Source organism: Myiozetetes cayanensis, unplaced genomic scaffold (assembly GCF_022539395.1).
Source record: "Myiozetetes cayanensis isolate MyiCay16 unplaced genomic scaffold, myiCay2020 scf14, whole genome shotgun sequence".
Taxonomy (NCBI): Eukaryota; Metazoa; Chordata; class Aves; order Passeriformes; family Tyrannidae; genus Myiozetetes; species Myiozetetes cayanensis.
The window spans coordinates 4,166,404-4,288,299 of NW_026087048.1; the positions used below are offsets into that span (position 1 = coordinate 4,166,404).

The window sequence follows — 121,896 nt, forward strand, 5'->3', positions numbered from 1 at the left end:
CATTTTATTTCTTTCAAGCACAGTCCCAACGTTTTAGCCGTAACTGATATCCCGATTTTATCTGTGTTGCTTTTTCTCCAAGGTGAACCCTCAATACTTTGTAATTTCTAAAGATATTCTGAGCTGATCTTCCAGCAGCTTGCAAATCAGCACCTATTGGAAAAGACTGATGAAATCTGGGGAAAAAGTTGTCCCTTGGGCCGTTATACCTCTTGGAGTGTGTACAGGCCTCTCATACAGTAAGACTGGATACACTGTGACTATGAGTAAAGAAATAGCTGGATTTGGAATAACTGGGATGATTGTTTTTGGGAGATACCAGGTAGCGGCAGTGAAATAGTTTGTAGAAAGGTGAGATTTTTTAACCTTTGTCTGCAGCATAATGCAGACTCCCTGCAGAGCTGGAATGTCCAGGGAACCTGTTCTGAGTTCTGCAAGCGTGAACCCTTTGTGCTTTCATGCAGAGAGCTCTGAGGGTTTTCACAAAGACAGTATCGGGTTCACAATATTGTGAGGAAGCAGGGGATTGTAATGCTCCCTACTTTACAGATAGAAGGTGAAATTCTTTCCTGAATTAGGGCAACATTACGTTTTCCAGCGGAGTTATGAAGACTACCTGCAGGAACTTAACACACACACACTGATTAGTCCCTGGTTTTGTGAGAGCTCTGTGGGATATCAGGCAATTAGCAAGTGTTGGACTAGTTTGAGTTTGCCTGAGATTGGAAATGTGGGTAGAAGAAAACTGAGGGGTGAGGTTGAAGGCTACACTTGTATAGCAGTTGCCTCCCTCTCTTTTGACTCTGCTCCTCAGCTGCATTCAAGGACGGGCTCATGGAAACTAAGAATAGTGGGACTCATTCAGGTGTCCTTTCATACAGATACTGATCATCACTGTCACCACGGGCCTGTTACACAAGGGATGCTGTCACTCTGTGCGTGAACAGGCCTCGCTGATGCCAACACATTTGTTATGTGACACTGCCCAAGGTTACTGAGGCCAGTGCTTCCTTCTCCTCGTTGCCTGTTTGCAACTCAGGTCTCAAAATACTCGCAATGGGTGAAGTGACTTCTACAGTAACTTCAGAGCATTTTCCAGAGCAACTGGGCATTCCCTTCCTGTGCTCCAGGGCTGGGTATCAGAGCTGTTTAGGCATTTGTGCTCAAGGCCTTCCTTTTATACAAGTCTTGAACATTTCTCTCTTCTCAGTTGCATGGCTCATGTAACATCAACAAGTCACTTGGAGCAACATGCCACTGTCAGGAAACTCTCTTGGGCTGCCTTTACTCCATTCCCTTCCCCTTCCTTCTCATTACAGTGCTCCATAACACACTAGATCTCCCTTCTTGTATTCAAACCCTTCATCTATAGGTGGGTGGCTGTCAGGGACCCCCCAGTCACTGCTGGGCCAAGCTATACTTAATTGTGTTAATTTAATCTTCATTCACAAATCAGTCTCTTCAGCTCCCTAATCACCTGTATTGCTTTTTCTGAACTCCCTACCAAATCTGCCAATGTCTTTGTGATAATAAGGAGCCCATCACAAAACACCATATTACAGTTGGAATTTCACCGCAGTGGGAAAGAAGACTGTGTCCTTGTTTCATAATACAATGCTGCTGCAGATTCTCCCTCAGAATTCCTTTGTTTTCTCTTCCTTTTTGTTGATACATTTTAGTGAAAACTTCCCTGCAATTTTGTGTTTATCCTAAGGCCTCAGGCCTTGCCTACGGTCACACATAGTATGGAGGACTGGGGGAAGCTGAGAGGTATTTTAAGAACAACACAACTTCTTTTGGGTTTTGTGTGTGAGGAGGATGGTGGGCTTCTTGGTGGGCAGAGGTAGTGGCAGGAGTCCCTGGAGGCACACCAGTGTAAATAGAACTGGATTCAGGTAACGAGTCATAGTCAGAGCTGAGAACAGAAGTCAGGAACTGGTTACTATTTTCTGCACCAACCTTTGCCCTCACACCTCAGATACACAGGCGCCTTCCCGACTGGGGAATGGCCCCTAACTGAAGCCGTGTGCTTGGAGCTGCCCTGGCAACCTGAGCAGCATCACTTACACTTTCATGTGTCTCTGGTGTGCAGTCACAGCAGGGCTGGGTGTCTGCAGCCCCTGGAGGGAAAGCAGAGTTTATTCACCAGTGCCGCTTGGACTGCACTGTGTGAACTGATCCGTTGGGACTGGTGCTGGTTTAGGTGTTATCTGTTACACAGACAGTGACAGGGTGAAGCTGTGGAAATGGAAAATTCGTTGACGTCTCAAAGTGTCAGAGCAGAGACTCAGCGTGGGGTGTTGCACTGGGTTAGTGCTCAGGAGACATTGGCCCTACCCTGCCTTCACTGCTGAATGACCATGTGAGCATGACTGAATCATTCCCACCCTCGCCCTCTCTTTGCTCCCTGACCCTGTATCTAGAACATCAGCCTGCTCAAACAACAGCTGCCTGTCAAGGTGTTCATGCAGTGCCTGAACAGCAGGAGCTGGTTTTAGCTGGGATTCTATCAATCACCATAATGAAGCCCATCAGAACAGAACAAACAGAAACAGAGCAAAGTAAAAACCCTCTCACTAAGTTATTAGAATTGCAGCAGGGCTAAATCCCACACAATCTGCTGAGGACAAGGCTGACAGCAAAGGGAATTTAAGTCATGTAATACATGTATTTTTAAAAAGGGAAATAAGCAATGCCTGGGAAACTATAGGCCAGTCAGTGTCACCTCAGTACCTGGCAATATGGAACAGATCCTCCTGAAAACTGCACTAAGGCTCATGGAGAATAAGGAGGTGATTGGTGACAGCCAGGGTGGATTCACTAAGGCAAATTGTGCCTGACAAATTGGGTGGCCTTCTACGATGGTGCTACAGTGTAGGTGGGTAAGAGAAGAGCAAAGCATCTGACACTGTCCTGCGTGACATCCTTGTCTTTAAACTGAAAAGACATTGATTTGACAAATGGAGCACTTTGTGGTAAGGAATTGGGTGGATGGTCCTCTTTCGAGTTGTGGTCAATGGCTCGGTGTCCCAGTGACAAGGGGTGTTTTTCAGGGGCTGGGGTTGGGACTGTTTAACATCTTTGTTGGCAACATGGGCAGTGGGATCAGTGCACCCTCAGTAGGTTTGCCAACAGCACCAACCTCTGTGGTGCAGTCAACCTGTGGCACTGGCACAGGGTACCCAGAGAAGCTGTGGCTGCCCCATCCCTGGAAGTGTCCAAGGCCAGGTTGGACAGGACTTGGAGCAACCTGGGATAGTGGAAGGTGTCCCTGCCAATGGCAGGGGGTGGAATGAGATGACCTTTCCCAACCCAAAGCATCCTGTGATTCCATGTATGAGCAAGCCGATACACTCTGGGACAAGAATACACACCCATAAGCAAGCCACAAGTAAATTTAGGCTGCAAAACTGGAAAAGAGCTTTCTAAGCATCAAGCCAGGGATGTTCTGGAATAGTTTCCCACTAAGGAAGTTGGAGACAAAAGACCCAACCTTTTGTACAAATTATAAATGCCCTCTTTAAAGTTCATCAGTAAGAGGATGTAGGGCTTGCTTAATACTGTATTAAAACATGAGCAAATCATGAAGTTTAGGGACAGATTCCCACTCCACATCTTCCCTTTTCAAAGCCATGGCAGATCTTCATTCCTTCTCTATTCTTTTGTGGCTTTAATTTCTAGCATGTATTTCATTCAGTTAACCTGAAAAAGAATCTAAACCAAATGTGTAGCACAAAGTGAGGTCAGATCAGAGGGTTCGACCTCTCCATTCTAAACCTGTGAAACTGGCTCCCCAGTCAGGACTTCTAACAGGATTTTTGTCTGAACCACATTACCATAATGGAGATAATTTGTTCCTTGATTGCATCAGTCCACTTAAGGAAGTTTGCAAGTGAAGTGTACAAGCAAATGCACATTCTTCACCACGAGTAGGAAGGGAGGCTGTGCTCCCCTGGCTGCCACATCTGATTTATGCAGCACACTCCCCAGGACGTGCCTGGTTCTTAAATAGGTCAGTCAATATGTAAAGTGGAACCTTAGCTGGTTATCGCCATCGAGAAAATCGCTGTCTTGGGTTTCAGCATAATCTCTGATACAACCTGGTGAGAAAATGACTTCAGTGTAAAAAGCTACTTTTGTGAAGGAACAAAGCAGAGAGGAATTTGAATGTACTTTAGAGTGGCTGAGAAACTCTGCTTGGTACCTGCCTGCCTTTGTCCCACCTTACTGTGCTCTAAAGGACACAGCAGAAGAACAAACGTCCTGGACTGCAACATCACAGGAGTTCTGCCTGTCACCTTTGGGCCAGTAGCATGTCCCTGACAGGACTGCTGGATGTGAGCAGCCAGTCACAACCCCAAGGCCCAGCCAGCACTTTTTTGTAAGAGCCAGGGTTGCAGCATCCTTTCCCAGAAGGTTTTGCAGGACAACGTGACTGCCAGGTGGGACAATCATACACAGACCCTGCACAGGGTGTGGAGTGGGAAGTACAGTCCGGATCAGTTGTTTCTGTTTGAGATTGTCCTTCATTCTGTGATTCACTGCTTTGTCCTCTCTCCCATGATGAGAAGGATGGCGAATCTCAGTTGCTCTGTCCTTTTTTACAGGGAGTTACGTATGCAGCTGAAATTAGAGTCCTGAGACTCCTATAAAGGTACTATCTGATACTGCCCAGGCAGAGCCCAGTACAGAATGTTCTTCAGAGCTTCCAGCACTTCTTTCTGAAAACATCTCAACAGCTTTCCTGGCAAGGAATCCCTTCCTAGTGTCTCTACCTTACCTTGCTATTTTGTGTGTGAGAATGCACCTGATCTAAAGGTTACAGCTACTGAAAGAGGGAAGCTCTATTTCCCCTGCCACCTCCTACACTCTGCTGCTTTTATTGCCTCTGGCTCTCATCAGGTGCTTTAAAAAAAATGTCTTCTAATCAATCAGACAACTAAGGAAGCAAAATAAAAACTCCACGTTTTCTGGATTAGCAAATAGAAATGTTTGTGAAAGTCCCATGAGTGCAAGGAAAAGGGAAGGGAGACCAGAATTGGAAGGTGAAGACCTCTTGTCTTTCAGCATCTGCTAGCTGGTAGATCAGTGTGAAACCACAGCTGTAGTTTCATCCTGTATTTTCGTAAACATTAGGAAAAACTGTAAACCTGGAACCAAATTTCGTGGTTCAGAGAGATGTCTCTCCTAACGATGCAAAAATATCTACAGAGGAATTATCACAGACCACAAAGCACATGAATGTGTATGTAGAACATTCCCTTGTTCTAGGTGTATTTTGGCAGAGTACAACCCTTAATAGTGAATATTCTTCTCCTTGGGTGGGATCCAGGCTAGCCTCATATGTTAAAAGAAAAATAAAGAACGATCTTGTCCCCAGGAAGCACAGGGGGTGATTGTGTGTCTGTATTGCTGTCAGAACTTGCACACGTGACTGTGGGTGCAGGCTGTTCTCTCGTGCTCCACACCCACCCTGGTTTCGCCTGTCTGGAAGTGGCAGATGCCGGGCTTTGATAAACGGGCTGAAGGGTTGTCCCCCTCAGAGACTCGGTTGTGTAACGGGTGATTCGCAGCTGCTGTCCCGCCCGATCGGCCGCAGTCGCCTGGGAGAACCGTTCTCCTGCTCTCTAGTGGTAGAAGCACAAAAAGGCCAAAAATGTTCTGCTGCTTCTTTACAAACTCACACAGGCATGACCTGAAAATGGCTACCAAATTTCAAGTTGGAATAGTTTAATCCAGTATATATCCACATGCATAATGTTCCTCCGGAGTGTCACAGCAATCATTATGCTGAATTCTGGAAGCTTCTGAAGTGAGAACCTTTTGCTTCTGCAGGAGCCCTTGCAGGAATGATTTGCAGGATGGGGATGTGCCCCCAGCAGTGGTGGCCCAGGAGCAGCTGCTCGGTGTGGTAACAGCCAGGGGACAGCAAAGGGAAGGAGTCTCCCACCACTTTGTGCCTGGCCAGATCGAGAAACAAAGTCTGTTCCATGCCAGAGCTGAACATTCCCGTGATGTGGTTCTTAGGGAATAAAAGTGGCGTGTCAGGCCATCCTGTGTGCTGAAAGAAAGAGGGCAGCAGAACCTGCTGCAGAAGGTGCTCATCAGCATCGTCTGCCAGGGCCATCTCAGAGGCCACTCCTGGCAATTCCTGGAAGGCCAGGGAGGTGTAGCCTCATTCCTGGGAGAGCAGGGGTCCTGGATCTAGTCAGAGCTAAATGGTTTCTGGTCTCTAAGCAGGTGCACACTGCCTTTTCACAGACTGGAAAGTCAGAGATCAGCCAGTAAAACTGGAGGCAGAACTGGAAATGGAGTCCTTACCCACCTCCCTGCCTCATATCCCGGGGTGGCCAACTCTTTGTTTAAAACTGCAGTAAAAGTAGGAATAGCAGGGAGGTTACGGGCTCCTTGGCTGCCTGTCAGCTAAGGACACAGTCCTTAAACACATACCTGCAAACACACCTATAAACAGAGTTGAGTCCATACTAAATTAAAGGTGAGTCTGGACTTTAAACATGCAAACATTTCACAGCAGTGACACGTCCTGTATAATAAACTAAACAACCCTTTAAGGCTTGCTTTAATACAGGCATCTTAGAACAGATGAGTCAGTGTTGGAAAATTGCAGATTATTCCTTTTTTCCTTCCCATCCAGTGGAAAATAAGGAATATAAGCTTTTTCCTACAGCCACCTGCTGTCATGTGAGTAGTAATAGCGGGACAGGCAATGCTCATCTTAACTGCCTCAGTGGCTGAAGTATCTGTTCTAATCAGTGTTGCACAGCACCCTCTTCTGCTGAGAGGTGCCGAGACATGGAAATCCCTGGTCTGTCTCTCTTCCTGTCTCTGATGGGCATTTATATACTGAAGAACAAGGTAAGTATAAAAACTCAATTACAGCAAATAGGGAGAATCAATAAAGGAATGGGAAGCTGGCAGCCACACAGGTGGGGCTTTATCTCCGCAGCAGAGTCCTGACACATGACATTACAAGAACATGAAGTGCTCAGATGAGTTATGAAGGTTGATATTTATGATTATGACTTGCAATTGTGCTATTTAAAAAACCCACCTATTTGGTAATGAAAACCTGCTGGCAAGATCAGATCAAAGAGGTGAAATTGCAGGAAGAGTAAAAGAAGATCAGTAAATCAAATGCTCTAAATCATCAGTGAGGCACACTACAATTAGGGCTGAACTCAAGAAGGCAGAGTTATTGGAATTGCAGGCATAAATCCATGTCATGCATGTGCTGCCATTTGTTCTGGGAAACACACGCTCACCTCCAGCGTTCCCAGACTGAGTTCTGTCAAGGGCAAAAAGATAAGGACTGTCTCCCAACACAGCGATTCCCATGGACTGCAGCGTGGTTCAGTTCACCAGAGGCTCCACAGGCTGTGAGGATCCCATTTTCTTCCCTCAGGCACATGGAGCACATGGAAGTGTAGGGGCAGAGAGACCAGGTGTAGGCTCAGACACCTTGGCTGACATTGCCTGGGAGATTGTTCATTGTTATTGATCCAAAATGCAAAACAACCATGAAACAGCAGGGCCTTCTACCTTTTCTGACCACAGCCTTGTCTCTCTCTCTTTTTTTTTTTTTTTTTTTGTAATCCCACTTGCTCTGTTTTTCTTAGGAAAACTTCCAGTTCCTAATGATCTACCCGCCAGTGTAGGGAATCTGCAGCACAGGAATCATCAAAGGTCCTCTCGATAATGCAGTGCCAGCTCTTGTAAACTGCACTGTTATATCTTTCCTTATACACTGACAGAAAAAAAATGTGAGGCTACTTAGTCATAAAATTCCAGCCTGGGATTTCTCTTTTGGTCAAAGATGCCTAGTTAGAATGTTCCTATCAGCTGGAGATGGAAGTGGGTCGTTCCAGTTTCAGTGGTTGTGGCAGCTGGTTCATCAGGTTTAGTGAAAACAAACATGGCTTGGAGTGCATTTAGGGAAGTGCTTAACAACAGCTGCTCTCAGTTCAGTGGCAACAGCTGGATTCTGGGTCTGAGAGGGAATGCTGAACAAGCACAAGTGGAGAGGAAGGGCTTGTTCCAATGGACTGATTATGGCATGAGGAGTTGGGAAATTCTGTATTTTAGTTCCTGGCTTACCACTGCTTTGCTGAGAGGCCTTGGTGAAATCTTTCAGATTCTCTGCAGTGAGAATCTTACTGATTTCATCTCCTGTAGCAATAAAACTTGCCTCAGTGAACAGTCACAGAGGCTGGGAGCTTCATATGGTACAGATGAGCCTGTCTTAGAAAATCAAGCAGGGCATATGGGCTCCCTGTTTTAATTTTTAGTAGAGAGGAAAATTGTCCCAGTAGTGCACATGGGAGTGATAATATCTGCATTTCCTGTTCTCACTCAGGGAAAACAGAGATGTCAGACAACTATTGTCTATTTTACCCCTATTTCAGGAAATGCTCTCTCTTTGGTCCCTTTATAGAGAGGAACTAGAATGAAAGAGTGGATTTATAAGAGAAGGACCCCTCAAACTAATTTGGATTTTTGAGGTTCTTCAGTAATATGTTACAGAATAGTGAGTAACGATTAGAAAGTGACAACAAGACTGTTCCAGGTTTTGAATTCTGGGTCCAACATTGACTTTGATGCGGTAGCCTGGCCAAGGTAACTATTGTTCCTCCTGGTCCCCACACAGCAACCAGACAGAAGTTGCTGAAGGGAATTTGTGCACCTACTGTAAGCAGCACCTTGGGTGCAAAGTAGAGTTATCTCAGCAGCTCCTTGATTTTCTTTCTGTGTGTACTGCAAAACTGCTAGAGGGAACTCAGTAAATGAAGGGTTAGTTGTTATTCAGCCTTCAAATGTCTCCATCCAGTTCTCTAAAGTGCCAGTTTATTACTCATTTTACTTGGCTACAAGGCATTAATAAAACATGAAGGCTAAAGCTGACTTCATTGCACTTGGAAATCCATGCAATATAGTTACACAGACTGGGAAATCTCATTATTTTGCATTCATTTTCTGCAGGAAACCAAACTTTTTTCATCAATGGAGTTTATTGTTCGTGGGGTTTAGTTTAGATTCACCATCAGGCCACCCTGCCACGCTCCCAGCAAGATACCTGTGAAAACCAAAGAGACAACCCCTAAGCATTCATTGTGAGTCTTTCTTTGAAGCAGGTCTGTATTGAAACTGGAGTTGTGGTGGTCCAGGCTGGTAGAAGATCTCAGTATGTCCCCAATCAGCCCATTTTAGGAAGAGTGTGCCTGTGCTCCCACGTCCTGTGGGCAAAGCCCGTGACGAGCATGTGACCCCAGGGGATGCTGACCCTGGGTGGGATCAGCACTGCAGGGCAGGGCACTGCCAGGGGGTGCTGGCAGAAGTATTGACAGCTCTTGGGAAGAAAGGAAATCAGTCCGTTCCTGGATTATACCACTGGCTTTAGAAGCACTTGGCTGAGATCCTATCAAAAGCACAACAAATGTGCGAATGGCCAGCTGGTTTTCCCAGCTTAGGAGGAAATCTTTAGTACTTAAATAGATTACTGTAACCAAAAGCAGGATGCTGAATTCTGAGGACCACAAACCTCCTAGTTTGGTCCCCTTGGGAAGTGTCAAAAGGAGCCCTAATAGTTTACAAAGCTCTTGGACATCTTTGAAGAGTCATCAATAAATAGAATAAGGGAGATCTGATTGATACCATCCATTTGACTTTTGAAAAGGCTTTGGCAAATCCATTCTTTGAGGAAACTAAGCAGCCAGAGGAGGTATGGGAAGTTCCCAGTGTGGGTAGACAAAAGAAATGGATGGTAGAAGTAAATAATCAGGCCTCATGACAGTGGCAAAAGAGTTCTTTGGGGATGTCAGTAGTTGAGCATGCTCACAAATGACCCAGAAAAGGGTGTGAGCATTCTAGTCACCGTTACTGTTCATTTGCTTTTTCCGTTTTCCAGGAAAGAAAAGAACATTTTTAACATTTACTCTGACTTCCCGTGTGACATGATCTGCAACTAACCCAAATTGATTGCAGATTCTAATCAAGTATCTGGGATTGAGCTAAGGCAGACCTTTTATAAAAAAAATCTAATCTTCTTTTTAAAATTTCCTGTGACAGAGAATCTACGAAAAACTTCATCATGTTAATCTAGAGGTTAGTTGCCCTCAACATTAAAACTTATTAACTTAATTCTGGCCTGAAGGCGTGTTGCTTCCAGGCAGCGTCTCTTTTGCAACTACATCTGCTGGTGTGAGGATTCCTCTGTGTTCAGGTCTCCACCTCTCCATGTGGGCACTTAGAGATTATTATCAAATAATTACTTACATTTCCTTTTGCTTAACCAGAGAAGATTAGGCTCCCAGGATCTTTTCTATTAAAGTATGTCTTCTAGTTCTTTTCCGCTGAGCAGGGTCTTCATCTTAGATTTGGTGCTAACACCTTCTCCCACGAGTCCTGAGCAGAGTTTAAGCACCTTTTTGAGAGTCTTCTGCACTGGGAGACCTTCCCAGCAAAGGGGAAAGACAGGATCACCAAAGCTTGTAGAGCAGAGAGTAAGGGCATGGTTGAGGGCTACGTGTTCCAGCCTAAAAGATCTGCCTTTGTGGAAAGCTGAAGAAGTCCTCGGGCTAATTAAAGTCACAGGAAGGTGTTTTAACAAATTCTGTGTCAGCCCTAGGCTTCATGGGAAGATCCAGTCTTTTCAAATCTCACTTTCTTTAGGCCTCACAGCAAGGCTCAGTCTGCTCTGTTCGTGCTACTCCAGTCTGCTCCCTTGTAATGTTTAGTTAATGTACTTTACTACAATTTCTAGTAGAAAAGGCCATTCTCTAGCACGGAAAGGTGTGGGTGGCAAACACCTGCTCTGAACCTTTTCTCCTTCTGAGAAGTTTGAATTTATAAAAGCAACAACAAAATTGGGAGCTTTTCCTCCCCATTACTCATGAACTGGGTATTTTTATCACCACACATTTCTAAATAAATCCTGTCACCTAATCCTGTTAAGTGAAGCCTGCAAATCCAAGGAAGTAGAAGTTTGTTGCTCCACTGAAACCAGGGATTTGCGAAATGTTTTGTGGAATGGTGAGAAACAAAGACAGAATTAACAACCACAGAGGGGGCTAATAATATATACAATATTCCTTAGAGCAGACTCTGAACAGCAGCCTGTCGAGCATCAGCTGTGACATGAAGTTGCTCAAAAAGGGGAAAGTGGTGGTGGTTGTTGTGTAACCTGAAGTGCTTCCTCTGGAGTAGAGCGTGGACTGAGGTGTCACCAGCTCCAGAGTGCTCTTCAGTCCGACATCTCTCCCTGGGAGCAGCAGGAGGTGGTGGCAGTGTCCAGGTGTGCTTTACTAAGCTGTTTTGTCTGTCTGGGTGTACACAGGGGTGTTAGAGCTGCCCTGAACAGGAACAGGTACAGGGGTTCTGCCAGACACCACCGGAACACGGATAACCTGGGAATGAAGGGACAGATGGGCTGAGTCACCTCGGGCAAGACTGTGTGCCAGTTCCAGTGAAGGACAGAAGTGCTCCAAGGCATTCTGCAGTGTGTAACTCCTGAGGACCTGCCCAAGCCCAGAGTGGGACACCAGAGCAGCTCTCCAGGGCAGCCTATGTGCCCAGCAGGAAGCAGCCGAGCTGGCAGGGAAATGCTGCCAAAATCAGGTGGCCACAAATTGCTTCTCCACATCATCCAACCACAGATCAACCATGTGTGGGGCTGCATATACTGTCACATCTTCTAGAACCCTGTCAGAAAGATTTAAGCTTTTTTTTTAAAAAAAAAAGAATAAGAACTGTTTTCATTCTCCTCCTAAATTGCAGCTGGTGAAGCAAATGCCATTTTCCTGTTTCCCTGGTGCCCCACAGGAAGCATCTTTGTGAAGTTGCTCCATTGAACAGAAGATTTAAGATACCATCAGGCAGTAGGAGAGCACAGGAGGGAATATGATTCTGTCAGCTAATGGTTTAGGGGGAAATCAGGAAGGCCTGTCTTCTGTCCTGTTCCCAGGAACGTTTCTACAATTCACATGGGAAAGGGCATTGTGTGAAGAGGAGACAGAGTCCAGGAAGCAGCATCCAGAACTGCTCTGTGTTGTCCTGCCCTTGCAGTAACATTAGATGCAGTTTCTCATTGATTTCACCAAAAAAAGCTTCAGTATTCACAGAGGAGCCAGGTGAGAGCCCTCCCTTCACAAAAACACACACACACACAGAGCTACCATCCACTGAGCCACGTTTATGCAGTGATGAACTGATGCCATCAAGGCAATGGCCTCAAGAGTCTGCAGAGCTTTGTTTAAACCCTTACACAAAGGTCAGCAGAGTGTTGAAAACAAATGAAAGCACAGGCTGGTAAAATCAATCAGTGGGGAGTCCCTGCGTGGGCAGGGCTGGGCACTCCCTGCTGCTCATCAGCTCGGGGAGCATCGAGCACTTGGCATTGTTTAATCAGGGCCAGCTCCTGTGGCACTGGGGAAGAGGAAATCCGAGCTAGTCCTTGGCCTGTTTGCCAGAGAACCAGGGAGATGCCTGCAGGATAGATTTTTAATTAGCACAAGGCCATACAGGCTGAATGTGGATGGCAAGGGTCATCCAGGAAAGGGCAGGAATAGGTAAGAAAAAACAGAATGAACCTTCTGCCCCAACCTTTCTGGGTTTACTGGGTATTTAATCTTTGTCAAGTGTACAGCACTTGCACTTCCTTTGATTTGGAAGTCCAAATCTCATTATTAGCCACTTGGGTAATAAACTGGTTCCTAAAATACCATCTAAAAGAGAGGGGAAAAAGTGCATTTTCTCTTTTTTTTTTTTTTCTTTTCTACACATACAGCCTTCTTGTTTCCAAAACCAGCAGGTTTTGCTTTATCTTTCAAAAGAAGGAAATTCTTTTTTTTGTAAAGATAAGGTTTTCAGAATCTCAGTTTAGTTGTTTGCTATGAAGAATGACCATAAAGAATCTCCTAATGGAAGTTCAGCCCCTCCTTAATGGTGGCACTGCAGCACAACTTTATCATACAGGTGAATGCAATGCAGACAATTCTCCCCCTGCCCTCTTCCCATGTTCTTACAGAACTCTGTCCTGCTCTTCTGCTTTGGATCCACCCTTCTCTGTGTTTTCCCTGCCCCAGGTTCTCCCAACAAAACCTTCTCTACACCTAAACAAGCAGAAGGGAAACAGCACTGAACTGGCATTTAAAGACCATGAGCTTCTTCCTCTGCTGCCACATTGTGTTTCTCTGCTGGGTTTTGGTCTCAACAGCATTTTCTGGATGCTTCAGTAACACCTGCACTTAAACAACAGTAACAAATGACAGATAGAGGCCCAAATTGGACCTGGGGTGCATTTTTGATCCAGAATTGAGGCAAAAGCTTGATCAACTCAAGCAAAAATGTGCAGGTGTAGACATAGGCAGGCACAAACTCAAGGGAATAACAGATTTGGGATAACCTCCAGATTTAGGGTTACCACAAGACCCTTCTGGTGCTGAGTGGGCTACAGGCAGTACCCCCAAAGAGCTGGTTTCAAAGAGCAAAGCCCTGACAGAGAAGGCCTTTATTTTAATCTCAGAATGATTTTCAGCCTTATCAAGCAAAGCCTTTTCCCTTTACTTATCGACATCACTGGTGCTGCTTCTGAGCCACAGACATGGCAGTGGCACAAATCACTCTTTTCCCTTCAGGATAATGGGAATGTCTCGAGGACTCAGAGTGGCCTAACCTGTTTGCTTGTTTGTAGAGGATGTACTCACAGCAGTAAGAATGAACTGCAGGCAGAATTGTGCATCTCCCTCGCCTTTGGCCTTGTTTTCATGGGCAGTGAAGTTCTGCTCCATTTCAGGTACGGAGTGGGAGGGGGAACTGCCTGAAACATCCCTATGTCTGTAAGGGGCTGTGATCACCTGGGATCTTCTGCTGGAAGCTCTTCTCCTGCCATATGGTTTGGATGTGCTGACTAAAGCCTGGCTTTGCAATTTGGCTGTTCTCAGGAGTTTAGAAATTGTGAATCAGCGTGGAAATGTCTGAGTTTGTTCTCCAAAATCATGCCATGCCTTCTAGCTGCCTGCCCAAGGAAGTGAAGCTTACAGAGTCATGCTTGGTACCCATCAGTCTGTCAGCTCCCTCCTACTACTACTGCAACCTGTTTGATGGTTTAAAACTAATTTGACAGAGGGATTTTGTCTCAAAGATAATATCTTCCTACATAGGAAGTAGGTGGCTGGAGTAAAGAGAATTCCTCTTGAGTCACAGAATCATGGAATTAAAGGGTAATTTAGGTTGGAAGGGATCTCTGAGGACCTTTTGGTCAAAGCTGCTGCAGCCCACGGCACCGGCATTAATAAATGACTACACCATGACAGTCCAACTGTGAATTATGAAGGAAAGGTTTGTGTTGGATCCTGCACATCAGACATGGGAGACTCCAATCACAAGGCGTAAACCTATGGGACATTTCTTCCATAGCCATTTTGCTCACACAGCATCTTGTTTCTAATTAGTATCTTATTTCAAATTTTTCAGTCTTCTGCCTGTCTTCAGCCACTGGATGGAGGGAGGCATTGCTAAGGTACATCCATGGGGATTATGAGTTCTTAAGTCAGAGCTGTAAAGTGCCTGACAGATGGTATAGCTGGAAACTTTGGTTTTGGAAACATGATGATGGGTGTGTTTGATTAACTTCTAATGAGGAAGAGAGAGGGCTCAAGTGAGCCCTGGCAGGAGGCAGCTCACTAAGAGCACAGTCTTGACATCCCCGGGTTGGAGGCTGCCACTGCTGTTGTGGGAGACAGTGGCACATTTCCCAACAAATCCAGCACTGCATGATAACCCAAAATAGCCCAGTCGATGTAGACAGGAGATACATTGGCAGGACAGGCTTGGGAGAGGGATCCCTTATTCTGTGTGAGGCTGCAGCTCATGAAACACTGGTGAAAGGCGCTGTTTTGAGACAGATTCGTTTGATGGTCACCGAGCTGATCCTGACTGAGCAAACCTCCCCATGCTGTCTGAACCCTCTCCTGAATAATTCCACATCAAGGTAGAAAAATAAGCTAGTGCTTGGTTTCTAAATGGAAATTTGATGGAATATACATTTGGAAGGGAAATTTTATTAAGTCCAAGATGCAAGCTAATATGAGCATTTCAGTGTGAATATTGGAGAATTCATGGGTAGAGTTTAGATCATAATGTAAAAATGTTACAACCTAGAAGTAATTGTGACTAAATCATATAGTTGCTCCAGTCTCAGCAATCTGAGCTGTGTAATTTCTCTTCTGTAGAGCTCCATAAGTGGCTACCTGTCTCTGTTTTTCTATTTCTATGGAGGTTTTTGTTCTCCAAGGGGAATATTAAAGGTCAGGTGGCAAGATGCTCATGCTAATCAATCTGTTCCTGGCTAGGATTTTCAGCTGCTTGCTCCAGCAAGGATTACCAGCTTTTGCAAAACATCTCAAAAGCCTCAAAATCTCAGGGGGTTATTTTTGCAGAGTCTGTGACTTCTTTCCACAGACACCAGCATGGCCAGTTCTTTGGATAACATTTCCTTTTTGCAGTCCGGAGGCAAAGCTGTTTGTTAGTTGTAAGCACATTCCAGCAACCCCCTTAAATCCTCCACAAGTGCTCATATTTTCATCTTGCTTATAAGGGTGAAGAGAGTGGGATTGCTCCAGACTTGTTTACCACTGGAAGTTGGAATGAACATTGCTTTCCAAGCACTTCCTGATAGAAGCTTCTCTGTCCTGTTGTGTATCTCCTCTCCTGCTGCTGCCTCTCTTGCCAGGCTCCACAGCCCGTCGTCGTCAGGGATCTGTTCAGTGTCTCTCTGCTCCCACTGATGGACTTTGAACTGTTCTTTCTCAAAACCCAAAGCAATTCTTGCACAGTAAAGCTGGACATTTCCATCCTGACATTCAGCTCTGTGGGACCCTTCTCTGTCCCCCTGCCCTGTGGGCTGGCTCCCCTCAGCCCAGCACCCCAGCCTGGATCTCCCTTCCCATTGCTCAGCTGTTTCCTTGATCCAGACAGATGCTCAGGTGCCCTCTTGGCTGTGCCCTAAAAAGGTCTCAGCACATGTTCCAGCAGTTCAGCCCCTCACTTTGCAGCTCCCATAAGGAACACCACAGAGCAGTAGGAAAGCCCTGGCTGAATTTCAATAAGTACACTGTGACAGCACACTTGGGTAATTAATAGGGCTGAGGGGGAGATAGGATTTGTGTATTTATCATTATTATTTCTTCATTATCTTCTAGGTATCATATAAGCTGCAGAGGCAGCGAGTGCAGACTCTACCACAAAAACTCTAAGGTAGAATTTCCCTGTTTTGTAATGTTGAATATTTCATGAGTTTCAAATGCCAATTATGAGTTACTTGCTGCTTGCTAACAACAATAGGCAGCTTTGAAAGGACTTGCTCCTGTTCTTCCAAGCTATACCACATGTTCATTGGTTCCATTTTCGTCTGAGAATTTAGAAGTTCAAGGGTGATGCTGAATCTCTCATCCAAGCAAAGGTGGTCCTAAAAGACCAGCTTGCACTGCTGCTTTCTTACCCTGAGCTACAGGATATCAGATTTTATGGCTCTCAGTCTATTCTTCTGTAGTCCTGACTTCATTTGGAATGTCATTTTTCACATTTGCGTTGCAGCACTGGCTTTTTAATAAAACAGCACCATATATATGCGTGTTCCATATATATATGTTCCATATATATATATATATATCTGAGCTGGCAAAATTCCTTAAGAAACAAACGAATCTTTGGCTGCTTCACTTGCGTCCTCCCTCCTAAATCCATTCCCTTTGTATCTATGCCAAGTCTTGGAGCAGAGTCTGACAAATATTGCTTAAAAGAAGATAACTTCCCTCAAAAACAGTTCTGCCTTTTCCTGACAGGTGACTTCTCTATACCCCCTTTGAATGTACTGTGAGCCAGTGATAGGCAAGACTTAGTCCTCCAGCAGGCCTGGCTTTTCTGAAATATTCTAAAAATATGTCTATGAAGGTGCATTTGCTGACATGGAAAGCACTGCCATAATGCTGGCAATAAATTATGTCCATGATAGTAGTTTCATACCATTAGACAAGGATAATTCCCATCTCCCTGCACTTAGTTCTTGGAAGGCTCTCAAATATCATTACTTTGAAGTCCTCTGGACACAAAACTGTCATTACATTTTAAGGCCTTGAAAAATTCCTCTGAGTTTGGTACCTGTAACTTCACCAAGTTTTTCCAAGTGTTTAGGAACCCGGACTTGGAGACAGAGGTACACAAGAATGTTCCTTCTGGATTGAACACCTTGGGTGATTCCATGAAGCTTAATGCTTTATAGAGAGATGTAAAGGTACCTGTGGTCTGTATGTGTGGTATATAGCCTGGACAGTGGTGGCTGGGAAGAGCCAGCCTGAATTCCAGGCACAGGGATATCTGGGTGCTTCTGGAATGGTGCAGCAGAGTGCCAGGCCCTGACTCAGTCTGTACTCCTGAGCGTTTCCTTCCTGCTGCAGAAGTGATGCAGGAGGACTCTGCTGCCCGGCTGCCCTGTTGTGTTCTCTGTCAGAGGATCTGATTTGTGTCACCGAGCAAGGAAGCACTCTGGGAACATCCCGGGAAGGCCACGGAATGAACGGAGTGTGGGGATATTCCGAGCACTGGAATACCTATAGCTGAAAGAGAACAAACAGCTCGATTCCTTGAGCACGTCCTTTACTGCTATGTCATTCTCTGGGAACGTCAGGCACTGTGTTTAAGAAGCTGCATCAGTTTCAGATGTTGTGCACCTCCTTAATCAAAACACATCCTTTTGGAAGGCAGTTGATTGCAGCTGAGGAACAGAAGTGCTTACACCTCAGCATCCCCAGTGCCTGGAGCAGGGAGCAAGAAGAGGGAAAAGACCTTTATTGCTCTCACTGGCCTAATTCACATTATTTGATCTACAGGAACATCTGAAAATTGAGACTTATTTCCCCAGAAAAGCTTGTTCTATCAGAAAGTGTGAAAAAAGTAATAATATTAAATAATATTTGCACTGGGTAGCTGCACTGTAGAGTATTTGAAATGAGTCACAGCCAGTCTGGGTTGTTCCAGGAGGTGGGAGGAGAAGAGGAGCAGGTGAACACATCAGGAAAGGATTCAGGAGAGAGCAGGCAAACAAAGATGAGGAAGCATGTGCTGTCTCTGTGCGTGGTGAAGTCACTGCTGATCATGGCATTTCCTAAAGGAAATTTGCTGCTTTAAGTGGTGAAGTTACCTATGGCGAGTGACTCCTGCGAGGGAAGAGGTGAATATTTGCTCAGGAAAGGGGAAGTGCAGCGGTGGGTGAGGATTTCCTCCCTGCTTGCAGTCGGCATTCCTTGCCTGTGTTCAGCCTCCCTGCCTTTTCCTAGCAGGTGGGATCTTAAATATCTGAAACAACAAATATTTTAGAAAGCCTCAATGCTGAATCTACACAAAAATACAGACAAAAGTCTGTCACATGGCCAAACAGATTCGTAATTTAACTCCACGGGTTTCAAAGGCTTGACACTAGGAAATAATTTGAACTAATCAGTCTTAAAAATCACAGCATTAGCAGCCACTCCCAAATAAGCACGGGCACGGCTGATTGCTACCTCTTTACCTCCTTTTCTCCAAAAGGCTTCTCTCAAATACCAAAAAGGAAATGTCTGATTTTAGCTGCCGTGGCCTCTGTTACACGAGGTGCATTGTGGCCAGCAGTGAAGGCAGGAGGATTCCCATGCGGAGCTGTTCTCCTCCCAGGAGCGTCCCCCGGAGACGCGCCGGTCGCGGGTGAGCCGCAGGAAGTGCTGACTCAGGTGCCCACTGGGAAGTGGGTTTCCCCGCGTCGCAGGGAGAGCCCACGCATCCCACTGCCTCCGCCAGCCCAGCCCAGCCCAGCCTCCCTCAATCCAGCGGGGGAGCTCTCGGAGATGCGGCTTGCTTTTATTTTTTTATTTAATGACTTCTACAGATCCAACCCCGCAGGGGAGGAATAGTACCGGGTTTGCGTGGCTAACGGGGAGCGAGGCAGCCAAGGAACAAAGATCCTTCCAACCCTTCGGGACTCTGCGGACGGGTGCGAACGCAGCGTGTTCCCAGCAGGCAAACTTCTGCTAGGCAAGACAGGCGCTCCCCGAGCCCCTGCTTTGCATGCAAGTGAGATTTTCAAGGTGAACCGCTGTTTTCCCTTTAGATTTGGATTCACCCCTTCCCACAAAATCCCCCGTGCCTACACAAGCAAACCTGCCCTCCAGCAGCCACACCTCCAGGAGGGGCAGGGATCTTCCGCATCTAAGAGAAAAGGAATATTCTCGCTCCTATTAATTTAATTTTTTTCATGTTTGTGATGCTGCTATTTTTAAATTCGCGGCGGCCCGGTGCTTGTGGCCGATAAGCCCCGGCTGGCCCGGAGCCCGGCGCTGCCCGGCTCCGCAGCGCCCGGTGCCCGCAGGAGCGGCGGCAGAGCCCCGCGGCCGCCGGGCGTTGCCCCTTTAAGAAGCCCGGGTGCTGTCTCAGGTAGGCAGAGCCTGTGTGCAGTAGTCGCTCCTATGGCAACCCAATAGAATGGGATCGCTTCATGAATATTCCCAGGAGCAGGGGCTGCATGAGGAATAAGTGATGACAGTGATGTAAGCAAGCAGTGGCCGCTGCAGGTTGCAGTTCATTGTGTTATTGGCCGGCAGGTTGAGGAGTTTGAGGCAACCCGGGCTTGAGCTTCGCTTTCCGGATGATGTCTGCCCGCCGGGAGACACGGCACATTTGCATCTCGAAGCCAACATGGCAAGGCGGCTGCTGCTGCCGCTACCGCCCTCCCTCGCCTTCCAGCCAGGAGTGTGTGGCTCTCCTCTAGACTTCTTGCCCAGTGCTCAGGATCTGAGCAGACGGGGATTGCAGTAACACTCACCAAGGGGAGACAAGCAGCAAGTAGCCAAATCGGGACAACGGAGGAGAAGGGGGGGATTTTTTGCCTTTCCTCTTTTTTATTTTTTTTTCCCTTCCCTTCCCTTCTGGATGCAGAGGCTGTGTTTTGATGCAGATCCCGTGGATGCCACAGCCTGGTAAGGAGATGACACGCCAGTCTCTGGTCCCCTCTGCCCCTTGAGCTCGGGGCAGGGGCCTGGGGGCAGTGCCGGTTCCCCTCCTTGGGCAGAGCGGGGGTCTCTCCCCTCTCACTGAGCAGCAGCAGCAGCAGTATCGGCCATGGACAAGCTGCCCCCCTCCATGCGCAAGAGGCTCTACAGCCTGCCCCAGCAGATCGGACCCAAGGCGTCGATCATGGACGAGGAGGATGACAGCGACAAGGACACCCGGAGGAAAAGCATCAGGCTGAAGCCACTGCCTTCGCCCTCTGCTGGGAGCACACGGGCCCTCGGGGGGGACCCCGGCAGAGGGGGAGACCCCGGCCTCCTGGAGACGGAGGCCGGCGGCAAGGGCGCCAAGACCAGCACCAACGGGGACTGCCGCCGCTTCAAAGGGAGCCTGTCCTCGCTGACCAGCAGGCACCTCCACGACGCGGCCGAGGAGAAGAGGCTGATCGGCGGCGAAGGGGAGCCGGCCTCCCCCAGCGAGGACAAGAGCCCCCCCGGCAGTGGGGAGCTGGAGCAGGGGCTGCCGGCGCCCCCACCGCCCGCATCCCCCCCGGAGCCCCAGCAGCCCCCCCGGGCCTGCTCCTCCACTTCCATCAAAGTGGAAGGAGGTGGAGGGTGCGACCAGATCACCCCAGATGAGGAGCAGAGGCTGGGCCAAGCCGGTTTCATGCAGAGGCAGTTCGGGGCCATGCTCCAGCCGAGGGTCAACAAATTCTCCTTGAGGATGTTTGGCAGCCAGAAGGCCGTGGAGAGGGAGCAGGAGAGGGTTAAGTCTGCCGGGTTCTGGATCATCCACCCCTACAGCGACTTCAGGTACAATCCCCCCCTTCCTGATCCACTCCAAACCAGCTGGCCTGCCCCTTCCCACATGACCTCCTGCACCGTGCACCCACCCCAACAGAACTTTCCTTGCTCATCTCCTAGTCAGGGAAGCCGGAGGACACATCCAAGATCTGCTCCACTCAAACAATCTGCAGGTTTCATTTACATTGAACCTTAATTTTAGTGTCCCCACACTATTACTAATTTTAAATTGTGTTTTTAAACCAACAAATGTCTCTTGCTTTGGCTTATTGTAAGGGAAAGGCTGTCCTTAAGTTCAGTGTAAATGGGGAGAAATGTTCCCACCTGATGCACAACTCCAGCCTAAAAGTGTGGTGTCTGCTGCTTAACTAGTCCTACATGCCCAGTTCAGAATGTGTGCTCTGCCTGACTAACGCTTCCCATTTTCACACCTCAGAGTCCTCTCTCCCTTCTGCTTTCCCAAGACTTAAGGGAAGGATGTTGCTACTGTTGCTGCTCCTCACAGTGTCTTACTGCAGCATGGCTTGTCAGGAATTGGTATGTGCAGGGGATGGCAGCATTCATTGAGAAGGAACTTAACACCTTCAGGGTTTTACGGAGAAAGATCCTCTCTTTTGCATCTGTACGTCCTTATTTCCAAAAGTAATTCAGATAGGGAATAGTTAACACTGGCTTTATGAAAGTAATGGCAACATTTCCATGGAGGTTAATAAGGAAATTAACTTGTAAACCCTAGAGCCAGTTTTTGTGTAGTTCTGCACAGCAGAGGGGTTGTGTTTGGGTATTTCTGAGCAAAGTATCGTCTACTGCACAGGTGAATTGTCCTCTGCAATATGTATGTAAAGTACTGCAATCAATAATTAATTACTTAGTGCAATCAATGGCTAAGGTTTATTGCTTCAACTTTAATTACAACAGGCTTACATCTCACATTTAAACCATATGGTAGAAGAACATTATTCAAACACATATCTGTCACACTACATGATTTTATTGAATTCTTGGACTCTTCAAGAAACCTTGGAATATTCCCTAAAATACAATTAGCAAGATAATTGCAGGAGGGAGTTCCAGGGGGGATTTGGGTGCCTAAACAGCAATGTCAGAAACCTCTTGACACTGCCTATTAGGGATTTAGCAAGTAGCCCACACGCTGAGCACATTCAGCACTGGCACTGACCAGATTCCTTGATATTTGCTTGGATTAACAAATGTTATTAGAAGGCTATGTGAGTTGGAAGACTGCACTGTCATTTAAATTCAGTGCATTCAAGTGTCCCAAGCACACAGCTGAGTGAGCTTTTTGAGGGCTTCCAGTAGCTACAGCATTATACACAGAGCTTGCAAGCACAATCCTACCCAATCCCAGACTGGAAGGACTATAAAATAGCCTCCCAGTTGTGACTGATCGAGTAATAGCTCACAACCACTGAAATGTGAGAGTGAGCAGCTTTAAAGAGAGCAAAACCTCATTCATACTCTTGGCTATAGATCTTTGAACTGTTTGCCACGAGTCTGGAGTTAAAAACTGTGCTTTCTTGGGTTATTTTAGCAAGGTGTTCTCTGTATGTCACACCCTCAAGGAATTTTGGATTTAGTCTCTGGATGGCATTTGGATTTATGCAAAAGCAGCATTCAGTTTGCATATCTTTGTGTCTCTGTATCGTGGGTTTATTCCCTTCCACCTTTATGACTGTTTCAGCATAGAACCAGCCTGGCAAACTTGAGCAGCAGTAGCTGAGGTAACCACCTTGCCCAAGGTGAGATGGTCCTGAGAGGTTTTTTTTTTAAGATTCCTACTGAACCAGTGCTTATTTGTTAAAATGATGAGGTAAGTTGTTATTTCTGAGGCCCTTGGCCACTCCTTGCCTTGCACAAAGGAATGAAATATGCTGGCAAGCTCCAACTCCCCCCAGCCAGATGATCCCACCGAGCACTGAGCTGTTCTGTGCATGCAGATCTCTGTGAATGCATGGATGACTCTTGATTTTAGAACATAATCCTGCCCTGACGTAGCTGGGAATTTGTGCAGAGAAGGCACAGTGAGTTGGGTGTCTGCACTCTGGGGCAAGACCTGCCTGGGGGCAGATTCCAGGTGGGCTGATACCTCCCTGCCTTGTGTTTCTTCTGAAGCGGTGTGGAAGCCCAGCACACCAGCGTGGGCTGTGTCCCTGCTGTCACCTGCCAGCCTTGGATGGGGCAGTGGCACTGAGGGTGCACAAGGCCAGGAGGAGTTGGAGGCACCACTGTCTGGTCAGGAGGGATATTTTCAGGGGAACTTTGCTCACCCCTGTCCCTAGGTCACCTGCAGCACTTCTGTTGGAATATGGATGCTTCTTAGAGACCAGGTGTGGGCTTCCACGGAAAATGACCTGGAAACAGTGGCTGCCTTGAAGGAGAGGAGTGGGAGCCTTCCAGATTCTGCTCGGGCTTTCTATTCCTTCTTTCCCTCTACTAAAGCAACTGTCTTGGAAACAACTCACATGAATATGAATAGCATTTTTTGACCTCTGGAATGCAGCAGACTGCACCAAAGAGCAGATATTACCCAAATATTTGCAATATCCTTGACCCAAAGGAGTGTGTTCTGTGCCTTGGGAATTACGCAGTGCAATGCCCGGTTGCTCCATGCTGTAGATGGGTGCAGATCCCTGAGCAGGAGGAAGGATCATGGAGGAATGAGGCTCCATTATCCTGCACTTTTGCTGTCACCAAAGCTGTGCAGCAGCATTTGGGCTACTGTTTCAAGTTAATAATTATTTAGACCCTGAGCTTGCTTTCTGTCTTTTTGGAGGAACCAGTTTCCTCTCTGAGAGGGAGAGAGGTGCATCTCCAGGCATTTTGGTGGAGCTCCAGACCTTGTGACTCCTGTCTCAGTACAGCTTGAGATGGGAAGTTTTGCATGGAACACTCCAGCCCCATTTACTGCTGCGAAATGACATTGGTGTAATTCTCTGACTTCATGGAGTTGCTTCTCCTTGCGCTATGCGAGAGGAGTTCCTGATTTAGAATAGAACAGAGGCTTTCATCATTGTCTCATTAAATTATCATTTTAGCATCTAATATGGCTAATTCCAGTGGTAAATCTATGACCCTCCAAGAGTAAAGCAGATTAATATAGATTCAGGCTCTGTTGATCTCTGCTTTTAGTCCATTGTGAGGGGAAAAGACATCAAATGACCTTTATAAAAACCAAGCTCAGTGCCCCTGAGTACTCCTGACTAATGCAGTGGGCTGGTTCTAGAAGCTCTTAAAAGGTGTCTTAGCAATTACTAATGAAAATCAGAGTACTGGCTCCTCTTCTGAGGTGCAGATGTGTGTGCTGGCTGCTGGAGTTTGTTTGCATCTGTGGTTGATCGCACATCGGTGCAGAGCCAAACTGGATTTCCTAGATCAACATTTATCTGTGACTTTGAAAGCTTTTTCACTGGGTAGATAGAATTGTAATTTATTGCTTAGAGGAAGCATTGATCCAGTACAATTGGTTTAATAAAAAAATTCCAGACAAACAATGATCTGTCTAGTTGGTAGCTGACTGAAGCATATGGGTTGTAGCTGCTGCCCAGATTTGCTTGCAAAAAAAGTGTAGCATGCTGCTTTTAGAAAGACCTGAGAACAGATACACTATCTGAGGGACCAAAATAGTCCAAACAGTGGATGTAAATAGAACTGCACATTATTCACTGCCCAGTAATCTATTAACTTCTTCACAGAGAATAGAAGCTGGTGTATCTTTGAAAACAATGGAAAACATTCCACTCGGTAACAGACAAAACTACAGATTTTAGAATTTTCACTGTTCTCCCTTACTTGTAATACTTCCCTGCAAACAGATCCTTTATTTCATTTGCTTCCTCTGCCAGAACTCCCTGGCTGCTGGGACCCTGGGGACATTTCTATGGCACCAAAAAAATAGATGCTCAGGTGTGAGGTATGAGGTAGGGAAAGAACAAGATCATTTGCTTCCCGTCATGCTGCAGTGTTGTTCAGCCTGCCTTCTTGGGGGAATCAGTGGGATCTACTAATTATAGTCCAGACATCTGCACCCAGTATCACTGGTGGGACTGAGCAAAGATGGGAAGGATGTGTGGTTTCCTTTCCCACTCTCCTGAGCAGACCTGATTTCCAGTGTCTCTTGGAGTGCTGCTCGCTCTGTGGAGACTGTTCTCCCTGGGAAGCTTTTCCCTGTTCTCTTAGAAGGGTAAACAATTTGTGGAGTGTCCAGCAGTGGTCACTGACTTTGGCAGCTCCCTGAGGTGGGTGCTGCTCCCTGCTCTCAGACAGTAATGCCTTTTTCTCTGTTTTCTGCCCAAAATGCTGCTGCTTGTGCTGGCCTCGCTTCATTTCTGCCCACGCTCAGGGGCTGCCCACAATGGCAACTCTGATCCCATGACTTGCCCTCTGAAAGTGCCCATTGTGTGAGCTGAATGTACAGCACATGGAAATTCTGGGTCAGGGAAAGCTCTGCGCAGAGGGGAAGGTCAGGGAGCACTGGATTGGCAGCAGAACCTGTGCCTGTCGTTGGAATCCAGGTTTGGAGGGGCAGCTCCCAGCCTTGGATCTCTTCTCTTCCTCTCTGTGTTGGTGGCGTGTTGCCTTGGAATGACATGGGGACACTGCGAGCTGAGGGGGGAGTCAGATCCTGCTGCCTTTGCTGCAGAGAACTTTCCTGCCAATTCCCAGGGCAGTTTGCTGGAACAGAACGAGGGGATCCAAGCAGGAAAAATATGAAGGATAATCCAAATTGTGCTGAGCAGCATGGATTGGGTTTGTGTTGTCTTCAGTGGATTTGGAATCAAGTTGCAAGAGAAGAAATGGGGTTTTGTGACCATGAACTAAGGGAATCAAACTACTGCAGCCATATTTCCCATGTCCATGGGCAAGTCATCACGTGCTTCACGCCCCAGTTCACGTGTCAGTAGGTGGAAAGTAAATAATCCCACACTAGACAATCCATGTAGGAATATAGCTTTGTGTATGAGACAAGTTCTGACCCAAGCTTCAAAACAGGGAGGCCTCGGTAAGTGAAACACCTCAGTGTATCACCAGAATATATTTTAAGACTATGATATAATATTATGGAATTTTCATGCATGTTCACATGTGGAAAAGGACATGAAATAACATAAATAAGTACTAAAGCAAGCATTGAGATTTAGCAAAGGGCTATGATTAAGATTTTCTGCATAAACTTAATTCAGGCTCTTGATAGCAGTCTCTACCAATAGATGAAGACATTATCTCTTCCACAGAAGCCCATGGCTCCCTCAGTGCACTCAGGGATGGTTCCCTTGGGAAAAGCTATGTAACGTTTTCTCCATCTCCCCTTGTACGATAACATACCTTTTTTATTACATCTTACTCAGATCCTAATTGGGGGGGGAGGGGAAGGTTAATTTTTCTCTTTTTTTATTTTTTGCACTTATAAAATATTCAAGTACAGCAACAATAAACGTTCATTTTGCTTTGTGACACCTTGGCTGGGAAATTGGTACTGTCATTCCCAGGTGAGAGTGGAGTGGCAGAGACTTGAAGAGATTGAGGTCCAAAACATCCATGACCTGGCGTAGTGGAACTGTGGCCCAGTTTGGCAGAGCAGGAGGCCTTGCCCAGCATCCCTGCTGTTCAGTGCTCCATAGGGACCCAGAAGACAAGGGACAGGACTAATGACCACCTGTTCTAAGAGCAGTGGATGCTTTAAGAGGATGGGACAGTGTGATTTGGAGCATTTCTTGCCATGGCTGGGGGGACAGCCACACCGGGAAATAGCCAATCCCACCCGCCCTGTTCCCAGGCTCTGGTGGTTGTTAGTTTGTCTGTTGTTATAGCAAAAAAATAATCATCCCTGTAAACAATGACATCGTGTTCTCTTTAATCATCAGCTAAGAATATTACTGTAATTCCAGTTTTGCATTGGGTGCTCTGTCTGTCACCTCTGCAGGAGCTTTTTGGCAGGGGGGAGTCTCCAGGGCACCACTCACCTGCCCTGGTCATCACATCTCGTTCTGTAGTTCCTTATCTCTTGCACTGCAAACCTGTCAGACTGTGCAAGAAATGGGCTCCTATAGGAAATCTCTTCCCTACAGGTGTCTGCCTCAAGCCCTTCCTCCCATCTTGAGGGAAGCATGAACTCTCTGGGAAGAACTGGTTTGAACCATCACTGTAACATAACACGTGTACAGCCAACCTCCCTTCTGCTGTTTCATTTTGACTTTGCAGTCCAATTCTTAACACAGAGCTTTGTAAAGTTGATAAGGTTTTAAAAAACAAAATCAATTCCTATCCTCAGCATAATATCATCTTTGGATTCATTGGCAGGTGTGGATCTTTCCAACTGCCATCTAGAGCTCTGAATTAAGCAGTGGCCATGGCCACTGGGAATGAGGATGCACCAGATTCCTGGGTGACTCTCGAGACTTTGAAGGGAAACAAGCTCTGCCTTTTACAAACTGTCTGCTGTTTTCTCCTTTTCACCTCTACCTCCACCCTCTCCAACCTGTTGTTTTCCCCATCCCTCACTTCAAGTTTGTGTTTCTCATCCCACCAGCCCCATCTCCATTTTCTAGGCTTCTTGTGGCAGGTTTCTTGTTCAGCCAGTCCTACATCCCAATGGGCAGGTTATCATGTGATCACTAAGATTTCCTCTTAGTTTTTAGTATCTCCCCTCTCCCCTTGCAGTGTTCCAGTTGCAGAGTGTTGACTTGGCTCTTTACTCGGACCAGTTCCAGTCTCCATTCTCATCCTTCAGGTTTTTCCTTGCTTAGGTCTCTCCAAATTTGTTCCCTCTCCTTCTGTGTATTCTTAGTTGTTCTTGTCCTTCCAGCTCTTCAAACAATCTCAGTGTTCTCAGTCCCCTTCCTGTTTTAAGAATTGATCCTTTTGCTTAGTAATTTAAAACCCTTCCACATTATCCTTCTTTCTATCCTTGGACACTACCAATGTTTAGACAAACTCTACTAACATTTTCTGGTTTTCTATTTTTTAAACTCGAAATACTCAATCCCTGGACCTAAGTATTTAAAATGATGAATTTTTATAGAGCCACAATCTCCACTGCATTAGTATGAAGCAGATTATGTTCGAGGGAAAAATGTGTTTTCTGAAAATGTTTATTAGTAAATAGACATGGAATCGGTGTAGGATTTCTCAGTACTATTATAAGGAGGTAAACTTGGGTTTTCAGTACCCAGTTATCCTGGTTAGGTAACTGTGCTAGTGCTTTCTGTGGCACTGAGGTTTTTTCTGCTGTGGAGTCATTGCTGCTGCACTGAAATCCATTTATTATACAGATAAAAGAGTGATCTTTGTCTGGAGATAACATAGTGTCATTTTAGCTCGAAACCATTGAAATTTGTCTTTGTTCCTGATGTGTTATGAGCATCTCATTAGCAAGTCCATGAATCCTTCAGTTTGCTCTTGAAACCAACTATCTGAGCTCTCATCTCTGCCAGAGCAGAGATTTCTTCCTTTCTCTTATTTTTTAAAGCTATGTTGGTGCCAAGGCAGTTATAGGTCAATTGAGTTATTGTTGGTTCTAATTGGCACTCTAACAAGCTATTAAATCAATTTACCTACAGATGAATGTCACTCAAAAAGAAAGGTGCCAACTGCTTTTGAGAACTTCAAAAAACCCATTTCCACTGCTGAGTGCAAGGGAAAGGCCAGGCTGGAGGGAAGTGGCTACTGAGAGCGGGAGATTTCACCCCTAAATGTTTAGGTCTGTGGCTGAACATGGTCCAGGCTGTTCCTGTGTGAGGTAGGATGAGACTATTTCCAGAACTCGAGGCCAAGGGAAGAATTAAGAAAATCACCAACGCTGACGGATGCTCTGATATCCCTTTCCTGGTCTGTAACAGAGCACGGGCTCATTTCCATGCAGAGGGATCTGTGTCCTCCTCTGCTTCCTTCCCACACACACTCCTGTGACTGCTGGTGCAGGTGCAGTGTCCACAACCACCTTTTAAACCAGGCAGCACGCACTGGTGACATCACTGCCTTTTGGATGTCTAGAGATCTGTAACTTCATGAGATGTACTTTAGCAGAAGAGTCAGAGTCATCGTGATGAATGGGGTTCCTTCTGAACCGTTTAGCTGACCTCTTCCTACAGCCACAGAGCTCATGGCCACGAGTGGGAGCATTTCTTAGGGAGATGGTTGTAAAGCAGTCACTTTGCAACCTATGGGGCAGGACAAGGTCTCTTGCTTGGGTGGCACTGCATGTTCACCCTGGAGGCTCACATAGTCAAAGCTGCTCTGTGCATGACAAGCATCAGGAGTGCCCAGGTGCCCTTACTGAGTGGGCTGGTTTTGGTGAAGCACAGGAGAACACAACTTGGCTCTGTGCAGCTCCACAGCTCTGCAGTGCTGACAGCACTAAACCCGGGGTTTGTCAGCAGAAACAGCACTTAGGGCTCCAGAAACAGAGAAGAGGGAGCAGATTTGTGTCTGGGCTAACATGGTGCTGTTACAAAGACCTTTTCCTGCCCCTTTTCCCAGGTTTGTTAGCTGGGAAGTGCCTTTACAAATAAAATTACTCATTCAGTGCAGTATGTTCACAGTGGCTGACATCAAATATGGTCACCCCGTGCCCGGTGTCAGCTCCAGGCTGTGGGAAGACCAGGCTGTTATCTCCCAAGGAGACCCTGCAGGCAGCGGGGAAGACAGTGCCGAGAGAGCAAAGCAGATGAGCATCCAAAGGGGAATTCCAAGGTCAGCTTGAGGACCCACCACTTCCACATTATAGGGGCACAGCAGTTTCCCCAGTGATGCGCAAAAGCTAATCTCATTTGTGGTGACTCGTCCAAATGTGCTAATTAAGGATTTAAATCTCTGCCTCTTTGGATGGAGGAGTTGTCTGTGTTTGTGCATCCATTGTTACAGAGCTCAGAGGCAGGAGAGGAGCTGCAGGTTGCCAGCTGACTCCAGTGTAGGAGCTGTGACTGCTGGATTTTGGTTTTCACAGCTGTGCTCGGGGTGCTTATGACTGCCGGGGAATCGGTGGCTGTCCATGGAGTAACTCGTCATCCCCGTGCTCAGCTCCGGTGGGGCTGTGTGCAGAGGAGCTCTGCCGGGAGTTCTCCTGCTCAGAGCCGCTGTTACAGTGTGATCCTCAGCTCCACCTGAGCACAGGGGGGGATGGAAAACACGGGGAAGTGCATTTGGATGTGCCGGCGTCTGGGAAAGAAATGTCTTGCAAAGTTATCAGTGCTCTGAAGCTCGGGAGGGAGATAACAGCTGCATTCCAGAGACTGGGGGACTCCAGTTAATAAGTCCTTCCCACATGATTGCAGGGCAAGGTGCTCCCTCATCCCAGCTCTGACAGTGTCACCCAGGGCAGCGGCTCAGCTGCGAAGGAGCAGCGTGTGCGTGGTGTGTGTCACTGGGGAGCCTGGAGGCCCCTGATTATCCAGCGCTGCTCCCTGTGTTCCCTCCCCTCTGTCCACCTTCGTGTCCAGCTGGAGGTGCTGCAGAGAGGCAGTGCAGTGACATCTTGGCTCTCTGCAGAGCAGCAGGAGTTGCACAGCAAGGCGGTGCAAAGGCAGTGTCCTGCACCAGCTCTCCCAACAGTCCAAGTGATAAGAGAAATGATAATGATGACTGTCTCAGGGCAGCTTTTTTAACAACAGCAAACCCACTTTCATTAAGCACAAATTCCTGATGCTTGACCTTTCCCTCTTGCTTTAAAGTCTTAATGCATGCACAAGTTACACTTCTATTAATAACAAGAGGAATGTATTTTTTTGTCCTTATTTTTCTGTGAATTGTGGGGATGGCAGGAGAAAGGACCAGTCTAGACTACAGATGATGGTCTGTTCTCCTTGATGCCCATACAAAGCATTTGTATCATTCTCCCATGCTCATTTAGCTGCAGATGCACTTTGAATCATAAGCAATCTATAACAGCCAGAAGGACAAGCTGGAAGGCAAGTCAGGCATCTATTTTGGACCCTGTGAGCCATCCTGGACAGATACTCTGTGCCTTGATTTCTCCAACTCTGAAAAAGGGGGTTAGTGCTGCCAGGGGGCATGGAAGGTGCTGGAGAGCTCTAAAATATTGCAGGTGCCAGAGTAGATGTCAGCAGGTGTGTGGTTGTTATCTACAAGGCAGTTTTGTGAGGATTTCTCCTTGATTCTCCATTTCTGTGTACTGCAGTAGATTTGATCTCATCCCTTTTCCATCTTTTGTTAGGGCCACAAAATGAGTGGATCTGTGTGCTGTTAGGTGATTCCTGAGTCATTGGCTCCTTTGTTTTAACAAGGAAGGTGGTTACCAACACTCTACAGTCCCATGTATAGTGCTATATTGTCTGGCACATTTAGAACTAGGCTGGGAGAAGATAGGAAAAAAGCCTGCATGGAGAGGGAGACAAGAGGAATTTTACCTTTTATGTCCATAAATGAGAATTGTGCAGCCCCTGCATGAGGCTTGGAAATGCTCTAAAAAGAAAATGTTCCATCTTTTCCTTGCTGGTCATGTGCACCACAAGGTGTGCTACCCTTTTCTTTGGAAATATGTGACTCCTGACTTAAGTAAACGCTCCCAAATAACAGGTCTGGCACAGGAGCTGGCAAGATGCTTGTCCTTTTCTGTGGTGTGCAGCTTTAGAAACATCCCTCTCAGCTGGCTGAGAGTTGAATCTTTTGGATAATCTGCTGTGATCTTTGGCTTTTAGTGCAAACACAAGTGTGACTGGGATCGTGCCAGCCTTGGTCAGGGCCATACACCATGTATGCTGTGGTTAGACATGCTTAAACTCCAGATTTGGCAGCAACTTTTGGCTAAACCTTGACTGATTTTGGACAGTTTCTGGTCCTCGCTTTTGCAAAACCGCATGGAAGATTCCACTGTTGGGGTCTCTCCTCTGTGTATTCCCTTAGTGACTGGGCTCCTCTGCTGTTCCTGTGCAGCACAGGCACTCCTCTCTCATCTGCTCCTGATCCATCACCCAAACAGGGTGGATTCCACTGCCTTCTCCTTCTCTGTAGGTACCCATTGGAAGTTTGGCCCAAGCCTTCCAAACACAGGCAGCTGCTTTAACAGCACAGACAGGAATTTGGGCTAACAGTGGCAGATGTGGGAATGGCCTAGGACTCCTGCTTTCGAACAGGGGATCTGAAAGCCTCATTTGCAAGTAAATTCACACAGCCAAATCTGCAGTGCAGACAAAAAAAGATTTGCCTTGACATCATCTGCCCTGCTCCGAGCTCCGCAGTCAGTCAGGAGAGCAACGCACAGCTCCAGCCTCTCCAGCTCAGCAGAATTAAGGCTAAGCTTCATCATGAGCTAATGCAAGCTGTTCCCACCCCAAATAATTGGCTGCTGGATGCTTTGTGTCTGTCTAACCATTGCTGCATGTGGGTGGATGTGTTGTATGTGTGTGAATGAGTCTGCTGGGGAAAGTGATACATAACATCAGGGGTGCATCTAAATAATACAGTGCCTTGTGAATGGTGGGGATGTGAGCAGTGTAAACCAGAGCTGAGCACATCAAACATCTCTACAAGGATCACTGTCACTGGTACCACAGGATAGTGATTCCCACATCCAGACCACCACTACCTCTTTTTTTCTCTTCCTCCCACCGTGAACCACCTCAGAAATCTTTTTTAGTCCTTTTTGTTTCCCAGAGCTGAAATTTCAAAGCAGGATCGAAAGCAGTGAAATGTCTCAGAAGCTCAGTCCCCCAATCAGCACAACCCTCTTTGCAGGGCTGAAAACCCCGTGGTGAATAGAAAAGACGATGCCTATCCATGGGCACTGCTGTGGAGACACTGAGGGATGGAAGTCATGGCTGACTTAGGGACATAACCCCTCTGGGACTTGGCAGCTGTTCTAGGGTATTACTTTCACAAGGCTGAGCTGTTCTTAAACACTTCCTCCAGTGTAATCATCACACACACACACACACTCTCAGGAATGGCAGCCCATCAGCATTTCTTTCCAGTTTCCTAGATAAGAAGTGCAGAGACAAGCTGTGAAAGAGCTCAACAAGATGCCTTGACGTGAGTCACTCACATTTCCTCAGCCTGGCCCACGAATAATCTTTAGGCCTTTCTCTACACATCCTTGTGGCCAAGATTTTTCCAGGGAAAGGGCGCCTCTTTGAGCTAAGGACAGGTAAGTGGAAACCTGGATACCAGGATCTGCAGTCCAGTTAGGGAAAAAGACACAGAGCTGGCTATACCTCCGGTTGTCCGGATCAGGGTGGAGCACAGCTTTCCTACAGCTGGTCCAAGAGGAGGGGAGAGAAATCTTCACAAGCTCTTTGAAAACTGGTTTTTCAAAGGCAAAATATATGTGGGCCTGGTTAGCTCAGGAATCAGAAAGGAGAATATTCCAAATGAAGTAGTTTTGTAGCAATGGAAGGTACCCTGATCCTTATAAATCCATGGCTGTTGACAGAGCAAACTACTAACCTTTCCAGGCAGCCAGATAACTGCTAATAATTGTAGTAGAGTTCAGATAATGGACTTCAGCTTTACTCAGGCCCTGCCCTGGAGCTGCAGTTGGACGTTGTTCTGCTGCATTTCCCCTCAGCATTGGCCTTGCTACAGTGCTGGGTAAGGTTATTGCTGCACACACTGAAGTTCTTATGGATGCAGAAGGATGATCATTTCATTGATATTCGGTTTCATTAGTAGACACATGGGACCAAATGCATGGGTGAGAATCCACTGCAGCTCATGGGGGTGACACTGGGAATCAGTTTCCTCCTGGGAGGCACCTCAGGCCGGTTCCCTCCATGTACCTCTGAGGCACGTGTGGGCTCTGTGTCTGGCACTGTCTGAGACTTGCTAATGCTGCACAAGGCAGCGACTCCACATTACACTCACAGTTTGATGTTTGTGCAATGGATCTTCAAAGCAGGGTTCAGCAAGCCCAGTGCTCTGTTGCTCCAGCAGGGGTGTTTCAGAGCACTGAATTTTCTGCTCTCCACCCACAAAACAGCTATTTCTGAGTCACTGGTGTCTTGCATTAGGAGATCCCTAATTTACTATCTGAATACCTAACGGGTTTTCGATGTACTTGAGAGCAGAGCAAATCTGCTCTCTGCTTTTCCTGGACTCCAGTGAAAGACCCTGTGCTGTTCTTCACTGGAGCACTGAGGATGCTGGCTGGAGTGGCTTGCAGGGCTTTCTCCCAGGTACCCTCATCACTGAACCTCATCACCTTCTCCTCGCCATCCCTGTGATCTCCCAAGTGCCAGCCAGTTGGGCTGAGTCACAGCACAGACATTTCTGGTGGGATGAAACAAGAAGAGGAAAACCCTGGCTTTTGCCTTGCTCTAAGCTTACTGACACAGAAGGACTAGATGAACTAAACAGACAAAACCCTTAGAAATCACGTAGGGCAGTGTTTCTGAAGTGCCCAATTCCCAGCCTATTTCCGTGGTACCCCAGCACATCCCTGCTCCCGCTGAAATCAAAGCCTGAGCCAGTGCCTGCTGCAGTGGCCTTCAGACTGGGTCCTGTGTGCACAGAAGTAAAAAACTACAAGGATATTTCATGTTTTAGAGAAGAGGACCCTTTGAGAGTGTGTTCTTCTTGGAAAAGCTGGAATTCATTGAGACATTGCTGCCATCCTACATTCCCAAAATGGGGCAGGGAACAGACTTGCCTCTAGGCACCACAACCAAGGGATCAGACATATCTTTTGTTTTGAGACATGAAACTTAAAAGCCTGGAATAGTCTTTTGTGGCTGTAACTTTCAGACCCCAGAGCATGTTTAGGTTGTTTTAGGGTGTCCTCTTCCACACTCAGGAACAGAAGAAGATTTTCCTGGCCTGGTGGGGAGGGCAGAGTGCCACTGCCCATCTCGCAGCTCCATATGGTTCTCTGGGCTCAGGGCATGAACAGACCCTGTGATGAGCTCCTGCCTTGCAGTAAGGGAGTTTAGAAGTTAGAACAGGTAATTTAAAATACACACTCATGTGGTAGAATGTGCACCTTCATTATGGAAGTGTTTGACCATCACTGCCTTGGAACAGGTACCTGTCCCAGTGTCTTTTTGGTGATCATTTCCTGTGTCAGCAAAGCAAATTGTTTGTTTCAGTTCTGCCTGAAGGCTGGGGCAATTATGCTGGTCATGTGTCCAGATATCTTTGCAGAGATTGTTATTTCACATTCACTTCGAAGCATGTCTGAGCCTGATGCCAAAGTGTAAATACAGGGGTTTTTTTAATGATTTATTGGGTTTTCATGACTATCATACCTGCACTGTCCCAGCTGTTTGTAGAAATAGCTTTGTCATATTTATGTGAACTAGCAAGGATATATATTCCCATTTTATGTCTGGAATACTAATATACAGAGAAACTACATTATTTTCTAGCGAGTTGCTCAAGCAGTCTGAACTTGAGCGGTGCAGACGTCACAAGTAGTCCCTCAGTGACAGGACTGTCCTACCTTTCCCTGCAGTGTCCCTCTAGGCAGGATGGAAGCTGGCAGGCTGGAGCCTCCTTGTTATGTATTGATGGAAAATGGGCTGCATCAAGCTGAATATATTTCTGAAACAACTTGTTTCTGGCAGGTTGTTCATTCTAAAAATATATTTATTTCTAATTGCTGAGCAGAATGCTTAATGAATTCTTCCTTCCCAAGAACAATTAATCAAAGAAATGATTTAGGACTGGCACTTGCTCCCCCAGGGTTCAATGGCTGTGTTCCATTGACTTAAATAGAGCAGAGCAGGTCCAGCCCATAGTGGGAAATATTTATCTAAGCATTTTTAAATGGTGCCCATCACTGTTAATCTGCTTGTCTCTGGCACTCTGTATTGGAGGAGCAGCACTGGACATTAGAGTTACAGCACTTGCTGGAATAAGTTTTGCAACCTGTGTTTTCCTGGTTTGTATATTTTTTCAAAAGAGTTATTATGCAAATTCACCTTTATTATAATGGGGACTTGGAATAGTGAGGAGAGAAGAGGCTGCAGTTCCAGCTTGTTCCGGAAGGCTTCTTGACAGGAACAAATGGCTGGGGAGGACTTTGTGGATCACTGAGACCCTGCAATGCTTGATAAAGGAGAATCCCCTGGGAATCCCCCCCACACCACAAAGATCAAAAGTCAGAAATTTGCAGTGTGTCCTGGGAAGAGCAGGAGAGATCCATCAACATCCTGCATCTTGGAAAAAGGATGAGAGGTGCTAAGTGGAAATGCCTGGATCTCATCACCTGCTTCCTTTACAGGAGTGCCTGTGGCACATTCCATGGCACACAGTGAAGGTGAAAAGCCAAACTGGCTCCTACCTGTCTGACTTGAGGGGAAAGGCCTTACATGTCCTGAAAGTGGCCACTGAATTCCTCATGTTCTGTATAACTGGTGATTCAAAGCATTCTCTGTGGGCTCGTGTCTGACTGTATCCTTTCTGGGGAGGAGATACTGCAGATGTCCAGTTGCTGAGTTTTCCATTCTCCTCATTTCCATTCTCTCTCATTTCCAGAGAGCGAGGCTCTCTGGAATAGCTGCCTCTCCCTGCCTCAGTTTCCCCCACTGACAGATGCTGAGGGTGAGACTCCACCACCTGCCCTAACGTGCTTTGAGATCAAAAGGGAGAGTCTCCTGGGAGCTCCATAGTGTTTCAGCACATGCAGGAATTAATCCAGCATCCCACATTCAGAGGGGACGATGGACTCATGTGGATGCTGTAGGTGAGCACAGCCTTAGCACAGTGAGTTTATTCTGAGACTGAAAATAATCAGAAGCAATTGGATGGGGGTTTTTCTCCCTTAACTGCTACATTTTTAGAAGGTGATTCATCTCTTGTCTGGGGTCTCAACTACCTGAGTAGCCCCAAGATCCCAGCAGCATTAGTCTTTCTGAGGATTCATTGTGCTCCATTCCAGCCTGAACAACTCATTTCAAACATAAGTCTGATGTTTGCAGTGGGAGAGTTCGGGAGAAAAAGTATTCTGTGCTCTTGAAACTGCAACACACATTGGCAGTACCTCATTACCATTTGGATGTCTTACTCCCTTCCACCCCAGCTTCTCCTCCCCACAGAAGGAGGCTCATGGCACTGTGTGCTCAGCCTTGTCTGAAACAGTGATGCCAGCATGAGCATTGCCCATCAGGGTTAAAGTGAGGATGTAAATCGGTGTTCTGTTGGTTCTGTAATACAGGTCAGTAGCAGTGGAATTATCCTCCATCCATCCCACTCTGTGGTCCTCACACATTGCTCCTTTGGCACTTCCTCCAGCACTTCAGCCACATCCACTGAGTAGGCAGAAAATTCGCACTGGAGTTGCCATCACTGTTGGCCAAGGTTTGTTAACCCAGAAGCAACACCTGGTAAAGAAGGCATTTGACTTGGGAGGGAACTCTCTCTCCCAGGTGTTCTTACCCTGTGCTGTGTAACCTCCAGGCCTGTGGAGAGCTGTCCTTGTCGGGGGAAAGCCACGTGCAGCCAACATGTTCTGTCATGATGGCTTTCCCTCCCTTCAGTGAGCATCTGTTTTAGGAAGTTTTGAGCCTTTAGAGTGAGACAGATGTGAATATGATCATCCAGCAGACCACTGGAAAACCCCAAACTACTTTTTATTACTTCTTTCTGGCAGCTTTTTGGATTCCCATCCTGCCATTAATCAGGAAAGAGATTAGGCTTTTTCTCTCTGCCCCATCTGGCATATCCAGGGCTCACACAGAGTGGTAGGAATGTGTACACAGTGCTGAAGTCTGGCAGATGCTCTTGCTCAAACATAAATCCTGGTAACTTCAGAAGTTGAGAGTGTGAGAGAGCAGGTGTGGCTGTGAGCAGAGATGAACCTCGGTGGGTGAATTACTTCATGTAGCTGAACAGCAGCTGCATCAGGCTCAGGTTTGATCCATCCTCAGGCACAGGAAGCTGTTCCTCTGTTTTTTGGTCTTTCGTTGTTGGAGAATTGGATGGCCAGGCACTCAGCTAAAGCACAAACAGAGTTGTCTCTGAGGCTGTGGAGATGGTTGCACTGGTGGTGCTTGGTTCAGAGGTTAAGGTTTACCCCAAACAGGGCTCCAGGAGCCTCAATGAGAACCTGGATGATGGAATAACCATGGAATCACAGACTGCACTGGGTTGGAAGGAACCTCAGAGACCATCTCATTCCACCCCTTGCCACGGGCGGGGACACCTTCCACTATCCCAGGTTGCTCCAAGCCCCATCCTGGCCTTGGACACTTCCAGGGATGGGGCAGCCACAGCTTCTCTGAGTATCCTGTGCCAGGGCCTCCCCACCCTCACATGGAAGGATTCCTTCCCAGTATCCCATCTAACCCTGCCCTCTGGCAATGGGAAGCCTTTAAGAGACCATTTCCCTCTGCCTTCCGTTTGGGGAGAGTGGAATTGTGACTCCTGATCCACTCTGAGCTTTGTCACAGCAATACCCAGGAGGAACATTTTTAGCATCTCAGATGGCGGGAAGTTTTTTTCTCAGCTGGCTGAGAGAGCAGAGATGACTTATCTCTCTGCTGCCTGTGTTTGTCACTTCCTTGTGGACTGCTGCAGAGCAGGAGGGCATAAATTTGTCAGTCCAAAGCAAACAGCTCGCAGAAAGCACAGCAATGTCCCCTCCACCATCCCCCACTTTCTAAATTGTGATTCTTACCTAGTTCTGTGACTCATGTCATTTCTCTGCCTTACTTTAGTGTTTAATTTTAGTAAATTTGGCTTCCTAGTGGTGAGGCTGACATCCTCATCTCACATAAAGTCATATTAAGAGAGACACGTCAACACAAAATATTTGTGAACCCAGCCTGTCATCCTTGTAACTCACCAAAAAGGTAGTGGTGGGAGATACCTGTTCCTGAGTTGGTGTTTTGTGTCCTCTGCATTTACTCTGAACTAACAGACATACCCAGAACCCCCCATGCCCTGGGCTGATCCCACGGGAGGGGCAGCAGGGGAGGGGGGAATTCTGCCCCTCTGCCCATCAGGTGAGACCCCACCTGCAGGGCTGCCTCCAGCTCGGGGATCCCCAGCACAGGAAGGACATGGAACTGTAGGAGCAAGTCCAGAGGAGGCCACAGAGCTGCTCCAAAGGCTGGAGCTCCTCTGCTACAAGGAAAGGCTGAGAGAATTAGGATTGTTCAGCCTGGAGAACAGAAGGCTCTGGAGTGACCTAATTGTGTCCTTCCAGTACCTGAAGGGAAATGACAGGATGGAGAAAGACTATTTGCAAGGGTGACAGGACAAGGGGGAATGGCTTCACTCTGACAGAGGACAGGGTTAGATGGAACATTGGGAAGAAATTCTTTACTCAGAAAGTGGGGAGGCCCTGGTTCAGGTTGCCCAGAGCAGCTGTGGCTGCCCCATCCCTGGCAGTGTTGAAGGCCAGGTTGGATGGGGCTTGGAGCAACCTGGAATAGTGGAAGGTGTCCCTGCCTATGGCTGGTTTGGGGAACGAGATGAGCTCTAAGGTTCCTTCCAACCCAAACCATTCTGTGATTCCATGATTCTGTGATATATATCTGTATCCTCCATATAGATGACATTGATAGTTGTTTTCCTTCCTATACCTTTGTACAAACGAAACCCTTGGCCCAGTATCCCTGGCTTTTGAGACAATTCAGAGCTCCCTAGTGCAGATCTGACTGCCCAGGCACTGGGATTTAATTCATGCTGGATCTTGGATACAGGCCAGGGCCTGAACTTCATCATGTCAAAACTTATGCTTGTCTTTGGGCTTTAATCCTTCACATTCCACAACATATTCCCAATGACTTGGAAGCTGCAGCCCTTATTGATCTCTCCGTTGTCTACAACAACAACATATGGCATGTTTCCATGGCAATAGGTCCCCCTGAAGGGGCTTCCTTCCTTTCCTCAGCTTATTGGTCTCTGCCATTATTAAATCATCAGAGATAAATGCACACAGAGAAGGGTCAATGTCTGGATCAATGGGCAGCAAACAGAGAGGAACTTTTCCATATTCATACAAGCAGGAGATTTCAGAAGATCAAACAATGTGGAATTGCCAGGCCCTTAGCATGGCAGGCTCATGCATAATGTATTCTGGGAGCAAGGTGGAATCAATACACATCCAACACCTTGAAAACCTCTGGGATTCAGCGTGGAGCCAGCAGAGCAGAGGGGAATCCAGAAATATTAATGAATGCAGTAGGATGGGCTGTGAAGAGAGGGTTAAGCTCTCCTGGCCTGGGCTTTGTGCCATCAGAGTGTTGGTTAAATGCTACAAACAGAACATGGTACTGAATTTTTGAAGCCTGGGAGGATGTGGGGTGGGAGGTTCCTTCTGATGGGGTTTGATGAGCCAGCCACGGAGTGAAACACACCTTGTGCAGTGCTGTGGTCTGAGGAGGTAACCCCACTGGGGACAGGAGTGCACCCAGACAGGTCAGAGTGGGGTCTGCCCCGTTATCCTTCTGGAAGAGTCTTGTGCTAGTAAATCTCCCACTGAATCCGTACCATATTGTCTTTCTATGGCATCTCCAGCCACTGCTGCACAACAGTTTATATCTGTGATCACCTCAGCGGTGCCATGAGAATGACAATAAATTGTCTGGGTTCAGTGTGTAACTGCTGGTCCTCTGGGCCTTCAAAAAGAGAGGGAATAAGCTTTCCTATGAGTAACACTCACAAATATTTCACTGCTTTTGCAGCTTGTTACAGGGGAATTCTGCATGAGATACTAATAGATGTGTCCAAGCAAGTGAGAAAATATTAATAATGCTGTTTTAGTCGGAAATGGGATGTGTGCTCTATCGGCCTTCATGCTCCAAATTTAGAGCCGGAACAAACAAAGTCTCTTGTGGCTATCTCTGTGTAAGAAATGAAAGCTTGTTTATTTTTACCTTTCTGGGAAGACTGGGTTCTAAGTATAGATTTAAGATAGGGTTTAATTTGTTAGGGTGATATCTGCAGGCAGGAAGGCAGCAGAAGTCGAGGACAGTGGTCAATTGACTACTTTGTGCCGAATCCACCGTGACTTTTCTTATCCTTGTGCCATGTGCGTGTTCCAGCATTATTGGACACGAAGTGCAGGAGCATCCTGTCTCTGTGTGGTACAGTATGTCTGCAGAGGACTGCGAGGAGATGTTCCAATACATTTGCATTCATCATATGGCTGACTGCACATAAAACTCCTGCAAATGCCTATACAGTTCTATTAACAGGGTTGGGTGGGAGGCACTGGCTTTACACACTGCGTGTCCAGAACTCTCATTATCCCGGGATATGTGCAAGGCTGGCAGCAGCACCTCTGGGAGCCTGCCTGGCCTGGCTGCCTCAGACTGTAATGAAACAACAGCCTGCAGGGTTGGCTCTGCCCATGGAGCTGAGCTCAGGGATAGCACTGGCTGTGGAGTTCACTCACACTGCCTGGCACTGGGAGCATCCTGAGAGAATGATAGCGCTATCTCATACTTGGAGTGCTGTTGTCCTATCATCAGCTTCCCGATCTGAGGGAAAGTGAGATGCACTTATGAGGAGGGGTGTCAGCAGCTCTTTGGGATAAGGTTCCGTTGGTTTTCTCACGTGCTTGAACAATACTTTTCGTAGTGTGGTTTTGGTCCATGGCTGGTGCACTTCAGCACAAAGACAGTGCAGAGTGCTTGGGTCTTCTGAGGCAGAAAACCAGGAAACACAAGCAAGTTGTCCCAGCAAAGTCGCAGAAGGTCAGGACTGTCCAGCTTGGCTGAGTCACAAAGCCTGTTTCAGACTGGCAAGATGGGGGCCAGAGAAATGTCTGTGTCTTGGTAAATGTGGGTTTGGTGACGGACAGTCACCACCAGCTGCTTGGTGACTCCCCTGGCAGCTCCCATGGGTAATGATCAGCGTCCCAGCTGAGTGTCCCAGCTCTGCAGGAGAGCCCCGGAGGTCCTGGCATGTGGCTTCTCCCTCCCTGCAGAGCCCACACGAGGTGAAGGCATTGCTTTTTTTCCTTAGCTAATACCTGATGGAAAAGGCAGCTGAGCACTGGGCACTGAGCTGGTTCCTGGTTCAGACAAACACTCCTCAGTACATTGCCCTTGATATAAGGTCTGCTTTGTTAGTCCTCAATGCTTCTGAATTCTCATGTCAAAATCTCTGTCATGTGGAATCATAGAATAGTTTGGGTAGGAAGGGACCTTTAAAGGTCATCCAGCTCAACTGCCTGCCATGGGCAGGGAACCTTCCACCACATCAGGTTGCTCCAAGCCCCACCCAACCTGGCCTTGGACACCTCCAGGGATGGGGCAGCCACAGCTTCCCTGGGCAGCCTGTGCTGGGGCCTCCCCACCTTCTGAGCAAAGCATTTCTTCCCAGTGTTCCATCTAACCCTTCCCTCTGGCAGAGTGAAGCCAGTCCCCCTTGTCCTGTCCCTCCAGGCCCTTGCAAACAGTCTCCCTCCTACTTTCTTGTCAGTTCCCTTCAGGTACTGGAAGGCTACAATTAGGTCACCCCAGAGCCTTCTCTTCTCCAGGTGAACACCCCCAGCTCTCCCAGCTTTTCCTCATAGCAGAGGGGCTCCAGCCCTTGGAGCAGCTCCATGGCCTCCACTGGACTCACTCCAGCAGCTCCACATCCTTGTGGTGTTGGACCCCAAAGCTGGAGGCAGCAGGGGGGGTCTCACTTGAACAGGCAGAGGGGCAGAATCCCCCCCTCCCCTGCTGCTGTGGGATCAGCCCAGGACAGGGTGGTTTCTGGTCCCTGTGCATGGGGCTGGGATGTATCCAGATTCTGATCCACCAACGCCCCCAAATCCTCCTCAGGGCTGCTCTCAATCCATCCACCCCAGCCTGGATTTGTGCTTGGATTTGTCCTGACCCAGAGGCAGCACCAGCACTCAGGCTTGTTGGAGCTCATGAGGGTCACACGGACACACCTCTCCGGCCTGTCCAGGTCCCCCTGGGTGTCACACAGATCTCCATCTCTCCAGGATGCCCAACAGCAGAGTGGGTGCAGTGTAGGTGCTCTCAGAGGACAGATAATTTAGGCCAGCTCAGACTGCTGTAATACCCTGTGTTTGTGAGCTACAGAAAGGGCGGCATTCACAGTGCACTCTGATAATTGTTTAAATGCACCAGTGCCTCAAACGTGTTGTTTGCAAATTGTCAACTATTACAGCTGGAATAAAAATATTGCTAAGTAACATGTGTATTTATATTTTTACAATGGAAAAGAAAGGAAATTTTCCCTCTGCTGCTACTGATCAAATTATAGATTATAACATGACTGGAAACCTTTTCTGAGTCTAGGCAAGCATGTTTTCTGGGTAGTAGTTCTACCTCTGAATAAGTTACTTCAATCTTTAGTACCTCATAATCTATCTGTAATATAGAATGATAATACCTTCCTAATTATATCTGTTGGGATTTAATTAATGTTTGAACATTACTTTGAAAAATGCAGGGTGTTGATTATTGTTTAATAATGTAGTGTTACTTTTAAAAATTCATGATAGAGAAGCAATAAAAAAGCTACCTTGCTTGGACTGCAAATGTCATTTCCAAGTATTACATAAGCAATAGCTTTCTTAATTTTCCACTTACCGAAACCCATGTAATTATATTTTAAGGTAATAATATGAGCATATGTTCTAAAGTTGAAACATGGTTTGGAATTCGGCACTGCTCAGAGGAGATTAGGTGAGCAATTATGTAGATTGAAGATAATCTAAGTCAAAGGCTAAGTACAGACCTTGGAAAATATCTTGCCTGGGGTGGAACTGACAGCTGAATTCAATGAAAATGCTGTCAGAGACAGCACAGGAGTTTTAAGCGATCCAGATGCAAAGTGCTCCCAGGGACACGCCGTGTTTGTGCTGTGAGATATCCCCAGTCGGGCACCTGTTTATGTGAACACTTCACGCCCTCCCTGCCCCACAGGCCCTGTGCTCCTCGGCAGGGGTTCATCACGAGTGGACTCGATCCCAGCCCAGTAACCCCCGCTCCCTCTGACTGGGACAGCTGCGGCACCGCCGTGACTTCACCATCCCAGTCCGGAGGGGAACGAGTGGTGTCCCTGCCAGCTCCGGCCCAGCCTCCCCAGTCCCCGGGAGGAGGCAGCTGGAGCACCCGTGGGTGCGGGCGATCTGGGGGCAGCCCCGTCCCGCGCAGCAGCGCGGGGGGATCTCCCCCCTGCCGTGTGTTCGCCCAGCAGCGCGTTCAGGGCGAGCCGTGGAGCGGGGGCTGCAGGAGGAGCAGCCGGCGCTGCTGAAGGAGGCGTCCAGGGAATTCTGGAGGAGGCTGGAGCACGGCAGAGCTCTTCTCCTCGTGCTGTCCTAACGCACAGCTAATTCCTCGTGCTCTCAGGAGGTTTATTCAGCGTGGCAGAGGATACATACTATTTGCATAGACCGGTCAGAAGGAATTAAAACTGTTTGTCTTTTCTTTTAGCCCGGTCCTTTCCCATTACAGAGTGTTCAGAATATTTCTGTAGGTCATTTGACTCTCTCTTTGGTGGCTGTTCGTGGCAAAGAGGTTTCCAAGCACACAGGTATTTGAGTAACTCCCTATAAATAAATGAATTGTACTCACAAGTGAATTCCTGGACTCGGTAGCTGGTTAAGTGTCCCTTAGTGTGTTTAGGAGCAGTGAATCACCGTGTTCCTCCCATTATCTCAGCGATAAAGCAAAGTTTGTAACTCTCCAGCAGAAATACGCCTACTCCTGTCTGGGAGAAGTAATGCTTCCAAAGACAGGGAAGGATCTTTTCCTGCTTTTTCTCTTTCTCTTTCCTCTGTGTTCAGATTCCTCTGTGAATGGCTGCTTTCTGGAGTAAACTTGCCTCTCACTGTGGATCCAGCCACCCTGACATGTGCTAATATGCTCTTTACAAAAGATGATTTCTATTTCCAGCCCCACTAGCAGTGCTGGGAATTACAGGGCGACCTCCTTCCTGTCAGGATAGTTGGTGGTGAGCACAGCAGTGTCTAATTCAACTGCAGTCCAGAGCGAGGAAAGGAAGCTGCTGCTCCGGGGAAAAGGGCAGGTTTTCAGCAGCTCTTTAAAGGAGTTAAGGAGCAATTCCTCCCCGTCAAAGCAGAGGGTGGAGATTCCATGTGGGACTCAGTAGGTGGCACTCTGTTTCTGGAGAGAGCACCGAGCCTTGGGAGAGCAACAGGATTTGTCTTTGGTTTTGGTTTGAACCAGATCTGTTCATTGAAGAGCTGTTCTTGTAAGGTTAGCAAGGTTGATCACGGTGGCTGAGCTGAATTCCACTGCTGGGGAGAGTGTCCTGGCTCCCTGCATTTCCAGTTAGGTGCATTTTTATTTTTGCTTCCCTTTGAGGCAGCGCCTCACTTCAACCCAGAGTTGGCTGCCTTTCAGCAGGAGCTGGAAACATCCAAAAAGCATTGTTAATTTAGAGGTGAGGTTGCTCAAGTCTATTTTCTCCCGACAGTACAAACACTACAGGGCCAGAACAGAAGGTGAGGCCACAAATGTGCCCCACTCTGGGGCAGGTTTGAGTGCTGTTCTGGCCAGAGGTGCTGCCTGGGCTCACCTCAAACCTCTGAGATCCACTGCTTCCTCTCCGGTTCCTCACAGCCCCTCCTGAGCTCCTGCACTGTAATTGGTCACACTGTACCATGGAATAATTTTGAAAAATCAAGGTTTATTTAATTTTACAATTACTCCCAAAAGCAATATTCCTGGCCTGCTGTTACAGTATGCACTAGGCAGAACAGAAAGATGATCTAATGTTCAAAATCCACAAATTAATACCTACGAAGTGCACAGACTGTCAAATCAGCTGAGTGACACCAGCAGTGCTTAAGGAGCGTATATTCTTGAAGTGTCTCTGCCACACTAATTCTCAGACGCATTCTGTTTAAATAATATATTAGGAATTAAAAGATCAGGGGTAGCGGTGCATGTTAAAATGTGATTTTCAGATCCAAGAAGCGTGCAGAGAGTAGGATGTAGTATAAAAACCAAGTGTGTTTGAACAAGACATCTGGTTTATATGGTGCTGGCTGTTCCCTGTGCTGTGAGCTGTTCAGTTGCACTGAGTCAACTATAATAAAACAATACATTCATATTTATTAATTTTTTATGTAGGCTTTTGAAAACAGGAAGAGAAGTGAGAAGAACACAGGATATCAAGGAAGATGCCCAAGAGATGCGTCTCTGTTAAGCTCTTTTGCAAGCCACATGAATAGCTTCAGATCTGGTTAGACTCAGGAATCAAATACAGGTCCTAACCCTTATTTAGTCTCAGACTTCCGTGGACAAATCCCATGCTCTTAATTTTGCCGTGTGGCTTCTCTATCTGCAAGACAGGGATAATAACTCCATCTGCCTCTCATGGGTGCAGCAGAGCCAATTTCATCACTGTCAGCTCCGTGGAATCCCTGGGTGAAAGGAACAACAGAAATACAGAAAACGGGTTATTAATAGCTGGTGCTTGCCCTTACATACATCACATGCACCGTTAGTCTTTGTGGCCAATAATTTACAGGGAGTGAAAAGATGTTCCTCTGAGTAAACACAACATGACACATGGATGGTATTAGACCTCTGAGGTGGTGTGGTCCCCAGGAGTCTAATTCAGTCTAAATCCAGTGATGCCACCCTGAACAGATCCTACTTCATAGTGCAAATCTTAATAGTCAAATTTAAACTTTGAGGCACTTTATATTGTAAAGGCAGGTGCTGGAATTGGTGTGCAGAGCAGATTCCTGGTGGTGTCCAGCTTTTTCTGCCCCCTTCATAGAGCCCAAAGGTTATGTCCTCCTTGACACATTGAATCCCCTTCTGTTAGCAGGGATGCCCTGGATACAGAATTTACCTTCTGTAGTTTGTAAGTGGTGGCCCTGGAGCTCAGAACTGAGGGCAGCTTGTGACAATAATCTCGGGTCACTGGTACCCCCCTGAGGAGAGCTGTGGTGTAAGAAACACATGGCCATGAATTTCAGCACTTCACCTCTCCTGCCCACATTGCAGACCATAATTGTCCGTGGGCAGGTCAGCAGTACTGGCAGACTGGGAGAGAGGAACCTGTGGGAATGAGGAGCTCGCACTGCAAGAGTGAGAAATGGAGGAAGTCAGGATGCAGGACAGCTGATTGAGAGAGGCCAGGGTAGCAGGATGTGCCACAGTCAGGCAGAAAGCATTTCACTGGGCTTGTGTGTGTGGAAAATGTCTGACTTCAACTGGGAGCCATCCTGCCACTGTTGTCAGTGTCCCCAGGCACCACTAAGTATGGAAATCACCACCCAGCCTAAAAGTCAGAAGCACAAAATCCAAAGATCTCTGAAGAAAGCCACTTTCTGCAAGCCTGGCCATGCCCTGGTTCATGCCATTAATTTGAAACTTGGGAAAACTCATTTTCTTTGTGCATATCTCCTCCTGTATCCCCTGAGGGCAAATTAAAGATGGCTGGGAGGTTATTTATTTTCGGTAATAATGCACACACTGCTTCCAGACTTCCTGCCATTGTGCGATTATCGAGATTAATTGCCCGGGAAAGCTGCAGCATCATCTCAGCCCCTTAATAAGGAAGATCACAACATGGATTTATATTAATGCATATTGTTGTGTGACACGGCTTTGCTCTTAGAGCCACATGGACAAACCTCAGCACCACTGCACCTCCAGACTGAGGGAAGGGTTGCACGTTCCCTTCCCTGCAGGGCCACGGCACCTTGAGAGCAAGGAGCAGGGAGTTGATGACATTTTTAGAAACCTCGTTAGTGAATAACTTTGCTTATTCTGAAATCAGTTCCCATCAGCCTCTGCTGAGTGATTCTGAGAATTGCTGGTGTGCTGCTGGTGACCCCATCTGTACAGGTGCAATAGCTGGAATCTTAAGTATGCTTTTAGGTGCTTTAAAGTGTTGTGTTCTTACCAGGGAGAGAGACTCTGTACAGAGAAGGCTTTTAAGGCATATTCTACCCTTTTGGTTTTCCTGCTGAGAGTTTAACAAACCAGTGTTGTTGCCTTGCTATAGAGATCCTGTTGTGCAGCAGCTCAGTCTGGTCCGAGGCCCTGGTTTTAAATGAACAACCATTAACAAAGGTAGAACCTGAGGAGCTTTAAAGCAAGTCCAGTTCTCCTAAAACATTTCAGTGATTTGGACTGTAATGTGTTAGGCAGAGGAGCAGCATGTGCATGTCCTGCAGCAAATTCAACACTTTCCTCTGTTAAACCACTGTAAATCCAGAGTCACTCCTTTGCCATCACTGCTGTTAACTCTTCATTTGCTATGACAAGTTAGTTGTGCTATCTCACAATATTATAGTGGCTGCCCCATAGAATACAAAGTGAAGCTGATGAAATCTTGGCAATGTGAGTCCACAATACATTGGCATCTCTACATGTGAAACATTTGGAGGGGGACTGGAGCACCATTGTGTTGGGCAGCAAGGCTCCTCAACAAACTGACACCCAGGAAAGGTTTTAGTCCTCACTCTGGGTGAGTTGTGACTGGTTGTGTATCTTTTACACCAATACCTGTGGAGAGATCTTTTAAAAAATCCCAAACAAATAAATTAGGGATTATATTCAAACTGTGTGTACCTTCAAAACAAAAATGGATGTTATTGTAAGGTCCACTGGATAATATTGACTTGCCACTGAGGTGAAGATAAGCTTCTTGGAGACTGTGCTTCATGGAACAGTAGTTAAATGTTGTTGTTACTTTCCTTAGAAATGCAATAGATATTTCCAGGCACGTGTCTCCAAGCTTTATTGATTACTTCTGTACAGCGCAGGAGTCTATAGAGTGGACTAACTCCTGAAGTCCAGGCTCAATGGAAGCTTGGCTCAGCAGGAAATCTGAACTGAGCTGTAGATGACAGTCCAGTCTCCAGTTCCATCCTGATCCCAGTGCTATCAGTGCTGGCTTCTTCTAAAGAAGGATCAAACAGAGCAAGCCTGATGATTTTGACCCCAAATGGCTTTACTGACATACAAACTGAGGCCTTCCAAATTCTCTCCTTACCCAACAGTCGCTGTAAGAAGTGCAGGTTTGTCAGTTCTTCTGGGGCAGCTCCCAAGTCCCAGTGGAAGTTTCCAAGTGGTCATGGTCAGCCGTGCACCCAGTTCCCCCAGTCCTTTCTGAACCCTAAAAGCCAGAGGAGGAGTGTTTCTGTGATATTAATTACTTAATTAGCAGCTTGTGCCCTCTGTGCACCGGGCAGAGCAGCAGTGAAGGGAGTGACTGACAGCAGAGATGTATTAGTTCATTAGCGCTGTTGACCCGGGCTCCCTGATCTCCTGCTCTATGGCTGATCTCACATGTCTCTGTCTTGCTGTCCAGGTTTTATTGGGATTTGACCATGCTGCTCCTGATGGTAGGGAACCTGATCATCATCCCTGTGGGCATCACTTTCTTCAAGGATGAAAACACTACCCCATGGATTGTCTTCAATGTGGTTTCGGACACGTTCTTCCTCATCGACCTTGTCCTCAACTTCCGAACAGGCATCGTGGTGGAGGACAACACCGAGATCATCCTGGACCCGCAGAGGATCAAGATGAAGTACCTCAAGAGCTGGTTTGTGGTGGATTTTATCTCCTCCATCCCTGTGGACTATATCTTCCTGATCGTGGAGACCCGCATTGACTCCGAGGTGTACAAGACGGCCCGGGCCCTGCGCATCGTGCGCTTCACCAAGATCCTGAGCCTGCTGCGGCTGCTGCGGCTCTCCCGGCTCATCCGCTACATCCACCAGTGGGAGGAGGTGAGCACAGCCCCTGGGGCACTGACTTCTACATCTTCCCTTGCAAAAGTGCTTGCTTTGAATGCCCACTCTCCTCCTTTATGCCAGTACCAATGCTAAACAGTTGTGGCTGGGCCCTAATGCTTTGTTTTTAGCAGGTTCCCAAGAGGGCCTTCTGGGCCTTTTTACTCAGGCACTTGAGACTGCTGTCGGCTTGAGTAGCATCATTTAGATGATGTGTAGAGATGCTGCGTGGGCTGGGAGGAGAGCAGGACCCCTTGCAGGAAGTGTGTAGCTATAGAGCTGCCTGTGAGCAGAGCAGTTACCCAAACAGCGAGGGCTTGCCCTCTCAGAGCCCCAAAAGGGCCAGAAACAGCTCAGAGGAAAGGTCTAGAGACAGCTGATTTGCAGGACCTGTGGCATCTGTTTACCATCTGCTTCTTCTGTGTGCTTATCTCTTGAATAAAGAGAGGAGCATGGTGATGTATTATAACCTTCTTGCTGTCTAAATTCTGTGGCACGCTGTTAAGGGGAAGAGGAAGAAAGAGCAATCTGCAGACAAATTGAGTCTGTTTAAAGACATAAAGGTCTAGTGAAAGGCAAGATCCCTACTACCACCCCTGGACCCTGTGCTGTTCCCAGGGGAGTTCCAGGGTGCAGGGTGAGTTGTCAGGCATAATGTGAGTGAAGGTGCAACCTTTCAAGTCCCTTGAAAATTAGTTATTTTTTCCTGTCTCCGTGTTCTCCAAAGCAGAGAGAAAGCTCCCTGCGTCTTTCTCCACACCTCAGGAGCATATTTTCTGGACAAGGAAAGTTGGTCAAGGCAATTTCATCTTCCTCCCTATACTTTCTCTTCTGCTTTGGAGCAGAGCCTGATGCAGAGCCTGATCTAATGCAGAGCGTGCTCCTGGGAATGTGAAGGGAAAGCAGCCATGCAAGTCATGGCTGGATTGCACCGAGCTGTCAGAACACTAATTCATGGTAGAGCTGAACCGTCCCTTCCTCCAGCGTGACAGACTCAGGTTGAGCACTGGAGCATCCTTTACAAATTTCAGGCTTCATCTTTGTGGTGTAAGTAATTTGTGAGTGCCTCCCTCAGAGAAGAGCGTAACGCCTTGCTGAGGTCTGGGGTGACTCTGTGCAAGGTGCTGAGGGACAGACGGCCACAAGAATTCCCTATGAGGTTCATTTGCTTCGTAGCACAGGCAGGAAGTGCACAGAGAGGTGGAGATGAATAAAGCAGGAGTGTCCTTCCTGGTGTGACTCAAGAAGTCGGAGGCTGAGAGGGCAGTGGAATAGCTGCAGATCTGTTATCCTGTCCCGTGGCTGCATTGCTTCTTTGTCCTCCACTCCGAGAGCGCTCAGGAAAGGAGAGTTGGTGGCTTAGACTGTTGTTAAAGTAGTTCCTTCACAGTGATTTACGGGTACCACAGCAGTGCAGAACTCCTTGACTTCCCTTCCACGAGGTGGTTGAAGAGGATTTAAGTATATTTGCTTTTGATTGTACTGAATTCGTTTTAAGAAATGATGAAATGAAAGCAAATCAGTGCTTTTCACCCTCTTGCTCCTCATAGTTTGACTGAGCAGCCATTTCTAGTTTCATTCTCAAACCCCGTTTGTGGGATGCTGTTCCCTCCTGCTGCCATCCTGGGTGCTGGGGCAGCACAGCCGGGTGCTCTGCAGATCCCCCCGAGGAACAGGCTCCCCGGAGCGATGCAGTGCTGCCTGTGGAAGGGCCAGATGGTGCTGGGTTGCAGTTTGGGACTGCAATGCAGACTCTGTTATGCACTGCAGAGCCCGCCAGACCAAACACGATAGTCTTTTTGTCAAACAGGGCTCAACACAAGCAGCAGTTTCCTGGAGAGAGTTTAATACCGGGAGGTTTTCCACCCTCTCACACGGGGGAGGGAAGCAGAGGAAGGGGTGATCCCTTGCCATTGGTGCAGTGCCTGCTACAAAGCAACGGGGAGACAGGGAAGGGAAGTGCTGCTTCATCTTTGCGTGGGAGTTGTGCTCCCTGGAACCACACTGACAGTGCTTTCTTCCTCTCGCTCTGAAGTGCCTACAGATGATCTGTGTCGGAAAGTCCACATTAATCTTTCCTCACTGCACCAATCAGTGGTGATGTGGAAGTGTTAATAATTCCTGTAGGACGGAGCAGTGTCGGACTAGACCTACTTGGGGTGTATATGAGGGGCAGGCTGCTGTGCAGAGTTACAGAAGGAGAAGGACTCTTGAGAGAGGGGGTGACTGAAGGCCTGTTCTGCTGTGGTCCTCCCACTGTCCCACTCTGTGTCTCATCATCTAGGTAGTATCCTTCTCTCTTAGGATCTTCGCATATGACCAGATAAGCTAAAAAGGAGGTGTGAGTAGGGCACACTGGTCCTCAGGAGAGGATCCAGAGGAGCATGAACCAGAGGAGTGTGTGTAGGGCAGTGAGGCAGAGTTTACTCAGGTGGGTGGACCAGTCAGCGAGGGAGGGCGGGGTGTTGTGTCTGGGCAGAGCCTGCACATCCCATTCCCCTGCACATCCCATTCCCCTGCATATCCCATTCCCCTGCATATCCCATTCCCTGCATATCCCATTCCCCTGCACATCCCATTCCTCTGCATATCCCATTCCCCTGCATATCCCATTCCCCTGCATATCCCATTCCCCTGCATATCCCATTCCCTGCACATCCCATTCCCCTGCACATCCCATTCCTCTGCATATCCCATTCCCCTGCATATCCCATTCCCCTGCATATCCCATTCCCTGCATATCCCATTCCCCTGCATATCCCATTCCCCTGCACATCCCATTCCCCTGCATATCCCATTCCCCTGCATATCCCAGTCCCCTGCACATCCCAGTCCCCTGCTGGGGCAGTGACTTTGGATGGAGGGATTGCTGCTGCCTCACTCATAACCAGTGGTGGGACTGAGTGCTGTGTGAGGAGCAGAGGAGGACTCGGCACACACAGAGTGTTCTCTCCTTGCTCAGCCTCCCAGAACGTTTACAGCTGTGCATTAGTGGGACTGGGAGTGAGTACAGGGATAAGTGGTCACTTCCTGAGTTCTCAGTGAGCCTCTCCGTGCCTTCCCCTGCAATTGTCCATGCTCTGCATGAATTTATCACTCCCCCTGCAGTGAGGGGAGAGCAGCCTCGGCGAGGGCTGCAGTGCTGTAAAGCAGCCAGGCTCTCATCAGTTCCAGATCAATGCCAGGCAGGAGTCCGTGGGATCCAGAGCCAGGGGTTTGAAGTGCCTGCTCCGTTTTGGCTCAGAGCAGACTGCTCTGACATCCACCCCCAGATCTCAGAGAAGCACTGTGGGGACTTCAGCTGGGCAAACAACCTAAAGAGAAAAGGAAAGAGAAAGGGAAGAAAACCAATCTAATGCACTCGTGTTCACTGGAGTACGAAAATAAGCTTAATTCCAAATGTAGCAGTTTCATTTGCATTATGCATTTTGCATGAGTTGCCCCACGAATGAATTTACCAGTAGGGCAGAATATAAATAGAGTCTTTTTGAAGTGTCTGCCGTGTCTCCCCTGCAGTAGGAAGCTTGACTGCTGTGTAGGCAGGTGTACACGGACTGGCTGGAGCCTGGCTCGCCTCAATATCAGATCACGAACTCCGGTGTCTGGGAGCTCCCAGGGCCAGCAGCAGAGGTGCAGGAGGGCTGGCACAGTGGGAGTGTGGAGCTGTCCTGCCAGGGCAGACCCAACAGGGCTGCTCCAACCATGCCCTGTCCCTGCCCAGGCAGCTCTGGTCACCTCGGCCTCTGAACCCTCCAGCAGCTCTGGGGGTGTCCAGGCCAGTCCACAGCTCTTGGCCCCGTGGACATGGAGGCACATTCATTGTCCCAGGGTCAGGGAGCTGGGCCTTTCCACTGCTGGGCTGAGAAACCCTTCGGAGGAGGCTCCAAACGTGAACATCCTACAAACCCCACCCCAAGGTCAGCTGGCACAAAGAATGGAGCACCAACACCGTGTAACCCATGGGCTCAATCAAACTGAACCGTCCTGGGCAGACTGGGAGTGTTAGACAAAAAACCTCTTTAGGTTTTCATAAGCAAAAGGGATTGTGTATTATTTTTTCCTCAGAGCAGTTTGCTGAGCTTTCCCTGTTCTATGCACAGCATCTACCCCCATGTTTGGTGCCAGGATGCAGCAACCTATATTTAAGATCAGACTATTTTGACTTATGAACAAGGAACGTTTACTGGAACAACAGTAAAATCCTGCTCCTGTAAATTGGTTTCCAAATAGCACATGGGCTAAGATAACCACAATATTTTGATTTCAGACTCTATGGGAGCGATGATGATGAGAAGGAAAGGAACTATCTGTTTTTGATATATATCACAATGATAAGATTATCATAAATGAGGATTTTTTCAGATTTTTGTCAGAAAAAAGATTATAGCTTTCGGGTTTTGCAGCTGAAACCTGAAGAAAAGGACAATTTGGTGATTTCCAAATTATTATGTCGTTGAAAACTTGCAAACTTGCCTGAGTGCTGTCCTTTTATTTCCTGGGTTTCCATATTACAGAGAAGCTTCAGCATGGAGGCAATGCATCTTCTCAGGTGCCAGTAACAACTTCCCAGTAAAAACTCTCCACAGATTGCATCATCTGAAAGATGATATCACTTTTAAGAAGACTCAGATGTTCAGAAAATTGATTCAAAGGGCTGGTGTGGAAGGACTAGGAGGGAGCTTCCAAAGGCTAGGAGGACGTGGCTCCCAACTGATTTTCATTTTGATTTGCTAATTCCCTTAGTTTCTTCTGACCTATTTGTAGCCTTTCTTAAATTAAATTAAATTACCATGGCCAGTGGCCTGGGGGATGTGATGTTGGGCCAAATCCGTAAGTGGATCCTGGGAGGGGAGGAGCCAGGCAGAGCGTTCTCTAGCAGCACAGCAGGGTTCTGTTCCACAGGCACTTCAGAATAGCTGAACAGATTTTTTATCAATATGATTTGCAATTCTGTGGTGTTAAATAGCAAGGCAGACCCAGGAGAGTAACTCATTAAAACCTCTGACCACCCTGGAAGAAAATCAGACTCCACAGATGCCAGTAATGTGGCCGGGAGGGGCGAGTGGGCTGGGTTTTGTCCTAAATTTGCATTACCTCATTTCTGAAGGCAGCTTTGTCAGGCATTGGTCTTAGTGTCCTTACAGGAGCTTATCAGAACCATAATGCAAGTTACAATAAGTTTCCATTCTCACTGCACAAAGTGACCCAAAATTGGAAGCATCTTTTCCTCTCAGAGAGAATCGTGCTCTGAAATCAATGGCAAAAACCCTCTTGTTGACATTTCAGTAGAAGGTTGTTCAAGATTTTTTTACCACAGCCTTTTACATTGAGCTGTTTTCACTTCTGCAGCCCAACGTCCTTGTGGAGGGAGAGCAGACAACACGAGGAGACAGATGTTCTCCATTCCTATACATGGCATTTTCCCTCTCCTGCCTGTGGGCATCCAGGGGTCCATCCCCTGCCCTGTGCCACGTTACCTGTCAGGAGAAGGAAACCTTTAACAGTCTGTTTGGGGAAGTTGGTCTTTAGCAGGAAGTTCTGCTACTTTAATGCAAATCCAGCTTCCCACCTGGGCACTGGGAATACAGTTTCAAAGAGAATATCATCAAAAATGGGTTCTAATGAATTATAAGGAGCCAGGCAAATATTTGAATAGCTGTGCAGCCACAGTTTGCCATAAAAAAGAAAAAGCCTTTTATTTTTTTTTTACAGTCACCTTCTGGCAGTGCTTAATGTGTCTTCTGTCAACAGCAGGGTATGACCAGGGAATACATGGCCTGGGGGTTTGGATTAGGGCACAGAGCCATTTGTCTCTAGGTCAGTAGTTCAGATCCAGCTTGTAGCAAGTGAAAGTCATTTGCTGTCCCAGGGATGTGTTTTCTCTGATCTGTTCTTACCAGACAGGTGCCTGTTTGACAAAATCAGCTGGGACTGGCCTTGGGAGCCTCAGGCTCCCTGTGGCAGCAGCAAGGGGGTTAAATTTCCCCCCATCTGCAGTGAAGTCCCCCCTGACCAGGGTGTGAGGAATGTTAATAAGAGGGTCCTGCCTGCACCCAGGTTCTGGTTCTCAGGGTCACAGGGTCCCTCAGTCTGTGCCTTCATGCTGGGATGGAATTGTGAAGGGTTTCTAAAGAGTCAGGCTGGTCTCCTAATGATCTCTAATCACTGTGATAGCTGGTTGCTGCTCCAGCCTTTCATTTTCTTCTTCCCTCAGCCTCCTCCCAGCCTCCTCTGTACGTGTCCCTTCCCTGGACACAGTGTAGGTTTCCCTGTCTCTTGGGAGCTCACGTCTCCGTGTTCCTCTGCCAGCACCAGCTGCCTACAGCTCAGTGCCCATGTCGTGCCAGCTGCCTCTCATTTTCCTTCAGGCCATTGTTTTTGGAGGGGGGTTCTGGCAGGCTTTATTATTGCTGTTGTGTTGCAATAACAGAGGGTCCTCAAAGGAGAAGTGCTGGAGTCTGGCAGGAGGATTCCTCCTGCCAGTGTCATTTTCCAAGATTTAATACCATGGAGCTTTACTGATGGCGTTTGCTCCAGCTGCAGTGCTGCAGGACCCTGGGTCCAGCCTGTAGTGTGACTGTCACATGGGGACTGGGGAGGTGTGACCTACAGCAGAGTCACAGGATGGGTCAGTCTGGAAGGGACCACAGAGGGTCATCTGGTCCCATCCTCCTGCTCAGGCAGAGCCAGTTCAGAGCACATGGCACAGGATTGTGTCCAGACAGGTCCAGACTGTCTCCAGTGGGGAGACTCCACACCCTCTCTGGACAATCTGTTCGGTGTTCAGTCACTGCACAGGGAAGAGGTTCTTCCCCATGTTCAGGTGGAATTTCCAGGGCCGTTCCTCTCGTCCCATTGCTGGGCCTCCCTGAGCAGTTCCTGGTCAATGCTCTGGCCCCTCCCTGCAGGCACTGACAGACATGGATGGGGTGCCCTCTCAGTGTCTCCTCTGGAGGCTGAACAGCCCCAACTCCCTCAGCCTTTCCTTGTGAGGGAGATGTTCCAGTCCCTTCAGCATCTCCGCAGCCTCCGCTGGACCCGCTCCAGAAGCTCCATGTCCCTGCTGTCCTGAGGAGCCCAGAGATGGACACAGCACTGCAGATGTGCTCCCTCAGGGCAGCAGGGGACAACAGGTATTGTAGCAGGAAGAGGGATCTTGTCAACCCTGTATTCTAATGGCAAAATGTAAGGAAACTTCTGGGAGCCTTCTAAATCACATCAAAATCCTGTGAGCTCAGGAACCAGCAGTGGCAGTGCCCAGTTCCCTGAATGCATAGGAACAGATTTACAACTCATTAGGACTGTGCTCCATAGGAAGAGCCTGGAAGGGGCACCCTCTGGAGCTGGCACTGAGCACCTCAGGCTGTGTGTGAGCCCAAACCAGCCCACACAGCCTCGTCCAGCATATCACAGGCTGTATGTGAGGCACATACAGATAGTGCTGATGCTGCTTTGGAACCATCCAGAGGGAGATTCCTGTTACCATCTGGGTTGCTGATGCACTGCCAGGTGTGGGTTTGTCCCTCAGCAGTGTGAGTCGTGCTCTGCAGCCTCACCCCACACTGGAAGCCCAGTTTGTCTGAGGCACATTAGCCTTGGCAAGTGGTCACAGATTAATCGCTCCTCTCGTTGAAGCTTCTTCCAGGAAGGCACTATTGATTGCATTCATATCAAGTGGAAAACTTTAATGAGACAGCTGAAGAGAACAGCATTTCCTCGCCTCACTTGTTGTATTCAGCAAGACCAGGCTGGAAAGGAACGTGCCAAATGTGTAAGTTGTGTGAATGAGGCAGAAGCTTGGCCCAAATAGGACCGTGTTAAAAAATCAGCTTGGTGGAGGAGGAAGGAAAGGGGATTCTGGAACATGGCAGTGTGGAGCTGCTTTTTGCCAAGAGAGATTGAAGTCAGTTCTTTCATCTCCCCACAGAGTATCCTCATGTGCTCTGAGCCAGTGACTGGGCAGGGGGAAGTGCCATATGGGGACCCGAGCAGCTGCTGCTGCTGTTGGGATTGGAGTGAGAGCAAATCTCTGCCAGCAGGGAGAGAAAAATAACCCACTCACTGGTGTCATTAAGGGGCTGGAGTCTGGAAAGGGATCTGTATCTGGCCAGGTGTTCAGATACAGAGCTGCTGGGCACTCTGAGGCACCACTGGACACCACGGGGGTGGGACTGACCCAGTCTGTTTTATTCTTCTTAGTGGATAGGGCTGGAGGGAGAGAGCATCCAATGGTCAACACACCTCACACCTCACCGTCTGCAGGCACAACACCCGTGGCAGGGGCTGTGCTGTGGAGCTGCAGCCGAGCAGAGCCTGGGCCCCTCTGCAGCCCTGGCTCTGGGATGGAGGGCAGCACTCAGACCTGATGCTCCAGCAGCACCAGATGATGCTGCGGGCTGAGGAAGGGATGTGTTGCCAGGAACGAGGTAGCCAAAGGCAGAGCTCCTGGCTCTCCAAATGCTGTGTGCTAGGGAAGGGGACAGGGCAGTGTCAGCCCTGCAGAAAGGTCAGGGCTCAGCTGGCTGGGGAAGGAAGGAAGGAAGGAGTGCTCTTCCACAAGTCAGCAAAGCCTGAGGCCGAGCTTTGGCTCTGAGCAATTCTTGCTTCCACTCCAGGGAAGAAGTTGCCAGCCACAGTGCCAGACTCTGCAACACACGGTGTGTTGGAAAATGTTTGGTTTTCACCCTCTTTCCTTCTTGCCAGAAATATGCTAATGGATGTAAAACAGCCTCACTCTCCCCACGAGTTTGAGGTGAAAGGAGGAAAAAGTCTTTCTTGGGAAGGACAAGCTTCACTCCTGAGCCAGGCACAAAGAGGTGTGTGAAGGTTTAATGGGCAGGAGCCGTATTGATGAAGTTATTTTCTGAGCACCGCTGTGAAAAGAGCTGTTTTGAAGACAGTTTCAGGACATGCAATTATCCAGTTTGCCAGCTTAATGCATTCAACTTAACCTCATTTTTATGAAGCAGAAATCAATGTGGTAACTTTTTCAGAGCTGAGATGACATTTTATTCTTGCTTCTCTCATAAGGATGCATATTTTTAAGCTTCCTTTTCTACTTGAACTCCCCCCTCTCCCAGTTTTGATTAAGCAGGAATACCCCAAGGGCTAGGGAAAAGAATGAGGCAATTTCCACATTCCCAGAGTCACATTAGAATGGAAGATGTTTCTGAAATCTCTTTGCAATGCATGGCAAAATTTTCCATCTTGGAAAAGGTCTTGGAAGTGCATCTAGAACTTCAGTACAAGAACCTTTTTATTCATTTAATTCAAGCACTACTTCACCAGGGAAGGATTCTAAAGGTGCTGATCTTCAGCCCAGTTTTTCATTACAAGGATTGTGTGGCCCCTGTGTTCTGCTATTCCAGTGTCTGTCACCTTCTCTACTCCAACGTGGTCAGGGATATTTTTGGAACTACTCCTGCCTTGTGTCTTCTACCCTTCCTAAACCAGAAGTCCTGCAGAACAGCAGCTGCCAGCACTGTGAGCTGGATAATGCCTGTCCAGAAGTTTTCCAACCAGACTGTGCCATAAAACTGGGGGATGAAGGTTGTGGAGTTTGGATAATTTAAACAGAAAACTATTTTCCCTGAGGAAGTTGAGTGGCAGTGGTGGCCTTGTGTACCTTGGCAGAGCCCTGTAGCAGGCAGGTCCCTGCTGAATTGGCAATGGTATCTTTGCCTTTTGCTCATCCAGTATGTATGAGGGAGAAGCCAGGAATTAGGAAGGGCCTGATCAGGGGGAACATTCTGCCTTTTGTGCCAGCTGGGAAAAGAAAAGGAGAGATGTGATCTGAAAACAGAAACCACCAGAATTCTTCTTCCAGCTTCCTTCTGGGCTCGGGATGAGCCACATGCCAGTAGTCCCACAATGTTCCTTTCCATAAATGAAGGCAATAGTGTTGTCACCTCCCAGATCTCAAACAGCTGCAGTTCATTCACACTCCTGAGGTGCCACCAGACCTGGGATCTGCTCTGACACAGACCCTGAGCAATCCCACTGGGGTGTGACTTCTCTGCAGAGTGCCCTTGGGCAGGTCCTGTCCCCAGGGCTGGGGGACACTGCTCCTACTCTTCTCTGGAAGCAGAGCCCTGACCCAGTGTAGGACATATAGGGTGATCTTAGCTCACCCCACTGTCCCATCATTCTGGGATGGACCCAACATCCTTTCCCTTGACCTGTTGACTTGGGGTCAGCTCGGTAGATGAGCATAGTGAGGAGGTTAATCTGTATCTGATCTGTCATGGTTAGTCTGTATCTGATTCCTGACTCTCCTAAGGGAGAGAAGAGAAATTTGGGGAGTGTGTTTCTCGGGATGGATCCAGCCAGGATGGACCATCCAGAAAGGATAATGGTCTGTGCAGTGTGTAAATGGATTTGGAGCAGAAGGAGACTGGTCTGAGGGGAATTCTTGAGGTAAGGAGTGAGTCAGGTGTGGGACAGGAGCTGAAGATGGGAGGAGTGACTTGCTGCAGCTCTCGAGGAGAGAGCAGCAACACTGTGGGCAGTGAGCTCAGGGGGGGAATTGTGCTGCCACTCTGCCCAGTGCTGGGATGAGCTCAGGGGGGGAATTGTGCTGCCACTCTGCCCAGTGCTGGGTGTGCCTGGAGCTGTGCCCCCTCCCCACGGATCACCTCAGGTCTGGCTGTGGAGGGTGAACTCTGGGAGAACCTCTCCCTGTGCTGGCACTGACAAGCAATCAAACAAGCAGCAGCAGTGCTGCCTTGTAAACACTGGGAAGAAACTGTGAGGATAATGTCCCTTAAAGTAGCTGACAGGCCTGCTTTTCCTCAAGTCCCTGGAGAGGGTGGAGAGCAGTTAAGACGCAGCAGCTGTGTTTGTTTTTTCTTCATTTATATATTTTTTTTCCACCCAGCAAAGTGCCGGGTGTTAATTCCTCTTGATTTGCTCAGTGCAGCCCAGTTTGGAGAGGCCATCCCTCGAATAGGGTTGATTAGACTCCTCTCCAGTGTGCATCACCCAAACACTACTAATTCCACTCTCTCCCAACAGTGTGCCTGTTTTCTGGTGCTGCAAAGAATTAAGCTGAAACTGGTTAATGAGACAAACTTGGTGCAGCCAAAGTTTCGAGACTTCTGTCAGGGCCACTGCACAGCTGGAGGGGATGCTCTTCTGGTGGGTTTGAGTAAATGTGTTGTAATGCACTGATGAACTCCGGGTGTCACGTGAGCCCAGCCCTTCTTCACTCCCCCTATATGTCCCTATTTCACTCTCCCTGCCCTGTGCTGAGTCCTGGGAACCTTGTGCCATGATCACCTCCCTCTCTATTCCCACACTATTCTTTCATGCGCAGGAGGCATAACAAGGGCTGTCATTTGCGTTCAGGTGGAGAGAGGAGAAAAATACGTGATTCAGTTTGGCTGTGCCTTCTCCAGAGGGCTCTTCCCCTCCCCACAGGGGTGAGCTTTGTCCCTCTGCCCCCTGAGCTCCCTCCGGAGCTCTGTTCCCTGCCAGCATGCACAGACATCCCACCACCTGCCTCTTCAGCTGATAAATCACCTCAGGCTTGTGGGTTTGAGGAAGGACAGATAAGAACTTTTCACTTTAGCTCTCTTCCCTCCTGACTTGAAAGACATGGTTGTATTTTGTCTTGAGCATAAGGCAGACTCAGTCCATCTCTGGAATGGGAAAGAAATACAGGGGAAGGCCAGCAGAGCATTTGGAAAGCAGAGTGAAGAGGCTTCTGTGAAAGGAGAAAGGAGAACTGGGGAAGGCCTGCTGGATCCCCCAGTCTGTCCTGGCATGGGACTGTCTGTTTGATCCTCGAGGGCTGGTGTCAGACAGGTGTTAAATGTGTCAAGCAGCAATACCTTGTCGCTTTTTTTGAGCTGCCCATCTGGCAACATTGTCTTGCACACTGGGAAGGGATTGATTACTTTGCCATGCTCAGCCAGGGTCTGACTGGGCTTTGGCCCACAGAGAACAAGTGGGCCAGAAAGTGGAGAGCTGGTCTTTGCTGGTGCCAGGGTGGAAGGGATTGGCTTCTCCAGCATAGAAAGCGAAAGGAGAGATCTCTTACCCAATATGAGGGAGAGGGTTCAGAGTGTAGCAGTGAGCAGATTGCGGCTCTGTCCTGCTTTGCTGCCTCAATCAGTGCACCCTGTGATACGTGTGGGAAGAGTGCAGCTGTGCTCCAGGGAACTCGAAGGATCCTTCCTGCAGCTTCTCTCATGTCCCATGGCAGTAACGTTGCTGGAGATGAGATGCTGCCATTCTCATACATGGATTTCTTGCCCCTCTCCTTGCCCTCCTCAAGGTCATTTGAGCTGCTGGCAGGGAAGGAGGAACACAGCCCACTTTAGGAAGATGGAAAAAACCCTTCAGTTTCCACCCTGGCTCGCTGTGAGTGCTGGGAATGCAGACGAGGAGGTCTGCAGCCAGGCTGGAACACGTTCCTCTGGCCTTTCCCCTCTCCCTCCTCCCCCTTCCTGAGACACAGCACGCAGCAAGCTCCTCCAGGAGACGGTGCCTTTAAAGGGAACCTTATCGCAGAGCACTCTCCCCTTATCTGCAGCCCTCAGCCGTGGCCGTGCTCTCAGAGTGCTGACTGGGGACCTGCAGCTGCTGGCAGCACCTTCCATCTGCTGCTGGAAACTGGAAGCTCTCTGGACCTTCCCCCCAGCCTGGCTGCAGCTGTGCATCCCCCACACCAGCCATGCACAGCCACGGGAGAGGGATCCCTGGTCCTTGGAGAGCTCCACCAGCACTGCGGGAAGGTGCCTGTGGATCCCTTGGGGATCCCTTGGGGATCAGCAGCACCACGGAGAGGGGACCGTACAGGCCAGAGCAGGTCACACCCCCACTGAACACCCTTGGCCTGGCGAGGTTTGCACAGCCCCGTGGAGGCTTCTTCTGCTGCATCCTCCCTGCTCCCTGGATTCCAGCAAACCTGGGCCCTGAGAGCGGTGTGGCAAAGCTCCCGGGGGTGAGAGTGCTGGGGTGCTCTGCCATTTCCCTGCCCGATGAACGTGGGCCCAGCCGGAGCCACTGCCGGCTGCGGGAAGTGCAGCTCATCCAGCCGGTCCTTCCCGCCCCTGCAGGCTCTGCCGGCCGGGAAGCAGCCGCAGAGCTCAGCGATTGACCCTGATCAGCTAATGGGGGGAGGGAGGGAGAAGAGCCGGTGCTCCAATCAGTCACTGGAGGGAAGCCGTGCCTGCTTTGATTAGCCAGCGATTTTTCTGGATACCACCCCAAAACTCCCTCTGCTGTTTTGGAAGTGGAGAGGAACTATTCTGTGGAGAGAGCTTTCAAATAGAAAAGGGGGGAGAGGATATTTTCACATTGATTGAAGCGGAAAGACCAAGCTAAAAGGGTGGAGAATATTTCATTCCAGACAAGGCACTTCCTCAGCATGAGGGCTGGGCATGAGCACCCCACACAGTGGCTTCCTGCTCCCATCACTTGTTTGCAGATGGATCAGAGCTTACCCTGCCTGACAGCCAACAGCCAGCCCTTTGCCTTTGAGGCTGGCACTTCCGTGCTTTTTGGAGCCAGGAAGGTGGGAAGGTTGCACCGATGTGCCAGCTTAATTGACAGTTGGCACGGAACAGGGAATGTGCTGATGGATGGGACGCAGCTGCCAACTTCAGATGCCAGCACTGGCAGGAGAAAGGGCCAGGAACAAGCTCGGCTGGCAGTGGGGAACGAGCCTGGGACGTAATCGGGAGAGGGGGGTTAGTGTTTAACTCCATGTGAAATCCTGGGAAATGTGGCAGTCCAGGTGGCTGGCTGGGAGGCTGCACTGCAAGGGCAGCGGAGTGTTCCAGCTCCTTGGTCTGGAGCCTCCTGGGAGCAGGACAGCAGGCTGTGTCCTGCTCTGCTGGAAGGACTCACAGTCAGGTGGGAAGGGCTGAGCTCCTGCAGCTGGTAATTACAGGAGAGCAATGACAGCCCTTCCCGGGCTGGCCAGGGAGACACCCCCCTGGTTCCTGGAGCCCTGGCAGCCCGAGGTCAGCCGTGATCATCCCTGGGAGCGCAGACATCCTCTCGTGCTGCCTGAGGGTATTTGTGGGGCTGACAGCTCAGCACAGCCCCGCTGGCCGTGCTGGGGGTGACCAGACTCGTGGCTTTGGGGCTGTCCCAGCCTGTCACTGCTGGTCTTCCCTTGATGCCTTTTCCGATGGCAAGGGTTTGCCAGGGCACCTTGGGAGCACTGAATCAGAGCCAGGCTGTGCTGGGTTGGGCAGGTCCAGGTGCAATTGCAGCTGCTCAGAGAAGCCTCCTGTACTTGTTATCAGTCCTGATTCCTGATGCTCCAGGTGATGTGGTTCCCTTAGCAAAGTGGTGCTGCTGAATCACACAATCACACACTGGTTTGGGTTGGAAGGGGCCATAAAAATCATTTTGTTCCAACCCCTGGCCATGAGGGTGTTCCAACCATCTTGCACTGGACCAAGCCCTGTCCAGCCTGGCCTTGAACACTTCCAGGGATGGGGCAAAGACCCTGAAAGACCCTTACAATCAGTATTTTCCCTTAATGTCTTCTAATTTTCTAATTAGTTTTCTCTAACTGCATCCCAGTACATTCTGCTCCATAGTCCTCACCTCATCCCTAATGATCCTCAACACTTCCCTCCTCACCTTCCACATCCAGCAGATCTGAAGAAGAGACAATTGCCAAATTCTTTGTCACTAGTCTTGTCAAAAGTGTTTGTATCCTCAATTTGGACCACAGATGGGATCTGTAATGAAATTTCTGTAATGAAATCCTCATGTTCAGTTCATTTTTTGCCTCTCTGGTGGGGACAGTTATCAATAATTCATTAAAAATTTGGACACCAGTCTAATCCTAGCAGAGATTGAGGTTCCTGGCGTTTTAGGGAGATCCAAAATAATAACTGGGATATCAGACATCTGTTCTTGATTCCTTTCCATATTCAGTCTTCCCACTGGGGGCTGTGAAATGTTTGATGCCTCAGATTATTTTGTTTACTGCTGTTGGGAACATCTGCACAAATTCCCTGGAGGAATTTGCTGGTTCGTAGGTGGTCACGGAGAGAAACTTCACTGAATTCTCCAGTCTCACTTAATTCTGGAATGTGATGGTGCTGGGAACCCAAGTTTAGTGAAAGGAGGCAAAATCTTACATTTTGTGAGATTTCAAGTGTATGGGACACAGATTGAGAATCCAGATCCTGTGGTTCTGACCTCCTGCTGAGCCCTAAACTGATGGAGTAGGTTCCTATCCGTGTTCTCTCCTCCAAGCTTGGAAAGCTGAATGGGTCAAGGTTGGTGCCCTGCATTTGCCTCATCCCATGCTCAGTTTAACCTTGGTGTTTTGAGGCATCCCAGCACTCCTTTGCAGGCTGCTGAGAAACCCTGAAGTTTTGGGTTTCAAACCAGCCCAACTTTCTCACCCTGTGTTGCTCTGGCAGAGCTCCTTGCCTGCAGCTGAATTCCTGTTCACTTGGTGGAGGGGAAAGCACCATAAATGCAGAGAAAGAAATTAGTAGTGTTATTTGAAGCTGGGAGTCATTCAGCCCTGGTGCTAAAGCTTTCTGAAAGGAGAACTGTAACGTTGTCTAGGAAGAGTGTCCCCACTGCCCTGCTGGTTCTCCTTGCCTGATGCCATATGTTGCAGCTGCTCCTGGTATCTCCATCCTCTGCCTGACATGCCGTGTCCTGATTCCCATTTCTTGCTCTGCCAAAGCTGTGCAGGGTCAGGGATCCGCCTTCATTTATAATCACTGCTGACACTGAATTATGATTCTGCCTCAGGTTAGAAGAGCTCATGGAAAAGACTCTTATTATAGTAAATGCAAACCACTGGAGCTCTGCACTGGTCCCTTCCATCCCTTCTTACAGCATGGCTTGCTTTTCAGGGCACAGATCCTGTGCTGCAGTTTTACCACTCCATTGGTACATTTTTGGGGGGGAGAAAAGGCAATGCCAGCCTTCCTCGATTCCTGCTGTCCCTTCAGTGTGTCCCTGCTTGTGTGGGATCTGCACTGGGACAGACAGACTGACTTCACGGAATTATGGAATCACAGAACGGCTTGGGTTGGAAGGGACCATCCAGTTCCAACCCCCTGCTGTGGGCAGGGGCACCTTCCACTCCCACAGTGGCTGGTCTGAGTGTTTCCTGCCCTTTTGCACAGCTCTCATTCACATGGTCTGGAGAGATCCAGACTGAGGCTGCACAGCATCCAGGAGAAGATACCTGGGAAACTCAGCCCTCTTAAATTCACTGATGATGCCCTGAACCAGTGCTGCAGCCAGTGCTAGGGATGGAATAGTGTGTGCCACAAGGCTGGCTCCACATTCCCATTGCTTACGGGACCCCATCCTTGCTTCCCACTGCAGATCCAGCCTCGTGGGCACAGCCTGGAGCCTCTGCAGGCACAGCCAGTGCAGACCTGGCTCTTGCAAGGCACAAGGGTCAGGGAGATTCTACCCCCCACTGAACTTCTCTGAATGACCATCCAGAGGTGTTGAGAGGGAGCTGTGCTGTGGTAGCTGCTGGGGGACTGTAAGGAATGAGCAGTGCTGTCCTTTTCCCGTATTCCATGTCCCCTGGTCATTTTTCAGTTTTGTTTTCTGCCCATTTCTTCTTACACCAGCAGGGGCACATTTTCCTGCTGCTGGGCTGGGGGTTTGCACAGCAACAAGGTGTTGTTAAATCAGCTTGAAGTTGAAGAATGATCCAGACTATAGAGGGCAAGGCAGGAGAAATCGAGTGAGCAGGTTTTGAACTGGATTCCCAAAGGACTCCGTTTCTTTTAAGACTGTACAAGAAACCAAGCAGAGTAAATACGAGGGCTTAGAGCAGCTCTGTTTCTGTTTTGTAGTGTAGTTTCTCTATAGAAGCATCTTCTGTAGAACTTCTTGCCTTCTGATTCTCTGCCGGAGGGGATAAAAAAGGGAACAAGGAATTGGGGAGCACAGGGTGGAAACAAGCACTAAAAATAATATAAATGGCCATTGTAGGTTAACCTAGTATAAAAATGTCCCAATTTTAGTTGCTTGGGCTACTTCTATCCTAGAGAGTAAAGTCAATTCAGGGAAAACTGCTGAGAGTGATTGAGAACAACCTGGAATAAAGGAAGAGCTTGAAATTCTTTCCTTTAAGGGGAAGAGATTAAAAGAAAAAAAAAAACACTGTAAAGTAATAAGTCAGCTAGAAAAAGATGAGGGCTGTATATATTTTTCCTGCCGTATTCAGCAAAGATATGGAGCAGTCACTGCAATTGAAAAGGCAGCAAATTCCAAATGCAGCCAAGGAAACGCTCCTTCAGGCAGCAGGTAATGCAGGTATTCAGCCCTTGGAGCTCCTTCCTTGGGCAGCACCATTCCAGGGCACCTCGGGTGTTCGTGTGGGGTGGACAACAGCTTTGGAAGGTTAAACAGCACTCCTGCTTCCAAGTTTAAACCTGTCTCTCACACGTTAAGGGGAAGTGTTCCAAGGAGGTGAGTTATCAGCCCTCTGCTGGTGCCTTGTTCTCAGTGAAATGGTCCTGGAAACTCCTTCTTTTGGGAGCAGTTGGGCTCCACAGCTGATGTGGTTGGAGACTTGTTCGTTGTGGTTTCAGCTGAAGCAGGTGGAATGATTCCATGTGTACCCTGGAGGGAGGGAAGTCAGGCCCACAGGCCAGGGGAGGAGTGAATGAGGACAGTGGTGGGGCCCATTCCCAGCAGGGTTAAAAGGGAAGGTTGAATGGATGTAGCAATAAAGCCATTTTGGAAGGAAAATAGCAAAAATAGGGCCAAAGCAAGCAGCTTTGTTTAAATAATTCTATCAGGCAATGTGCCTTTTTGGAGAGAAATACCAATAAAATACTTTCTGATCACATGATGCAGCAAGAAGAAAAGGTTTGATGAGGACTTTGTTAATATTTGTAGGAGCATTTGGTGTCTGGGTCTGTTCCAGCACTGGCAGACAGGGACCTGGTATTGAATGCCTCTTCCTTTTCAGGGGAACAGGATAAAAACCTGCCTGGGAAGGGTGTGGCCTCTTGAAAGCACTTTCTAACAGCTCTGGCTTTCTGGGTGGTTGGTTGGTTGGTATAGGTGTGCTGCAAGGAAAGGGTGGTGAGGATTGAAGATCTGTTTGAAGGACAAAAAAACCCTGTACAGGGACTAAGGAGGGGACACTTCCCTTGCCATTCTCCCTGTGGGGACCTGCCTGCAGGTCCAGCCTCTGAGGCACAGCTGGAGACACAGGACAGCAGCACCTTCTTACGACAGCCCCGTCTTTTGCTTGAATGTACAACATCCCTGCCAAATGTTATTATTACTGTCACTGCGATTGTTGTAATATTGTCGTGTTATACCCCTGAAAGAGCTGTGCAAATCTCCTCCTCCTGGGCTGTGACCTGTCATCAGGCAGCATTTCCTGTTGGTTTTCTAATTAAAATGGCAGCCTTTAGGGACTCTGTTCCTGCCCAGCATGTATTAATGGAGGTTTAGGAATATTTTAGGTAGAGTTTAAGTACTGCTTTTAAACATCTTTGTTCTTAGTTCATTTTTCTGTGATCTATATAATCAATATACAGCCACAGCAGGAATTAATCTGTCATACTTCTACAAATATAATCTACGCTGCTTGTTAGTTAAAATACAGTTTTTCCTGCCCTAGATTCTTAAAGCAAATAATAAATGCACCCATCCACTCCCCCCTTGGCTCTCCTGGGATCGGTGCAGCCTCTGTGGGTGTGTCTGAAGGTTATGAGAGGGTCCAGGTCCTCGGAGATGTGTTACACGGGGAGTTATTTTCATTGTGCTGTCCCCTTGAGAGATCCCTTCTCTCAGGTGCACGTTGCAATGTGGAAAAGGTTATATTGCTATTATTATTCCAGGAGAGTAGGAGAGTGTTTGTCTCCCTGTTCCTCATCCTGGACCGGCCGTGACATGTGTGACACACTGTATGAAAATACATTTGCATCACTGAAATCTTTTACTGTGAGGTGCCCCAGAAGATGATTCAGACCCTGGTTGGATGTATTCAGACCCTGGTTGGATGTATTCAGACTGGTGTCTGTCAAAGCAGTTTAGGAAGAACCCACCACTACCAGCGATTGGGGTTTGTGGTGCTGGTGCTCCGGGATCAGCCTGCCCACGGCTGGCCCCGAATGCAACCAGGGCTGCAGCAATTCCAGCACTGCCGGGAAGTGCACTGGGCATTCCATCTGCCCTCTCCGAAATGTTGCCAGCAAGGACAACAAAGTGCCCAGAGTGGAGCACGGAGACTTGCAGGCTGAGCCCATGTGCAGGCAGGGCCGTTGTGCTGAGCATCCTCCGCTCTCCGTTCAGACACGGGGTCACGGCGCTGCAGCCCGAGGAGCTGCATTATCTGTGTCACACTCGCTGCCTCGTGGAGCAGAAAACCATTCACAGCTCCAGGCCTGCCAGGCTGCTTCCTTCCAGGGATGTTACAGTGACTAACAGCATCACAGAAGTCAAGGGTGGAAGTTGTGCTTGGTTGCCGTGGCTGTAATGGAATTAAAGCACAGGATTGAGTTAGGTGGAAAGTGCTCAATCTCCTTGCAGAACATGAAGCATCCTGGCAGGCTGTGCCAGGCTGGAGCAGCAATAGGTTCTGCTTTTGGACAGAAATATAATCAAACTATAAACTCTTCTGCTTCCAACTGCCTGAGCCCCTCTGGGACGTGGCGGGGGTGGGGGGGGCTCACCTGCCTGTGCAGACCTTGCCTGGCCTGTGCAGAGGGAATTGTTTCAAAGACAAACAGGCACTCGCTTGTTCCATTTTGGGCTGTGCATTTTTGGCTCAGCTTCTTTCCGTGTGCTCCTACAGAAACCTAGATGGGGTCAGTAGTGGGATAATATGTGTGTGCTTTGCTGTCTTGATGGAAATGCAAACTGCATTCAAGAAATAATGCAGATTGATCAAGAGCAAACTGCATGAGTTCTGTAGTTACAGGGCAGGATCTGGTGAGTTGTTAGTATATCTCAGGTGTTAATCACATTGATCCCCAAAGATCAGTCTTGAATTTTAAGAAATCTGTTATGAATTTTAAACTAAAAAGTTTGAATGGGACTAAAAGGAATAGGAAGACAAGGTCACTGCTGATTTCTTTTGTGACAACTTTCTCTAGATTGGAAATGAGAGCTATTTTACAGGCAATCTGAATTTTGAGAAGACAATTTTCTTTCTCATTTGAAGAGTCTGTTCTCTTGATCTGATTTTCTTTCTCCTGTGTTCTGGTAGTGTGTTTATGGATACAGATCCAGGTGGCAGTCCCTAGTTCCCTGAGTCACTTCACAGGAGGCAAACAGTTTCCAAACAGTGCATGGTATGGCACAGCTTCGGGACCTGTAGTGCTGCTGGGAGGGAAGAGGATTGGGGTTCCCCTCCTCAGCTGTGTAGTTTCCTTGCTGCAAATAGATCCATGCTCTGAGGGAAAGGCTGACACTGGCCTGGGTAGTGGCATACCCTGATCAATATTGCCATAAGTATTTTGTCTCATTACTGGTCCAAGCCAACTGTTTCAATTGACTTTGTGCCTGAGCTCAGTGCAGTCAGGGGGTGTTTTCCCAGTTAGCTCAGTGAATTTTTGATCAGACCACAAATGAGTCCTTCTGACACCACAGGCTGCAGCCTGGACTCACCTACATCATCTGAGTCAGCCGTGGATTACCTCACTGTGCTGCTCAGCTCCCTTTTGCAGCTCCCCTGAGTGCCAGCCAGTACAGAGCCGTGGGGACCACCCTCCCAGGCCACTCAGTGCTCCTTCTGGGTGCCATCCCCTGTTCCAAACCAGTTGTGTTTCTTACCCCTTCTTCAGGTATTGGTGCTCCCTTCCCCCCCAGCCTCCCAGATAGTCCTTTCCCTGAGCACATCTATGTATAGCTACAGAGAGACACAGACCTTTTGTCTGGTGACTCTGGTCATTCTTAAACTTCCAAAAAAGCCTGTGACCTATTTCCAGAAGTGATTCATTGCCAGCCTCTCAGGAGAACTACAATTCCCAAAGATGCAGATAAGAGCCAGGAGAGATTAAAAACAGCCTAGGCAGGTAAGGTATCTAATTCCCCCTGAGAATGAGACACCCAACCTATTTACAGCTCTGGGGGCTTGTTTTTGTTATCTTTTTCCAAAGGCATTCAACTGTAGTGAGAGATCCTGTTGAAAGCCTGAGCTGTAGGCATATGGGAACATAACCCCCAAGAAAAAGCAAAGGGGAGCTTCCTCCAAAGTCACAGAGGTGCTCAAAAAGCCCCAGCCCCAGTCTTGGTGTTGCTGTTCCCTGGGAGGTGAACACTGGAGGCACCAGCCACCTCCTGTCCCTGCTGTCTCACACCCATGGGAGTCACAGCCTGGCTCAGCAAGGGCAGAAAACAACCCTAAATGTTTTTAACTAGAGTTTTAAAGAGAACCACGCAGGAAAGATGGTCGTTTGAGTTGTGCTAGAAAATATTTTTAAAAGTCTGTGTCACGTTGCCGTGGTGACAAAAGTTCTTAAAATGATGAAGATTAAAGTCTAGGCTGGGAATGGTGGCATGGGGAGAGGAAGGGGGGCTGCTGTCATGACAACCTCAACTCCGGGAGTGCAAGAGGCAAAACACACGGTGGTGGCAGGATCTTTGGGGTTTATATATATCCATAAACATCTGCCATTTATACCAGCCTTCCCAGTGCTAATTAGTCCTGCTATTTCACCTTTCTCTGCTGTAAATATTTTCCAGTAGACACAAGTCTCTGAGGGAGAAGGCAAGAAAATGCTTTTTTTTTTTTTTTTACCTTTCCTTTTTGCTCCAGCTTTCTGCTGTTCTCTGTCCACGGTCCCTCAGCTCCTACTCAGAGAAGAACTTCCATTAGACAAAGCAAGCTGCCTGGGAAGAGTTAAATCATCTCAGGAGGAGGTAGAGGCTTGCATCATGTCCTTACAGAGCCTCTCAGCACCAGCTGCAGCAGGATCCTGCTGCCTCCCTGCATGACAGGCTTTTCTTGGACCTGAAGGGCACCTCCTTGGGCTCCAGCTGGTACCCACAGTCCATGGGCAGTGGTTAGAGCAGGACATCAGAGCTGGCATCCCTAGGCTGGGCTCAAAACTTTGCTTTCAGCTTCCAGTGCAACCTCTGGCAAGTGGCTTTTCCCTGTGAAGCGCCTTGTTTGGCCCATCTGGAATAACGGAGCTCACACTGGAGACAGGGAAGCACACCAGATTAATGTCAGCCAAGCCCCCTGAGACCTTCACATGAAAACTGCCACAGCAGCACAAAGGATTATTATATTTTAAGTGTAAAATCTGCTTGGATATCTCTCTTTAACACCTGGCACTCGGTACTCTTCCCTCAGACTCGCTGTTGCAGGCAGCCCTGAGCCAAGCACATCCCCAATCTCTTCCCCTGTGAGCGTTAAACCCAATGAATCACAGCCCTGACTCTGCTCTCGCTGTGACTCAAGGCAGCATCAGCAACTCCGCTGACATTGATTATGTCATTTGGTGCAAAGCAAGCATAAAAAGAGAATCAACCCCAAACTCTTGCCTTCATCTAAAACTTGATCTTCTGGCTATAGTTTTCCTTGCTGGCACAGCAAAAAGCAGGCAAAACCAAATCCCCCAGCACCCCAAGCTGAGTAGCACAGCCTGAGTCTGCACAGAGCCTGCAGCTGTAGCTGTGTTCCACAGATGATCTCCCGTCTCCAGCCCATCTGCTGTGCTGCCTGGTGCTCTCAGCGTTGTCCCAACACAATCTGGATCCCAAACTCCTTCCTCTCGTACCACTGAGCCCTTCTGCCGAACACACTCTGATGAGCACAGCCCAAGGCTGTCTGACCCAGAGCTGATCCTTCTCGAGGGCCTCCCACTTCCCAGGGCACTGAGAAGTAAATAAACTCCCTTGTGTTCCTTTACAGAATTCTCTTCTTTAACTGAGGTTGTTTTCAGCAAGATGAGCAACAGTTACCTTAGAAATTCAGAGTTTGCATCTTTGTATGGTTTAGTGGCAAGAACAGCGTTTTGTTCCTTCCTCCCAAAGAAAAATATTCCGTTCTTCCAAAAGGTGTCCATTCTCCACCAAAACCTGGGGAGTTCCTTGAGACAGCAAACCTTTTGGAGTAAAATTATTTTATATTTTGGCACAGCTTAAACGTGACATCTCTGGAAGAATAAATGGGAAGTTGGGGAGGGTGAGGAAGGAGCAAATGTAGGGGTTGGTGAAGCCTTTCCCAGAGCAGCACCAGGAGAGGGAAAGCAGCAGCTGAGCTCTTTTGTGTTGCCTTGCTGCAACATCGTGTTTCCCAGTGGGGTGGGTTTACTCAACGGGCAGAATTCCTGGGGGAGCTGCCCTTTCCCTCTCAGCTCCAATTTCCTGTGTGTCCTCCCAGAGTTGCTCAGGGGGTTGGCTCTGTGCTCCTTGTGGATGCTCATGGCTTCCATGCTTCGGTGCTCTGATGTGCATAATGCTCTGTGTGCCTGGAGAGGATTTTTCCTCCTGGGGAAGCCCATCCTGTCAGTTGTGTGTGTTGTTTGTCTCTCCCCTCCCTTCAGCCTCCCAGGATGGATCTGCACATCAAGGCTCCCAAGCCCTTCCCTCTTACCAGGGTTGTGTCAGTCAAGCCTCATGCTCAGTGTGGAGGAGGTGACATTTGCCACAAGAATTGGCCCGGGTTTGTGGTGGTGATCCCAAAATCAGCCAAACCACTGTTTTTTTCAATGAGCTGCCTTTAGTTTGCCTGTTGGTCAGAACGAGCAAGAGCTTGTTGTCCAGGCTGGTTTCAGAAGTAAGCAGGATGAGGCCCAGGCAGTGATTGTAAAGGTGATCCACAGGGACACAGAGCTGCTGCTGCAGGACTCAGCACAGCCACCCTCAGTAATCTGGGTAACAGTACTTTAGGCTCAGAAAAGCTCTTGGCAGTAACCACCTATCCCCAGTATATCGGGAGATTAACACCGAGGTTTGAAAAGGCAGCTAATGCCTCTGTGAGGAAAATATATCTTTACCTCTGTTATCTACAAAAGCCAAGGAAAGAAAGGAAGAGGAAAAGACATGTCAACTTTCTTCCCCGTACTCCACAAATACTCTTCTTAAATATAAGTAAACATGTGTTTCCTCACAGCAGAACAACCTTAACTCTGACCCTGGAGCGCTCAGAACAGCACACGATACTGTTTTGATTCTCTTTGGAGATTTGTATTTCCTTTTCAGGCCTTTGGTTTCTTTTAAGGCAAAAATGAAGAGTAAATTCTTTGCTTTCTATTAAGCTGGAGCAGTGTCACAGCTCCTTGATTATCCACAGGGGATTTATCACAGTTGTAGATTAACCATCATGTGGATACAGACACCAGCACTGGCTCAGGACCAGCAGGACTCTCAGTGTGGATGTGGTGCTGCTGAAGTCCTGTGATGTTGCTGGTGGGGCAGTGAGTAGTTTCACTGCCTCCCTGCGGTGCAGAGTCTGTTCAGAAAGGCTGTGGATGGAAGGGATTCTGTGCAGAGACAGCGTTCAGCTGTCAGCTCTCCCTGGCAGGGTGTGCAGCTCCGGCTCAGCCGTACTGGCTCCAGTCGGGATCATCAGGATGCCTCTGTACTGCTGTCCCCAAACCCCCAGGAAAACCCATTTGTTCCAAGCACAGCACCTCCAGTACATAAAAAGCCAGCAGGGATGTGCAGTTGCATCCCAGCCTGGATATGCAGTCACCTCCCAGCCTGGCTGTGCAGTGGCATCCCAGCCTGGCAGAGCGTGCCTGGAGGGAGCTGCCTCCCTGCACAGCACTGCCCCAGGGTCCTCTCCTGGAGCAGTCCAGCCCCTGTGGCCCCACACAGGCAGTGGCATGGCCCTCCTGGGTCGCAGGAATTCTGGTGGGCTGTGGTTTGGATAGCCCCACCGAGCCAACACAAACCAACACGCCTAATTAAACACTCAGCTTTGATTTCATCACAGCCCTGCTTTCAATGCCAGAGCCAGGCCCCACTTCTCCAAGGTGTCCTTGATTTCTTCCAGCTCCAGAGCTGAGGTTCAAGGAATGCTGCTGCAGTACAGAGCCCGTGGGGGAGGACTGCCCCAAGTCATTGGGAGCTGACATTTCAGGTTCATTCTGATAGGATCCGAGCTTGTTCCCTATAAGTGGGGTTTCCAAGATGGAGCTCTTACATAATTGGAGATGACTTTGTTGAGGGAAACTCGGTCCTCCCACTTTCCCAAGCTGTCCTTTCAGAATGCATTGCACTGTGTCCTTCAGCTGGAAGGACAGAGTTGATTTTCTAGCAGGGATTCTGAAGCCACAGATTGTTTTGGACTGTCAAGAAACAGGGATATTAGCTCTATCAAAAAATACCCCTGCAAAGAGGTGCTTTTAAGTGTGAATCCATGCTTTGCCCTTCTTCTCCTCTTCCTTCCCAATCACAGGCCATGGAGAGGCAGAAAGCACAAGCAGTTCTGGGGTGAAGGAGGTGTGATGCTCTGGGACTCAGCCTGGGTCGTGTTACAACAGGACAAAAAGCCCTGAGTGTTAATGATGAAAACCAGAGAAGCTCCAGTTACCACTCATGGACCAGCTGTTCTAGAATGTTCCTTCCCCACATCTCTCTGGCAAGCTATAGAATTGCTGTAGGGCACTGCAACGCTCTCTAGCACATTCCTGGAGTCGTTCCCTGCAACACAAGCATCTATTTGCAGTAGGATCTTCTCATAGGAGGGTGTTGTTCACACCCCTGCACAGTTATTCCTGTGTGCTGCACAGCCACTGTTGCCTGTTTTTCCCTTGCATGTGAATGCAAATGTGTTCCAAGAAGGGGCCATGAGCTGCTACCTCCTGAGAGTGACATTTGGGATTGGAGGTGTTTTACCTGCAGCTCAGACATTTTCAGTTGGAGTTCATAATCTGGGTTTACTTATGGGAATTCCTGAGCCAGGGTGCATCTCCCCAGGTTAACCCGTGCCACAGACCAGGTGTGTCACCCTGGGGGTTTATCCTTCAGTGACACCAGTGAGACAGCCCAGATCTCAAGGTCCAGGGTAGGTGAGCTGAACCCAGCCTGGCCTCTCTGTGTGCACCAAAGGATAAAGGCTCTCTGCCCTCACCTGACTAGGATACGACCCAATCATCATACTAGAAGCTCCATATCCAGTTCACCTGTCCCCTAAGCCATCCATTCCCTCAGGCTCTTTCTGTGCTTTTAATCTATTAAAGGAAGAAAGGCACTTCCTCAGTCTGACAGGGCTTCTCCCTGTCCCTGCCTGTAGTTCCCTGGGTTACAGAAGGGTTGGAGCTCTTTAAAAACACACAGAAGTGTGAGAGGAAAAGTCATTAGCACAGTAAAACCCTGGTGACACAAAAGATCCATTCAGAGATCCTTCTGCAAACTGCTGTTCTGGCTTCATTAAAAGCACAGCCCCTGGCTCTCCCTCCCACAGCCTGGAATCACTTTGGGTTATCTAAATGAGAATGATCAGTTCTGCAAGGGGGAGAAAAAAAGAGGAAACCAGGAAGAATTATTCTTTATGAATTATGTGCTCAGCTTTCATACTGACCTATTGAGTCAGCATTGAGAGCTGGATTTCCTAGAACAGCCTTTCATGCTGGATTTTGGATATGTTCTTCTTTTCAGCCCAGAAATACCACTAGAATGGCCTTTCTCACACTGACTGGCAGTGTGGGCTCCAGCTGCACCTTGGATGCAGCAGAAATAATGGAGTTTAGCAACAGTTATCCAAATCATTCATCCTTCTGGTTTCCAGCATCCTCTGTGGCTCCCTCCCAGCCTGGATTGAGCATGTCAGCACTGCTCTGAGCCCGTGACCTCATGGCACCCTGATTAGGTGGGGAGGTGTTAATATCTGGTGTGGAAACAGGCATCCAGATTGAACAGCCAGCTCTGACAGCACAGTGATGAACCAATTCCAACTGGCAAACCATGATTCCTTTTGTTGATAACAATGATGAGAAAAGGTTTCTGCCTTTTTAGCTGTTGAACTGACTCTGCAGGATGGGAGGGGGCTGGTGTGTGGTACAGGCAAATGTGGCAGGTACCCAGTGCCATGGGTGGTGGGAGGAGCAGGACTGTCCCTGTTGGAGCAGGCAGGAGCTGTATGGACTTAGCCATACAGTCACACAGCACACCCATGGCCTGTCCCAGACACCTCCTGACAGTCATTTCCCTCGGAGTCACGGCCCCTCCAGAGGTGATTCCCAGGGGAGTCACCTGAATCCACCTGTGCCCAGGCTCAGAGGAGCCCAGGCTCTGCTGTCTTACATACACCTGGGTCAGGGTCTGTGTCCCTTCTGGCCACTGCCTGTGAGGAAGTTGTGTTTGCAGGTTTATTTACATCTGAAGAACTGACAGTTAATCCTGCCACATCCCCAAGGAAATGGTGAGACTGGACAGGTGTCACTGTGTGCTCTGCGTGGCTCACTGGAGGTCAGCTGTACAACAGACAGCATGTCACACTGTGCAGAGGTGTGGTGGGGGGTAGGGACAGAACGTGTCACCAGGCAGGGCTGGAGCAGCCAGGGTGTGAGGGCAGAGCTGCAGAGGGGACAGGGCAGATGACACATGGACCAGAGTGCAGGGGCTGTGGGAGGGCTGCTGGGGAGTCCAGAGAGAGCACAAGGGGCTACACAAGCTCTGTGGGAAGCTTCAAGCAGGATTAGGACAGAGCTGACTGAAATACATCCTGGGAGAGAGCACTGTCCTCAGGTCAGGGTGGAAATGCAGGGATGGAGCTGGGACATGCAGCCTCACCCGACTCACAGGAGTCTTCTTTGCTCCTCAGTTCCTCTACTTTTTGTTCCCTTCCATTAAATCCAGCTAGGACATGGTGTCACCAGGCTGCAGGCTGGGCTGCACAGCAGGCAGGCTGTGTGTGCCTGCAGACCAGGCAGGGCTCCTGAGCAGGCCAGGCCCTGGCCACTGACAGCAGGGAGTCTCTGCTTCGTTCATGCACCACTGGCCAAGCGTTTCCCCCTCCTCTGCCAGAGACTGCATGTCCGTGTGTGAGGAGCAGGGATTCACGTTCCTCCAGACAAGGTTCCAGGGCAGGACACGTTGGCAGGGCTGGGCCATGGCTGTTGGGCCTCCATCCATCCCAGCACTGTCACAAACCACCCTGGTGACAGGGCAGCATGTGGGGAGGATGCCAGATGTGTTCAGTGTCCGTGTTTTCAGGGGGATGCACTGGAAGCCAGCACACTGTGTGGTCCTTACAGATCCAAACCAGTGCCAGGCTGAATCTCAGCATCATTCAATATCCTGAGTTGGAAGGGACCCACAAGGATCATCGGGCCCAGCTCCTGGCCCTGCGCAGGACACCCCAACAATCCCATTCTGTTCCTCAGAGTGTTGTCCAAACACTCCTGGAGCTCTGTCAGCCTGGGACCATGACCACTGCCCTGGGGAGCCTGTTCAGTGCCCAGCCACCCTTGGGGGAAGGACCTTTTCCCAGTATCAGGAAAGTTGCCTCTCTCTCTGAACTCTGTTAATGGCAGAAGAGGCTGAGCCACACAGGGCCAGCCATCCCTCTCCAGAGCCCACCAGTTAAGGTGGGGAAAACCAAACCTGGATGGATACATAGCTCAAGGGAGGAGCCACCACATGCCCTGTGTGTCTGTCATCACAAAGCTGGGCATTAAAGAACCAAAGCAGCCCAAAGTCTCCACAGCTCTCCACTGCAGGGAAAACTGTCCATCGTGTGCCTTGGCTTCTCATGCAGTGTGGGGATAGGGACCCTCGAGACCCGACTGCAGAGCTGGGTACAGATCTCTGGGCTTCCTGGGTAAGAACTGCTGTACAGCTCTGCCATGGTTCTCTGTTCCTTGCCCACCTTTGCTGGGATACAGCAGAATACAAGAAATACAAGAAAATAGATGAATCAGATCCTCTTCTAGAAGCCTCTGCTGAGTTTGAGGCTGTTCTTTCTCGCATTTGATACGTGCAGAGACTGCAGCTGACATCCAGTACAAAGACAGCTGCCACCATGGGTCACTGTGTAACATATATTCAGCAAGAACAGAAATCAAAGAAGGGCATTGCAGTTAAAAGATGTAATGATAGAGTTTATTTCCGAGGAGTGGCTAATGTTCCAGAAATATTTGCAACCAGCTTATTTTATAAAATGAGTTATGGAGCTTTTAATGTTAAATTAGAAGGCAAAAACACAGGGCAAGAGGGGTGAATGATTACAATTTTGTATTTTGGTTTTTAATCTGTTTTTCAGCTGGTTCTGCTTGCATACTGTGCCTGACCTGAGCTGATGCAGCCTTTTCTGTCACTTTAGCAAGTTCTTGACCCTGATACTGCGTCTAATTATGTTGGGTTGGTTGTTTTTGGGGACCTGCCATCTAATCTGCTCCCTGTCGGCCCCTGCAGATCTTCCACATGACCTACGATCTGGCCAGTGCCGTGGTGAGGATCGTGAACCTCATTGGGATGATGCTGCTGCTGTGCCACTGGGACGGCTGCCTCCAGTTCCTGGTGCCGATGCTGCAGGACTTCCCCGACGACTGCTGGGTGTCCCTGAACCGCATGGTGGTGAGTGCCAGCCCTGCCGGGCCCTCGGTCACACTGCCCAGCGCCCACATGCCATTCCCCAGCTTCCCAGTGGGCACGGAGGGGGGCGGATCCTGCCGGGACAGGTGCCGGGGCAGCGGAGCAGGAGCCGGCCCGGCAGAGCTGCTGCGGGTCCTGCTGTGGAAGGCAGGAGCCAGGCTCCCCCTCCTGGCTCCACACAGCACGGAGCAAGGATGGAAATGGTTTTCTAATGGCTTCTGGGCACACTGAGCCAAAGGAGGAGACAGAGGGGGTCCTGGAGCCGTAGCTGGGTGTGATCCATCATTCACATCACTGGTCCCAAGGAAACAGTGAAGCCCTCTGCTCCATATCCTCTTGAAGGGCCGCTGTGATCACCCACCCTTCCCTCCATGGAGCTGCACAACATCCTTTTAGGGTGGGCTCAAACAGACCCTGCCGGGCCACAGTTGGGCCTCTCGTCATGGGATCAGAAGCCAGACTTCCCAAGGCCATCCCAGGCTGTGCTGCTCCTCTGCTGTTTGCTGTGAGGGAGTTTGATACCATATGGTAAATGCACGGGGAGTTCATGGTACCTTTCAACCATCTTGCTGAGAATTCAGGATCTTTTATTCAAAGGGACAATGTCCAGTTGATTAAACAGCAAAAACTGACAAAGCTTAAAAAATTGCCTCTTATTGCAGCTCTTAACCTCCAGATTCCCCCAGCCAATTTCTTCTTAAAAAAATAAAAAAAAAAGGAAATAATCAGGCACTCGGGCAGAACAGAACAAATGTAAAATGTATAAAAGCTGTGCCAGCTTGCCATGCCTCCCACATGCAGAGCTGTGGGCACATGCTGCCCGTGCCTGAGAGGAGTGAGCATCCATGGAAAAGTCATCTGTTTGGGGTTTATTTATTCATTTCTTCCCTCTGCAGTAATCGTTCACTTCCTGCTGCTGAAAGGTGCCAGACTGACAGTTCTGGAGACTGGAACCCTCTATTTATCTCCAGCAGAAGAACAACCCATGCAGCAGCTGTCTGGTCTTCCCCCATGCTGCCTTTTTATTATTTATATGGCAGGAGCAATCACAGGGCCCCCTTGTGCTGTTCAGGTTCAAGAGGACACTCAGCTCCTCATCCTGGGGAGCTCAGAGGTGCAGGCTGAACCCTTCCCTGTCCCATGAGGAGAATTGGCTGTGGTGCCCTTGCAGGACAGGTTCAGAACAGCACATCTGAACCGTGTTTCCCTTATCCCAACATCTGGCTGCTGGTTGATGGCAACAATTTCTCTTTGCTCTTCCCATCCATCCCTAGGGGAAGAGGTAAAAGTTGGGGTTGCAGCTGCCATCAGGGAGTCAAGGGCAAAGGAGTTGAAAAGTGTCAGGAGGCAGGACAGAGGAAGAAGAGATTTAGCCAAGGCACCTTTCTAACAGCAAGGCTGGGGAGAACGGGAAGGATGCATTCCAGAGGCAGGAAGGCTCAGCAGAATCTCCAGGAGGGGCAGGGTACCAAGCTTCTCTCCAGAGCAGAGCTTCACTCATGCTGCAGTCTTATCTTCCCAGCCTTGAGAGCCTGGGAAGCTGGGAATTAAACTGGCCTTGTGTGACTTTTCTTCTACTTCTTCTCTGCAGCTAAAACACCTTCTTTTGGTTTTTTTTCCCCCACTTAATAAAAATGGAAAAAGAATTCTTATCTCTGAAAATGGAGCCTCAGGAGACTGGGATGGAGAACTGGAGAGATGGTTATGTGCCCCACCTATAGTTCAGGTGGCTTCCACTCCAGGAATATGCCAGCCCCAGAATAGCCTGAGATAGGAATATTTAACAAGGAGGGTAATTAGTTCTTCTGGAATCAGATAGGGTTTTTTTCTCACAATAATGTTCTTTAATCTCCTGAGACAATTTCCAGATGTGTCTTTGAGACCAGTGATGGATGTGGATGGCATTTACATATAGTCTGAAGTGAAGGAATAGCGGAGGCCACTGAGTCAGGAGCAACAAGAAACTGGAGGTCTGGGCTCTTCTCAGGCTTTGGTGCCAAGATGTTGATGGAAGTTTCCAGAGTGGCTCTGTTTGAGTGCTGTGATGGACAGGGTGGGGAGGGGAGAAGCCTGGATGGCATCAGTCTGTGATAGTAGGTTGGATTCTGGGACATTCTGTACTGACCTGGTCATAGCTTTGAGGAGATAAATATACTTGGTGCACGACTGCCCTGATTACACACAGGAGCCACTGCAGGAAAAAGAGGAATCTTCTGAAGCTGCTACGGGCAAGGGGGGCTGGAAGTGAAGTGCCAAATGCTTCAGAGGCTTTCTCCTTGAGTGTGCTGGTGCTGCTCTTCCACTGCTCCGGGGTTTCCCACCTAGTCATTGGCAGTCCATAAAACCAGCTCTGATTTCAGCAGAAGCAGAGAAAGGAGATTCATCACCTCCCATCTGCTTCCTAAAGGTTTGATCCTCATCCAGGGGATTTGTGAAGGGTCTGGTGTTGCCAAAATCATATCAAGGGCTTGATAAATCCCTGAGTCCACTTCATCTTGGTGTTTTATACGTGCACCATGTTCCATCTTTAGCATTTGTGAAGGAGCTGGTCTCTGGATGACTCCTGAAATGGCAGGGAAGGATGTTTTCAGTATGAATTGCTCAGCCCCGATCCCAGGGGCTTCAGCATTAGCTTCCCTGCAGTGCACTTTATTAAAAACTGGAAGCACTGGTGAGTCAGCTGCAGAGTGTGTGTGCAGCTCCCCGAGACCCTGGCCTGGCAGCTCCATCCCAGGAACTCGAGCTCTGCTGAGACCTGAAAGCTGCTGGAAACACGTGGCTCATTCCCTGGGGTGTTGTGCTGAACTGATAAACCCTGCAGGGAAGGCAAATATCCCCGTGGCAAACGCAGCGACCTTGCACAGGAAACACTGATCATCCTCCCTTCCCCCAGAAGGAGGGGAGCAGATTCACTTTGAGCTTATCCCCCCTCCCTGCTCACAGCACTTTCTTGGGGTGTTGCTGATAGAAAGCAGGAAGAGGAAGGGATGCAGCACATCCAGTGGAAGACAGAGCAGTCCTGCATGGCTGTGCTGTGTGATTCCTAACTCCCCCAAGCCTCTGGGCCAGCAGGTCCCTCCTGCCCTCCCTCAGCAGGCACTTAGGAATCTGAGTAGTAGATTATCGTGTTCTATAAAATCTGTAATAGGGCTGCTCCACTTTGGGGTGTGAGCCAGGAGCCAAGGGCAGCAGGCACAGACAGTCCTGCTGGTCCAAAACTGGGTGGGCAGAGCAGAACTGGTGATAACTGGGGATATTGGCCATTCCAGGGAAGGCAGGGTGACAGGCATATCCAGGGTCTACCCAGGAAATCCAGCTGGGAGCAGCATGAGATGGGAGCAGAGGCAAGGCTGGAAGCAAGGGTAAAGCCCATGCTCAGTGCCCAGGACATGGGTACAGTGAGCTCAGGCAAGGTGTGGGTGCCAGGCCTGGAGGAGAGAGTTCTTGGGGGGGTCCCAGGCAGGGATGACTGGGGCAACTGGGACTGGTGCCCTCAGAGTCCTGGGAAAATCCCTGCTGTCAGGTGGAGTCCACGTGGAGCTCTCCTTGGAAACAAGCCCAGAACAGGCAGTTCTGTCCTAGGTGGTTTGATCTATCACCTCCATTTCTTTTCCCCAGGTGTGTTTTCCTGGCCCAGCAGTTCCAGCGCTGTCCAGGGGAGGGCAGGGATGGTCAGAGCCCTTGTTTCACAGCTGGGTCTGAGGGCAGTGCAGAAGCAAACCCCGAGTAACAGCTCAGTGGCCAGTTAAGGTCACTGCTGAGACACGTGGCAGTTCACAATGCTGAAATACGGCCTTTCACCACCACAGCTCCTTAGTTCTTTGAAAAGTTAATGGTGTAAGTCAGACATCCCATTGTGCCCGTGGACTGTGCCCCATCCCAAGAAATTCCAGTGCTTCTCTGTGTCTTTTCTTCTCTCACTAATCTTCTCCAGTGAGGATTCAGCCAGACACACTCAGTGTACATCAGAACCAAAACACCCTGTAAGACACCATACTTTTCCTCGAGGTGTTTCTATACTACAGACACTACAGAACCCAGCACTGCCTTTGAAGAGTTCCAGGAACGTTGTCTCCAAGTATTTAAAGGTGGATCTGAGCAGAGGCATTGCAGTCCGGGCTCTAATCCCAGAGAAACCCTTCTAGCACTGCTAGTGTTGATGTTAAAAGCAAACTAGTCTGAGAAAATACTTCCAAGTAATTTTAACTCCCTTTTGCAAACTGTCTTCGTGCCTGGCATGTGTCTGGGATAACATCCCTCCTGCCTCTGTTCAAGTACAGATCTGTAGCTCCATTTTTGCTTGCTTTGGGATTTGGTTAACAAGGAGTCATTTTTTTTCCTGCTGTTTAAAGCCTCATTTACCTCCCCTCATGGGCCATTTTAGCCACTCCAGTATATTTGAAGTGGTACAGCCCTCCCACCATGGGGACTGGTGGAGTGGGATCTTTTACAGGGGTATGGCTCTTATGGAAACAGCTGTGCCAGGAGGAGGCACCTGGTGCTGGTAAACCTGTGTCCACAGTATGTTTGGAACCACCACTACTAGTCTGGCCTAAATTACTGCATTCTTGACCTGTCTGCTCATCCTGTGGAGAACGAAAGGCCTTAAATCTAAAGTTATACAGAAACCTATAGGCAGTGCCATGAGAGAGAATGCAGTGCTCTTTATGGATGATATCCTAAAGGTAATTGCTCTGAAAGGTTTCCCCTTGGCAGAAGTGCCTCTCTTTGAGCAGTCCTTGATCTCCTCTCCCAGCACACCACGTTGCTCAGGATTTGTTTGAAACACTCCGTGTCTTCCTGCAGCTCTGGCCCCTCAGCCTGTCATTACTCAGCTGTCTCCTCAGTGTGTCCTCACAGGGAGCCGTGCTGCTCATGGGAATTGAGGTTGGGACTTGTGACTTCCCGGGGAACCATAAGTGTTTCTGCAGGCTACAAGGGCTCAGTATGTTGGATGTTAGAGTTTTGGATGACTAATTCCTACAAAACACTGGCAGGCTTCCTCGTAAACAGCACTCCTGAGCAGCAAGTTGCTGGAAGAATGGCTTTTAAAACTCGAGCCTGCCTGGTGCCCAGATGTTCACAGCCATTAGAGACCCTGGCATCCAGTCTTCTGATACATCCCATTCTAGCTCAGCTATTCTTATTCGATCTCCCCAAATTCCCTTTGGAATTTCAGCTCGGCATTTGTTTCCTCCCTGCTCCCAGTTCTGTTGTGGAGTTGTGCTGCCCTGTTAAACTACTGCCACACTGAACTCAGAAAGCAGCAGCATTTCTGCAACATCCAGTGAGAAATGGGAAAGGAATTCATTTAACAAGGAAGAAATGGGACAGACACGTGCCCTGCTCTCTCTGCCCCAGTAAAGCTGGCAGTGTGCTGCCCACTTTTACAACCAATGCACCATTTTAAGCAGAAGTCATCTCAGGATTCCAACCTCAGTGGATGGGCTGAAGCCATGGATTCACAGCATTTGCCATTCTGTAAGTGCAGGGGCCATGGTTTTAGCTGCCAGTACTCCAGGGCTGAGGGAAATGTTAGCACTGAGGGTGCAGGGATGGCTGTGTGAGCTGTGTGAGGTGCTCAGTGCTTTCATGGATCAGAAGTGGGTCTGCAAAATGGCAGAAAACCTGGGGGGAGAAAAAAATGCTCCCCCCCCCCCCCCCCACTTCTTTGGCCAAGACTGTTGGAGCCACAACCTAGGCATGGAGGTGCAAGGGGGAAGAGGATTCACTCCTTTGGCCCTTACACCTGAGGCAGCCCCGTGGCCAGACCCTTCCTGCTGCCCTGGACAGAGCCACAGATGCCCTTTGCCCTCCCTTGTTCCCGGCCCCTCTTTGGGCTGCAGCTCCTCACACACTCAGCAACTGCAGGGCCAGGAGCAGTCACCAGTGGCCACATTGTCTCCTGTCCCTCTCTCTTGGCTCGAGGGTAGTTTTTCCAGGGGAGCAGGTTCCTGCTTTGTTAGGAGGTGAGCCCAGACAGGCTGGCGCCAGCAGGGAGCAGGGAGCAATCTCTGCTGGGCCGTGAATGTGCTGCTTCTCCTGTGTCTGCTCCGCTGGCACTGGTGTGGCTTTGCCCTTCTTGTTGCAAAGTGAATCAGGCCTGTCTTGCATAACGTAACTGAATCTGGCCCGGTAACACTAACCCTGTCTTTGTCCACGTGCTTATCTCCTAACCAGGCATCGGCTCCTCCAGAGGTCCCAGCTCTGTGCCACAGCTCCCAGTCAGCAGGGCTGTGCTTTGTCACTGTTTGCCACCCTACGATTACTGAAAAATTTCCATCTGCATCAGTGGCTCTCAGAGCCGTTTGCAGAGGTCATCCCCGCCCACCCCACTGTGCTTGCACACCTCCAAGAGCTGCCCAGGAAACCCAGGGGTCCCAGCACTGCTGGGCACTGGTGCTGAGGCTGACGAGTGGAGGTCACACGAGTGTTCCTTGGCTGTTTGACAAGCCACCAGCAGGCCTTCTGTGCAGTGACCTTCCGAGTTGCTGTGTACATGTGTCTGCACAGCTACATCCATAGCGTTCACACCTTCCTAGGAACAGAGAGGAGGCTGAGGAGTGCTCAGGTCACGTGCTGCCATGAGTGTCACGTAGCACAGGCATTTTTCACATGCCTTGTAAGAGCAATGTGTGATGACAGTGCATTTACTTTACAAGGTTTTATGGCAAGGACTTGCTAGCAGATAATACCCACAGGACGGCAAATGTACCTTGAGCTGTTCCATGAACTCAAGCTAATCAGAGTAATCATGAATCTTATGCTGGTTTTTCTCCCTGTGCCATGATGTAATTGCTGAGGTGCTGGCTGTGTGAGTTGCAGTGGCAGAGCACAAGGTGTCCTGGAGGAGCCTCTGCCTTCCACTGGCCTCTCCTTGCAGGTTATTGCTGCTCTCAAATGAGACCATTTGTAGTTGTCTCAGCTCCCTGAAAAAAAGTCCCATTTTACACTGAGAAGAACTTGCTGTCTGGACATTATCAACTTAATTTTCTGCCCTTCCCACTTCCTCAGGTAATGATCACAGATCCTGACCATTTCCTAAATTGCTGGGGAGTGATTTTCCCCACTCTGAGACCTTGCTGCTGGTAACCTTGCTCAGGCAAGGTTTTACCAGTCTTGTACCAGTTCCCTGTTAAAGTGCATTTCCCACTGGAGTAATCACTTCCTTCAGATCCTTCTGCCACATGTGGGTCATTGTGAAAATATCCCAGTGCATCATCTCAGTTTATCCCAGGTTACCAGCACGTCAGACTGTCTGGCTTCCTTGCTGGAAGTAGTACATGGAATCTGGAAGAACTCTGGCCGAAGTAGATAATGTCAGATGACTAAATCTGTGCTTATTTTTCCACATGGAGCTTGCCCAGCTCCTCCAAACCACCACAGAATTAAATTGCCAGTTTAACATATGGGGGTGCTTTAAATGTGGATTTTTGGGTGCTTTTCCGAGCCGTGTCCGTGTCCGTGAGGCCGTGTCCCGGTGCTGAAGCTGTGCCTGTGTGTCTCTGCAGAACGACTCCTGGGGGAAGCAGTATTCCTACGCGCTCTTCAAGGCCATGAGCCACATGCTGTGCATCGGCTACGGGCAGCAGGCGCCCGTGGGCATGTCGGACGTGTGGCTCACCATGCTCAGCATGATCGTGGGGGCCACCTGCTACGCCATGTTCATCGGCCACGCCACCGCCCTCATCCAGTCCCTGGACTCCTCCCGCCGCCAGTACCAGGAGAAGGTAAGGACTGGGCTTGGCAGCCCGTGGGGTTTGCTGTGCTCTCAGTGACCCCGAGGTGTGGTAACCCTGGGAATTCATCCCGATCCATTCACTCCAACAGACCCTCCAGAAGAGACAGGTGCAAGATCAGATGAGGAATAGTAATGCGAGGGGGTGATTTTTGTTGTCTCTGCCTGCCTTTTTTAGATCGACGTTATCAATGTCACTGCTATCTGAAATCCTCAGTCGCTCTTTCCTTTCCGAGATCTTGTTTCAAACCCCAAGTGAACGTTCCAGAATGTGCAGCTTTTGTTTAGCAAGTACTCTGTTAAAAGTATCCAGATTATTTACTTCATTGCTCATGAGTGAAGCTACAGAACAAACCCCAAAGCCCAGATCAAAGCTGGGAGCTCAGAGCAGGTTCTCTGGGTAGCTGTGGAATTAATTGCACCTTTGTTGAACTGCACAATGGAGAGCACAGCCAGAAATGTCACAGCTGATCAGGCTCCCACTGCCACGGCAGCCATGGGTGGTGCTGGGTTTGAGGGGATGCTGTAAATCTGTGAGATGGTCAGGGCATCCCAAAAAAGCACCTTCCCTCAGGTAGTGGGGCTGGGGAAGCCATAGGTGAGGAGGTGTTACAGTCAGGGTCTTATGGATACGTTTGATCTGGAGACTAAGAGGAACTGGTCCTATTGTGACCTTGCCAGGTGCAGTCAGAGTAGGTGAAAAGAGGAGCTGTGATTCAAGTGAGGAAATTATGGTGAGTATGCACCAAGTCCAGGTGAATTTTGTGTTGAGGGAGGAGGTGGGATGGCCTAGGAACAGGTTTCAGACATGGGGATTACAATGCTGGGCCGTGGAAAGAGAGCAGGGCAGAGAGGGAGAGCAAAGATGACCAGAGGCTGACTCATGTTTTGAGGATAGGGAAGATCCCAAACCACAGCTGGACCCAAATGAGGGAGAAAGCCCAGGAGAAGAGCATGGAGGACTGGGATGTATCCAGAGCACTGGGCCTTGTGTAGAGTTTTCCCTCTCTGTTACAGCTCAGACTAATTCTAATGGGCAGCAAGGCATGCCAAAGAGAAGGACACTGCAGCACCAGGAATGCAAGCTGATCAAATCTCTGGATGCGGAGTATTTATTCAAATGTGTTTGATGTAGCACAGAAGTCAAGGACTGATTTGCAAACCAACCACCTGGCCAGCCTAGAGCAGCCAAGGTTACACCTGCAGCACTGGGCACCACGGGCTTTGTCTCGAGCCAGGTCTGAAGACAAGGGCAGAAACTGACCCTGGAAGTTGGATTCCCATCAGTGCTCAGGGAAACCAGTCCCCAGAAAGCCAGCAGCGACTGCAGTGGGGGTGGCAGAGCAGCGTGAAATCTTAGAGCCCTGTTGGAACGTGGAGACGTGAATGAGAGGGTTAATGGATACAGGGGAAGAGCTTTGTGACAGAAGTAGCAGATAGAGGATTTCACAAAGGGTGTATTTCATGTGTAGTGGTTTTAGCAGGTTCATTTCCCAAGTTTTTCTCCTGGGATCAAGGCCTCAGGGATTGAATACGTTCATTTTCCTCTTGCAAATGGGACAAATGATAGCCTAAAAACAAATATGTATTTGCTTTCTGCATTCCTTAGCACTTGAATAGCCATGATTAAAATGAGGCTGCTCCATGATTTGCAGCCCTGCAACTCAATTTAGTTCAGTCCTCATGGGACAAAGTGTCTGGTGAAGCATATTATAGAGAGAATCTCAACAAGTTTGGAGGTCGATTGGTAGAAGCAGCAATTGAGGCACCTCTGCTGAGGGCATCCGTGGGCTCTGCCTCTCTCCTCAGCACAGCTCAGCCTACAGGGACTTTGGGAGCTGTTCTGGGAGTAGCCGGAAAAAGGGGAGACAGTGAGGAGGGAGGGGAACAGCAGGAACAGCAAACAGGAGAGGAGGTTGTAGCTGGTAACTGTACTGAGAGGCTTTGCTTGGTGCAACCCTTAGGACAAGGTTCAGGAGCGGGTTTTTGGTGAAGTTTCAGATTGTCTAGACCTCTGCCAAACCAACTTGTTCTTCCCTTGTACAGACAGGGCTTTTGAGAAGAGGAATAAAAGCCAAGCCATGCTGTCTGTTGGCTTCAGGAGCAGGGTTTGCCTCCCTCTGCCTTGGATTCATTGAACATTTGGACATTCAATCCCTGTCCTGTCTAAATCCACTCCCGTAGCATCTGACTTCATGCTGTGCTGCTTTCTGCAAGGCAGGGAAGCTGGATGGGATCGATGATGTGCCAGGAACCATGGAGAATTTGGAGAGGGAAGTTGCCCCCTCCAGGGCAGTGCAGTGCTGAGGTTCCTGAGTACAAGTGGGGAGTCCCCTGTGGCACAGAGCACTCACACCACCACAGGCACTGCAAGGGGCACAGCCACCGTGCAGGTCTGGCCCTGGCATCCCTTGGAAAGCTCTGGCTCAGAACAGCTCTCTAGATCAGGCACTCTGATGTGACTGTTTGATTTCCAGTCCCAGAGGCAAAGGTAAAGGGACCTGTGTGTCACATCTTGCATTGCAGAGTTATTGTGGTCACAGAGAGAGTCAGCAGCAGGATCAGCAGCCGACTCTTATCTCTTAACCTCAGCCTGGTGTTGAACTGCACAATATCTTTGCACCCAAGACTGGTGTCTGTTTGCTGCATGTGAGAGAATGCCCCTCCAGGTCCATCCTGGAGGATTCTCATAGAAACATTTCCCAAAGTCATGCTGTGCAGTTCCATGTTATGACTGAGCCAGCCTGACAGCTTGGACCCAAGGGGGGGAAGCCCCACATACCTGATCTCACCCTGTGCTCCCTGCCACCCTTCTCAGCTCTGATTTTGCTGCTCATACTTCTCAGACCTTCACTCACTCCAAGTTCAGCATTGGCTGCAGAAGTACCCCACAGCCTGCAGTAACTGTGGCTCACATAAGAGGAAAAGTATTTCCTGCCTAGGAGAGGAATAAACTAGATGGGTATGCAAGTTATTTTCATGCTTTTTGAAGGTTCTCCTATTAATTTCTTTCCCTAATCCTAGAGCTCAGCTGGATTAGTGTTTCTGTCAAGTTACCACACACACACACACGCTCTCATCATCCCCAGCAGACTCAGTAACCTTGAGGCTTTGGGGAGGGTGATTGTGCTGTTTTCTGCAGCCACACTCCTTGGAACAGAGCAGAGACATTCTGGGCTCCTCTCCCCCAACCCAGCAGGATGCAGGCAGTGATGGGCACTGTGCAGGGAGGCTTTGGCTCTCCGTGTCATCTCCCCAGGTACACACAGAGGAGTGACTGAGGAGAGGTGGGAATTGCTGCTGTCAGCGCTGCAGAGCCCAGCAAAGCCGTAATCTCTCCTTCCAGATCCTCATCTCTCCTCAGGATCTTTGCTACACTGGCACTCTCTCCAGATCTCTGCTCTCCACATTTATTGCCCTGCTCCTTCTCCTCCCTGAGCAGTCTATCCACAGCCTCTTGTTCTTAAAATATATCTGGGCAGATCCTTGCATATTCACTTGTCATTATTCTGAAGAAGCACGTGCTGCAGCACAGTTGCAAGGGGACAAGCAGGTAACACTGAAGAGAGAGTCACTTTATAAACCCTGCAGAGCACTGGTGACATCACCTCTCATTTCTGACACAGCCCTGCCCAACCAGCAGCACAGCCCTTCCACCCACAGTTTATCCCATGGTCTGGCTATGCAAGCACTTTGTTGTCCAACTATCAAGATTCAAGCCTGAGTTCAACAATGAGTAATTGGGGAAAATTTAGTCATTTTAAAGGCTGAAGTATAACAACTGCAATGTTCCATCTCTGTTAGAGATGTTGGACCAGTATTTGTTGGAGGGGGATTCAGACACTGCCTTGTGCCGGCAATGAGAGCTGAGAATCTGTCTGGGCTCAGGTCTCTGCTCTTTCTCAGAGACCAACAGCACAGAGCCATATTGGGCAGCAGGTGTAAGGAGTTATTTGGGCTGTTTTATGCTCTGTAATGAAACTGTGGAACTCACAGCTGCAGGGGGCTGTGGAGGTCCAGGGTTTGATTAGCCTCAGAATATTTAGACAAATTCACATGAGGAAAACCTTTCAAGTGCTGCTGATTGCTGAGGTGCAGATACAGCCCTGGGCAGTGGGCATCCCTAATGTGCTTCTGTCAGAAAAGTCAGGAGGGTGAGGGTGGGAGCTGGAGTGCTCTGTGTCTCTCCTAATCCTTCTCCTCCTCCTCACCTGAACCTGCCAGACACACACACCGTGTGAGAGGAGCCCTCAGGCTGCCCCTTCACAGCTGCCTCAGTGCTTTAGGCTGGTTTACTGTGCAGTTTGGTGTTCTGAGCTGCCTCCAGTGGGTGTGTGCAAAGAATTGGGTGCAGAGATCCGAGCTGGGGTCCTGCATGCAGGATAATCACATTATCCTGGCAACTTGCCCTTGCTAATTAGCCCCCCCTCCTCTCCTTCTCAAGCTGAGCTAATTAACCCGAGCCCAGCCCTGTACTGAAGCTGCATTAATTCTCTTGGCTCCAGGGCTGGCTTAGCCAGGGCTGCCTGGGGGACAGCAGGGCCCAGACACTCTGAGGTACCTCATGTCAGCTGCTCTGAGCCCGGAGCTGGGCACAGACTGCCGGAATTCCCACACCTGCCCTGCCACAAAGCTGGCAGTGGGAAACTTCATTACCAGTCCAGGCAGGATTTGAAATGACATTCCCAAGTGCCTGAAGGTTCTCAGGTGGCATTCCCCCATTCTTAGAGTTCGAAGGGGTTCTATAGAAGTGCCCTCCTGAGCTAACATCTGTTCTGATGTTAGGAAAGCTGCAAAGCTCCCGTACTCCTGTGGTAATAATGTGTGTGAAGGAGAGGGTACGGAGTGTGCAGCACTTCAGAAATTAAAGGTGTTTGGAAAACTTAATCAAATGCAAAATGCCATCAGATTTCCTAATTGGAAAAAGTGTGGAGAGCTTTGCTTCATCCTGCCCTGACTGCACTGGCTGTGTGTTGCCTCAGTGTGTGCAGAGGTGGCCTGAGAGCCGTTGTGTCCCATGTTGCTGTCAATCAAAGCATCTGGGGTTGATAACACGGCTTATAAATGATGTACTTTATTGATTGTGTCTCTGAGCCTCTGATGTGCCTGGGCCTGGTGTCTCAGCACTGCCTCAGGGTATTTTTTCTGTGATCAGGGGTTTCTGGCTTGCAGAGTCAGTAAGAATGTCAGACATAGGCAGTGGGGTGTTATGAATAATGAGTTGTTCATCTCAACCAGAAAATCAGAAATTTGTGTCAACTGTTTTAAGGTTATTTAATCCTTCTCATGAAAGAATCCTGGCTTGATTATAAAATGGCAATGTTTTCTGAATGAAAACCTAATGGTGTCTTTTAAAAATGTCTCGTGGTGCAAACTGCCTTACCCAAGCTGGGGTTGAGTACTTTTTATTCTTGCGTAGGAATATTTCATTGTTGAATCTGGTTTGCCCATGTTTTACTAAGAGAAGCCCCATTTTGAAGAAATAAAACATGTATCATATACTGTAGTTACAGCTCAGATTTTGACATCTTATTTGTGAGCAGTCAGACAAGCAGTTCTGTTCAGCTGATGGGAGCCTGGTCCGAGCAGTGTCTGTGCACGCACAGGGCCTGCCTGCATTGTCAGGGAAAGGGAAGTGTCCTTGCCTCAGCAGTTCTGCAGATCCCAGTGTGGGATTTCAAACTTCATTATCAGTTTTGAAATTAATTTTGGCACTTGAACTGCAAAATAAATAAATAAATAAATACCTCACCGTGGAAGCGTGAAGCCTCCCCACCGAGCCAGCTCTCCTGGCAGAAGGCTGCTCCCAGGAATCCTGATTTCCAGTTGCACACACTCACTGTTCCCTTGTCCCCATCCCCAGCCTTTGTCTGGTGGCAGATTTCACCTCACCTCCCTCGTTCTGCTCTTGTGATGAAAGTGCTGTCTGTCCCTTTTCCCCCCACACTCCATATGTGGATCCAGTCACACGACCTGACACGTCCAAAATATCCTGTGATCTGAATTTCAGGAGAATGATTGACCAGGTCCCAAAATGCCCTGTGCTGGACTAGTGACTTATGCTGGGATGTGACCTCTCAAACCCAGCACGGCCTTTTCCTCAGGAGCTGTTCCCAGGCTGGAGCTATCCAGGGAAAACAGGCTGTTTCCACAGCCAGGAGGTGCAGATTTGTGCATAATACAGTCACCATTGCACCAACTTCCTGGGATGAACAGGATTAGACCTTTTGTCTGAGCACCTGTAAGAACAGACTAAGGGGGCATTGCTCACAACATTTAATGCAAAGAGATTTGTCCCAGAGCTCTTGGATCTGCTCTCCACAGAACCCCAAAGGGAACACACACTTGCATTGCTTGCAGCAAAGATGGATGAGGTAAAAAAGGGTTTCATTAGGCTCACTAGTGACCCTGTTGCCACCCCCCAGCCCAGAAATGGGATTATCTGTCCAGACAATCCTTGCCTGAACAGGTGCTGGTGAACAGCAAGGGGAGGCAGCTGCGGCAGCTGGTGGTTACAACCACCCTCAGGAATGAATGTTGGGTAGAAAGTGGGGAAAAAGCTCTGGGAATTTTCTGCTGGTGTCTGTGGGCTTTGTATGAGAGCGAGGGATAAGGACTGTGGGTAAGGTGATGTCTGAAGGTACCTGCAGGAAGGGTAAGAGTGGCCCAGGCTTTTCAGCAGGTAACATGTAACACGGAAAAGTCATCTACTGGTGGCAAAACAAGGAGTGCCATGGTGCAGAGGCTAACCCAGGCTTTGGAGGAGGTCATCACATAAAGTTCTTGCAGAATGGAGGTAGCTACCAAATTGCTTCCAAAGCTGAAGAGTAGAGAGACTTGGGTTTTAAATTTAGCTCATTAATCAAAAAGCAGAAGTAGCACTGATAATGTTTGGTGCTGAGCTCAGTGTGGTCTGAGGTGTTCTGGTTGAAGTGGTGTTGAAATAACCACTGGCTCCTGAACAACCTGCTGTAATTTGCCTGTACCACACTCTGATCCCCCCCCAGTTCCTCCCATGCAGCCACCCCAGCTGTCTTCCTACAGGCTCTGGATAAACTGTGGGAGACTGCACCAGTTACAGATCTCAGCAAAATTTCAGGAAGAAGGAAGAGAAAAATCATAAAAGTGAGCAAAAAGTTATAAACCCAGCAAAGATCACACCAAAAGTGTCAGAGTGACTTTATTGTATTACAGAACTTCACCCTTCTTCCCTTAAATCACTCACTCCTGGAGTCCTCCTGTTACTCCAGAGCTCCAGAGCTCCAATCCTGAGCATGGGAATGTGAATGGCTTAAGAGACAAAAAACCCCAGAACTGAGCATTGATTTGGGTTTGATGATTACTGAGTGCTGGGGACCTGCACTGTTTTACTCCTAGTCAGAGATCAGAGACAATAAAACGGAGGTGCAGTTGTGTCCCATCCAGACCCTCATGTGGTGGATCTCATGACTCGATCTTTCCCCCATGAAGCACTAAATTCCACTTGGGAGAGTCCCAACATTGGACAGGGGGGCTGCTTATGGCTCTTAATCTACTCTCCCAGGGTATGTCCTGGCAGCGTGGGGAATGCTGGCAAAGCACTGTAATCTTTCCCTGAATTCAACGTGCAGTGCTCTGCTGGAGCCTCCTTTTCCTTACACAGGTGCATCTCCTGTTGACTTCCACGGAGTCCAGATGTGGAGGCTGAGATTGAAATTAAACCTGGTCCCACAGTGATTTCAGCCTATTTCTAGAAGGATGCAAAGAGTATCATAGAACCTGGAATCTCCTGAGCTGGAAGGAACCCACAAGGATCATCCAGCTCCTGGCCCTGCACAGGACACCCCAGGAGTCACACCATGTGCCTGATTCAGGACTAGGGCGAGGAAATAGTTGAGCCTCTTCAGCCAGTGATTTATTCCTGCCTGAGAGAGGAGCACTGAGAGCATGGAAAGAGTTAAAAATATTTAGTTCCCTTTGGACTGTGAGTGATCTGAGCTTTGGTAGAAGGGGAGGGGAGTGGTGAGGCAAGGAGGGAAAAGTGGCCAGTTATAGAAACAAAAATACTCAGCTAAATGGTTTCCTTTTGATATATTAATACCTCCTTCAAGGGCTTATTTGAGGAAAAACAGACTTAAGAAAATGAGCTGGGATTTAAATGGACTGGATTGTCTTCAGAGAGATTTAAATAATTCCTAAATGAGTCGTCTTAGTTGAACTCAGAGAGGCCACTAATCTCTGAACACAGGTCAGGCTGAGGACATGGAGGCAAGTGGGAGACTGAGCAGACAAGCACGAGGGAGGAAGGAGGTGAAAGGGGCTGTCAGGGGAGGCCTGGCCACATCTGAAAGGCACAGAAGGGGGCATGAAGTAGCCTCAGAGAGTGCCAGATGTGCATGGCTTGACCCTGCATAGGCTTGACCCTGGAGGAACAGGGCCTTCAGTCTGGCTGAGCAGCTCCAAGGAAAGGGGAAAACCTCTCTCTTCAGAGAGACTGATGCTTTCATTTCTGAGCATCTTTGCTGACTCCATCTCTACCCACAGGAGTTAAGGGCCCCCAACCCCTCCACTGGCTGGGTGAGAGGAGGGAGCACCAGCAAAGGCAGGAAAAATAAGATACCTTCCCCTCGTTAACGGTGACAAAGAATGATGGTTGCTTATTTTACAGCTTTCTTTTATAACCGTGATTTTAATTTCTAATCAGAAGCAGCACCTTTCTGGTGAAGTAAATTTGTCCTGTTTTCCCTCTGAGCCTTATCTGGGGACAGCGGTGGCAGGAGAATCTGACAAGCCCCAGGGACATTGCAGAGCAGTAATTTATTGCTCTGTGTTACAAAGCAATAAATCCACGTACAGTAGTGAATAAGCAGAGTCCCAGTCACCCCATAAAACCTGTGCTTGTGAATTTGAGAAGTATGGGAGTGTTTTTCCCAAGAAGGAAAGGCCAGTCGAAGATGGATAGATAGCAAGGGCTTGTGATGGAGAGAAGAGGGGTGGGGGCAGGGGGCTGGCACCAGGTGATGGCAAGCATCTTGTGACACTGGTGAATGCTCCAATTCAAGGCACAGGACTAAAACTGAGGGTATAGGGTGATAATTTTGGTAAATAATTTATTCAACAAAAATGCAGCATTAAAGCAAGCAGAACTCTGTGGATTCCAGGTAAATTTAATAAACCTAAGTTAGCCAAAGGTAGTGCCTAATGATGTCCCTTTCCGTGGTGAGTGTCCTGCTCGTCCCATGTCCAGTTTGCCAGGTTCTATGGATGTCTCATGCTGCAGTTCATCTCCAGTGGCAGGACACGTCTGTGTTTGGGCACCTGAGACAAACTTTTTGCATTTAAGAGCATAACTTGCAAAATTCTCCTTGGAGTCAGGCCATGGAGTTGCCAACATGTGAGACCCTGGTTTCTGTTCCCTCCCTCTCTCCTTCCCAGCACCCTGAATATCCTCTCCTGACACAGCATCCTGCCAGTCCCTGCAGAACTCCAAAATCCCAATAATGAAGTGCAGGGTTCATTGCCAGTGCTCCGCCCGGGCTGACTCCCTTGACTTTGATCAGGCTGGAGTGATCATGAATATTTACAGTCAGCTCCTCTGCTTTGGAAATGCCAGGAAAGCCCCAGTGTCCCCTCTGCCACCTTGGCTTCTCCGAGCAGTTCCTTCCCTCCCTGGTGCAGATGGAGCTGTTGGCATGTGAGGCAGGGCCGGCACAGGCTGTACCAGAGCAGTGAACTGGCGTGTGCAGGAGTGGCTGTAACCTGCACAACTTCAGGAAATAGGCTCTTCAGCTCAAGCTGCACCAAGGGACATTCAAGGACGGAATTAGCAGGGAGAAAAGGGGAAAGAGGGATAGGAGAGAAGCAACACAGTCCTTTTGTCAGGTAAATAGGAACACTCAGGATCGTGTTCCGTACTCCTGCCAGTGAGAGGGAGCGTAGCCATTGCAGTGCACACACCTTGTCCCTGCAGCACCTTCGGGGCAAGAGGACCCACTTACAGCCCTGTGCCCTTGAAGAAGCGTCATTTATTCTTAGGAAACACTATTCATCCCCAAAACTCGCTCTGGCATCAGTCAGAGCATGCCCTTGTACTGCCCTCTAACACAAACCATTAGGCAGAAATGTAGATGGGTTAGACAGCACGAGTGCATGGGGCAACAGGAGCCAGGAAAGGGGAGGAAAATCAGGACCTGTGCAGCCCTAGGTGGGAAGGCAAAGGTGCCATCATGGCAGGGCAGACGGGGGGAACAGCAGACTAGATAACTTTGGTCCTCTGTGTGTCCTTCAGTTTGTCTGTGACTGCACACCCAAGGACAGGTGTGTTCTCTGCTTCCTGTGGCCCCTGGTACAGTGAGTCCTGTGCTCAGTGAGGCCCTGAGGTGCTGCACGTCCCTGCCAGGTCACACCCTGGCCACCACTCTGCCGCGTGCCGTGGAGAACCTTCTGTGGGGGCACGTTGTGTTTTCCTTGCTCATCCTGCACGTTGGACAGTCTTTGCTCAGCACTGTTTCCTGAGAGGAGCTTCCCAGCTGAGCAGTCCTTACTCAGCTCTGCTCCCAGGGGAGGACAGGCACATGGGCTGCTTCACATCCAGGGAGTGAGGAGTTGTGTCCACAGGGTAACTGGTTGAGGATGAGTTTAAAAGTTAAAACATGGGGCAGTCATTTGGGCAATATGACAACCAAGCCTGCAAACTGTGCTTGGGGTCAGACAGCTGCTCTCTCCTGCACCAGATTTACCTTCCTGGGCCTGGCTCAGTGCGAGGGGAGCAGGAGGGGGGATGGTCCATGAGCAGGGACCATCTGTTGCATGTCCAGGTAATGCCTGCCCTCCCTCTCTCCCTGCACAGTACAAACAAGTGGAGCAGTACATGTCCTTCCACAAGCTCCCGGCGGACATGCGGCAGCGCATCCACGACTACTACGAGCACCGGTACCAGGGGAAGATGTTTGATGAGGAGAGCATCCTGGGGGAGCTGAGCGAGCCCCTGCGAGAGGTGAGGCGGGCAGGGAGTGGGCACTGCATTTCCTGTGACCTTGGGCAGCTCCTGGTGCAGTGTCTCAGCAAGCTCCCACCTCATATGTTTATCTACAACTCTGTGTGCTGGGCTGGTCTCATCTGTGCCACATCCACCAACTGGGACAGCAGGCAGAGACAAAGGAATGAGGAGCCTTCTAGCAGGGCCCACAAATCAAAGAAGTCTTTACAGAAGCCCCCCTCCCCAGCTGAAGCCTGGAAATGCAGGTTCTCCCTGGAGTGTCAGCAATATGTCACCCACAAGTTCTAGGAGGGGTCTTCCTTCTGTATTCCTCCCTCTGTAATGTACCTCCATGGGAGACAGAAGAGCTGAGGAAATGCCAGCCATGTTTTAAAAGTAGTTTTGCCAAAGTCTCAAAGGGCAACCCTCTAAAACTCCCAGTGAGGAGGAGACAGATGCTTCCCCAGATCTCTTTCTTCCTGCTCCAGTCATCCATATGCTCCTTCCCTGTGTGGCTGGGGAGTGCTGTGCTGAGGTGATTTACTCAGTAGCACTTTCTGGGTCTGAGCTGACACAGACAGAGCAGCTCCTGTGCTGTCACACCCCCCTGAGTGACACCGAGCCACAGGAGAGGCACAGCCCGTCTGCTGTGTGACAGCTGAACAGCTGAGCTGGCCTTTCTTCAGCCAAGGCTGATGATCCAGCCCATGCCCCAGTGACTGGTGGCTCCTCTCCCTCCCCTCTCCTGACACTGTCCCAATCTGCCCAGGACAATTCTTTCTCCCAGTGCCTCAGCACATTTGTGCAGTTTAATATCTCACTGACAAGCAAGGGCAGCAGAGAACGTGGGGCTGCCAAGGTGAGTTATGACATCTTCCCAGAGAGGAGCCCTGGGCTGTTTCATACAGCATTTCACCAGCGCTCTGGAGCTCTCACAGGCCAAGGTTTCCTGCAGAAAGAGGAACACTATGTGTGTTTGGGAGGTTGGGAATGCTGTCCCTGCTCAGAGAGGAAGTGTAGGGATCAAGGCAGTGGAGCATGGTGGTGGGCTGTCAGCTACAGCTCACCAGCATCCAGAGCCTGTTCCAGCCTGCACCAAGGGAACAGCATTAGGTGTTGATTAAACATATGTGTGTCTTTTCTGCTCCCTGTCTCATCTTTTCTCCCCCCTCCATTATCTCTCCCCGTCTCTGTCGTTCGCATCACACCATGGTCAGGAAATCATCAACTTCAACTGCCGAAAGCTGGTGGCCTCCATGCCCCTGTTTGCCAACGCAGACCCCAACTTCGTGACGTCCATGCTGACCAAGCTGCGGTTCGAGGTGTTCCAGCCGGGCGACTACATCATCCGCGAGGGCACCATCGGCAAGAAGATGTACTTCATCCAGCACGGCGTGGTCAGCGTCCTCACCAAGGGCAACAAGGAGACCAAGCTGGCCGACGGCTCCTACTTCGGAGGTGTGGCACCCATTGCTATGCTCATACATTCCCTGAATTGTCCTGCACACACAGGGATGGCACTGCATGGGACTGACACCCCAGGCACCTCCTCCTCCGTCTCTCTCCATCTCACCTGCCCTGCGGCTTCCCATAGAGGAGGTGGTGCACTGGGAGGTGACTGGGGCTTGTGGGCACTGCAGGAGTCCAGATAATAAATAACAGCAAAACAGAGGAGGGAGGTTTGTTCTTACAGGGCCATTTCCTTTTGCCCCCCAAATACTGACAGGTCAGTGAAGCTGAGACCCTAAAGGTAAAAAATGGCCCACTCTTAAATGTCCAGACACATTTATAGTATTGCCTAGTCCTGCTGTCTGGCATCCACCACACAAAGTGCTGGGTAAACATGGAGGAAAAAACACAGTCCATCATCTCCCCAGCCTGTGACTGAGCAAAATGTCATGAAGGTCAGCAGGCAGGCAAAATGTGCCAGAAGCAGAGTTCTGGGACTAGCATGAAGATATTGCTCTTATGAGTAACACAAAGCCCCCTCTCCTGTCAGAGCCCCATAGAGAGCTCAGACAGTCCAAGACAGGCAGTCCTCTGGTAGATGAATTTTGTGGTGCAAGCACTGAAAGCACCACCATTAATGATCTGCTGAGAAGAGAATGAAACCTACCTTTCCTTCCCTTCTGTGATGCATTTTCTCTAAAAAATCCCTATCGTGCATTGCCCACTCTATTACTCTTAGTTCCCATGAAACAACTTCTCTGCACCTCCCTGGAGTACAAGGATTTTGCATGTCTGCAAGCTGGGATTTGGAGTTACAGAGATACCCTGACTGACAGACTGGATTGAAATTGCCCATTCCCTGTGTTATAGGTGTTATACACCCAACTCTTTGGGACAGACTTAGCATGAATCCAAGGAATGGTGCTGGTGGATTGATGCCCAACATACGCAGAGAGCAGAGCACTGTCAGGCTTTAGGTCACACCAGCTGTCTTGAAGTGCCTGTCTTGGCTGCCCATACTCTGTGTAAGCAGTGGAAAAGCAGGATTTGGGAGCTCACTGTTGAGTGTTCAAGGAGCTGTGGTTGAATCAAGGGCTTTCTGATCTGTAAGAGCTGAGCATCCTCCTCCGAGGGGGTGACTGCAGTGTGAATACACCACGACTTGGTAGGCGCCATTAATGTGGCTCTCCCTGACAGTCTGTAAGCATGTGGTATATCCCCAAAAATCTTTGAAAACTGTGAAAAGACAAACGTTCCAGGTGTAGGGATCAAAATTACACCCAGGCACCAAAAGCACAGGTCAGCATAGAGCCTTGACTACAAATTTAGAGAGAATCAGCTTCAATAAGAGCACGGCTTGACCTTGTGCTCCCAGTGCCCACAAGGAGCTGAAGAAAGACAGTTCCTCCAGTAGGAATGCACAAATGGTATCTTTGATAATCCACCATAACAAAACTTGCCTAGCTAATTAGATCAGCAGAATCCCCGAGAGGCAGTTGCGTGTAGCAGCTGCCACAACAGAGCCCCCGGTATTTTTAAATGTTAGTGCACAGGCAGGGGATGAGCACTGGACATGTTTTCAGTGGGGGAGCAGGTGGGGCCCAGCTGGAGAGGAGGCTGGGTGTGAGGGTCAGTGCAGGGGGTGTTCCTGTCCCCTGTGCCAGCCTGCTGTGTCCTTGCAGAGATCTGCCTGCTGACACGGGGCCGGCGCACGGCCAGCGTGCGAGCGGACACCTACTGCCGCCTGTACTCCCTGTCCGTGGACAACTTCAACGAGGTGCTGGAGGAGTACCCCATGATGCGCAGGGCTTTTGAGACCGTGGCTCTGGACAGGCTGGACAGAATTGGTAAGTAGAGGTGTGAGAGTCTCTTTTCTTACCTGCTGCCTTGGCAGCCCATCTCCAGGCTTAGTCCTTAGTTCCTTTGCTGAGTTGTGAACTGAAGGAGAATCCAGCCTGTCCTTCCTTGTCCGACTTCAGCTCCCTCAAGGAGCCCCATAATCTAAACCTACTGAGGGTAAGTTTAGATTAGATATTAGGAAGAAATCCTTCCCTGTGAGGGTGGAGAGGCCCTGGCACAGGTTGCCCAGAGAAGCTATGGCTGCACCATCCCTGGAAGTGTCCAAGGCCAGGTTGGACAGGGCTTGGAGCAACCTGGGACAGTGGAAGGTGTCCCTGCCCATGGCAGGGAATGGAACTGGATGAGCTTTAAGATCCCTCCTAAACCCAGACTACCCTGTGATTCTGTGGTTGTTAGAGCTCATAGTGACCCATTCCAGCATGCTCTCTGTCCTATGCTGCAAACATCCTGTGTAATTACCGAAGACCAGGATAAAATTCCTTGGTCACAACCAGAGGCATTTAACACAGAGAGATTAAGTGACTTATGCAAGGTCATGCAAGAGGGCTGCAGAGCTGAGGACTGAGTATTTTGGACTCCCAGCCCAACTTCTTTAGCTTATTATGCATCTCTTATTATCCACCTCTCTGCTTTCTGAATGAGAAAGGTCAGTGGAGGTCTGAGTACAATGTAGAAGGTGAGGAGGATAATGGGGTGAGGGGGGTAGGGAATAACCTGGCATCCCAGCAAGGGGTGCAGTGCCTCTGGGGCTTTTCCTGCCAGGAACATTGTATTCAGTGCATCTCATTACCTGCTGCGAATCAGAAAGTATGACCCCTGAGGAAAAGGTTCTGAGCTAAATATGTAATTTGGCAAAGCCCCTGCTAATGAGGCCCTGGTGTAAGTGGCAATAAGCCCATCACTTGGGTTATTTAAATTAGACAGTAAAAGCACAGAGAAAATGTAACGTCAGGCACATCCAGGGTTGGGCCAGCTCGGCTTTGTCTCAGATTCTGCAGGTCTGGGTGGTCAGGGCTGCTCAGCTTCCCAGACTGCTGAGGTGGGCAGGGCATCCTGTGCTTCTTGCCTTTTGCTCTGTGCCTGCTGCACATGTAACTTCTGTTAAATTCATGGACAATTCTGAACCAGCTTGAAGAACCTCACATGCTTCTTCCCCAGGGAGAAATTCTGTTCCACAGGCAGCTGCAAAATGTCAACATAAGGTCAGAAGGTGACACAGAGCAACTGGAATAACAGGCCCTTTGGTGCAGAGCCTTGACATTGCCCCCCTTTCTTTTGCCATTCTGCTGACCTGAAACAACATCAGTCCCTGTGCCATTGAAAATCCTACTGCTGTCCTTGTTTCCCTAGCAATCAAACTCTAGAGCTGCCTGTTCTCTCTACCTGACACCTCAACTATTGTAAAATAGCATCTCCATAACCCTTCCCAACCCCGTGGTGCCCAGCACTCTGACTGGAATTGCCCCAAGGAGCCTAATGGAGTTCTGTGCACCTTACAGAAACTGGCAGATCCCTGGAAATCCCTGTCTTTATAAATAAGGCATTTCTTCACTTCCCCTGGAACATGCACTGTGCAGACAGAGCAGTGCAGTAGCTGAGTAACAGCATGGACCTTTGAAGGAATCCAAAGTTACTGCAGCTACTGAGGCTCACTGACAGTGGAGGGATCATTCTGGAGGGCTGATGTTGAGGAACAGCAGTTTTTGAAAGCCAGGTATGAACAGAAGTGGGACCATATTTCTGGTTCCTGCCTCATTCTGCTCAGGATCTGTACACAAGATGGAAGCAAATGGGAGCCTCTTTCCAAGTCAGTGGTGCAATCCACTGGCTCCCTTCTGCCCAGGTGACAGCGTGTCCTTGGGTAGCCCAAGTCCCAGGGAGTACATGACGTGGCTCACAGGGCTCTGTCACTACTCTGGTACCAGGATAAGATCCATCCAGTATTGCCCCTGTGCAGTGAGGAATCGAGAGAGCAGGGAGGAAGATCTCACCCCAATGTTTATGGGATTACCTGCTGTTGGAGGGTGTGGAAAGCGCGGTCTTAGCTTGTTGAAGTAGCAGGATGAGCAGGTGAGGCCTCATCCCTTGCAGCACCAGGAGCAGGGCTGGTTGACTGGAGGTGGGATGAGCCATTCCCTTAGCAGGGCAAAAGCAGTTTGGAAGCCTGGGGGTGGGCAGAGGGGAGGAGAGGGGCCGGTACCCCCTGATCTGTGCCCCCATGGCTTCCTGCAGCCCCTCTGTATCAGAGTGTCCTCTGACCTTTGCTGATACTGGAACTGATATTGGTATCCTGCCTGTGCCCTGCGTGGCTGGGGAGGGGCCACGTGTTTGTACTTGCAGAGCTCCTCAAAGACTGGGAGGGATTAGTCTCCAGGAATTGACTAAGGCTGGGATTCTGCAAAGGTCTGTTTAACTTCAGACTCTAAAAACTCCTCAACCTGCAGAATATCAACTTAACACTCCACAGGCTCAGGGTCGGAAGATTTACACTCAGAGAAATTAGGCTGATCACTCATTAATAATCATTTTATCACTGATTAAATCAGCCTCTCTTTCTTCTTCTTGACCAAGCTGTAAAATTCTTTATAGCATCTGTGTGCTGAAACGATTCTGTGATTTCTCCAGTGAGTAATTCTTTGTCTGACAGTGTTTGTGAATCGTCCCAGTTTGTGATGCCTCCGTTACGTAAGTCGCATCATTCCGTTCCTCACTGCCTTTCAAACTGGTTTTCAGTGACCATTGAAGCTTAAAATTAGATTTTCACAAGTATTTGCACTTGTAAAACACAACCACTTAAATGTTCATTGAAAATAAATCCAACACGGGCCGTGAATATTGTCAAATCAAAGTTCACTGATGCGTTCACAAAATATTGGGGGACAATTATTTTCCACTGTTCAGTGTGCTGTAATAAGTACCATAAATGCCTGTCATTAGGTTCTCACCATCCCTATCAAGGTCACTGGTGAGAGCTGAAAGCATCCTTAAAGCCAGAGGAAGATATTTTTTCATTTTCATCAGGAATTTTTTGCCATACTTTGGAATGCATATATTTTGAATGCCACTTGCATGGGTTTTGATACAAGGATGCCAGTTAACTCAGGATTAAAGATGCCTCGTGTTTCCTCCAGGCATTGCAGATGCTAAAAAAACAAAGGAAAGCCAAGACAACACAATCCCAGTCTCTAAATATAATTTATGATATTATTGCAGGATGAGAGTGTTCTGTTCAAGAGACTACAGCAGTAGAAATTTTAGAAGCTTTGTCACATTAACAAGCCACAAAAATAGCTGTTCCCAAACTTTTTGACTGCCAGCTCGTGATCCCACTCCTGCAGTTGCAACCCTGTTGGGTTTGCAGCCCCGCTTGTCCAATCCTGACTAATCCTCTGGGATCTGCTGCTCCGAGGCTGGGCTGGCCTGTGTGAGGGGAGGTGAGCTGGGGATGAGAGGAGCTGGGATCACTGCCAAGCTCTGCCACAGATTCCCTGTTTGTCCTTGTCCTGCCTTTGCTCCGTACCTCAGTTCCTCATCCCTTCTGCAGGGAAAATAACGCTCAGAGGTGGAGCTGGAAACGTTGCACAGCTGCTCCCTTGGGGCAGGTGCCGGGTGAAGGGATGAAAGGGGCTGAAATGGGGATAGATAAAACAAAATATATGCTCAGCATCAGTTTTACGCTGTAGCCACACTGAAGTCCCAGATGTGTTTACTGCACACAGGTGAGTAACCCCCAAAGAGCTGCACATGTGAGAGGAGCAGGATTATTTGTATACATATATATGTGTGTGTGTGTGTGTGTGTATATATATATATATACACAGAGTTCTTTTTGAGGCTGCTGATACAGGCACAGGTGATGCCAGGATAAAAGTTCCTGTGGCCCAGGTATGCAGTGGGAGAGAGTGTGAGCTCCGACTTGAGCAGGAACTAAACAGCTGAATTTCTTTTCCTTTGGAAGTGAAGGCCCAGATTCAGAGTATTTTCTATTTAGCCTCAGGAAAGGTATCAGTAACTCACCAACCACGAGGGAATGTAAATTACTTCAGCTTAATTAAGTTGAACTGGCACCCCTGTTCACCTGAATATGAAGTGCCATTTCTCATGCAGCTCCAGAAGGAAAACAAAGCCCAAGATACCCCAAGAGAAGGAACAGTGGGGGGTGGTGATGAGATCTCAGGAGACCTGTCTGTGACTTCATCAATGACTTTGATCTTTGCTACCTGCATTGAAATAAAACACCTGCTCAGATAACATTTTACCATTCCGACACCTTTGTAAATAATTTTCAAGCTTCTTTTTTATTACATGGAGTAGGACTTGCTTATCAACAACACCTCTAATCTCAGGGGATGTTTCCTGCCTGGAAGGCACTCCAGCAGCTCTCTGCAACCAGCCCACACTGCAAAGCACCCAACTGACAGAAAACCAGTGCCAGTGTCCAGAGTCTTCCAGAGCATGTCCCTGTCTCAGCTGTCAGCTCCAGCAGGGCACTGAGATTGAGTGCAGCAGCTCTGGCTCTTGTGCCACTTGAGGAGAACTCTTTGGCTTCAGTTCCCAGTGATAAGTAACAGCCAGGACACAGCCTCAGGCACCACAGCCCCTCCAGAATGACACAGCTCTTCTCCCCTCATGGATATTCACATTTTACCCAGCTCTGTATATTCAATTTATTTGCCTGTATGATGGGCATAAATGTGAAGAGTGGAAGAGCTCTGTTTATTTTGAATTTTGTTTAACTGTGATGAGATTCACCAGATAATGTTATTCACTGTGTGTCATCTGACCTGCAGCAGTTTTGACTGTGTTCTGTCTGTTAAAAGAGATACCACATATTTTGGCAGATACCTGTTTGGGTTATGGAAGAGGAGAAGCAATCAGTGGCAGGCCTGAGCTGTACTGGGAGGGAAGACTTCCACTTGGAAAGACAGGGAATTGTCCATTTTAAATGTACCATCCAAGTTCAGAGGATACAGCTTTAGCCAGAGGGAAGCAGAGGTGCAGGATGCAGTGGCTGCTGCCTCGGGTGTGGAAGAGCTCACACCCACCGTGTGCTGTGGATTTACATGGCTCTCAGGGAAATTAATCTGGAGTATTTTCCAGAGCAGGTTTAAGTGTTCTGAACTCCTCTGATTTTGCTCCTAGGGTTGATCCAGCTGGCTTTACAGGAGCTCCTACAATTCCAGGCAGAAACCTTCCCAGAGCAGTAACTGCAGTTCAGTGTGGGTTAATTTACCTTCGAGAGGTCAGGCAGGGTGGGGGAAAGACTGGGAGTTGAGAATTATTTTGAGTTCCCTGTTGCAGCTGATTTCCCTGTGTACATGGACTCCAAGGCAGCAGCAGGAGCTGGAGCAGCGAGACCTCCCAGCCAGGACAGTCCCAGTGCAGAGGAGTCTCCCAGGGACAGGGGAGCAGCCATGGCAAAATGCCACTCCCTGGGTGTGTCCAGGGTTTTCTGTGCTGCCCCTCTGGGGACAGGGGCAGCAGGCTGGATTCCCACAGGACACCAGCGACCCAAGGAAGGGAGAGCAGAGACCCCTGCAAAGCTGGGATGTGCTGCAACCAGTGGCCCATTTAGGACCAGGCCTGTGAATAATGAGTGAAGGCCTGAAAGAAGTAACCGTGCAGTGGGGGCAGCCACTCTGACAGCAGGCCAGGGCATAAGGCAGCCTAATAAAGTGAGATTATTTCAAATACATGCAAATTCAGAGAGCAATTTAGTGACCTGAATTCTTAAACTGCAGCCAGTGGGCTTAGAGAGAGCTGAAAAGAAAACTGAACAAAAAGTCACAGCTAATTTCCCCTGTGTCTGTGCAGAATTTTAACAACAGAAAGCTAATTTTGATTATTTGATAGAAGAATTATTGTTGAGTGCTGGCTCCTTTTATGAAATCACATGAACCTTTCTCCCTGTTCTTTTTTCTGCTATCTACAGTTGAGGAAAATCTGACTTTGCAGTTCTTAATTAAGGGAGCAACATCTGTTTGCTTCGTTTCCATAATTTTACATACCCCACTCCACTTCAAAGCATCAGTAGCTTTGCTGTGAACATCTTCAAGGCTCTAAATATCTTCCTTTTCCCCCATATTTAGCTCATTGTTGCAGTGAGGAAAACAGGGAGTTTTTAGACCCCAGAGGGAGTTCTAAAGCAAGGGAGGGGAGGTGGTGCATGGGATGGTTGCAGATGGTTCCTCCGCCAGCTCTGGGCCACCTTGGTGGGTTTGTGTAGTGCTTTTAGGATGAGGTTTGGGTGGATTCTTTATCTCCGTCTCTTAAACTCTGCCCAGCACTTTAATTTCTGAGGGATAAACAACACAGAAGGACAAACTGTCACACAGAGCCTCCCTGATGAGATTGAAAGGGAACAGTGTCCCTTTTCCTCCCTCCTGATGAAGCTTCTCCCTGGCTTAGCAAGAACACAGGGCTCCCTGCGGGTGGCTGAGCAGAGCTGGGAGCTGCAGGACCTCATTTCGGCGAGGGTTACACAGAGCAAACTCATCAGCCTTCAGCCCTCTCAGTGCTGCCTCTCTGCTCTGCCTCTGGGCAGGGGCTGGGACAGCAAATCCAGAGCAGGGAAGTGAATTTGGAACTGAAGCAGCTTCACAGATAAGATGAGGAGGAGGAATAATCTCAGAACCAATCTCAGAACCACTGGCCCAAGCAAAGGTACTCCCACTCCCTCGTTCCACTGCTGGGTTATGTCTCATACAGGACCTTAGTCAGACCTGCCAGGGAAATGTGTTTGTCCCACCAGGACTCTGCTCTGTGCCTGTTTTCATCTGTTGCTGCTTGGAAGGAGGATTTTCTCCAGAAGCAACTAATAGGACACATATTGCCATGTGGAAACATCATGTAAATGATGCAATTCATTAGAATGGTGAAACCAATTAATTTTTCAGTTTGCCAACCAATTACAATTTGGAAAAATGATTTTGAAAAATTCATCTCCCCTTCAATAGCTGAGAGAACATTTTCAGTAATTTTCTACAGTGTTCTGGAGGAGAAATTTGATATTTTCTCAGCAAAACAGAAGAGAAAAATTTGATCTAATGAAACAGTTAATAGATACAAGCTGGGCTCAGGAAAACAGTAAAGTGTAATGTAATTTCAAAGGCAAAATGAAGTGCTCTGTTTTAAAAACTAACAAAAATAAGCATTTCAGCTTTTTTACTGCTATTACTATACCAATTCAACACAAAGGGAAGGAGCTTTGATCAAACCATTTCCAGTCAATATTAGGCATCTTTGGAAAACATATTCTCTGTTCAGTGCCCTGCCAAGGAAACCAGAGTCTGCTGAGCACCTTGTGTGTAGTCAGGAGCTCAGGCCATGGGAACACCAGTTCCCATCCAGGAGCTCTGATACCATCGCTGTGCTTCCCATCAGAATCCAGGGCAGCGCTGGGAATTCCAGGCCGAGTCAGGCACATGGAGCAAATCAGGAGCCAGAGGTAGGTGACATGGGATTAAAAGAGTGGAATGAGGAGCAGTGATGCAAACACAGAGCAGTGGCTGCTGTTGAGCTTTTCAAGAGCTGTTTCTCCTTCCCCTGCCCCGGCCCTTCCTCCCCAGCATCATTTGTCCAGTATCAGGACAGGAAATGCAGCAAGGCACCTTTTCAGCTTTGAGCTCCGCAGGGTGTCTCCCATCCACATCCTGACCTTGCAGTGGTGCAAGATCTACAGATTCCACATGCTGGGATTTGTACCTTCAGCTCCAGAAAGGGAGTGATTGCAAACCTGCAGCCTGAGCCCCTCCTTAACTCAGCAGTGCTGGTCACGCCCTCACAACCTGCCAGCTATAGTGAGGTAGGCTGTCTTCTCTCCATGCTCGCTTTCTGTTTGAGCAGCAGTTTGGGAGCCTGTTTGTATGTGATTCTAGTCAAACCCAGGTGGAGATGACTCTGTGTGTGTGTGCAACAGGACCCTCTGCACCATTCCCTCCCTTTCTCTACATGCAGTTTAAAGGTGACATTCATGCTCTCTCTGGTGTGCCTGGCTGTGGGTAGAAGGAGGATCTGTCTGTTTAGGGGTATCCAGTGTTATTCCAGTCCAGTATACAGTGAAACAGCCATTATATAATATCCTCAACACACACTTCCAGTGCAGACAAGCTCTCCAGCCCTTGGAACGACTTTAGCAGCTCAGAACCCTGTTTGCCTCCAGGACTGTGTCCTTTCTAGGCTGGTGTCTTGCTCTGAGGTGAGAAAATAAAGCCTTTCTGCTTTCTTTTTTTTTTTTGAGGCAGTGATTGGCAGTAGGTGAAGCACAAAAGCATTAAACATCCCATCCCAGCACCCACAGCAGACACGTCCCAGTTCAGCTCCAGGGTCAGAACTCTGGCAGCGTTTCAGTGCAGCTCAGCACGCTGCAAGCACCCAGGGCCACACCTCATCCTTTAAAAAGTGATAAATGCTTGATTTTAGAAGGTAAAGGAAAACCCTCAGTGTGTTCTTCCTACAATTACAGTTAGGTTGCTCCTTTTTTTATGGGCTTGTCTAAAATTACAGTGTCTCCTGGTTCCTTCTGGAACGGTAGGGAATGCTTCCTAACAGTTTCCTTTGTCTCTGAGCTTCTTCATAAACTGGTATGAAGTTCACGTCTCTTCCAGGAGAAGCTGAATACACTGTACTTACCCACTTGATGTTTTTCAAGCCTGGTTCTTTGGGTATTTTCTGTACTTTTCATGCTTTTCAGCTGGAAAGGAAACTTGCTCTATCTTCCCAGCATCATGTGTAGCAGTGACTGGTGTCTCCCTTATACTCTAGTTACGTCCTTGTTTGTGCCATGATTGTTTCACCTTCTTCTGGTGGTAGATTTGGAACTCAACAAGTTGTATTCAAGACTCTACCATTTTTGAGTGACTTTCTAGGACACCAGGATCCCAGCTCCCCTCTTCAGTGTCATTTCAGTTCTTTCCTAACATTTGGCTGGAGTGAGAGGCAGGTCTTCAAACTCTTACTCTTTTGTCTGTTACACATTTAGAAGATACAGCATATACTAAAAAAGCAAACAACCGTCTGGATGTCACGTAGATGTACCTCAGATCATAAAGATCTGACTGCTATAGGATCAGAATTCCTGTGGAACCTCACTGGGAGCTACCACAAAACATGGCAGTCCACTCTTAACCATTCCTTCTTGGAAATGATCAGCTGAGCAGTTTAAATGAACAATTATAAAATGCCATACTGTGATCTTAGTCAAAAATGTCACCAGTTGACTTACCTTGAAGGTTGGGATGTCATGAGAACATGGCAACAAGTTTAATGGACAACCCCTTCAGTGCCAGGTGCACTCCCAGGTCAGACAAACTCATTCCTCCGTATTTTCCAGCCCATTGCAAAGGCAAAGCACCGAGTTAATGCTTTGCTGCAGGCTGGGAAGGCCAGCTGGAACATGATGTTTCTGGCCTGCAGTTTCCCTAAAGCTGGGACTAGAAGGGTGTGGCCAGGCACGATGGGAAGTGCAGGATGTCTGAGGGTCATACCTGGGCCAGCTGAGCTTTGCCAGCACAGAAAGTCATAGAATAGAGTCACAGAATCATTAAGGTTAGAAAAGACCTCCAAGATCATCACGTCCTTCTGTCCCTTGTTCACAGAGAAATGTCCTTGCAACTAAGCCCACATATTTGACTCCAGAGTGAACAAGTCACATGAGACAGATGAGAAAAAGGTGTAACTGAAGGAGAGTAACTGAAGACTTCACTGGCTTACGTTTTTGAGGATTTATTCTTTTTTTTGATGGAAGCTTAGATTGTGAAGTGCAAGATGGGAATCTTCCAGATCCATAAGCTTTGCTACCAGTCTGCCACGCTTATCAAAAGTGTCTTTTCTGTCTAACTAAGGATATGTGTCCTGTTGGGCTCAGTTTTATGGGATCTTGAGGTTATTCATACCACAAAAGCAGAAGATGTGATGTTTGTCATCTTGTTGCTGGAGCAGAGACACTATGCATAGATCCCATGAGGACAGTAGAGGGGAGACAGTGCCAACACTTAGAGGGAAGTCTGGCAAGAAGCTTTGAGGAAGCCTCCCATGCTTTGACATCCCAGAATGACTCTTTCTCTCTTCACTTTCTCTCCAGGCAAGAAGAATTCCATCCTGCTGCATAAAGTCCAGCATGACCTGAATTCAGGTGTTTTCAACTACCAGGAGAATGAGATCATCCAGCAGATCGTGCAGCACGACAGGGAGATGGCTCACTGTGCTCACAATGTCCAGGCCGCTGCCGCCGCCGCCTCCACACCCACCCCGGTCATCTGGACCCCGCTGATCCAGGCCCCCCTCCAGGCTGCAGCAGCCACCACGTCCGTGGCCATCGCCCTGACCCACCACCCCCGGCTCCCCACAGCCATCTTCCGTCCGCCTGTGTCCGTGCTGGGCTCCCTGGGGCAGCAATCCAACCAGACTCCCAGGCAGCTGAAAAGATTTCAGTCCCTAATCCCGTCGACCGGCCCCTCTGCCGTGGGCTCTCCCTCCAGTACTCCCTCCCAGCTGCACACACCCGGAGCTGAAACCCCCTCGTCCTCTTCCTTCCACATCCAGCAGCTCGCAGGGTTCTCAGCTGCCGCCGGCTTAGGCCAATTCCAGGTGGGATCCCCTCCAGGTGGCTCAAGCCAGCCGGGTTTGAGCAGCACCTCCTCGGTGGGACTGAGCCAGTTCCAAAATGCACCTTCTGGATCACCCTTAGGTCCAGCTCAGCCCCTGCAGCAGCAGCAACAACAACAGCAGCAACAGCAGCAGCAGCAGCAACAGCAGCAGCAGCAGCAGCAGCAGCAGCAGCAGCCAGCCCTTTCCAGCAGCGGATTTGGGCACTTCCAGCAAGCCACAACCAGCTCCCCATCGACGTCCCTCACCCAGCTCTCATCAAACTCACCCCCCAGTCTTCTCAACCAGTTCCAGTCCACCACCAGACCACTGCAGGGGGGACAGTTACAGCAGCTCTCAGGCAGTGGGACTTTAGGGGGAATGAATCACTTCCAACCCCCTCCTTCATCCAACTCTCCATCCTCCAGCCTAAGCCAGCTGGCACAGGCCTCGGGTGGGCCGTCCTCAGGCCTGTGCCAAACGCATCCAAGTGCATTAGGATCCTTAACTGGAACGATAGCCCAGCTCCACCAAGAACGGCCTCCCTTTGCCTCCATGTCTCCACTACAACAGTCCGGTGTCGCCTCTCCCTGTTACACCCCTTCTGGCCTTAGTCCTCCCAGTCAGAGCCCAGTGGCAACAAGAACTTTCCAGAGTGGCCCTGCCGGGCCCACAGGCTCTCACGGATCGCTGCTGCTGCCCCAGCCTGCCAGCCCCCCTCCGCAGATCCTGCAGGCCAAGGGCACGGCACCGGTGCCGCCAGGACGGCTCAACCAGGACATCAAGCTGATCTCTGCTTCCCAGCCGTCTCTGCCCCAGGAGCTGGCACAGACACTGGGCCACAGTTCTCCTCATTCCTCTAGAGAATCTGTTTCCAGCTTCTCCCCTTTTCCTGGAGGAGGGACTGGACTCCTGGGGAAGCCTTGCAGCTCGATCCCCGGGCGTGTGACTTTGCCGCGGCAGATGTCCTCAGGGTCTTTGCCACACCCGCTGGTGTTCGGGGCCGGCGCCGCTCCTCTGACTGCTGGTGGGCGCAAAGAATCCATAGTGCTCACAGGGGATCTGGAACCCGTCAGATCCAAACTGCCCTCCAATTTGTGAGGACTCCTCTCGAGAGCTGGTTATGTCAGCCCTGCAGTTCAGTCCCTGATTAGTTCATGAAGCATTTTTTTTTTTTCCTTTCCTTCCCCCCCCCCACCCCCGCACCTGCTTTGTTTTCTCCATTTCTTTTGTTTAGGTTTAACTGTGCTTAGAAACAAAGAAAAACACGTGAAAAACAACAACAAACAACATCAAAAAAAGAGAAAATAACCAGGTATTCTTAGAGCTATAGATTTTTGGTCACTTGATTTTATAGAATATTTTAATACATGGAACAAAAGGATATGGGCAAATTTAATCCAACGAGGTAACGCACAGATGAGGCGTGTGCCTGAGCTGGAACATTTGAATGATCAGCCATAGAAGCCACCAAAAAAAGGTTTTCCTGTTGAGACGAAGATCCGAGGTTGACGTGGGCTGTAGAAGGTGACATCAGGTCAGGTCTATAGCTGGTGTTTTAGAACAGGCATGGTTGGCCTCAGCTGTGACCCTGGTCCACAGCACCTGGGGGTTGTGGATGTCTCACTGTGTGCACCAGAAGGTGTCCCTCCCTCCCCTGTTCCCTCCTGTGTTCAGATTGCAGAGGAAGCAAGAAGAGGGGCGAGTTTCATTATTCCAGACCCCTCTAGCGATTTCCCAAGGTCTGAGTTTTGGTTTGGACTCCACCTGAAGAAGTTGAAGGTGATCAGAAGGTGGATGGGCCTCACTTCCAGTTGTCTCTTTCTGACTCCACTGATGCTCTGATGGGAACAAGGAGCAGTCCCTTGTAGGTCACACGGAGGGCAGTGATTATCCCCTCTGTATTTTTGTCATGGATGTGGGCAGTGGGAAAAATCCTGGCTCTGCCAGCACACCACGCAGTGGCTCGGGCGGCACAAAGGCCCAAACTTCAGGGTCTCTATGGTTTGGAAAGTGTGTGTGCAAAGCAAGGGGAGGGATGGATGGAGAGGGAAAGCATTTGAACCTTCCCCCTCTCACGTTACTGTCTCAGTGTCCATGGGCTGACTGCTTTGAAGAGAACTAGGAAAGGACTGGGAAGTGGGGTGCAGTCACCCCTGCCCTCCTCCTCCTCTTCAGCCTGGAGGAGTTTGAGCTTTGAGGCACCCAGGGTAGTTCTGGTGCCCAGCCAAGAATCCTCCAGATTTGCAACTCTGTTTTCACCACTCAAACCAGATTAGACCAGAGATTTGGCCAGCTGTGGGCCGAGCTTCCCCCCCGCCGGGGGGGTCTGAAATCCTTCGTTTGATTTCACCAGCAATAAGAGCTGCACCTGATGGGCTTTGGCCTGGCCCTGCAGCTGCAGTGTCACTGGATACACCTGGGGCCTGGCAGGCACCTGGAGCTGGAGTTTTTGGGCTCCCCTAAGGCAGGCAGGGTGGGGTGAGGGAGTGAGGGGCCGCTGGGTGCACAATGAGAAGATGCAGCCTTTACCTCTGGAGTGAATGTCTCCTTTTCTGTTACTTTGATCCTTTCTCTGTTTCAGTTTTTCTTAGGCCAAGAGGTGTCTACACTTCACTGTAAGAGTCAGGTGCTCAACTTTTCTAACCCTTGTTAGAAACACATCCAGCCTCCCTCTGTTTCCAGCTATCATGGGGTCCCCCAGAGGGAAAGCAGGACTTCATGCAGCAGTGCCAAAAACTTATCCCAGTAACAATACAGGTCCCTCGAACTCCCTCTCTGACCTCCTCCCACCCCCAAAACACTGGCTGACAGTTGTTTTTTATACCGAATTGTTTGCAAAACTCTTTGACATGTGCCTGTATCTTGAATGTTGCTGCAGCATTCCTGGGCACTCCTGCTTCAACGTGCTTTGGTGGCTCAGAATTCAGATGTAATCAGCTTTGGTCTTCCTTAAAGGGTCAGGGGAACTCTAGAAATGTTTTTTTCTACTAGCTACATACACCTATATATGTGTGAGTGTGTGTGGTGGGAGGGGTGCATGTGTGTGTGTGTGTGTGTGTGTGTGTGTTTGTATAGATTTTATATATCTATATATATATATACACACATGCTTTTATATATATAGTATAGTTACACACCTATGTAGTCTATTTATGCACACATGTAAGCACACACACACACACACATATTTATATATATATATATATATATATCCTAGTTTTAAAATACATGTCAATTTTGACCCTCCCGTAGGACTGATTGGCAGGTGATAATTATAATCTATAGATCCTGCTTTTCCAAATATGTACAGGTTCATCTTGAAACAGGAATTGAAGCAGACTCACAGACCCTCTCATATTTTCAAAGGTACGAGGCAGTTCCTAGAAGGAAGACTCACAATATCCTTTTCAGTTTTCTGTTTGGTTTAGCAACCTTTTTGCCCCATGTGCTGGAGGGCCCCTAGAACGAGCATCTCGAGAGGTTGGGAGCTGAGTTTGGCTCTGGGGTGGGAAAGCAGGGGGGAAAGGTCTCCAGCCCAGCAATGCCAAGCCCTCCTGGATGGCTGTCCTGTGACTGCTGCACTGGTACTTGAATTCAGCAGCCCCGTGGACACTCAGACAGGCGGGGGCACAGGAGCCCCGGGGCTGGCTTGGGCAGACGTTGTTCCATCCCCGCTGCTGAACATCCCCCTTCGCTCTGTGTTTCACGGGGATCTCCTTTGCTTTCCCACCTCTTAGCAGTGCAGTAGCCAATATTTAGTTATTCTGACTGGACCCCAGTCAACACTTAGGCTTGTCTCAGTAGGTGGAACTATATTTATTATTATTATTATTATTATTATTATTATTATTATTATTATTATTACTACTGTTACTTTTGTTTTCTTTTGGGGGGAAGGGAGGGAAGAGTTCTCTAGGGGTGGGGTTTGCAATATAAAACACACAATAAAAACCTTAGTAAATAAAAACATGAAAAACCCATCCCTCTGACTTGCTGTCTGCTTTAAGTGGAGAACTTCAGGCAACATGAGATGAGGTTTAAAGAAGGAAAGTCCCTTGGATGGAATTTCAGTCCTTTGCCTCACTTCTGTCTCTGTTTTCCTGATGTCTTCAGAGCTTTAGCAGTGTGTTCACCACCCACATATTCTCATCTGAAGTCTGTACTGGGCCATTGACAGTAGAAGTGTAAAACTTTTGCCTACACTTGATTTTTTAACAGTTCAAGGGAGGAATCTGGTAGCTGTTTTGCAGATGTGTGTACGAAATCCTGCACGTTCATGGCAGACATGGCAACTCTGGCTGGCTGTGGGATCCTTGGAGAAGGGCCCAAGGAGCAGGATACAGATGTGAACAACCTGCAACAGGGACTGTCACAGGAAGCAGGCAAAGCAGGGAGGAAGGAAGCAGCAGTTTCCAGGTCTCAGACTAAGCTGGATGGTGATGCCAAGGTCAGGAGCTGATGTATTTTAGGAAGGTAAAAAGGCCTCAGGTCTCAGCTTTCCTTTCACTCCTACAATGCCCTCTCAGCATCTGTGTCTGAACCCTCCCTGGGAAGTGACTCCTGCTGGGTCACTTGTGTTTCCATGAGAGAAGTTCAGGCACTAAAATGTTGTTTTACCTTACATGCCATTACTATAATAGAGGGAACAGGTTACTAGTCCTGCCCCATCCAATTTTTTTTTTTAATTATATATAATGTTTAAATGTAAACTTACAGGTTGGAATAGAACAAAATCCAAGTTTTGAGCTCTTAAACTTCCCTGTGAAACCTTCCTCTTCCTCCCCATGACCAGGTTTTGCTCTCCAAGCAGTGTTCAAGGCACAGCCCCACTGCCAGGAGCTGCAGTAGGATGTGCAGGACGATGGGTAGGATGATCAGGAGGATCTCGTGCCCTTCCTGAGGGCAGGGCAGAGCACAGGAACAATATCCATGAGGCCCTCCAGGCAGACGTGGTACTGGGGGAACCAGTGACACATCCTGGAGTCTGGTCTTTACCCTCCCAGAGCAGGCTGAGTCCCAGCTCTTGGAAATGAGGGTTTTCTCCCCCCTTGCTGCCTCACTGAGCTGTTTGGTGGTGAGGCTCCTGGAGCACTGTGTGGGCAGCAACCTGGCAGGACCCTGAGTGTTGTTCTGCAGTCACAAACACCCTGAGAGAGACACTGCAACACCCCTGATGTTCCCAGGAAGCCTCACAATGGGGGTGGGGTTGTGCATGCCCTGCCTGAGTCCTTTCTTACACTGAGGGACCTTGTAGCCCTGGGCACGGGGCTAAGGAGCTCAGATTAGGCAGCAGCAACCCTACAAGATACTCCTGTGAATACCCAAAACCAAAAGGGATTTGCACCTTTTTCCTCCTTGCTAGAGGAGTCATTGGTAAATTAGGAACTATCCCTTTAAAGAAATTAATGTGTCACAGTATAGTGTATATTTTATTTAAAGTAAAACCAGACAGCAGTGACAGCTTTGACTCCACCCAGCCTCAGGGCCAAGCTTGTACCTGCCACCCAAAGCACTACTGTGACAGTGGGACATGAGCTGCAAACCACGAGCTGTCACTGTTACTCTGTGGAAGAGGATCCCTTTGGGATGTGGAAGATGTACACGAGGTGATGTCCCCGTTCATGGCCAAACCACAGCGTGTGAAAACAAACGAGGCAGTGGCTGCAGGGCTGGCACAGCCTGGGCAAGGGCACCCACTGCTGCCCTCCACCCACAGGCAGAGGCAGGAGGAAGTGGAGTCCAGGCAGAGAGGTGACATCCCACTTCTTGTACCCCTGAAGGACTTTTCCAACACCTTGGGAATACCCACCTGAGCTGCTCTGCAGCCACCCCCTGCAGAGAGCACGAGTGGCTGAGGGGTCCCCAAACCTCCCCATGGGACTGGAGAAACAGCCAGGGGGGAGGAAGGTGAGGGCACAGAATGTTCATTTCCTCACGTGGTGGGATGAGCAGAAACCTGCCCAGCCCAGCCCATCTCATCTCTGCCAGCAGCCTGGGGCAGGGAAACAGAACTGGAATACAGACCCCAGGGTGGGCACCAGCGTGGGAGCAAACTCTGGAGCCCAGGGAGGGAGAGGAGAGGGGCCAGGTTGGCTTCCTGACAGTGCTGGGCATCCTGCTTGGGCTGAAAGGCTGACCAGGAATTTCTGCTTCCCATAGGAAGGGAGCCGGAGCCAGAGCGGGCACCAGCATGGGCCCAGCACCTGATGAGGCAGGATCCTTCCCCTTGGAGATGATTTTCCCTGCCCAGCACTGGTGGGTGGCAGCCACGTCCCTGGGACATCAGCACCATATGTGAGTCCCAGGAGAGGGCTGGAAAGAGCCCATGCCAGGCCCCCAGGAGCCCCCTGCCGATGCTCTGCCCCAGAGCAGGGTGGTGGCTGCAGGGGTAAAGCCCAGGGATGGACTGGCACAAGCAACCAGTCCCTTCTTGCTGGAGGCACTTTGATGCCACAGACTCCCTCCCCATCCACCACTGTCCCCTTGCAGGCAGCATCCCACCCCTGCAGCCCTGGCTGAGGTGACCTGTGGGCAGGGATGTGGCTGGCCCTTTCCCACTGCTGAGCTAAACGTGGGCTCAATGACTCCCCTCAGCAGTGGGAAGAGAAGCAGGGCAGGGAAAGCAACAGTTTGGTTTTGCCCTCAGGAGCTGGAGGTGGTTTTGCAGCAGCTTTTCATCAGCCTTGCAGCTCCTTGGTCGCATTTCTCCCTTTTCCCACACAGAGAAATGCTCCTGTCATGATCCCAGGTTTTGTGTGTGCCTGTGGCCTCCTCACCCTGGTTTATAACTCAAGTCTACACTCTGAAGAAATTAAATAAAGCTGCTTAGGCACGTTGTGAGCAACCTCCTTGCAGAGGTGCAGCCTTGGCTGAATGCTGCTTTCCTACAGGAGGGGACACCCCAAGGTCCTGGCCCCAGCTCAGCAGCACCTATTTTTCAGCACAGACCAGCAGTGCTGAAGCCTGAGGTCCCACATGTTCTCCCTGTTTAGGGTGTTGGCTGGGAGGCTCCAGGGGACATGACCCTGTCTCTGAGCTGCCTGCTCTCAGTGCCACCCTCCCCAGGGATCCCCCAGCAGCACCCTGGGGAAGCTGAGGGGGAGTTGGGGATCTGACTGTGCTGGGGTCACAGTGCTGGGTCTTCCCAATGTCCCCAGCCCTGCTCTCTGGATGGGCAGGGTGTCTCCAAACCCATCCCCTCAGTGCCTGATTTCTTCCTGTCGATAAAAAAGGGCTGGATTTTAACACCAGTGTCTGCACCTTGGTTTTGTCACGTCATTTGCAGAGGCCTCAGACATCCTGTCTCACTAATTCCAGCACACCTTTGCCTGAGCCCCACTTTGCCTTTAGGCTCTGATTTTAATGGTACCATCTACTATGGCAATTAAGGGGAAGGAAATCCTGATTTGGCTCTGCCATTTCCAGTGGCAGGAAAGGAGATTGATTTTCTTTTAAGCAGCATTGTAACCCAGCTGCCTTCAGCTTCCAGCTGACCCCAATCACAGCAGCCACTGCTCTGCTCAAGTCCCCCTTTTAGGAGGCACCTGATTAGAGCAGACATTGACTGGAGTCTCTTAGAAGAGAGAGATGCTCTTTTGTTTCAGTGCGGGAGACACAACAGCTTCCCAGGTTAAAACGGGAGCTGTAGCCCAGCAAATGCCGGGCCCTTTGTAGGAATTGCGTTCGGTGACCCCTTGGCTCGGGCACTGCAGGGCCCGGCTCTCCCACCCTGCCGCCCGGGAAGGGACTGGGAGCAGCCCGGAGCTGTCCCGCAGTGCCAGGCAGGAAGGCGTTAACGGCAGCTTCCATTGCCACGTGTCTGAACGCCTTCCCCTCCCCGGGAAGCCGCTGTCCCTGAGTGTGCTGCAAATTAGAGAGCCCTTCAGGGTCATTTTCCCCCTCTTCCCTTTTATTTTGTGTTTTTATACACTGCTTTGTTCGGCTGTGATGGGAACGGCCCGGGCTCGCCCACACGCGCTGGCACAGCCTCTGCAGAGGAGCACACGTGCTGTCCCCTCCTGTCTGTCCACCCACTGCAGCTCCAGGATGGTGCCCATCCCTGTCGGCTCCTCTGCAAGGCTCAGGGCTGACGGGGGCCACTCCAGCCCCCAGGGATCAGGGAGCTGCTCCTTGCTATTGCTGATGCTCCAGCTGGCCCAGCTGCCTCACCATCCTGGGAACAGCTCCATGGGGTGGGGGTACAGCACATCCACGTGCTGCTGGAGCAAACCCACCAGAGCCAGAAGGGCTGAATGGCCACCAGCCTTGGGCTCTGAGAGCCCATGAGTCACAAGCACTGGGACTCAGCACCCATTTCTAGTTGGGTCCCGGTGCTGTTCTTTGCTTGATGGGTTTTACTAGATCCCAGTGGATCTCACAGCTCCTGAAGCAGCCTTGGCTGGGAAGGGATGTCCCCACTCCGGCCCTCATCCCAGGGACACTCCACTGCTGCCAGCCCCCTGTTTACAGCAAAGCAAAGCCCAGCTGGGTGGGCAGAGCAGCCCCGGCCATGAGCAGCTGGGCTGGGCACTCAGGTGATGCCCATAATGGGGCCCTGATGGGGGGTAAAGGTGGGAAGCACCTGGGGAGGGTGGGGCACAGGAGCAGGGGCCAGTGTGACCTCTCCCAGTCCTTGCAGCAAATAGCAGGTTTCTCCAGATCTGTGTAGGTAATAGGGGTGGCTCCTTACTTTAAACCGATTTTTGGGGGATGCTGGTGGTCCTTTTAGTTCCTGGCTGCTGGGAACAGCTGTGGGGAAAGGCTGAGCCTTAACTCTGTCTCCCCTGGGCAGAGTGCCCTTGGAGGTGGTGTGTGGGATGTGGTTGGAGTAGAAGGTTCTGGAAGGTGCTGCGTGTTGGTACCTGGGCTGTGTGCCCTGTGTTTGGGGGCCCCTCTGTGGGGCCAGGATTGGGCAGCATTTCCCTCCCAGCCCCATGTCTGGGGGTGCCTTATCCTTTTTGGCTTCCCCACCTTCCCTGCACTCCCAGCCCCACTTTCCCAGCACTGGCTGCACCAGCTGGGTTTTTTCCTGTTTTTCCCAACTGAGAGGAAGCACCCCAGTTATCTGTGCTGGTGCTCAGAGCTGGGCAAGGGGGGCAGCAAATCCATAGGGATCCAGGAGGGAATGGAGCCATGGAAGCCCCTGTGAAACATCTCCCTGTGGCTCCAGCCTGGCCTCCAGGGCATGGGGGTGCTGTGAGGCTCTTCGGGAGGGGATGGAGGAACCTGCAGGAGCAGCCAGGGGGGTGGGGGCAGGAGATGAAAGAGGGAGGGCAGGATATGGTCCAGCTGCTGGGGGGATGCCGCTCCCTGGGCTTGGCAGGGGGGGTCTTCCTGGGATAAGCAGGGACGCCCCACACAGGATAACACAGGGACAGCCCTGGAGGTTGGGGGTGCTGGGAGAGGGCACCATATGGGAGTGACAGAGAGCCCTTGGGAAGGTTTCCCTGCCAGCTGCTCAGTGCCCTTCTCTAGCGACAGGGATTTTTTGTTGCCAGGCTCCACATCCTCACGGCAGACAGATTGATGGGAGCAGTGTGGGAACAGGGATGTGCCTGATAAAGCAGCAGCAGCAGCTGCCAGGGAAACCCCCGTGCGGGAGGGAGCTCCGGCCCCGCCGTCCTCCGCAGAGCCGGGATGGATGGAGCGGATGCCGTTACCATGGCGACGGTGCCCACGGAGGAGAGATGGGCTCTGGTGTTTTCCTCACGTACAGGGATGCCAGGATCCGAGAGGATGCTGTCAGCCATCCCTAGTTTCCCTGGGGAAGCCCCTCCCCGGGCTCTCCCTGGCCAGGGCACAGGGCGTGTGTCTGCTCACAAACCTGTGTCCTGCACCCTCCCCAGTCCCCCTGTCCTGCTGAGGGTGGGACCTGGGGGTCGGCCTTAGCAGCAGCCTCGTGCTCCCTCTGAGAGGTCCTGAGGGGGTCTGAACTCAGGTCAGGGTTTTCCAACACCTGCACCTGGATGCTCCAGCTCTGCCAGGACCTGTCAGCCAGGCACAGTCACTGAAGTTTCTCTTTCTTTTCCCCTCAGCTTTGCAGCCCAGCACTGAAGACCCCACCTCATCTCTAGGGGAAGATGAAGTACAGGAGGTGCAGGCACTGACAGCCAGCCTAAAATGAAAGAGGAGAAAAAGGGACACAGCAAAACCTCTGCCTGTGGCAGCCCAGCCTTGCCTGCCTGCAGCCTGCTGAGGGTGAGTCCTGCTGATCTGGATTAAGTTCATGTGTGATGATTTTATTGCTCCATCTCTGCATGCCTTGTTCAATTCTCCCAGCCTTCCCAGCAGCGGGGCTGCTGCAGATGCTGTAACCAGGTGTGTGTGGTGTAGGGGATGGGGCTCTGCTCCTGGAGCAGCACCTCCCATTCCCAGG

At 49.3% G+C, this 121,896-nt stretch overlaps 1 protein-coding gene across 1 annotated transcript; it reads left to right on the forward strand.

Annotated features, from left to right (window-relative positions):
• Positions 1 to 19,523: 19,523 nt before the first annotated feature.
• Positions 19,524 to 115,409, forward strand: HCN4 (hyperpolarization activated cyclic nucleotide gated potassium channel 4). The gene is made up of 8 exons (XM_050309066.1): positions 19,524 to 20,861; positions 49,035 to 49,458; positions 78,751 to 78,912; positions 86,442 to 86,660; positions 97,497 to 97,643; positions 98,843 to 99,083; positions 100,757 to 100,921; positions 111,016 to 115,409. Exons 1-8 carry the CDS (start codon positions 20,161 to 20,163, stop codon positions 112,617 to 112,619), a joined length of 3,663 nt encoding a protein of 1,220 aa, XP_050165023.1. The 5' UTR covers positions 19,524 to 20,160; the 3' UTR covers positions 112,620 to 115,409.
• Positions 115,410 to 121,896: the final 6,487 nt, after the last annotated feature.

Bases quoted from the DNA above. Each gene is read 5' to 3' on its own strand.
- HCN4 (XM_050309066.1), top strand. From the start codon at position 20,161: ATGGACAAGCTGCCCCCCTCCATGCGCAAGAGGCTCTACAGCCTGCCC. The intron at 97,644-98,842 runs GTGAGGCGGGCA...CACCATGGTCAG, and splicing joins TGAGCGAGCCCCTGCGAGAG to GAAATCATCAACTTCAACTG. The intron at 99,084-100,756 runs GTGTGGCACCCA...GTGTCCTTGCAG, and splicing joins CGACGGCTCCTACTTCGGAG to AGATCTGCCTGCTGACACGG.